Source organism: Mytilus trossulus, chromosome 14 (assembly GCF_036588685.1).
Source record: "Mytilus trossulus isolate FHL-02 chromosome 14, PNRI_Mtr1.1.1.hap1, whole genome shotgun sequence".
Lineage (NCBI taxonomy): Eukaryota > Metazoa > Mollusca > Bivalvia > Mytilida > Mytilidae > Mytilus > Mytilus trossulus.
The window spans coordinates 22,552,655-22,681,155 of NC_086386.1; the positions used below are offsets into that span (position 1 = coordinate 22,552,655).

At 32.7% G+C, this 128,501-nt stretch overlaps 5 protein-coding genes across 7 annotated transcripts; 4 read left to right on the top strand and 1 right to left on the bottom strand.

The window, feature by feature from the left end:
* The first annotated feature begins 1,904 nt into the window (after positions 1 to 1,904).
* On the top strand, positions 1,905 to 12,103 carry LOC134696415 (uncharacterized). The gene is made up of 6 exons (XM_063558198.1): positions 1,905 to 2,124; positions 3,810 to 4,089; positions 5,347 to 5,542; positions 6,875 to 6,985; positions 9,124 to 9,225; positions 11,056 to 12,103. The coding sequence occupies exons 1-6, from the start codon at positions 2,106 to 2,108 to the stop codon at positions 11,800 to 11,802; spliced, it is 1,455 nt and encodes a 484-aa protein (XP_063414268.1). The 5' UTR covers positions 1,905 to 2,105; the 3' UTR covers positions 11,803 to 12,103.
* A 4,906-nt stretch (positions 12,104 to 17,009) lies between these two features.
* Positions 17,010 to 27,284, top strand: LOC134696715 (uncharacterized). 3 transcript variants are annotated; one of them, XM_063558635.1, is made up of 6 exons: positions 17,010 to 17,106; positions 17,970 to 18,213; positions 19,043 to 19,247; positions 22,581 to 22,694; positions 25,606 to 25,731; positions 26,543 to 27,284. In XM_063558635.1, the coding sequence occupies exons 2-6, from the start codon at positions 18,005 to 18,007 to the stop codon at positions 26,816 to 26,818; spliced, it is 930 nt and encodes a 309-aa protein (XP_063414705.1). In that variant the 5' UTR covers positions 17,010 to 17,106; positions 17,970 to 18,004; the 3' UTR covers positions 26,819 to 27,284. The 3 variants fall into 3 exon arrangements, with proteins under 3 accessions (XP_063414705.1, XP_063414707.1, XP_063414706.1); XM_063558636.1 differs by lacking the exon at positions 17,010 to 17,106 and adding an exon at positions 17,111 to 17,137; XM_063558637.1 differs by lacking the exons at positions 25,606 to 25,731; positions 26,543 to 27,284 and adding an exon at positions 25,369 to 25,592.
* A 5,061-nt stretch (positions 27,285 to 32,345) lies between these two features.
* On the top strand, positions 32,346 to 77,650 carry LOC134696721 (uncharacterized). The gene is made up of 3 exons (XM_063558645.1): positions 32,346 to 32,383; positions 74,075 to 74,896; positions 76,077 to 77,650. The coding sequence occupies exons 2-3, from the start codon at positions 74,200 to 74,202 to the stop codon at positions 77,054 to 77,056; spliced, it is 1,677 nt and encodes a 558-aa protein (XP_063414715.1). The 5' UTR covers positions 32,346 to 32,383; positions 74,075 to 74,199; the 3' UTR covers positions 77,057 to 77,650.
* A 4,950-nt stretch (positions 77,651 to 82,600) lies between these two features.
* Positions 82,601 to 84,955, top strand: LOC134697591 (uncharacterized). The gene is made up of 2 exons (XM_063559875.1): positions 82,601 to 82,679; positions 83,061 to 84,955. Exons 1-2 carry the CDS (start codon positions 82,601 to 82,603, stop codon positions 84,953 to 84,955), a joined length of 1,974 nt encoding a protein of 657 aa, XP_063415945.1.
* A 1,473-nt stretch (positions 84,956 to 86,428) lies between these two features.
* On the bottom strand, positions 86,429 to 91,166 carry LOC134697592 (monocarboxylate transporter 12-like). The gene is made up of 3 exons (XM_063559876.1): positions 91,160 to 91,166; positions 86,910 to 87,294; positions 86,429 to 86,837 (listed from the first exon to the last, which is right to left on the bottom strand). The coding sequence occupies exons 1-3, from the start codon at positions 91,164 to 91,166 to the stop codon at positions 86,429 to 86,431; spliced, it is 801 nt and encodes a 266-aa protein (XP_063415946.1).
* Positions 91,167 to 128,501: the final 37,335 nt, after the last annotated feature.

Below are 128,501 nucleotides of genomic sequence, written 5' to 3' on the forward strand. Positions count from 1 at the left end.
TGTACTTTATATATTTGCTTAGCCACTTTTTTCTTTTCTCTGTCTTAGTATGAATATTGTACATAATTCATTTGTATTCTCTTTACCTATGTATATGGTTTATTGAGAACACTGAAGATAAAGAGGAATATGCGATCAACAGGTAGGTATACATATGTAAACCGTCCTATAAACCCACCACTGTCAAATTGGTGAGTTACTAGTGACGCCATGCAGGGAGCTTTAATTTGATATGTCTGACCAACATGATGGTCTCACAGATGATTTAATTGCTGCTTTATTCATTTTCAGCACATTTTCCAAGTTATTTATTAATTTCTGATATAACTTAACTAACTTTTATAGACAAAAAAAAAATATAATTATAATTACTGAAAAAAACACACCTAAATAAATGAGTTCTGGAGCTGGCATGCCAGTAACTGCGAATAGTCTTTTGTTGATTTATGAATCGTTGTTATTTTGGTTTGTTTCTTTTGTTACCTAAATTGACACCAGTAAGGCCAGAAACGGACTTCTTTTATAAATCGAGTTTCTTTGCAAATTGCTGTGGTTTTTTTCTACATTGCCGGGCTAGAGGTTTGGGGAGGATTGAGAAACTGAAAACGTTAAACTTCACCGTTTTGTGCCCGTAGTAATCCAGGGGCCTCTTGCCTTTGTTGGTCTTATATGTATTTTTTTTAATATTAGTTCATTCATATGTTTGGGATTTAAGTATGACGCCATTTGCACTTAACTAGTACACATGTTTGTTGAGAGACAAGCTGAAGCAAGCCTCCGCTGCGGGATTTTCTCGCTGTGTTGAAAACCCATTGGTGGCTTTCTACTGTTTTCTGCTCTTTGATCGAGTTGTTTACGCTTCGACACATTCTCCATATCCATTCTCCATTTTCTTTTCTTTATACTTTCCTGAATAAACATGTTAAAACTAAGGATTTCAATCTTAAAATCGAGATGAGCAGAGCGAGACAAAAATGATAAGCTTTTCGAACCAACAAATTAGTTTGTTTTTATTATAGGAGAAAGCGTTGTGTGGTGGTCGCCTTAGCTTGCAACGTAATAATATACAGTAAACAATGATACATTTGACTCCCTATTCGTTTTTACACTCTTGAAATATAAGCTCAACTGCTGAAGGCCGTACGGTTACCAACAATAGTTGTTAATTTCTGCGTCGTGTCTTGTAGGGAGTTGTCTCATTCGCAATCAAACCGCATCTGCTTTTTATATTCATAACTGTCAAACTTTCGATACTATATCTGCTAAAACTTCGATTTTAGAAAATTGAGCTCACTGTTATTTGCGCGTGCAATTCATTAGATTAATGTGAACTTTAAATGTTGTGATTTTATTTAATATAATGCTGTTATATGCCTTCCATGAAAGATGACTTGTTTTAAAAGGTATCAATTTCTAACTCTGATATTGTGTTATGTATATCTAATTTCATTGTACAACGTATATAATTTAGACACATTTGCTGGTGACCCGTTTGTAAGTGACACCGTTGTTTAAAGGGTTTTTTTTGTGGTTTTTTTTGGAATTTATAGGTCTCTCGTGTGGTATCAACGATTTTTAATGTTTGTTTGTACAGGCGTACAAGTGACTCAGTGAGCCGTTACATCAATTTAAATACAAATATGTATTATCATATGAATAATCTAATAATATATTATGTTTGAAAAAGGATGTTTTTATTTTTTTCCATGTTTCCTTCATTTAATTCTGTTTGCGAATCGCTAAAAATAAGGAATAAAACTATGATATTATGACATGATTGCACTTTAAAAAAAAACAATTTGTACGATAAAAATGCGATGATTTCCCACTAAAAAACCTAAAAAACCCATAACATCCTTTCTTTTTATATCGCATTTTATGGTCTAATAACTGAAAAAATCAACAAAGGACACTTTTGACATTAAAACTTCAAGTGCAGTTTGTTTGGTAGTCGAAATTCTAAGTAAACTATAAAATTTAAATGATAAAAAATACTTCCCCAAAGTTGTTACCTGTCATAAAGTTAAATGTGTCACAATCGATCGAAACTCAAATATATACTTCCCGTATGACGTTGTAAAAACCCTATTATTATTATCTAATGGATGTTCAATAAACATGCAGGTAAGAAATCTTCATTTCAATTTATTTCACTGATGTTTGAAATATTCGTTTTGAAAATAGAGTAAGGGGGAAAGTGCATACCTAATCTTTAAATGATCTAGGAGCCTTATATTATCGACTATACTTTTGAATCGTTTTCATATTTCATAAATACATGTACACATGTATTTCTACAGTAAGGTGTTGAAAGTCTATAGGCATCCTATTCTGCGCGTTGCATTGCATTACTCGATTTAAAGCACACACTTACATGAGTCATTCATATCAACGTAACAGAGCTCTGTTGAACAGTTCAATAAAAAAGGTCACACTTGGAGCACAAATGCACGTCGAATAACTCCACCCTCTCTCTTGACTAGCTATATACTGTGTTCACATTTTGTTTGGGGCCCGTCTCCGGTCGCAGCATTTTCTAGCTGTGTTGAAGACCCATTGGTGGCATTCGGTTGTTTTCTGCGCTTTGGTCGGGTTGTTGTGTCTTTGACCTATTCCCAATTTCCATTCTCAATTTTAGCTAGAATTCCCTTTCTTTCTTTCATTTCTTTCTTTCTTACTATTTATATATGTTTACTGAAAACTGCTTTGATACTTAATGCCCAGTATACTGATTGCAAGTGTCAATATCATGAAAATCTCTTTAGTTACAGCAGTAACTTTGAAGAAAATAAAACAAAAACAAAAATAGGAAGGAACGTGCAGCACAACAGTTGCATTATGTCGACTCCTTGGTTCCAGAAATAATTATGCATAAATGATAAGGGTTTGGATGAGGTTTACACAATGGAGAAGTAATAAGGGAAAAGTGTAGAATTAACATCTGAAAAATGTAGAGTTTGCACCTGTCCTAAGTCAGGAATCTGATGTGAAGTAGTTGTTGTTTGTTTATGGATTTATACTTGTTTCTAGTTTCTCATTTTCTTATATAGATTAGACCGTTGGTTTTCCCGTTTGAATGGTTTTCCGATAGTAGTTTTAGGGTCTTTTATAGCTTGTTGTTCGGTGTGAGCCAAGGCTCCGTGTTGAAGGCCGTACCTTGACCTAATGGTTTACTTTTATAAATTGTTATTTGGATGAAAAGTTGTCGCATTGGCACTCATACCACATCTTCCTATATCTAAGTAGTGAAACATGAGCGAAAAAAGCAAAGAATAGAGAATAAAAGGGTACGTGTTCAAATATTAAAAATAATGGCAAAATAAATAAAGAATAGATAGGGAAATGATTAAAGAATAAAGAAATTAAAGATCACCCATGTATACAGACCCTCATGCATACACATTGCGATAACCGATAAGACGTGTCACGGTACTTGTCTATCCCAAATTCATTTATTTGGTTTTTATGTTTTATTTGTTATTCTCGTGGGATTTTGTCTGATGCTCGGTCCGTTTCTGTGTGTGTTACATTTTAGTGTTATGTCTTTGTTCTCATCTTATATTTAACGCGTTTCCCTCGGTTTTAGTTTGTTACCCCGATTTAGTTTTTTGGACACGGATTTATGAGTTTTGAACAGCGGTATACTACTATTGCCTTTATTTATACACCCTTTTAATGCCTGCAAACAAATATCATCATTCAAAATTCACCCTGTGTGAACTACAAAACACGACGAGGAAACTGGATGACAAGATCCAGTTAACGAAAACGGACTTAAATTAAAAATTGAAATTTCTATTCCTTGTCAGATTGGTTCATCTATAAAATGACTGATCCTGACGATTCACATATTTACGAAACTGTGTCGCATAATAAAATGACGAAGAAAGAAAAGAAAGAAAAGAAGAAACAAGACGAATCTCTGATCCGAAAGCTAAGACAACAACGTGATGAATTGGAAGTTCAGCTTAGTTTAAAGCAAGACATTCTTGAAAAAACTGACAAGAAGAATTCCAAATTGTTCGACGAAAACAAGCAATTGAAATATGATATTAAGATATTAGAACTGGATAAAGATGAAGTCACAAGGTATGATTTTTTTCTTCTTCTGAAAACAATTGATCAGAGTATATACAAATATAATGTTAACATCAGTATATATGTATGATAGGAAGTTATAGGGTGAATTTCTCGGGATAATTAAACTGTTCCTGTTATGTTTTCAATATAGATTGTATTTATATTGTTAACCTTTAAACGATAAAGACACCTATGCTCTAAGTTCAATTTAATTCATAAATCAAATATGAAACCACAGGAAACCGAAACTAGTTTGAAATACTACGAGCGCCTTTAAACAATGTCTTTTTAACCAGAAAATGCTTGATAGAATAAAACGTTGGTTAAACATATTTTATAGTTCAGAAAATAATCAAAAGTATGAGACACAAGTTTTATAACTTAGTGGAGAACAATAAAATAACAGCCCCAAAAGAAGATGTCGATGATCCGTGAAAGACCAACAGCACACAATGAGGTTAAAATGAAGATAAAAAATAAAGAATCGAATAAACTGATTTTAATATCAACTTCTGAGTTTCTAAATACTGGATATGCATGGAGAATTTGCAACTGGACTGCAAACACAATTCAATTATTCTGAATATCATGGCAATTCTTAGGAACACAGTTTGTCCAGTGCATTTATATTAATACGATATTTAAGTTATGAAATTTCAACTTATAGTACAACCAGTAAGTGTTGGAAAATTAAGTTTGATTAACTTTTAACGAGTTAAAAAAGAGAAGGCACTTTCTCTTTAAATGATTGAAAGCCATTAAAGTAGTTCGTGGAACTTGCAAGTTTATATTAGTCCTGTTTTTAACAATCATCTTTTAAACACTATTATTTTGTTGAACTTAATGAACATATAAAATGATCTGTTTGTGTCAAAACATCATGATGATTTAAACAAGCATGTGTCCATAGTACGAGGATGCCCAACTCGGACTTTCATTTTCTATGTTCAATGGGCCGTGCAATTTTGGGTCAAAGCTATAATTTGGCATTAAAATTAGAAAGATAATATCAAAGGGAACATGTGTACTAAGTTTCAAGTTTATTTGAATTCAAATTCACCAAAAACTACCTTGACAAAAAAGCGAAATATAATGCACATCAATTGGCCATAACAATCAATTTCAAGACTAGTACGATGATTGTAATCTTATTGTTTTTTTATCTTTTAAAACAGAAGTCGCAATACATCTAAATATTTTGTAAGGTTTAAAAATCTTAATAATAGTTAATTACACTGTTTTATATGAAATGTAATTGTTGATCAGAATAAAAGAACTTGGTGGTCAGCAAAACACAGACAAAAAACACATATCATTAAACGACAGGAGTGAATTGATTGGTCAGAAATGGGAATCTCTTTATCAACATGAATGGACTGCGGCTTATGAAGAACTTTGTAGTAAAGACAAGGAAGGAAAATGTCATAAAGGACCAGAAAGACATCTGATGGAAATAATCGAGGTACATTCTGATAGCTACATGTATATCATTGTGTGTTAATTAATATTACATGTGTCATATATCGTTATTTAATGTTATATGCGTTATATATTGTTATGTTTCAATTATGTATCGTTATTTGTTAATCATGAAATGTTATGTGTCAATAATATATCGTTATGTGTTAATCATTTATCTGTATGTGTCAATCATGAATCTTTATGTGTCAATCATGTATCGTTATGTGTCAATCATGTACCGTTATGTGTCAATCATGTATCGTTATGTGTCAATCATGTATCGTTATGTGTCAAGTGTCAATCATGTATCGTTATGTGTCAATCATGTATCGTTATGTGTCAATCATGTACCGTTATGTGTCAATCACGTACCGTTATGTGTCAATCATGTATCGTTATTTGTTAATCATATATATCGTAATTTGTCAATCATGTATCGTTATTCAGTGAGAGTAGACATTTTTAATTGAATATATCTAGATGTTGTGTGAGTGCCAAATCAGATATTTATAGAAGTAATTAACGTAACAAAATGACAAACTAGCAAAGATTTTTAATAGATATAGGAAGATGTGGTGTGAGTTCCAATGAGACAACTCTCCATCCAAATAACAATTTAAAAATTAAACCATTATAGGTTAAAGTACGGCCTTCAACACGGAGCCTTGGCTCACACCGAACAACAAGCTATAAAGGGCCCCAAAATTACTAGTGTAAAACCATTCAAACGGGAAAACCAACGGTCTAATCTATATAAACAAAACGAGAAACGAGAAACACGTATATATTACATAAACAAACGACAACTACTGTACATCAGATTCCTGACTTAGGACAGGTGCAAACATTTGCAGCGGGATTAAACGTTTTAATGGGCCCAAACCTTCTCCCTTTTTCTGAAACAATAGCATAACATCACAAAATATAAAAACATAAGATAAAATATCAATTAGCAGACTCAATCAAAAAACGTATGATTACATAGCTTAGTACAGTGTATACTAAATGTCCAACGACAAGGAGTCCACAAAACTTGAAGACAAGCAATACATCATAGCCATATGTCATGATGGATTAAACAGGAACAACAAAATCCCTTCAAGATTTCATTTCGCTCTAATATCATGTTTAACTTAGTAGTTGTAGTAAATCTATTACTCTTGTTATTATATATTTGATGAATATTGACACTAAAATGTTTTATTTCCAACCGATTTTTAAGAAGAAAAAATGAAATGTTGCTTTCTGACTACGTTAAAGCTCTTGTATACCTTTTACACATATATATATGCAAGAAATGCCTTATGTCATAGGAATTACCTTTTCGTTTCAGTGGTGTTACAATAAATGTTCAGAACTTGCCAGATATCAGACGGAGAAAATACAGCCATTGTTGTTGGATATCACTCATCATCTGTATTTTCAACAATCTTCAAATAACAACGTAAGTATACCAATATGTACATATCCATGAATAACAGAACCTGTATTCAATAATATGAGCAATACGACGGGTGCCTCATATGGAGCTGGATCTGTTTGCCATTCTGGCGTACCCGATACCACCACAAGTTTTCTCTGGGTTTGAGTTGCTCAGTCTTTAGTTTCTATGTTCAAGTTGTGTTTTGTGTTCTATTGTTTGTCTATAATTGTTCTTTTTTCTAGTCATGGCGTTATTTGTATATTTGATACATGAGTTTGAATGTCCCTCTGGTATCTTTTGGCCTTTTTTTTGTTTTTAAACATTATTACCATTATTATTATAATTAGGATTATTTTTCCAGAACCCTGAGATCAAGTTTTCGGTATATTTGGTGTCGCCAAGTAATTAATGTTCTATGTTGTGTGGACTTCTTTTTCTATTTCGTCGTTTTATTTGTTTGCCCTGAAATTTTTAGTTTCTCGTCAAATTCTGATTTGAAATACCCCCTTCCCTTTAGGAGGTTAAAATGGTTAAACTTAGCAGGTTGAAACGTTGAAATAGTAGTATACCGCATTATAAGTTAGATTAAATAGGTAACATTAGAGATCAAACCAGTGTTACTATTCATGTAGAAATACCAAAGAAAGTAGATAAAAATCACAATTAAATACAATTCACTTGTGATCCGTCCGTCCTTGTGTTAAATGTTTATATATTCTAAAATGATTATACGATAGACATAATATTTAAACTAAAACTGCTATAATTAACATCTTATCGTGTATACGAGATATTATGAATTGCATTAAAGAAAATTACAACCATATACTAGTAAACAATCTTTATAGTAGTAAGTTTTGGTGTTCGAAGAAAGAAGACAAAAAAAGAAAGACAAGAAAAACCGGTTTATGAAAAGAATTTCATCGTCGTATAATATGAATGTACATATCAAAATTTTGAAAATCAATACCAGTGGTTAAAACACATATTTAAAATCTAAATATCTTTGTTATTTAAAAATAACAATTGCCTCGTATATTTCTGCACCACCACACGCATAGAAAAGATGATACAATGTATAAATATACCATACAACTTATTGAACAAATATTTTAAAAGCTCAACAACCACGTATATGTTTTATATCTTTAACTTTGTATACAAGATATTACAGGTTCGTTAAATACGTATTTTATGTGTGAATAAATCCAATCTTAACGTACCAAGTGATTTTTAAAATCTAACAGGTATATCTTTTAAATGTCTTACATGTATCCGGATACATATACGCATTTCGACTGTCTCGTTTGACAGCACTTCAAGGTATAAACTTTACTCGTGTAATAAGACTCAGCTTTTGATTTTGCCATTTGAGTATGGATTTTCCAGGTTTTTTATTTTATTTTCTTCGGAGCTCGGTGGTTTTGAGTCGCTTTTTTGTGCTACATTATACTAGCTAATCTGATTATTCATACAAACTCTTTCATGCTGATTACAACAGCTTGTTCTTATATTGTGTTTTACACCCCCGGTTGTAAGTTCGGGGAAGGGGTTAGTGCTCACAAGCATGTTTCGCTCCTATACACATTCTGTACATAACACTGTTAAAGTTATTAATTATGGTTGTCGTTTACCCTCTGCTGTCTGCCATGTTTTGCTTTCGTTTAAATTTTCTTCGCTGAAATGAGCAGGTTAGATATCTCTTCTGAGTTGTTTATTTTGTCATAGTGGGGCCTTTCAACCATGGCTTTCTACATTATATTGATGTTGGTTTTACTCTTAACTGAAGGTCTGTACTGTTAACTAAAATACTTGTTTCCAACTTCGCCATTTGGTGTCTAGTGGACAGTTGTCGTAATGTCAATCATATTACATCTCGATTGTATCACGTCTGGCTGTAACCATAGTTATGTATGCATAGTCATCATTGGAATGTCTGCACAATAACGAAAACCTTCTTGCCAAATATTCCTATAAATATTGATAAGGTCATAACGTTAAATTTGTTGATTTATACATACTTGTTAACGGCATAACACAAACATCAATCAATCATAAATTATATTCATATTAAGTTTCAAATAGTGTAAAAATATGTTGTTTGTCTGCTTACAAATGCATATATCTGGAAAATCGTATATACATTCTCTTCTTAATAGATTAAAGATACTAATGAGTGCGTGTCCAGTACCTTTGAAAACTTGATTCGTCATATACGACGGTTTCAGTATGACACAGACATAGTTGAAAATATTAAACAGGTATTTATTAACTGTTTTTTAAACAACATTAAGATATATCAACCCAAAGAATATATATATTTACATTCTGCATGTACGAGTTTATTACTATATTTCTGTAAATATTCAGCATCGTGTAGTAATCCAGAAAACTTAAAATACACTTGTTTTTCTAGTTTAAAATGTATATATTGTATATATTTATAGGTTATATATGTGTGACTTTAAAAATGAATAAGGAAATATCACAACACATGTGAAGGTCGTTTGAATTATGAAAAGCGCAAAACATTAGAATGAATAACAATATTTCTTCCTTCGAAGTATTGTGTCCCTTAACATCCTTATAAAACAATAGAACTAGTTTGTAAAGAAGAATTATAAAAGAAGCTTAGAGGTCATCTTATATAAAAGAGGAGATATACGTTGATTAGAAGAAAATCTAAATGAAGACTGCATTTTTTACGTATACATATATATTGTACATAATTTACTTAATTATCCATATCCTTCTTATTAAATTTTGATTTCTACATATATAATAAATATTTTAGTCCATATTACAATCGATCTTGCAAACCAGTGTTCTTATTCAGAATAATAAAGTGAAACGATATAGGACATATCGAACATAAGTTATATGTAATAGAGTCCTGGGGACTGACATGAGTGTGCCCCAGTGTTTGGTATGTGTGTTTTTTTTTTTAGGTGTCGTTTATTTCTTTTTCAATTTGACCGTATTAGTTGTCACTTTTGTTTGTTTTATAGGACTAAAGGTTTTTTACCCTTAGTATCATACTTTGTTAGCTCAGATGGCCCTATATTTTAGTTTTTAAAAATGTGTCCGATGGCCCTGTCTGCCAAATAACATGGTAGACATGGCTAAAAATAGAACATAGGGGAAAATGCAGTGTTTGACTTGTATCTCTAAAACTAGAGCAAAAGTAGAACGGTTGCATTATTTCATGCATCAATTATAAATAAACATATCATGTGAGCGACATAGGCTCCTTGAAGCCTCTAAATATTTTACTGGACTTAATTTTGCTTTTTACCCCTCAAATATCTATTTAATCTCCTACTGATGGACACAGTGAGTTGAAAGTACAGTATATTTGAAACATGTCTATCTTCCACTCCGGATGAATAAAAAGTGATCGTGTATAGAAAAATTAACTCATCATAAATACCAGGATTCAAATCAAGACGCCACACACGTATTACGTATAACTAAAGACAGGATGCAAAGGTGAAAGTAGTGCGTAATCGATATGTCAATTAACTATTAACAATTAATACAAATGTCTGTCATCAGCATGAAAATAGTCAAACAATGTAAAAAAAATATTAAAAAAGTAAAATAAGATAAAGAATATGCCAATAATTATGAATTTCCTTACTTGATACAGGCACATGAAAAGGTGGTGGGATTAAACTAGCTGGTTTTAAAGTCTCAATCCTCCGAATGCATAACAAATACAATAGGGAAAGCTAAAACATTTGCATTTTTTAGTTATCTTGATAGAAAAATATGCATTGCTTGATATTTAGCCTTCTGTTGATGAAATCAAAAACCTAGTGTTGAGTCTCTGTCTCGGGAAATTTCATCATCCACCTGTAAAAAGATTAACAACTCGACTTGTATTGGTTTGTTTGCATTTGACCTTGACTGCACGATGATTCTTGGTTGGTGAACTGCTTTCTTATTGACGGTTCAAAAACGTCTATATCCTTTTTATTTTTTAAATTTGCACGTTCAAAGAAAACAATCAAAGATGATTGTTATAATGTGAAATTTAATAAAGATTGACTTAAGTTCGAAATTATAAAAACAAGCTTATGTATTTCTAGAAATGCACAGACGAATACAAATTGCTACACAAAGAAGTTTTGAAAACAGAATTGAAGTTTGTTACAAATTGCTGTGAGCTCTGCTGGCTGATGAGATTATCCGATCCTCCATTGGTTATAGAATATAAAAATTTGGAAGGAACTTCATTTGATGCATCTAAGTTTACTAAATATAACTTTGTTGGCAATAAAGTTGAACTAGTAGTGTGGCCTGCTTTACTCGTTCACGAAAAAGGCATTTATGTGAGAAAAGGCATCGCAAGAACTTATTCTGAAGTGGAAGATAGTATTTATGACTTTCTCCCTAAAATTCCAGCTGCATTGCTCAACGGAGAAACTAAAATTTTCAAAAATTCCGAACACACAGAAGGTTCGCTGACTAACGTGGACAAAATACATTCAACGAAACCATTACCAACACCAAAAATAAATGACTACATGACAATGAAAAATACAGAATGGCTTAGCCCAAGTGATCCCTTTTCTAGAGAGGAAGCACCAACACCTAGCTGGGTACATTCAAATGAAAGAAGAAACCCATTCGATACACATGATATGCCAAATGATCGCCGCCCTGACGAACCGAAACAAGACTTATTTTCCAATCTCTCTAGAAGTGCAGAATATAACGGGTCAGTTGATGACCATTTAAATCTTCGAACAAAGTCTCCAAATAAAAAACATAAGCTGAAACCTCCAAAGGATGGACATTTTGTTTCTTATCTGAATATCAGTAGTACATTGTGACGTCTCCACTATTTGGATGTTCAAATATAATGCATTTGTTTGCTTATGTATCTGCTACATTCGATGTAACTGCTTAGCGATACTTAGACTAACTTGTAAACGTTATTTATTTTTTATTTTAAAGTGCAATAAACGACCCCATTCCTCACCACAAGAATATGAACCTTTATATGAACTCAGTTTATCTATATGGACGAGATATAACAATGATAGAATTTTTATCTGGTCCTCAAATATTCTTGACACAAAGAAGTTAACAAAACAGAGACAGTGTCATTATTTGTAGTAAAAAGAACGAAATGCATAAATTAACAGAATATTCTATATATTAAGATTCTTAGTACTAGACGAACGTTGCTGCACATGCTTTCATGATTATTCGCCTCAATTTTTAATTTTAAATATGATCACGCAAATTCACCCTCCCCAAAAAATATTAACATAAAGTCTGGTTTCAAGAGATCAAGATATAGACCAAGCTATGTTCTAAAATAGATAAAACATATTAAGTCACAGATCAAGACGTACACAGAAAAGGAATCGAGAGAAAACGATCAAGGCATATCAAACATATTTCCAAAGATGTAGAACAAGATATATCGAAAGATTAGTTCGTGCGCCTGACGCGTTTAGCTTGAATTACCTTCATCAGAAACACTTAGAGCAGAACATTTGAAAGATAAGGATGTATCAGAAATGTAACAGTTGAAGCACTATACGACCTTATTGGGCCTGAAATAAAAGCGAATTCATCTAAGGATAACTTGTATTACTAGTAACTTATGAGGGGGTTAAGACATACAAGGGCATGACATAAAAGCCAAATCGTCTAAGGGTAACTTGTATTCACTGATGAAGGAGTTGAAACCTTAGTTTCTTAATATTCTTTTACAAAAGGTTTGCTATAATATGTCCATTCCATAAGTACTGATTGCTGAGCTAATGATTTCCTCGGGGACGGATTACACTGAATAAACCCAGTGCTGTAAAAAAAAAAAGAACAGCACATTATATATTTCACGCATCCGTGCGCTTTTCTGGATAAGCCTTCACCTTGAACGCTTGAAGTCGAATATTTAAGCCAATGAAGTACATGATGCATATTAGAACCAATATGAAGAGCTCAATTCTTAATAGTTATCAAATGTACCAGGATTTAAATTCAAATTTAGTACGCCAGACGCGCGTTTCGTCTACATAAGATTCATCAGTGACGCTCATATCAAAATAGTTATAAACCAAACAAATACAAAGTTGAAGAGCATTGAGGATCCAAAATTCCAAAAAAGTTGTGCCAAATACGGCTAAGGTAATCTATGCCTGGAATAAGAAAATCCTTAGTTTTTCAAAAATTCAAAGTTTTGTTAACAGGAAATTTATATAAATGACCACATAATTGATATTCATGTCAACACCGAAGTGCTGACTACTGGGCTGGTGATACCCTCGGGGACGAAACGTCCACCAGCAGAGGCATCGACCCAGTGGTGTAAAATGTATATCAATAATCGATTAATATAAACGAACAATTTCAGAGATGTTTGTTATAACTAATGTCAGTCAGAATTATTTGCGTAGATAATCATACCCTATAGATTGATAGTCTACCTGCAGCTGTATAGATCAAAATATTTTTTTTTTAATTTTGCACAACATGTAACAAATAACAGAAAGCAAGTACCCATTTGCAAATGCCAGATTTGACGGAATTTTTAATAAACAAACAATATATAACTTCAGATGTGTTGAACATGTACCAATACTTCAATCATTCAAAAATAAAACGATGGAGATGCATAAACATTTATAATTTTACGAAGGAATAGAGATATATGCCAATTTTACGGGAACTTCAAATTAAATGACCGCATTCTGATGTGAAATATTCATCAATCTACAAGACGCTAACGATAACTCAAAGTTTGAGTATCTGCATCCTAATAGAGTGCAACGATCTAATTTGGTAAAACACATATTATTATTTTCATTATTTATACTTTTTAAGGTGAAATGTTTATAATTATCTACTCTAGTTTTCCCCCCATTATTCATGTTTATATATAGGTCGGAGATATGAGCATGATTTAGTGACCATATAAGGATAATAGATCTCGTGCCCCAAGAAAGCATTCGATTTCTTGTAAAGTTCCAGTAAAAATAATATACGAGGATCTATCTTATTCGGGTATCTAATTCTCAGCCATAATTTTTTTTTACCAAACTCCAAGAAAAATTCAAAACGGAAAGGTTCTAATCAAATGACAAAACGATAAGCTCAAACACATCAAAAAAATTGACAAGAACTGTCATTTCCTGTTGCGTAAGAAATACAATGAGTATCAAATATCAAACTTATTGAATGATTTGAGTGTGTATTCAAAATTAGCTATATGTTTTTACAACATATTTTACAGTGAATATAAAGACAAAAATTAATATCAAAATACCAGATCAGCAAATATTTATTTATATATTTTTGAAAAATTGGCATTGAAAAGATGATAAAAATGCAACCTAAAAAAATATAGCTAACATCTCTGTAAATGAAAGATGTATACCCATGATGCATTTAATTTCATTATATTAGAAATATTCAGCAGATATATAAAAAAAAAGACAAACCGAATAGACAAATGCATCAGCGGCTAAAAAGGTATTAATAAATAAAATACCGAACTCCACGGTATTTCAAAAAAGGCAAAAGTCCATAAAACCTGATCAAATCAAACGTACGGCTATATCAACGAACGGAACTATTGCAACCCACTTCGATCCAAGGGCGATCACGACACACGGGGGGGGGGGGGGGGGGGGGGGGGGGGTAACTTCGATATTCTTTTGGTAGGGGTGTGCCATGTTTGCCTCAAAAACCGTACCCATTTTAATATAACATTCACTGAAATTCAGTACATAGTTACAAAAGAGGGACGAAAGATACCAAAGGGATAGTCAAACTCATAAATCTAAAACAAACTGAACGCCATGGCTAAAAATGAAAAAGACAAATAGAAAGACAATAGTACACATGACACAACATAGAAAACTAAAGAATAAACAACACGAACCCCACCAAAAACTAGGGGTGATCTCAGGTGCTCCGGAAGGGTAAGCAGATCCTGCTCCACATGCGGCACCCGTCGTGTTGCTTATATGATTACAAATCCGGTAAATAGTCTAATTCGGTAGGTCAAATTTATGAAAGGGAAGGGGATTGTAGTTACGACGTAAGGAACATATCCGATATCATTTGTGAAAGGGTTATTCCATAACGGTCAACCAACTCGTGATGGCGTCCGTAAAATTTACGAAGGGATGATTTCAACTTCATCATTTGGAACTCTTGGTTTAATAACTTCCTTGTGAGCATGTATATGCAATATTTAAAATATCATGCTTATATAAGCACTAACAGTTATCAAACGTAAATGCATTTTAATAAAGGATGTCATTATAAAGGAGGGTCATTTTTATATAAAATCTCGCAAAATTATGACCCATATTTTTGGCACATCCCCGTATACCCAATAATAGGAAGTAAACCCCCTACCGTGGTTCGCGACACTGTTCTAGAAAAGACATATAACGCTTTGCTTGATTCATTGTTATCAGAAACATTAAACTCTAAATAAGTAAGGGCGTATCAGTCCGGGAAACGTAATGACCTTATGATCAAAAGGGGCAGCACGGAATACCATCAAATTTGATTACATTGCCAACGATGCGTAAACATAACAAACAAACATAGGTAAAAGTGTTAAAAATAGGGGTACATCAGTCAACATTCTGGTATAATTAAAAAGGAACAACCAAACAAACATGTAAATAAACTCATCATAGATACCAGGGCTTAATTTTATATATACGCCAGACGCCCGTTTCGTCTATAGAAGACTCATCAGTAGCGCTCGAATAAAGAAAAGCCAAAATAAAGTACGAAGTTGAAGATCATTGAGATCCAAAATTCCTAAACGTGTTGCCAAATACAGCTGAGGTAATCTATGCCTGAGGTAAAAAAGCCTTAGTATTTAAAAAAAAATCAAATTTTGTAAACAGTTAATTTATAAATATAACAATATAAATGATATCCTTATCAGCACAAAAGTAACAAAGAAGCACACAATGGCATATAGATCCTTAACGTACGCAACAAATCATGTTTAGAATCGAAGGACTGCTAACTTACAATATATGTGTTATTGGAAGCGGTATCTACATCAAAAATGAAAACAACACGTTATAGATTGAGGGCGTCTGGACCCATTTCTAGAATTGCATTAATCGAGGACGCTCAAACCAAACACAAAATAAAATGAAATTCATTAGTATATTAGATGTTAAATAAAACAGTAAAAAATACAACTCTTCATGTTTATTCCCTAATAAACCGCTTTCAAACTAAATGCTATCAAAGTCTACGAAATTCAATACTTGTATTTGAGAATAAAAACAGCAATACTGAAAACAGAAACGGGGCAAAATAGATTAATAGCGACGAATCTCTAACAAAAGTGTTAATATTGAAGCAGACGATTGCGACTTTTACATGTATTTTGAATAGTTATATCATATTCAACGTCATAAACTAAGGTTTTAATTCCATCAGGTTAAGTTGACCTTATATAGATTTGACCATTCTTTTTACAATGTAGGACTTTCGGATATTAACACCATAGACTTTCAAATATTCGGCATTCCTGATCGAAGCAAATTCAGAAAAAAGGCGTAGAAAATTTGCAGGTTTGTTTTTGGTTATCCAATAAGCTGTAATTCTTAGCATAAGATAAATGTTGTCTTTCTATTTCGTTTAATACTGGTCTTCATCAAATGAAATCCGCCATAGAAATAAAACTATAAAGCGGCGCTGTTCGCTGCTTAATGTTGAGAAACGATGTATTATGTTTGAGTCTGTATACTTTGTATTATTTCTCCTGAAGACAAATCACTTCAAACAGCAAAAACCTTTGATGGGGCTGGGTATTAATGTTCATGTATGCTAAACAATAAAAGTGAAATATGTTAAATGCGAAAGTCAAAATTGACAATATATATCAGAAGTGTGTAATAAAATTAGTTATACAAAAAGGGATTTCTGTGTTGATGTGGTTGATGTGTAATCTATTATAAGAGGTGTTTCGTGCACAAATTGATTTTAGTGTATATTAAGTACGCAACTAAAGGTAAAAATATAAAATGACGTATCGGATAAAATTAGAGACTTCCTGGTCAGATTACTGCCGAGTATTTTATTTATAAAATTAAACCAAATATAAATTAAGCTTCCGTGAATCGTCAATCATTTACCAGGTAAGGCTTTGCTGAAACTCACTAAAAAATTGTAAGCAGAATATGAATAAAACTTTTTTTTGTTATATTCACTCATCCCTACACAAATACATTGAAATATTTATTTCAGTGGATTTCGCCAAAATTAGTGTTTAACTTTTGATTAAACATGTAAAATTAAACAAAGAGTAGGTCCAGTAAGGACCGATTCTGGCCTCAAATATCAGGTTCATCTGACGAAAGATTTTGAACACTTTTCAAACACTTAAGTGTCTATTTTAGTTGATTCAATTAGTTTATGTGAAAGATTTTAACGGATTTAATCATTAAAATCGCTCCGGTTCAAGCTTAAATATGAAAAATCTAACAAATATTCCCAAAACTGTCTCTTTTCAGATGGTTTTTGGCATGAAACATGAAAGTGGCCGCATCCGTGTTCATTTTAAATCTTTATATATGTTACATGTATGTGTTATCATCAATTACAACTTAAATTTCAATATTTAGAATGCACACATATGCGGCCACTTTCACATGTTTCATTTAAGACGGAAACCGTCTAAAATCTAACTAAAATGCTAAAATTTTGAGGATGACTTAATGATGCTAGTACCCGATATATGTGCATTGTTTTGTCAAAAACAGACCATATATTTGAGGCAGAAGCATTCTTCTTTCCAATAAATAACTAAAAATTTACAATTTAACAATTTTGTATAACTGCTATATTTTGGAGTCAAAATGGTCTCACTGATTCTACTCCTTTCTGGATGTTGACTTCAATTTTCTTTTTAATCTATGTTTCATTGTTAAATTATTACGTCTGAAAAATTATTTTTGTAAAATCTAATTCTATTCTGATTTGAATGTATTTCTTTTTAAAGAATAACTTACACTCGGTTGAGACTTCATAGCCAGAATGGCGAATAAACATAGAGGCCAAACACATAACAAAACTCCAAAACGATTCCTTAGTGCTACTGATATTAGTACGTTAACCACGCAGTTAGAACTTAAAAATGACATGCTGGATAAAATAGACAAGAAAAATAAACAGTATTTAGAAAATGAGCGACTGAAAAGAGAAAATGAAATGTTAGAAAAAGACAAGGAAGCTGCTCTCTCAAGGTAAAACGTTTATTCACATCAAACAGTATATACATTATTAAAAAAAAATGAAAATAAATAAATATAAGTACCCATAATCTCTATCTTCATTAAATGTATTTTCCATTGATTCAATTTACAAAGTTGTGGGGTCTATTATGCCATTGACATACTAGAACCGATCACGCTTTTAAATCTTTACCACATGATAAATATCCTTAAAGTTATATGAAACGAGTGATTGGTGAAAAATAATGTTTATCCAATTCTTGAACCAATTCATGTATTATGATTTGAAAATATTTCAGCCTATAAATTGTGTTTTGAAGCCGTAGTTTACCGATTGTCACCTTATAGTAAACAATGAACAAAGAAGCATGGATATTAAGCACGTGTGTACTATGTACAGTCAGATAATAGTATATTATAATGACAGATCCATGCGTATTGCGATCACCGGATTTGTAAGAGTTATGCTAAGACCACTTGCAAACGAAAAATATGTCGGACAAAGTAAAGATCTTTCGTCAGCAAAAAGTATATGTACAGAAGTTTAATAAAAAAAACTATCCATTTTTTTTGTAAAAAAAATTGCATCATTGTTTCTTATTTTGAGGTTTTAAATGACTTTAATGTCTACTGTCTCAATTAGATTCAGTGATATGTTTGGTATCTATATTAGGTATCTACTTTTTAACTATAATATTAACGATGTGCCCTTAGAAATTGTACTCTATCTGTAGTTTGTTTTTGGGAAACATTTATTGTTTCTGTCCTTGTACGATATAGTTGTTAACATCCGTCTCCACTGTTATTATAAGTGCATATACATTATTTATTGTATACAAAGGTTAAGTAAAATAGCAGGAGAAAAATTATCAAAAGGGAACCCATCCATAGCAGATCTTGGGGACCCAAACAAGCCTACGAAACTTGGAGAAAGATGGAGTTCGCTTTATACCGATGAATGGACAGACGCTTTTGAAGAAATAAGTACAAAATGCAAGACAAACAAGACTGCTGTTCCAGAAAAGATCTTACTGAGGATAGTTGATGTAAGAAGATAAGATTTAAACATACTTTTAAAAACACCATATACAGTATACTTTACCTCTTCCGGTAATGTATTTATTTAGCCTGTTAGCAACATGATCTAGATGCATATATATAAAAAAAAGATGTGGTATGATTGCCAATGAGACAACTTTTCATAAGAGACCAAAATGACACAGTAATTAAGAACTGTAGGTCATATCTTTGTACACAAGTCTTATTGACCATCATGCCACATCAACTTATTTTAGTATTTAGGCATAGTGAAAAAACTAAATTGTCGACAACTAGTACCTACTGAATCGATAGTTATTGCATATACATGCACATGTACAAACTTGACCAGTTCGATAAGAATCAGCTGTCAAATAAAAAGAGCATTTCAATCAGCCCGATCATTCCATCGTTTCTATGACAGTTCGAATTATTGAAAAAATATACCATAGCTCGAACAATCCTAATCTTTCAACGACTCTCCGTAGACAAAAAGAAGACTACTGGATTAGACAATTGGGAACTGCAACACCGTGTGGCTGAAATGACAAAATTGATGGTATAGGTATTCTATTTAGTCCTTCGTGTAACTAGGTGAATGTGATGAATATTTTCAACTCGACTCCTCGACGTAGACGTAGTCATGGCCATCGTCATTATACATCACCCTCTCTGCATGATGTCTCTATTAATGACTTGCTGCCATGCATACAAAAACCGTTAGGTATTCATCACATTCGCACGAAACTTTATTCATTACCCCTTTCAAAACTTCATTCTCTGTTCAATTTATGTTTGGAATCCACTGTTACAAACCCTCATTCAAACCAATACAAACTACAAGCTATAATTTCGGATATTGCTAGTCAAAGACTTTTCAAGCCAGTTCGCATTGGAAAAGATGAAAAAGAGAAAAGATCTTTTCTAAATCTTTCCTTTGCCAACAAAGGTCTCGATGGCGTCAACCTAGGCAATATCCTTCATCATAAATTAGTTCAATCGAAAATACCTCCTTATTTCAAAGACCAGTCTGTACCAATTATTTCTTATAACAATACCAAACATATTGCAACTAAATTTTTCGATTACAAACGCGTTTTGCAGGATCTCGATATTGACGACTTCAAGTCTAAACCTCCTGATTGCACTTGTGCTAGTTCCCAATTCACATATAATCCTGCTGGCTACGTTATTACCGGAGACCTTAACATTGTTAATAACACTTCTCTACGAAACGTGTTATCGAAAGGTCCGAAATATCGTGAGCCTAAATCCATCAAATGGAAATACAACTTTAAAATCCTGATGGATTCAGTCGAGGATTATGCCAGGCAATGGGCTAAGCGCGAGAAGGAAGACGTAGACACTCTATCCGAATGGAATAAGGCAATGAGGTCGTTAATACAAATCAGAATTAAGAAACTGAATGGGTCCATCAATGCCCATGGTACGTCAATCTTCAAGGATCCAAATGTTGCTAAACACCTATCTGACCTCCATGATAAATATGTTGTTGTCCCCGCAGACAAAGCCCCAAATAACATCGTTTTTGTCTGTAAAAGTCATTACATCAATTGCTTTATAAACGAATTAGGTATAGACAATTCACTTGGAAACCCAACATATACCCTCACGACACTTACCAAAAAGGAAATCCTGGATAATCATAGGTCTGTTTGTTGTTCCTTTGGTATTTCAACCAAAGATGAAGAACCGGATCTTCCATCACTGTATTGGATACCTAAACTACAAAGGTGTCCTTACAAACAACGGTATATTGCTGGGTATTCCAAGTGCTCCACGAAACCCCTTTCTAAATTATTAACATCCATCTTATCAGCAATCAAAGACGGGCTTCAAAGTTATTGTGAAACTGCCTATTCCAGAGGTGGCGTCAATCAGATGTGGATACTTAAAAATTCCAAAGATCTCTTAGAGTACATACAATCTAACTCTCTTTCATCTTGTAACAGTATTAACACATTTGACTTTTCTACTCTTTACACAAGTATTCCACATTCCAAACTAAAAGACAAATTAAAAGAGTAGGTATTACTTTGCTTCATAAAACAGAATGGCCAACGTAGATACAAGTATCTTGTCTAAGGGAGGGATAAATCCTACTTTGTAAAGAATCACTCTGATTCAAACAAAAAATTCTCTGAAACCGATATTATCAAGATGCTTGATTTCTTGATTGACAACATATTTGTTACGTTCGGAGGACGTGTTTTTCAACAGACTGTCGGCATCCCAATGGGAACAAACTGTGCCCCTCTGGTTGCTGACTGGTTTCTTTATTATTATGAGGCTGACTTCATGCAGGAACTTCTTGGGAAGAAGGATAAGAAGTTAGCAATATCCTTTAACTCTACTTTCCGCTATATAGATGACGTTCTTTCACTAAACAATTCAAAATTTGGTGACTATGTGGATCGCATCTATCCCATCGAATTGGAGATAAAGGATACTACAGATACATTTAAGTCGGCTTCATACATTGTATCTTGACTTACATCTAGAAATTGACAATGAGGGTCGGTTGAAGACAAAACTTTACGACAAAAGAGATGATTTCAGCTTTCCAATTGTGAACTTTCCATTTCTAAGTAGCAACATTCCAGCAGCAACTGCATACGGGGTATATATCTCCCAATTGATACGATATTCCCGTGCTTGCGTTTCCTATCATGATTTTCTTGATAGAGGGTTACTGCTCACAAGGAATCTATTAAGCCAAGAGTTCCAAATGGTGAAGTTGAAATCATCCCTTCGTAAATGTTACGGACGCCATCACGAATTGGTTGACCGTTATGGAATAACCCTTTCACAAATGATATCGGATATGTTTTTTACGTCGTAACTACAATCCCCTTCCCTTTCATGAATTTGACCTACCGAATTATACTATTTACCGGATTTGTAATCACATAAGCAACACGACGGGTGCCGCATGTGGAGCAGGATCTGCTTACCCTTCCGGAGCACCTGATATCACCCCTAGTTTTTGGTGGGGTTCGTGTTGTTTATTCTTTAGTTTTCTATGTTGTGTCATGTATAATATTGTTTTTCTGTTTTTCTTTTTCATTTTTAGCCATGGCGTTGTCAGTTTGTTTTAGATTTACGAGTTTGACTGTCCCTTTGGTATCTTTCGTCCCTCTTTTAAGTGTATCTCCTTCAATCGATAAATCTTTTTTTTATCACTGTTTTGTCATTCAAATCATATAGAAATTAAGCTCTTTCAAACAATTATAAATTGCCTTTATTGACTGTTTGCCTTTCAAAAGATTAAAACAAATCTCCTTCAACCAATGCATCAACTATTTTTCTTATTACTGAAGTGGTGTTACACAACATGCAGCAATTTATCTGAGAACCAAGCCAAAGGAATTAAGCAGTTGCTTCGGGATGTTTCTCATCATTTGAATTTACAAGACGAAAGAAAAAATGACATCGTAAGTATTTATATAAAATTATATAGCTATCTGGCATTTTGTGATTATGAAATAAAAGAATCCCATCAACTTTAAAAATACATTTCTATTTAGCTATTGATTACTTTGAAAAACAGATAACAAAAAAATACTAGACGTATATGAAGAAGTATGGGAGCATAATAGAGCAACTGTTGTTTACTTTGTACATATATATATATATATATATTTCATAAGTCCTTTACCCAACAACACAATTTTGGTTTCAATGGATGTGTGTTCTTTATATACAAATATTCCAAAAGATGAAGGAATAGCCGCATGTGAAAAAGTATGGAATACTCGAAAGGATAAACATCCCCAAACTGACTGTCTAGTTCAATTGCTCAAGCTAGTACTTGAAAATAACAACTTTATTTTCAACGACAAGCACTTTTTACAGATTGACGAAACTAGTATGGGAACAAAAATGCCACCTTCTTTTGCCAACGTTTTATGGGGGATCTCGAAGAACGCATCCTTTTAAGTGTGCCATACAAACTTTTGTCATGGCTCCGTTTTATTGAGAATATTGACATGAACTGGAACGACACTGCAGAACATTTGCAAGATTTCTTAGATCATTGTAATCAGTTCCATCACTCAATTAAATTTACATCTGAATTTTCAAGCAAGAAAATTGCTTTTCTCGACATCACCACATTTGTAAAAAACGGGGTCATGACAACTGACCTCCACACAAAGAAAACTGATTAACACCAGTTCCTTTCTCCAAAAAGTTGTCACCCGAAACACTGCTCCAGGAGTATACCTTACAGTCAAGCCATCAGACTGAAGCGAATTTGCTCCTCTGAATCCAAACTAAACTATCGTTTGGGACAACTAAAAACACTGCTGAAATCAAGAGGATATAAAACCAAAAAAATCACAGACGCTTTTGATAAAGCTAAAGAAAAAGATCGAGCTAGCCTCATGGAATACAAAGATAAGGCGACCCGTGCAGATAGGATTCCGTTTGTTGTAACCTTCCATCCCGATTTGACAAATATTTCATCTTCTATCCGAAAGCACTGGCGTCTAATCGAAAATGACTCTTCCTTAAAAGAAATTTTTCCATCACCTCCTATTATTGCCTATCGCAGACCCAAAAATCTCAAAGACATACTTGTGACATCAAAAGTGAAGAAACAAGAAACTTCTAAATTTGGGTGTTACAAACAATGCGGTAGAAGGAACTGTAAGTGCTGTAAAGCCGCCAACACTGACCACTCTTTCAGCAGCACGGTAACAAAGCAGCGATACAACATCTATGTTACATCTAATTGCAAAACGGAAAATAGTATTTATATTCTTACTTGTGGAACTTGCAAGCTGCAGTATGTTGGTGAAACAGAAACCACATTCAACATCAGACTAAACAATCATCGGTCGTTCTATACAAAAGGAAGAAACTGTCCAATTACGAGACATCTCTTAAGAACAGGACATACTTTTGAAAATATCACCTTTCAAATAATTGAGGTAAACCAAAATTGGGACTCCGAAATGAGAAAAAAAGAAAGAAAGGTTCTGGATGCATCAGCTACGTACTCTTGAATCTGATGGACTTAATGAGAGGGATGAAAAACAGTTCTACCCAAAACCAAAGGAATAACTCATCAATTGTACTTCTATTTAACTAAAACAACTACAAGTATTTGTTTTAATTTTTAAAAAAAATGTTTATGTACAATAAACGGCAAAAAATTGTTTTATACAGATCATCAATCAATATGTTAAACTTTTGTGTAGCTCAAGCTACAAAGATATTTTTTGTCATGCATCCGATTTCATCTAGATAGATGCACACGCCCGATGAAGCTAATTTGTTTAGCGAAATATTGCGTGAATAATATATAAAATATAACACCTAATTTTATAACACTCATTAGTGTGTTAAAGTTAAGATACTGACTTTGGTTAGGATCTTTAAAATTACTTGTCATAGTGTGGTTTTGTTTGTTTTTGACAATCATTAACCCTTTCGGTACTTATACCCCGCCATTCATTTATTGTACTATGGTCAGTTTTGTAATCTTGTCTTTTATGTTTTCTTATAAGCTATATCTATATGTCATTGTTTTTGTTTTTGTTTTCTTCATTTTGTTTGTTTTATAGGGATTAGGATTATCACACAATGTTCACTTATTTTTTGACATTTTTAGCTACATCATATATGTCTGTTTTGTTTTGTTCACAAATTGTGGTCAATTAAATAGAGAGATATGTTTTCCATTTGTATGATGTGTTTGAGCTTTGACTTTGCCATTTGATAAATTATTTGCCGTTTTGAAATTTCCTTATTTTTTTTTCTTTTCATGCACAAAGAACTAATTCACTATGTATGTTGTGTACATACTATATAGGATACAGGCTAAAACAATGTCGAAGTTAGTTCATAAAACTAGAAAGTCAACAAGATGACAAGACAAAAACAAACTAAGCACACAATGACAGGGGAATAAATGACCCCTTATTCAAAAAATTTCACACAGAAAATAACACTTTGGTGCGGAACTCCTAGGGGGTAAGACAAAACTTAAAGATCGTTACCAAAGAAAAACACTGTCCACAAAACTCTTCAAAGAAAACATAACGTTAAGCAACACTTTTTTTGCCAGACGATGAAAAAAAAATCAACGTTTCTTTTTTTCAGAATCAAAATATCCATGCCAAATACTACATGACAGTCTCCGAAGAAGACGACTCAATTAAACCTTTCATTGAAACCTTTTGAAATCAACGTCAGAATAATGGACTATTATAAAACTATAAAGATAATCACCAAAGAAAAATAATCCACAGTACACAAAACTCTTCACAGAAATCCAAACGTTTAGCACACTTATTTTGCTAGACAATGTAAAAATCAACGTTTCTTTTTTTTTCCCAGAATCAAAATATCCATGCCAAATGCGACATGACAGTCTCCGAAGATGACGACTCAATTAAACTTTTCATTGAAACCTTTAGAAGTCAACGTCACAATAATGAACGGTTGAAGGAGACAGTAGTTAAAGTATGTTAATTTAACACAATTGCTTATATTTTATTCAAACTTAAGAAACAGAAATGACCTTAAACCGTATACGATATTTATAAGTTTCACCATAAAAAGACTTAAACCATGACAATGCATGAATTCTTTTTTCATTTCAGGTGTTGAAATCTTCACTGATAATAGGATAATTTCATTGTGTAGCATCGAAGTAAATTGAAAATACATAAATCAAAAGCGGCAAAATATGTTACGAAAACTTTCTTTAAAAAATAAAAGTTGAATAAGTAAACCAAATGATTGACAGTACAAACTGTTAAATACTTGCGATTCTGAAAATAAATAGCAGTGGAATTTGAAATGCCTTAAGCTCTGTCAATGAAAATCTGATGCATAGTCGTGCAAAATGTTAATTTCTTCTCTCTCGTGTTAATTTTGTCCAATTTGGCCACATTCTGCCGTTTAAGAGGTGTGCATTTATATTTCAAGTTTGTTTTTTTGCGTAGAAATGTAACATAATTTTGACCTTGGTTGACCATTTTCTCTCTTTAATGATTATAGCTTCAAATTTTTCCATAAATGTGGTAAATCTCTCCTTTTGATTAAATGTTTTCCCATTACTTACACATATTGTTACAATAACGTTCGTTAATTACCAATTTTGTTGAAGGCGTTTGTTAAACTTCATTCTAGCACTATACTGCATAAATGATCATTAATAGCTGTCTCTCAGTTTCATAGTGTTATATATATTTTCCAAAGTCGTATCTCCAAATATCTCTATGAATCAACTCAATAGCTTTTGGTCACATTTCTTTTCATTTCGTTTCAGAAATGCATTGAAGGCTATCTAAAATCGAACAAGGAGGCTACAGACAATGAACTAATTTTTGTTAAAAAATGTTCCGAACTTTGCTGGTGCATATGTATTGCTGATCCACCGATGGTAATCGAATACAAAAACTTTGAAAATCATAAGATCGACTCTACGAAATTTAATAAATATAACAGATCTGGAACAATTGTGGAATTTGTAGTATGGCCTACTTTGCTGTTATATAAAGATGGACCTGTTTTGGCAAAAGGGACTGTGCAAACGATTGGTTAAAGAGTGAAAGTCGGTATCCTTGAATGATACACATTTATAAACATCTAAGAGGGAATTATTCCGAAAGAATTAGCATGAGAATAAATTAGACATATTTCAACCTACATGTATATAATTAAATGTTTTATGTTTTTGAAAGAGATAAATATTTAACAAGGAATTAAATGAAAAATAGTTGCCGACATGTTACGTATTCCAAAGTCTTACCGCTAGAAACAGTTTTGACAATTCAATACCAGAACTTATCCGGATAGTGATATCTGAAGAAGTCTTTTTGTTAAGCCTCATTTCTTAAAATGTTAATGTGTTCTATATATTCATTTAACTAACTTAAAATAACTATTAATTTCCTTTAGTACCAAGTCAGGAATATGACAGTTCTTGTCCACTTGTTTTTGGTGTGTTTTGTTATTTGATTTTGCCATGTGATTATGGACTTTCCGAATTGATTTTTCTCTAAGTTCAGTAATTTTGTGATTTTTTTTTACTTTTTTTATAAAGAGTTAATTTATTATCTAAATTTATCTTTGCGATTTCAAACAAAATATTTTCGAAAATCATTATTTAGTATTGATCATGATATTACATATCTGTTTTTGAATTATTTTGGTCTTTAAAGATTGTGATGGCGATGGCGATGACAGATCTATACTTGACATTTTATGTTTAATATATTATTACAGTTGTTTCAAATTTTAAACAAATTAAAGTTTGACAGATTGTATATTTTTCATATTGTTTCAATATTTTCTCGGAAAACTCCTTAACAAATCACAAAAGAATGCATATTTGAGCAGTGCTATTTTACCTATGTAGAATGCCTGACAATACTATATATATTCAAGGCATGTCATAGTTAAAATGCACATAAGCATTTAACGACACAGGTTATATATAATATTAAAATAAGGTCTTCCCTAAATCACAGATATAGATTATTTTCAAAATCAGTATCTCAAAGGTACATCTACTCTTGCACTTAAAAGAACTTTAAGTTATCATAAGTACATAAATTCATAAATATGAATTGTTAATCCATAGGAATAGTGTCAAATTAAATAAGGATAAAAGATAAATCAAACAATATATACATATACCTGATGCATTTGTTCTTCGTTCTACAGAATATCGAATTTGTTGTATCTCCCAAAGAACATACTGTAAAAATCCACATTCATATAACCATATTTTTATAGAAACAAAATGACAAACACACATAGTAGTGATTACTTCAAAAGCTAAGTGAAATAAGTAACTATAGTCCAATTGAGATATATTCTAAACGGTGAGTAGAATATCCGCACTATCTGTGTTTTTATGTTAAATACCCTTTGCCAGTTTGCCCATACTTTCCAAGTACTTTCAAGCTTGACCAATAATCGAGAATATTTGAAATCTGGGTAGAATGGTTAGGTAGTGCAAATTCACAGACCTGACTTATTTCCAATGAAAAACAATGATCCGGAAGGGTAAGTAGGTCATACTGTACATCAAGTTATAACAAATCCAGTAAATGATCTAATTCGGTAGGTCACATTCGTGAAAAGGGAAGGAATTGTAGTTACGACATGAGGAATACATATATCCGATATCATCTGTAATACGATTATCGAACAACTTTATAGATGATTGTAGCCAAATATCGTTAAATTTGAGCAGCAGGTTTTGAGGAGAATTTTTTATTTTTTTTTATAGACGACGACTGAAAAAAGATCTAAAAGGAAATGTCAGACCCAATCCTGACTCTCATATTCACAGTAAAGAATTATTAATACATCCGTCCAAAATGAAACACAAATGACGTTCGTTAAATTACATGCTTGTCTATACTTACACCAGTTGAACCGTTTACCATACTTTGAAAATAGATAGAGTTGGTTACTGAAACAGGGGTTTACACAATGTATTCCCTAGTTTCATTCCCTTCATAAACATAACAAACACTAAGTGAGACAGCTAGTTATTTTGAGCAAAGCGATAAATATGATGAAAATATGTTATCTTAACAATCTCATATATACTTCAAAGTTCAATCATAATAATGAATGTGTTTATTTTCGTCCACCTATGATAACTTTTAATTAATTGTAATTAGGAGCTATATGAGTGTTTCTATTGAAATGTTTAAAATACAAAAAATTATCATGATACTATAATGAGGATCTAAATGTGCGTTATCGTGTGCTATATCTACATGATATAGTCTAATCTGAAAACAACGTTCAAATCTAGCACGGCCATTGACGATTTCTAAATAACATGAACAAATGGATCACAAGACGTGACATTATAATTGCATCTTGTTTTTTTTCGACCAGTTAGTAGAACAGCCAAAACAGTGTCCAGATGAATTCCTTACTCGTCCTTAAATGAGATTCAAGACAAATATTAAAATGCCACTTCCGCAGGAAACACAATCTACCCACACATGTTTGATGTTATTAAATATTTGTTAAACATATTTTTGACACTGTTGGTGTTGGTTTTGGTCCTCAATGCTCTTCAACTTCGTACTTTATTTAGCCTTTTTAATAAATTTGTTCGAGCGTCATTGATAAGTCTTTTGTAGACGAAACGCGCGTCTGTCGTTCATATAAATTTTCAATCCTGGTATATATATGATGAGTGTATTTGCAGTTGTCTCCCTTCTAATAACAACTGATCGATACACAGAAGTCAGATAAAAACATATGCAGACGACCGTCGAAAAACATATAATATATAAGTGTTTACAAATATTTTGTTAAAACAAAATTATACATGTGCTGCACGCGAGGGTGATTTTACGTAATGAGTACACAACATTCAAAACGAATGGAATCTTCTTTTAATTATGGTAAGAGTTAAACTGTTTACATTTATCATGTTTATAGTTAGTGCATCAACCATGTGTATTGATTTTAATTAGTAATGCGAATATAATATAATCATGCGATAGGAAAAGTCATTCGAATTCATAATTCATAATCAATGAACTTTTATATAAAACACATGGTTTTCGAGGGGTTGAATTGAGTATGATTGCTTCGCGAGTTAATGTCGATTCCCCCTTGTAGATTCCTGACTACTGGACGGAGTTTTTTGTATTTTACCTTTAAAAATTATACCGCAAACTAATGTCATCAAATGCTTGGAAAATTTATCGACATTTATTTTATGAAAGAAGTTTTTAAAGTTTTATGCAATTGGATAACATGCAATCTGTTTAGCTCATTCAGTAATGCTACGAAGATAAATCATTCTATTTTTACAGAAAATACATAATTATGTAAACATTATCATTATTGAGAATATACGTAAATTATACCAAGTCTTCTCGCTACAACCACATTATGTCCATATGTGCATGCTAAACATTTCAATATGTGCATGCATGCCTTGATGTCACATGTTTGTTTAAACTATTGGATTTAACTTTTGAATTTCAGTCACATTTATATGTATAACATAAAGTTTTTTTTAAAGTTAGAATCATATTCACAACAGTGTGGTCCTGGCCATTGATTGACGACCTAAATTATCGCATTGACTGTGACAGATAATGTGAACGTTTGTCTGTAACGACCATTGCTCACTTATTACTTATTATAGAATTTAAACTGTGGGGTCACCAAAGGTTCTTAACGCCTTTAATAATAAAATAATTCGAAAATTATTCAGGAATAACCTTTATGTTTTGATTTATATTATTGATATAAATCAACACATCGTATTATTCCGGATTCGTTTTTCGAATTGCTTTATTCATGTGTTGAGAACCTTTGTTGACCCTACAGATTCAGTGTCTTTAAAAAGTACATAGTGAGCAGTGATTGTTACCAACAAACGTTCACCTAATCTGTTCCAGTCAATGGGATAATTTAGGTCGTCAATCAATGGCCAGGACCACACTGTTTTGAATATGATTCTAAATACGTCATTTCTATACGTATTAAAAGTTTCCAGCACTTTCAGAATCTTCATTCCGGCTGACGGTTAGTATAGAAATAGTTTATGTTTACGGCACGTAATCTTGATTCCCGTGAGACTGTGGGTATCTTAAATATTGTGTGCAGTATAAAATCAAACCATTTCATCCGTTTCCTCAACATATATGCAATCTCCCATACAGACAGAGTTATCGTCCTTTCCTCCTCAATCTGAGGAGGAAAGGACGATAACTCTGTCTTTATGGGAGATTGATGTAATACACGATGTCTACATTTCATGTTCACATGGTGATGGAAATCACGTGACAGATAAAACTCAAGACAGTTCACCGGAACTTCCGTTTTGCTATACTAACATCTTTTGTTTATGTCATCTGTTAAAATCTGATGTTTTCAAATGTCTCGTATATGCCAAATTTAGATAAAGCTTGTATGTCTAACAGCTTTTGTCTTCTGTTTGCTAAACTAAAACAAAAAAAGGTTCTTTTAAATTGATAAATCAGGAAGGAAAGAAGAACTTTAGACTTACACTGAAAAAATGGATAGGAGTGGAATTATTGCCTAGAGACCTCAAATCCCAATAATCTTCTTTAACAAGACAAAAACACTAAAATGCAATGATATGAAAAATTTACAATTTTAAATGTTCGATTTAATTTCAGATGAATATAAAAAAAGATGTGGTTTGAATCCAAATGAGACAACTATTTACCAAAGCTCAAATAAAGTTGATGCAAGAAATCAAAGACAACTGTACGGCCTTAAACAATAAGACGAAGCCCCTACTCGTCTATAAAACCACAGACATGAACAATATGAAAACAAAATCAATTGAGAAAACAAGGGGGCCTTTTTTGTAACAAAACAATTTACCAAAAAAACCCCGAAATTATAATAAATGGGAACCAGAGACAACTACTGAAATTTCAAACTCCTGTCTTATGACCAACTTAAAAAAATGAGGTGGGGGTAAACATGTTTGTGAGCCCTTAATCCCTACCCAACTTGGGAAAGTGATGTAACAGCACAGCACCAAAACCCACTATAAAAGCAGCTGAAAAAGGTTGAACTCAGCAGATCGAAACAAAGAAAATCATTCAACAAAAACACAGTTGAAGGTCATGGGAGGGTATATCTCTATCCCTCATCCGTAACAACACTTTGCTAATGTTTTGTGTTGCATGCAAATTTGATTAAGACCAAGTGCAACAGTCGTTAACATTTTGACTTTTAATTTTAATCCAATCGCTCAAATGTTGCGAACATTGTAGATGTTAAATTTGACCATACAACTATAGTATACACACATGATTGATAAGTAAGAAATAACAAAATGGATAGAAGAATTTACTTTATTGTCAGTCATTTAAATAGTGTTGCTTTTTATTGCTTATATATATATTTTACAATTTTCATGCATAAAAGTATAAACTTTTACGGTAAGGAGCAATTTATCTTTCGTATATGCTAAAAAAAAATAAGTTATCCATTGTAGATTTGTATTTTCGCCAGTTGTCTAGGAAAGAGAAATGTGACCTTTTTAATGATATTCGAAACGACACGGATGATGAATTAATAACAAAGTTCAACATGTTCAAAGATAATCCACTATACTTGTCATGTTTGTTTTGGTTTGGTAAGTAATGTTGACTCATTTGTTGTACATGTATCGAATATGAATATATATGTTACAGTGATTTTGTATAATCAGTGATTATGTAGAATCCCTGAAATTTTCAGGGATTAGGTAGAATCACTGGCTAGTTTAGGGATTATATTTTTTTTTTTTTTTTTTTTTTTTTTTTTTTGGAAGTAATCATACTTTATTGATATTTTTACATTTGTTAGTGGATACATCAAATACCGGTACCTTATCCCGGCCTCGTTAACCGTTAGTAGCATATAATTAATTTGATTAGTATTTGTTAGTTTCTTAACTGTAATATATACATTCATAAATCATTGTAAATTATAATATATCCAACTAAAAACATTATCAATATAGAATGATCAATAAATCTGAATAGATAAAAAAAATTAATAAATTATAAAGAATAAATAAATAAAAAAAACACAGAAGTTTTGAATTTTGGAAAAAAAAATAAAAAAAAATAAAAAAATAATAAATATATTTTACTTGCAGGATATATTTATTCAAATATTTGTATACAGGCAATAACTTAGAGGAACCTACATGTAGTTATAAACATAGACAAAACATCCAGCATATATATAAAACCAGCATATAACAGTATTAAATTATAATATAGGTGGTGGTGTGGATAAGGAAAGGAATGTACGTATAAATAATTCTGGTACATAATGTACCAATTTTTGATAATAAACTAGTCTTCTAAAATCGGAAGCCAGGGGTCCCAGCAGATATTGGCCTTATGGAAAGGTTTTCTTTTAAAAAATAAATTCTTTTCTAGTACCAGAGATTCTTTGAGGTAGTTTTTAAGTCCTGTAAAATTTACAATATTTTCACAGAGTTTAGTTCTGTAAATATAGAATTTTGTCAGGAGTATTATTAAGTTTTTTATCCTGTCATTTCCATTGTTACCTAAATTTCCAAATAAAATAATATCTATATTAACTGGAATCAATATTTGTGTTTGGTTATAAATCCAATCACCAAGTTCAATCCATAAATCTGAAATTTTATGGCATGTCCAAAATATGTGCTCAATATCTTCAATAGCTTCATTACAGAAAGTACATTTATCTGATTGTTTTACCTTAATTTTAAATAAAAATTCATTTGTGCCTATGATTCTGTGCACTATTCTGTACTGGAACCAATGAAGTTTAGAGCTTTTTGTGGTGTAGAAAGACATATTATGCACCTTTTTCCAATCAAAATTTTTTTTTAATCTTAAAGACCATTTATCTTCACAAGTAGGCCTAGTATTACTTTTTTCGAAGAAAATATTATACATATCTTTTGATCCTTTAACTGACAAAAAAAATGTTCTAATATTATTTGGTAGAACTGGTCCATGAACTTTATAAAGATTTTCTATAGAGATATTATGTTTAAGTGAATTTTGATATGATTTTATTGCTGATATAACTCCATTATAAACTAGAAAGTTAGATTTAATTTCATAAATATTTGTCCATTGTTCAAACGACATTAATTTACCCTCATTATCTACCAGATCGTTAATTAACAAAATACCGTTATTAGCCCAGTCTTTATAAAACACAGATCTGCTACCTATTTTAATATTTTCATTATTCCAAAGTGAAACTGTTAAAAATTCTTCTTCATTTTTTGGTTTAAGTTTATATTGCATTTCTGTCCATGCTTTAAAAACATCTTTCCAAAAGGGTTTTTTACATTTGTTTGGTGGGCCTAGAAATACTAGATCTTCAATATTAATATTTTCTGTACTTTCTATAAGTTTTTTGAGTTTTGTATTGTTTTTTAGCAACCGTCGGACCCACGTTAATTTTAACCCTTTTATATATTCTTCAATGTCTAACATTTTCAGCCCCCCAAATTTATGTTCCAGACATAATATTTTTCTTTTAATCTTGTCAGGCTTGTTTTCCCAAATAAATGAATATAGTGTATGAATAAGTTGTTTAAGAGTAGAATTGCATGGTGTTGGTAATGTTAGAAATAGATGATTTAATTTTGAAATAATTAGTGTCTTGATAATTGTTATCTTTCCCACTGGAGTAAGTGTTTGTCTAGACCAAATTTTGATTATATTTCCAATTTCTTTTATTTTAGGATAATAGTTCAAAGATTCCATTTCTTGCAAATTGACAGAAAAGTTTATTCCTAATAGTGTAAACCTACTGGAACCCCATTCCAATCCCCACTTTACACACATGGTATCTTGACTATATTTTTTCTTTCCTATCCACACCACCTTAGTTTTGTCTAAGTTCATTCGGAGACCAGACATTTCAGCATATTTATGTAATAAGCGGAGAGATGCGTCAAGGGACTCTGGTGTACCGTCAAGAATAATTGACGTGTCATCAGCATATTGAGAGATCAAATATTCAGTGTCATCTATTTTAATTCCCTTTATTTCTTTATTTTTTCTAATTAATATTCCAAGTATTTCTGCACATAAAAGAAATATATAAGGAGATAAAGGATCCCCTTGTCTACAACCCCTTTGAATTTCAAAGAATTCAGATAAAATACAATTTTGAGAAACTGCAGAACTTATATTTTTGTAAAAGGTTCTCACCCATTGTTTTATAGAGGGGCCGAAATTGAAAAAATCTAAAACTTCTTCAATGAAACTCCATGATACAGAATCAAAAGCTTTTTCAAAATCTATGAGAAGGAGCAGTCCTGGTAAATCATTTAGTTCTGTATGAAATAATATATCGTAAATAAGACGAGTATTCTCCCCTATAAATCTACCCGGAATAAAACCAGTCTGATCACTGTTAATAATTTGGGGTAGAACTAATTTTATACGTTCAGCTATGCAGCTTGATGCTAATTTATATGTGGTATTTAGTAAACTTATTGGTCGCCAATTTTTCATGAACTGTCTAGGTTTATCTCCCTTTGGTATACAGGTTATAATACCTTGTCTTTGAGTTATTGATAATTCCCCCTTTTCGTAACCATTATTTATAGACCGAAATACAAATTTTCCTATATCTATCCAAAAAAACTTGAAAAATTCATTTGTGAAACCATCTGACCCAGGGCTTTTTTCATTTTTCATTTTTCGCAAAGCTGTTGTTAATTCATCATAAGTAATTTCACCCTCCAAAGATTCTCTGATGGTATTATTTATTTTTTTAATATCAGTATCAGGGATTTCATTTTTTAGGTTGACCTTATTCAAACTTTCTGTTTTAGTATAAAGCCTTTTGTAATAATTGTTTGCTTCTTTTAATATTTTATCTTGCTCACTGATAGTGTCACCTTTTTCATTGACTAATTTTGGAATAGTTTTATTTATAAAATGTTTTGTTTCTAAATTTAGAAAACAGTTTGAAGGTTTTTCTCCTTCTTCTATCCATTGCACTTTGGATCTGATGTAAGAACCCCTCATCTTTTCTTGTCTTAATACTTTAAGCTCAGTTTTTTTTTTTTCAATTTCAAAAAATATTTCTTCTGACAATATTTGTTCTTCTAGTTTTTTAATATCTTCTAATAGTATTCTTTCTTTTTTATCTTTTTGTTTCTTCCTAAAAGAAGCATATGCAATTGATTTTCCTCTAATTTCTATTAATAAAGTTTCTAAAAAGAGTTGATCGGTTATAGTAAATTGAATTTCTAAGTCATTTATCTTTTCTAATGTTTCTCTGTTGTATACTACACTACCAACAATTTGACTAGCGTTTACATGTACATTAAATGCCGCTAAAAAAACAGTACTTTTAGGAAACATTACTAATCAGTACATTAAATGCCGCTATATAAACAGTACGTTTAGGGAACATTACTAGACAGTACATTAAATGCCGCTATATAAACAGTACTTTTAGGAAACATCAATAAACAGTACATTAAATGCCGCTATATAAACAGTACTTTTAGGAAACATCACTAAACAGTACATCAAATGCCGCTATATAAACAGTACTTTTAGGAAACATCACTATTCAGTAAATAAATTTTTATATCATTTTCAGTAATGTTGAGAAAAAGTTGTTTACAGTACTGAAAATTTCAGTCATTTATCAGTACTGAAAATTTCAGCCATTTTTCAGTACTGAAAATTTCAGCCATTTTTCAGTACTGAAAATTTCAGTCATTTTTCAGTACTGAAAATTTAAATCATTTTCAGAACTTAACTTTTTGTCATCTTTAAGTACTTCTACACATACAATATAAGGTCAACGTCAGAAAAATATAAAATGTTTTTATACTGCAACTAGTTGTGTTTATTCTATATAAAATATTGTAACAAAGCTCTATTGTGTACGATGTCAATTTCATCATGGCACACTTTCTCCACAATCATGGGTCCATGAAGGGATGAAAATAAGTCTTTCGTTTGTGTTACGATTTGAATAGCTATCAATTTATCATGTTATTAATTTATGTTGCAGTATAAAATCAATTTTAGGTCAATGTCAGAAAAATATAAACTTTTTTGTGCTTGGCGCAAAACTTGGGAAGGGCTCAGTAGAACCTCGCCCTTCCCCAGTTTCTTAGCCTCATACAAAAAATATGTATGAGACTGCGAAACTGGGATAGGGCAAGATTTTACTGCGCCCTTCCTTTCCCCAGTTTTATTCAGAATACTAAAAAGTTTATATCTTTATGAAATTGATCTAATATTGTTTTTTTCTTACTGTAACCTAAATTAAAATTGATTTTTAAATCGTAACTGTTATATATTATTAGCATAAATATCAAACTGTTTGTATCCCTTAATGAACCCCTGATTGCGGAGAAAGTATTGCATGATGAAATTGACATTGCATAAAATGATGAAATTGACATTGCATAAAATATAGAAATCAACGACAACGGAAGCCCGCAATGAACGGTGTTTTAATCTTTTGCTGACGACAACTTCCAAATCTACTTAGGACCAGAATTTTTTAAGGTAAAAAGTTACGAAATATATCAAAGTTAGTAGTTCATATTTCATTTGGTTAGTATGGTGATCACGAAATCAAATAACGTGTTCAAACTTGGGGCATTTTAGTTGGTTGCAGAACATGTCCGTCCTGGGACAACTCGGACCGTCTAAAAAAGACAGCTAGGACCATCTATAATGACAACTCAGACAAATACAAAAGGAACATGTTTACTAAGTTTCAAGTTGATTTTGACTTCAACAAAAACTACCTCGACCACAAACGTTTACCTGAAGTGGGACAGACAGATGGAGGAGTGCACGCACAGACCAGAAAACATAATGCCCATAATTGAGGCATAAAAAATTGTAAAATAACAACTTTAGAAAATTATGTATCAAGTATATTGCAGCAAAATAGGCTGGAAAGGGCTAAAAAGAAAAACAGTATCAGCGAATACATTGGTTGACAGAAAATAAGACTTTGAAATAAATAAATAAATAAAAGATTTAAGGAAAAATAACGAGTCTGATGAGAAATATCTAAATTGATACTTCTTTTTTATTCCAATTTTGAGTATATATAAAATTATAACGTAAGCATTAAATTTGCCTCAATGTAGTTACTGCCCTGTAATAAAAGTGAGTTATGTGTATCTGACACAATATAGCTCAAGTGAAACCCTTTTTCAGACATTTCAAGTATATTTTAAATAATATTAATAATCTTATTATATGAACTTTTCGGAAGTGTTTCACGACTTTTTTTGGGAAAAAAATAATTTTATGAAGAAACTGTTGCCATCTAATACGTTCGAATAGACCTGCAGAGTTTATTTTCAATGCATTGTAAGTCAGGTTATGTATTTTGAAACTACCACAGAACAAACCATTTATTTTTGTGATTATCAAGCCCCCCCCCCCCCCAGAATATTAAACAGTTGCCTCCTTAGAAGGACACTATATGGAAAACTAGCTGGATAAATAATAAAACACACGGACAATAACAGTAAGGGTACGACCTTTTGTTATTCTAAGGATGGGAATGGGGCAGCACGATTTTTTGCGGATTTTTTTTTATCATTTTTAAAGTCTTAACTTGTCGCTAAGCATGCCTATTGATTCCAGCTCTTACCAGGCCACCATATTTATATTCAAAGACCTCCTGCCACCTCCCCCTTTTAACCCCAAAAATTAATTGATTTTTTACTTATTAAACACGAGTTAAAATTGATTGATTGTTAGTTGTTTGCTTTTAACGTCAAGCGACTAATATTTCATATATAGTTTAGACAGGACGCGAAATTTAAAGTCATGTACGAAAAATGTATACAATATCATAACAAGTAAGGAGATTTGGTATGACTGCCAATTTGGCAACTATCAACTGGAGATCAATGAAGTAGTATTATCAATTATAACCAACCGTGCGGCCTTTGACAAAAAATGACAAATACCCATACTGTATATCAGTTATAAAAGGCCACGACAAAAAAAAATGTGAAACAATTAAGACGAAATAAACTAACGGCCTAAGGGACGACATCAAATTTCAATGAAGGATAACTAGAGGCTCTTAAAGCCTGTGTTGCGAACCTTGGTTTATGAGTGTATTAAACAAAGGAAAACGATAGACAAAATTGTTTTTTGGTGATTGTGATCTGTTCGTAGATCATACTTTACTCATCATTCTTGCTACTTACAATTTTCTCTATCTATAATGAACTTGGCCCTTTAGTTACAGAGGAACACATTTTGTAACAAAATTGTTAAAAATTGACTATAAAGGGCAATAACTCCTATAGGGGTCAATTGACCATTTCGGTCATGTTGACTTATATGTAGATCTTAATTTGCTGAACATTAATGCTATTTGCAGTTTATCTCTATATATGATACCATTCAAGATAATAACCAAAAACGGCTAAATTTCTTTAAAAATCACCAATTGGGGGACAGCAACCAACCAACCAGTTGTATAATTCATATGAAAATTTTAGAGCAGATATATAAAAATATACTTAAATAATGATTTTGGCTCAGTTTGGTTGAATTTGGTCCAGTAGTTTCAGAGGAGAAGATTTTTGTAAAAATTTTATGAAAAATTGGTAAAAAAATGACTATTAAGTGCAAAAACTCCTTAAGGGATCAACTTACCATTTCAATCATGTTGATTTTTTTTAGATCTTACTTTGGTGAACATAATGGCTGTTTACAGTTGATCTCTATCTATAATAATTTTCAAGATAATAACAGAAAACGGACAAAATTTCCTTAAAATTACCAATTCAGAGACAGTAACCCAACAACCCATTGTGCGATTCATCTGAAAATTTCAGGGCAGATAGATCTTGACCTACAGTGGAGATCACTTCTAACCTCTCATTAAATCTGTCAGAATCTGTCAGGAGAACTGTTCTAGAACAGTACGTAGAACTGTCAGCCTGACACCTTTTAGTCAGTTCTAGGTTAGAACTGTTCTAGCTAGAACGGATTTGGTCAGTTCTACCTAGAACTGATTTGGACAGTTCTACCTAGAACTGATCCTGACAGTTCTACCCTAGAACTGATTTGGACAGTTCTACCTAGAACTGGTCCTGACAGTTCTACCCTAGAACAGTTTTAGTCAGTTCTACTTCTAGAACAGTTCTGCGGTTAGAATTGATTACAAATTCTACGGCTAGAATTGATTTATAAATTCTAAGGCTAGAATTGATTTATAATTCCTACGGCTAAAATTGATTTATAAATTCTACGTCTAGAATTATTTTATAAGTTTTAAGAACTCTTTGTCTAAATATAAAGGCTTCGGCAAAATAGCGATTAATATTAATATAAGGAGTTTTGCTATTTTGCCGGTCTTATTTCAAATTTTTCGTCGGTAAGAGAACATGTTAAACTCGCCATATTCTGCATGTATGTGACTGTTCTAAGTCAGCAGCCTGTTATTCAGTGATTTCTTTTGTTGATGTGTTACATAAATTATTTGTTTTTCTTTCATTTTTTGAACATAAATTAAGCCGTTAATAGTGGGGGGGGGGGATTATCATTTCAATTGTTTTACATTTGTCATTCGGGTAGTCAGGATGGCTCGTTTTACATAGCAAAATTATCTGACCTTAATGTAATATGTTATTCCGGCCTAAACCACCAGGGACGGATCAAGCAGTTTAAAAAGGGGGGGGGGGGTCCCAACCCAGGAAAAAAGGGGGGTCCATCTAAATGTCCTTATTCAAAATGCTTTTGACTGCATCAATCTAAACTGACCTTATTTGCTCTTTCTTCCTGCAAATCTATATAACTGCACAGTAATTCAGTTATAATTTTAGGTCAAGAGGGACTGTAATATACAAGTATCAGCAATATTGGAATACAATGACCTCAAATTTTGGTCGCATGAATTTAAAGTGCCAGAATGACCTTCAAAGTATTGAATTGTAAACAAATATCAGTAGTTTTCATACTTCAGACCCGAGTCGTGTAATAAAATATTTTGACTGCATCAATTTAAACTGACCTTATTTGCTCTTTCTTTCTGCAAATCTATATAGCTGTACAGTAATTCAGCTATAATTTTAGATCAAGAGGGACTGTAACATACAAGTTACAGCAATATTGGAAAACAATGACCTCAAAATTTTGTTCACATGAATTTATAGTGTCAGCATATCCTCTTTTTATTTAAAGTATTGAATCTTAAACAAATATCAGTAGTTTTCATACTTCAGACTGAGTCGTGTAATAAAATCCTTTGACCGCATCAATTTAAACTGACCTTATTTGCTCTTTCTTTCTTCAAATCTATATTGTTGCTCAGTAATTTGGTTATAATTTCAAGTCAAGAGGGACTATAATATACAAGTTACAGCAATATTGGAAAACAATGACCTCAATTTTTTTTCGCATGAATTTATAGTGCCATATCCTCTTTTTATTCAAAGTATTGAATCGTAAACAAATATCAGTATTTTTCATACTTCAGACTGAGTCTTGTCATAAAATCTTTTGACCGCATCAACCAAAACTATTTGCTTTTTTTTTTATGCAAGTCTATATAGTTGGACAGTACTTCAGTTATAATTTTAGGTCAAGAGGGAGTGTAGTTTATTAATAACTTCAATATTGGAAATCAGCAACCACAAAAAAAAAATAGCATCAATTGAGAGTGCCAGCATTTCCTACTTTTATTCAAAATATTGCATCAGAAACAAACATCAGTTAGTTTTCATACCTCAGACTGACTCATGTAACAAAAATATGTGTCTGAGCAACAACAGCCCAACCATAGAGCAGACAACAACCGATCACGATGGATTGTATAATTCAAATGACAGCGTGTCCTCTTTTTTTTCAAAATATTGAATTGTTAACATATTTCAGTAGTGTCGATATATCAGACTGAGTCATTTTAATAACAACATTATTTGACCGCATCAATAAAAACTGAACATATATTCTTTATCATGTAAATATATATGGCCTCATTGTAAACCAATAATATTTCTATGTCAGGACAGATATTGTACTATGATAAAGAGCCTGGACACCAAATTTTGTCCACATCAATTTACATGTAGAGTGCCATTATTTCCTCTCTGTATCGATAATATTATTATTTAAGGAATGACTGTAATATTTTTCTGTCTATGAAGAAATAACATAAAAAATTTGGTGCACACTGAACAATGTGTGTACATACTTGCCAACCTCTGACAATAGAAAATCATGTCATGACATGACATGACATGTCAAAAAGCGTGTGAAAACGCGTGAGGTAGATGCGGACTTTTTAATACATGTATGAATGTGGTGATGTTCATTAGTTCACAGTGTGTAGCGGGTTTTTTTAACAGTGAGCACCACATTTTTTATGTTATTTCGAATAGACAGAAAAAAATATTAGTCATTTCTTACAATTTAATTCTAATTTCCATTTTAACAAATATTTAAACATGTTAAACCTTGGCAAACCATGAAAAAACGTTGATGACGTTAAGGTCACATGACTAACTTATGTTTATGGGCGCTGATAACAAAGTAACGTCAGAAGACTCATTACATCCAAAATTAAATTATTAAATAATGAACCGTCACAATAGTGACTTTTTAACAAAACTATTTAAAGGCATCATCCAACACTCACATGATTGATTCATATACTTTATTTTAAAATGAAAAGTACATGTATGAGAAGTTCTCTTCTTGGAATTATAGTATACTGACTATACTGTTAATATAATTTGAAGAAGGACAGTGATTGGTTTTGTTTGTAGCCTAACGTCCAGTGGCAAATATTTCATTCATGTTCAGATCGAGTATATTTTTCTGACGTTCCAGACTACAAGATATTATTTATAATCATGATTATCGTTATGATTCAGTTATGGATAAGTTTGGCAACGATATAATGCAAATGCACATAGTTTTTTTTACGTTTAACAACACTGTTTTCATTAATCCCATGATTCATCCACTGTACGATTTTCGTTTGAACATTTGTCAAAACAGAATCCTCTGTATCTGTATCTGTATGTTCTTCTTCTTCTTCTTCTTCCGTTAAGGAGTTGACCTCATATTTGAGTGATTAACTAACTCCGCTCGGTAAAACAGGATGCTTCTCCATTGATTAAAAGTGAATATTAACAAAATTATTAAAACTATTTACACTGTACAATTTGGCAAACTGATGTCTAGTTAGGCTGTATCTGGGTCCAGGGCACACTGGCAATCTGGCCCTGAACTCTTCGAGTGTTGGTGCAGCTGCTACTGTGCCTGGCAGAAGGTTCCAGTCCCTTATAGAGCGTGGGAAGAAGGAGTTGTTGTAAACTTCCTTAGTAGCTCTTATCTGTCTAAGTCTGTGGCCACCCCTTGTTCTGTTGTCCCCAGGTGTGTAGTAGATAGCTGGTTGTATCTCCACTAGTTGGTTCTGTATCTTGTAGCATAGTACGAGTCGCTGTTTAATTCGTCTATACTGTAGTGGATCCCACTGGAGTTGGTCTAATAATCCAGTGACGCACCCTGGGGAAGTGTCTGTGTACTCGTTGTAGACAAATCGTGCTGCTTTACGCTGTACCCGGTCGATGTCTTTGATCAATGTGGTTTGATGGGGGTCCCACACTGTGGCAGCGTACTCAATCGATGGTCTGATGAGAGCACAATAGGCTGTGTTTTTAACAGATGGTTTGCATCGGCCAAGGTTTCTGCGGAGAAAACCGAGGGTCCTGGTTGCTTTTCCTGTGGTGTTAATAATGTGCTTATTCCACTGTAGGTCTTGACTAATGGTAACTCCAAGGTACTTTCCGCTATCAACAACTTCTAGTTGGTGTCCGTGCAAGGTGTATGTTGTTTGCAGGGTGTTGCGCTTGTTAGATATCCTCATGACTGTGCACTTTTCTGGATGGAAACACATCTGCCACTTGTGTTCCCACTCTTCCAGAGCAGTGAGGTCTCTCTGTAGAGTTGCAGCATCATCAGGATTTCTAATTTTTCTGTACACCAGGCTATCGTCCGCAAACAACCTTACATCTGAAGATGTACAATCTGGCATGTCGTTGATATATGTCAGGAATAGTAGAGGACCTAAGACTGTCCCTTGTGGAACTCCTGATAGTACATCTAAAGGAGATGATGTATGTCCTTCTAGTACAACTGACTGGGTTCTACTGCTTAGGAAGTCCTTTATCCAGTTCAATGTTGATCCTTTCACCCCGTAGTATGCCAGTTTCAAAAGCAAGCGTTCGTGTGGTACCTTGTCAAAGGCTTTTGAAAAATCCAGTAAGATGATGTCAGTCTGGTGCCCCTGGTCCATGTTTTTGGCAATCTGGTTTAGTGTTACCACTAACTGGGTCTCACAGGAACGTCGACTTCTGAAACCATGTTGTTCGTCGCATAGAATGTTATGTCGATCAAAGTGATCCATGACTGTACTATGTATAATGTGCTCTAGCAGTTTGCATGCTATGGATGTTAATGACACAGGCCTGTAATTAGAGGGTTGGTGTTTCTCTCCTTTCTTGAAGATTGGCACGATGTTTGCCTTCCGCCATTCGTCTGGAATCTTACCCTCGTCCAGGGAACGCTGGAACATCCGGGTAAGATATGGAGCTAGTGATTCAGCTGCCTGTTTGAGAATGTTTGCTGGAACTTCATCAGGGCCTGTTGCTTTGAATGGTCGTAATCCCTTTAATAGTTTGTAGACACCTCTTTCATGGATGACGATATTGTCCATGGTTGGATGTGGACTTGTGCCTAGGTCAGGTAGCGTACTGGTATCTTCTTTGGTGTACACTGACTGGAATTGCTGGTTCAGTATAGATGCCTTAGTATCTGTGTCACTATGTAGGAAGCCATCTTTTGACTTCAAGGTCACAATCTGGGATGCATCTTGTTTCCGGCTCTTCACATATGACCAGAATCTTTTAGGGTTTTTCTGCAAGTCGTCGCTTACTATATCTTCCATGTAGTTACTGTGTGCTTGTCTAGCCTCCTTCTGTAGTTGCGATTTCAGAAATTTGTATTTCTTTATGTCTCTTGTTTTCCCACTGCTTTTGGCAAGGGTATAAGCCCTCTGCTTTTTGTTACTGAGTCGTCTAAGCTCTGAGTTCATCCATGGGTGGGAATGTTTTGTTAAGGTGTTCCTGGTTGGTACATGTTGGTTGATGGCATCTAAAATCAAGCCTTTTATGTTGGTCCAAAGACTGTTGACATCCTCAAAATCTGTGTTTTTAAAGATGTTGTATTTTTCTTTGAGGTGTTGATTAATCATGGCGATGTTAGCTTTTTTCCATAGATATATTTTTCTCTTTTGCTGTTTGGGTTTTTGTAAGCCGTGTGAAAAGTCTAGAAGAACAATATCATGGTCACTGTTCCCGAGAGGTGGTATGGTTTTACATCTATTGAGTTGGCCTGGATGGGATGTAAAAAGCACATCTAAGGTGTTATCTCCCCTGGTTGGTTTGTCTACCAACTGTTGTATGTTTAGGTTGGCTGCCATTTCAAGAAATGCATTATTAATATCTCTTGATGTTTGAGTACCCTGTATTGTGTAGTTTTTCCAGTCAATGTCTGGTAAGTTGAAGTCTCCACCAAGGATGAAAATACTACTTTTGTGTTTTTTGCGTAGATCAGTGATGTCTTGTATTGCATTGTTTGCAGTTTGTTGATCAAGCCTATTTGGTGGTCTATATAAGCAGGTTATTATGGCTTTCTTTTTCTGGTTTATGTTGATGCTCCCAGATATGAGTTCTGTATCTTTCCCTGACTTAAGATGACTAAGTCCAAGTGTTGTCTTTGCTGCTATGAGGACTCCTCCATGGGCGTCTGTTTTCCTGTCCCTGCGTATGACATCGTAACCAAGTTCTGGGGGGAAAATTTCACTTGTGTTGATTTTGTCGCATAACCAAGTTTCAGTTCCTAAGATGATATCTGGACGAGCGGACTCCAGCATAACCTGGAGATCATTTCTTTTATTCTTTACGCTTTGAAAATTGATAAGCAGTACTCGGAGTTGCTTCTGTGACTTTTTGTTGGATTGTTGCTGGCTTTTAGTATGGGTGTCTGAGCGTTTTGGTGATGATGATGCTATAGGGTCACCTATACTAGTGTCAATTTCAGATGATATATTTAAATCAGTCTTGCTCACTTCTGATGTACATGATGATAATACTGAGTAGGTGTTGCTATCAGCTGAATCAATCAGATCATAGAGAACAGTTGAGTGGTTAGGAGCGTTACATACTACGCAATACCATGAAGCTGATATATTTGCAAGGCTTGAATATTCCTTCGAGTCAATGCCTGTACAAGGTGCGTGGTACCAATTATTGCATTCATCACATGCAAGAGCTTTTTGTCCCCACCGACAAGCTTTGTCGCATATGGCACACGGGTATTTTGGAGTTCTTGGGCCTGGGTTTCTTTCAATACCACCTATTAATAATAACAGTTTTATATATGCAGAGTTCTTATCTTTAAGTAACTTCTCGTTACTCCTGTAATTAGCTGTGATTTTAATCCAGTGATATAAACATGTGTCTGTTGATATAGTTGTTACAGGAATCAGAGAGATTGAGTATTCTCTGGACGTATATCTAGTTGTTTGTATATGTAAGGGGCTATGGTGTGTTTGTCTTACCGTCGTAGCCAGGTAGAAATAGATGACTGTGAACCACACTGACATTGTTTATGTTTTGAACTAAACCGGAAGTGGTATTCGTGATGAGTTTTCGATCTGTTTGAGTTTCGAATCAAAATTGAAAAAAGTTCATTTTCCTCCTGGTGGTCCTGGGGTAAGTATTTACAGATGATTGTGTTGTGAGATGATATGTGACACTTATCTGATCGTGGAAATGTACCAAAGATTGTAATAAATAAGTGTTTTAGGTAAAATTTTCAGGTAGTCAAGAAGAAGCGTCCTGTTGCACCGAGCATGCGCAAAATCAAAATGTTACACAGTGCAGGATCCGATCGCGGATATATGCGCACTGGAAGGAGAGCGGGTTGGTTAGTCCAACCGTTGGAGGGCAGCCGTGAAACCCTCAACTGTCTTTTGACATGCAGTTACCTCGTCCAGATGGTTCCACTCAACTATTGTTTTTGGAAAAAAAAGAGTTCTTTCGAATGTCTGTTTTGCAGTCTATTAATTTATACGATCTGCTATTTCTGGTTTCTTGTCTTTCCACTATGTTCGAATATATCCTAAATCATAAATGTAAATCCAAGGCAAACAAGGTAAATTAAGATTAAACTTCCTTGAATTAAATGCAGAGTAACTGTTATATTTACGAAGAGACTGTTAAAGACGGGGAACGAAAAACGTAAACAATGATGTTATATTTGCAATCTTATAAAAATATTTCTCCGATGATTTGGATAACCTCCTATTCACTTCGATATTTGTACATGTAACTTTTGATCAGTAAAAAATATAGAAAAATCTGCTATTAAATATAGTAAAGTAATTGGAACTGATTTTTCTTCTAAATTCTAAAGTGCCCTCTGTGCAGTGACGTCATTTAGAACTGTTCTTCAGTCCTGACTGATTTGGTCAGTTCTGCTGGACAGTTCTACGGTTAGAACTGATTTGGTCAGTTCTACCTAGAACTGATCCTGACAGTTCTACCCTAGAACTGATCCTGACAGTTCTACCTAGAACTGATTTAGTCAGTTCTTCCTAGAACTGATCCTGACAGTTCTACCTAGAACAGTTCTAGGGTAGAACTGTTCTAGCTAGAACTGTTCTAGGACAGGTTAGAACAGTTCTATGACAGATTATTCTGACAGTTCTAATGAGAGGTTAGAAGTGATCTCCACTGTAGTTAACAATTTTATCCCTCTTCAGATTTGCTCTAAATGCTTTGGTTTCAGAATGATAAGCCAAAATATACATTTAACCCCTATGTTCTATTATTAGCCATGGAGGCCATCTTGGTTAGTTTGGTTAGTTTGGCGGGTCACCGGACACAATTTTTAAACTAGATACCCCAATCATGGTTGTGGCTAAGTTTGGTTAAATTTGGCCCAGTAGTTTCAGAGGAGAAAATTTGTTTATAAGTTAACGACGACGGACGCTCAAAATTCTGATTTGTGGACTTATTTTTCCTGTCGACAGGAATACATAACTTTTTTGTATTAAAAGATAAACAGATAAACATAATCTGTTTTATGTTATATTATTTGTAAAGAATGTTTTATATTTAAAATGTTCTTTAAATGTGTGTAATTTGTTGTTTTTTTCTTCTTCAAATAATCCATATTTTTTTAACGAAAGTTTACTTTTGAACACTATTTTTATTTGTTTTTTTAAACTGAAAAAAGTTTTAAATGTCTGAATATCTATATTATTTCTTTTTATTAAACATAATTTGGCTAATTTATAAACTCTACACTTTAATTCTTTTTTTGCCAAATTGTGTCCTGTTACCAGGAAATGGTAAACATATGGGGCTAAGGGTAGTAATATTTTTTTGTTAAGCTCATGTGGCTCTATTGAACTAATAAAGTTTAATTCCGCGTTCACACTACGATCTGTGAAAAAATGCAAATGTTGACGATCGTAGTGCGATCTTGAAGATCACAGTAAGTTCGTATCACGGTCGTGGTGAGGTCTTCAAGTTCGTGATGAGCGTATACAACTTTGAACATGTTCAAAGCAATCGTGGTGGAATCAGGTATTAATGAGTTCGCACTAAGGTCGTGGTAAGATCGCAAAGGTCGCTGTATCATTCTAGCGAGAGCGTAGTGAAAGCGGGATTCTATTCGAAGAGACCAGTACCATAGTGTGGAAACGGAACTGTACGGTTTTCTAATAATTTGGTCACTCGGGAGGCTGTCAAAGGGGGCCCCGACATTTGCAAAAAAAACAAGTTGCTTGATGAAAATTTGATGAACTCTTATGTTACTATATATAGCTATGTAACGTTTCTGCTTCAAGTTTTGGCAGCTAAAATATTCTTATAAAGAACCAATAAAATAATAAGAAAGCTATGTGCATCCAAACGTTTTCCTTAGAATGATGGAATTCCATGTGAAACGATCAAATTTGTCTCACAACAGCTATCAAAAATGTATAAAAAAAACATCGAAAAATGTCTAAAAAAAACATCGAAAAATCAATGTTTGCTACATTGTACCTGAATTTCCACATGTACCTTTTCTGATATATAGTCGTACCTGTCTGAAAGTTTTGAAGTCATTGTTCCAGTAGAATCCAAATATATTCATTTTCTCCATGTCGGATATTTTTATTGACTGTACAATCGCTTGCAAGTTTACTGTACAATCACTCTGAGCCTTCCTGAACAATATCAATGAAAAGAACATAAACCGTGTACTATCTCTTCTGCCACATTCATGATTTAAAATTAGTTTATGTTTTCCATGATACTTCTGTCCTATAAATATTTATTAAAACTACTGTAATCCAATGCTGCAACACATGTCTGGAATGATTTTCTCTCCTTTTTCTGTTACAATTTAATATCAGTTAGTAATTTTTTGTATTGTTATCAATTTTTTATACCTAAATTACACACTAAAAAGTTGAGGGGAGAGGGAGTGTTGGTGATTGAAACCCCATTCAAGTTTTTCTAATTTTTTTTTATTTTGTGGAATTTCAGGGTGTTCCGTGACCTGATCTGATATCGTTATTGATAGTATTAAATGATGATCCGATCATTCAACTGATTTTTTTTTTAAAGTTTGGTCTTGTGTTGTGATAGGTTTTTTTTTTTTAGAAATGAGCGCACACAGACATTTTTACCCCCCGCCAAATTCTGTATGTACCTGTTTTAAGTCAAAAGCCCGTAGCTCAGTGTTTGTCTTCAACATCTGAATATAAGAAGTCTCATTGTCCGTTTTAATTTTTGCATTACAATTTTTAACGGTACACCTCCATGAAAGGTCTCCAATGTTTAGGGTTTTGTCGAAACGATATAAAAATCCATCATACATTTTTTTCCTTTACTAGTCTCTATAACTTTAAACTCCATGTTCAAGACTGTAAATGTGAACTAACTAATAGCAAATTTAAGTTAAATTTATTTACGTAATGGTTACTTCTCATGAAGATTACAGGTAGTCGACTATAGGTAAAAAGCGCAAATGTCCGGTCAAATTAATTCCTGTGCCCGTTTTTTCGTGTATGTCATAATTATATGTTTTTCGTAAATTGTTTTATTATGAATTAGGCCGTCAGTTTGTGTATTAATTCTTATTTTTCATGTCGGAACCTGTTATTGCCGACTATAATTGCTTAAATCCATTTATTTTTTTTAACTTTGAAAATCCTATCACATCTCCTTATTTTTATATTGAAGATATAAATATGGTTTGATAAAATGTTGTTCTCACTAAAAAAACAAACTTGTTCGTTAATTTGTCGTATTCTATAGTTGGGAATATTGAAAAGTTCCCGATATAAAAAAAATCATGTTGTTTTCTCTGTCTTTCAGATAACAAGGCCTCTCCAATCCTTGATAACATTTAATTTTACTTGAGCTTTTTCTTCCAGTAGTTATAGCTTGTAGTAAACAAAAATCTCATTGGAAACTATACCACATCTTCTTATTTTAACATCGTGTTTATTGGCATATATAATACGTGTCTTTTCTTGGATCCGTGGTTAGCTACTACCATTTCACATTCGAATTTCTTTATCAAGTTACAATATCCCGATCCTATTATGAAAAATTCTTTGTTTTATTGTTCAAATAACAATAATTATTTTTTTTAAATTGCTGGTCAAAAACGTAATAAGTAAAATTCGAAATATGCTAATTACCCTTGCAGAGCATCTAGTCACCTTTTTTTTTATATATAAATATTTATTTTGTACGAGGATTATTTTCATTTTTATTGTAGATTAGATTCTTAACATATTTTGTACTGCCCTTTCCTTTTTGTCTTGTATACTTATTCATTGGTTGTTTGTTTATGTGTTCAATTTGTTTTTTTGTACATGAATAAGCCGTTAGTTTTCTCGTTTTACATTGTTATTTCGGGGCCTTTTAAGTTTTATAGCTGACTATGCGGAATGGATTTTGCTCATTGTTGACGGCCGTGCGATGACCTATTGTTGGTAATTTCTGTCATTTTGGTCTCTTGTGGAGAGTTGTCTATTTGGCAATCATACCACATCTTCTTTTTTTATATCTATTGTATACATTTTGTTTTTGTCTCTGATATAGTCACCTTAAAAGGGTTCCTTGATAGGATCTTAATTGTTAAAATGACTGGTTTTGTGCTTATTTTCATTTCAAATACCATATATGAATATAATTTGACAGACAAGGAATATGGAATGCCATAGCTGTGTCACAGTGGAAAAATGGACAAAAATTGATTTTGATACTTTTTGGACATTTTGTTAAAGATTTTGTAAAACCAGTGATTTTGCTATATTTGCAATATTTTACTAGGGATTTTGATATTTTTATTGTGCAAGATTTAAGTCAAGTTTAGAAGATTAAGCTGATATACATTTTTTTGTAATTTCATGTTTTAATTTTTTTTTTTTTAAATGGCGACATTTTACTTCAAAATGATCTATTATTCCTGAGACTACTATAACACATTTTATAGTAGTCTCAGATTATTCGTATTTGACAAGCCAAGGCTTTAATCCCATAAATAAGTCTGTATGTTCTATAATTGTTAATTATTATCTACATGTATGTGTTAATTTTTCTGTTATCCCTTATTTGAATTTTCTCACTCATTTAGAGAAATATTTGTCAAGTACAAGTAGTTTTGTTTTGTTATAACCTATATTGTTTTTTTGATGTGGCAGATTGGATTTAGTATTACACTGAGCAGTCCCAACTCTGTACAATTGTATTCCATGCTGAACTTATTAAATTATACATCGCGCTAACCAGAGTCGTCTTTTGTTACAAGAGCTAGTCCCAGAGTCAGAGACCGTACTGTTTATTGTGTGTGTGTGGTTCCAGACCAACACATTTCCCAGTCACAGATACACCCAGAATCTATTTGTGATAGCTGTCTTCCGTTGTTCATATTTAGTAAATGCTGTGAACATTTAATTATTTTCAGCGTTTTTTTCTCGATTATGAGTGCCCTTTTTATTATGTTCACATGGTTCAGTAGTATAACAATTATGTTGAGCAATAACATCATAATAATCAGTAGAATAATCATTATATTGTGCAGATCTGGTATTATATTCAGCACTTTAATCAATATACTAAAATTGTCTTTATATTCAGTACTTTTGAAAATATCTTCTGTCAACATATTATTATATTATGTAGATTTCTCATTATGTTGATTACAGAAACCGAAATAGTCAGTGGTCAAACACACTTTTTATACGCCCGTCGTCTTTAGACGGGACGTATTATGGTATACCGTTGTCCGTCCGTCTGTCCGTCCGTCGTCCACACTTCGGACAATAACTCAAAAACGCTTTCACCAATTTCCATGAAACTTAAGTGAATTGTTTATATCCATTGACGTAAGCTCCCTCTCGGTTTTTTTTATTTCAGATTTTAAGTTTTGGATTTATGGGGCTTTATTCATAAAAAAGGGGGTCCGTCGTCCACACTTCGGACAATAACTCAAAAAAGCTTTCATCAATGTCCATGAAACTTTGGTGAATTGTTTATATCTATTGATGTAAGCTCCCTTTAAATTTTTATAAATTTCAGATTTTAAGTTTTGGATTTATGGGGCTTTATTCATAAAAAAGGGGGATTTTTAACACTTCGGACAATAACTCAAAAAGGCTTTCACCAATGTCCATGAAACTTTTGTGAATTGTTTATATCTATTGATGTAAGCTCCCTTTCAATTTTTATAAATTTAGGATTTTACATTTCCGTGTTATGAATTTTTATGCTTAAAAAAGGGGGGATTTTCCAATTTTGGGACAATAACTAACACTTTCAAAAACAAGTTAAAAGAGCAACGGGCGTATCATGCGCTAAAGCGCAGCACTTTATTATCAGTACTGTTATCATTATGTTGAGTGAAATAAATATTATGTTCTGTAGACTGATCATTATGTTCAGTAAAATAAATATTATGTTCAGTTCAAACAACTTTATGATCTGAGTGAGTGGTCAAAATTATTTATGTTTGGTTAAAAAAATATTATACTAGGTGGTTAATCAATTACTTTCAGTGCTTTTTTTCATTATGTGGTGGTGGTAGACTTCCGAAAATAACCGAAAACATGTATAATTTTTTCGGATTTATTTTCATACTGTCAACATGTCGTCTGCTATACAACGTGCTCTTGCAGAACTTAATCTGCAAATCTTTTAAATTAAAAAGTTTAAAGATGATAGGATAGAAGATGACACTTTTCAGCACCTTACTGATCAAGACTTGATCAGACTAGGTGTTGAAACTATTGGTGACAGAATAAAGATTGAGGGAAGCGATGAGGATGACTCTGTGACTATATGACACAAACATTAGCAACTATAGGTCATCATAATGCCCTCAATAATTAGAAAAAGCCCCCGCATAGTCAGCTATAAAAGGAGGAGGAAAGATACCAGAGGGAGTGTCCCGAAATGCTGTGTGGTAGACAGTGTTATTAATTAATTATAAGCGCCGTTGGTAAAACTTAAAATTTCATAATTAATGTATTTGATTGTTAAATTAAAGAATCTAAGTGAGCACGCTCACATACCCCACATCCCCACATTGTCATTGGAGAAATTAAATAAGTGTAAGAAAAAAAATTGTATAAGAAAAATTAATTTCCTGCCAATATGCACATCTAAATAGTATGTCCTTATTATCTACAAAATTTCATGAAATTCTGTTGTGTGGTTTCAGAGGAGTTGAGATGACAAGCTGTTGCAGAAGTACATAGAAGCAAATAAGTTCAAAGGGGCGCAACTCCTAGAAAAAAAAATGAATCGCAATTTCCCGTCGATATGCACAACTACATAGTATGTCCTTATTATCTGAAAAGGTTTCGTGAAATTCTGTTGTGTGGTTTGAGAGGAGTTGCGATGACAAACTGTTGCAGTAGAACATTAAATAAATAAGTTCAAAGGGGCGTAACTCCTAGAAAAAAAATTGAATCGCAAGTTCCCTTCGATATGCACAACTACATAGTATGTCCTTATTATCTGAAAAGGTGTCGTGAAATTCTGTTGTGCTGTTTGAGAGGAGTTGCGATGACAAGAAACAGGACTGACGGACGGACGGACTGACGGACGGACGGACGGACAGACGGACGGACGGGTCAAAAACATTTTACCCTCTGCAACTCGTTGCGTGGGGTATAATAATTTACATGAAGCTTATATAAGTATACATTTGTTAATTGCATAGCTTTTGCTATTTGAATTCGTTGGTTAAAGATATTTATTTATATTATAAAGTTTAATATTTGCATCGTCGCAAAATCTTTGGTAACCCTCTTTGTATATATACATACATTCAGTGAGAAACTTATATAATTTATAGATCATACAAACACCAAATTAGGAAATTGATAATTCTTGTCTATCCTTTTTTTATGCGTTTTGTTATTTGATTTAGCCATGTGATTATGGATGTTCCGAATTGAGTTTTCTCTTATACCCCAGTTCCACTGAGCCACGATCGCAATACGATCTATGGAAAAAGTGCAAATTTTGATGATCGTGTAGGTCGCAGTAAGGTCGTACCACGGTTGAGGTGAGATCTTCAAGATCGTGAAGAGCGTGGCCAACTTTGAACATGTTCAAAACAATCGTGGTGCGGTCGTGGCGAAATTAGGTCGTAGTGAAAGCGCACTAAGATCGTCGTCAGATCGCAAATGTCGCTGTACAATCGGTGCGAGAGCGTAGCGAAAGCGTGTTTCTATTCGGAGAGATTGCGCTACGATCTCACAGCGACGTTATCACGACCTTAAGTTCAGTATTTTTGTGATTTTACTCTCTACTCTGTTACCGGCCACAAAAGAGCTCGTCAACCAGAGAATTAAGTTAATTAACACAAAGCTGTAATAAATTCCAGTAATTTTAAGTTTTGGAAGCTCTTTGGTATTGTATTAGGTACTTTAAATCAAAAGAAAAGTTACAAGTAACATATCATATTAGTTTAAACGAGTAAACACTAGGGACTATATTCGTGAACAACGAAGCGAAGCGAAGAAGAACAGCCAACTGTGGTCTCGGTCGTATATTGGTTTGACGTTGGCGTCGTCGTCGTCGTCGTCGTCGTCCGAAAACATTTGGTGTTTTCGCACTTTAACTTAAGTATAAGTAAATAGAAACCTGTGAAATTTAAACACAAGGTTTATGACCATAAACGGAAGGTTGGGATTGATTTTGGGAGTTCTGGTCCCAACAATTTAGGAATTAGGGACAAAAAGGGCCCAAAATAGCATTTTACTTGGTTTTCGCACAAGAACTTTCATTAAACAGAATTCTATTAAATTTTAACATAAGGTTTATGACCACAAAAAGAAGGTTGGGATTGATTTTGGTCCCAACAGGTTAGGAATAAGGGGCAAAAAAACCGGTACAAAACAAGCATTTTTCTAAGTTATATAATATCTTTAGTATAAGAAAATAGAAATCTATGAAATTTTCACACAAGGTTTATGACGACAAAAGGAAGGTTGGGATTGATTTGGGGAGCTTTTGTTTTCGTATAAAGCTGCGCCCTGCGGATCATCTGGTTCTTTTAGTGGCCCAAAAGCGTGGAATTCATTATCCAATGAAATAAAAAAATAAAAAAGTATATCTACTTTCAAATACTCTTACAAGTCATTATATTTTTTTAAGTGTCAAATGTATGAGTTAAGTCACAATGTATTATACTATAGGTGTTTTTTATACGACCTCAAACATTTTTTTGGATCGTATAATGGTATGATATCGTTGTCGTCTGCGTCGTCCGAAGCCCAATTGGTTTTCGGACAGTTTCTTTAGTTTAAAAAATAGGGGAGTGGTTTTTTTCACATGTCGCACTGTATATCAGAAACAATTTTTGATTATTGCTTAAAACTTTACACACTTCTTAGTTATATTAATTTTAAGATCTGTTTACTTTTTGGTGATGATTCAAAATTCCATTTTTGAGTTATTGAGTATTTTGTAAAAAAGGGGGAGGGTATTTTTACATGTCACGCCGTATCTCAAAATCAATTTATGATTATTGCTTAAAACTTTACACACTTTTTTTATATTGATCTTAAGATCTGTATACTCTTTGGTGATGATTTAAAATTTCATTTTTTCAGTTATTTAGTATTTTGTAAAAAAGGGAAGGACATTTTTACATGCATGACACGCCGTATCCCAAAATCAATTTATGATTATTGCTTAAAACTTTACATACTTCTTTGTAACATTAATCTTAAGATCTGTATTCTTTTTGGTTTTGATTCAAAATTTTATTGTAGTGATATTTAGTTTTTTTTGGTTCATTTGTCCCTCTGTATCTCAAAAACAATATATGGTTATTGCTTAAAACTTTCTCAAAAATTATTTATTATTATTGCATTAAACTATCACACAAGACGACAGGCGTATCATGCGCTCATGGCGCAGCTGTTTATTTTAATTTGTACACAATTAAATTCCTGCATTTTAAGTTGCAGAGAGTTAATTTTCTTCATGCTCTGGGCATGTTGGGAAAGAAAATGTTTCTTTCAAGTCTTATCAGCCTATAGTAAAGTTTTAAAAAATCCATTCAAAAGAATTGGTTGTCATATTTGTTTTAGCCCACTTTGCTATATTCATAAATTTTTATCCGTTATCATTGTCCGTTCACTTATCTAAAATTGTAAAAACTGTTCCTCTGCATACTAATGAGCTTAATTATTTTACCAAACTAAGGAACAAGAAATCTTCATAGGGATACATTTTCTAAATGGATCCACAGAACTCTGTGTCTCACCTGTAGTTGCTGCTGTTAGTGTAAAAGTGTGATGTTGACTATAAAAGTGAGTATATTTATCAGTAAAATATAGAATTTAAAAAATAATATATGTGCATGTATCATACTCCATCCATGAACTATGGATAATTAAAACAATGTTATAGCAATAACTAAACAATATTCATAGATCTAATTTTAAGGGTTAACTTATTATAGCACTTCAGTTTTTTATATACGCTTTGGATTTTAAATATTTTGGCCACAAGCATCACTGAAGAGACAAGTGTTGTCGAAATGCGCATCTGGTGCAGAAAAATTGGTACCGTTAATGTTATTATTATTATTTTTTTATCTTGTTCTAGTTTATCATGGAGACGGCAATGATAAATTATAAATCACAAAAAATCCTTAATCTCACCATTGCACATGTCAGAAATGCTAAATATATGGACTCATCTTTAAATTCCTTAATAAAAACCCTGATTGGTAAGGTTACTGTAGTATTTGATGATTATTTAAGAAAATTGTACCCTGAATTTTTTTTTTAGATTTCAGCAACAGAATAAAGAATTCCAAGAGTCTAATACGGTTTATTAAACAGGATTTTATCATTGAATAAACATCCTACAAGAATATAACATACAAATAAGTAATTATGTGCAGGGAAGAACATTTAAACAAAACTGTAAGAGACATACAGTGGTGTATTTTTAAAGAGACCGAAAGAACCTGTAATAACTTGCCATAAGTGTATATTTTCCAAACCAGAAGCTCGTTCATAATAATATACAATTTAAATTAAAATTATTGTATGAACATTACAGATAAGGTCTCAAAAGAGAAAAATTAGTTTTAAATGAAACATTTAAGTACAAAATATTGAAATAGTCCTTTCCATGTTGTGGGACATGTAGAAAGTTTATGCTTTCACCATTCATGTAGCTCCATATAGAGGAATGGGTCCCTATCCCCCCCCCCAAAAAAAAAAAACTGCATTCGTATCCGACATCAATCAATCGATAAAAAAACACCAAACAAAAATCAAAAGGGAAATATACCATCGACACTTGATAAATGTAGCATGCTCTGCATTGTGAATGAAAACTAAATCAACAAAGATTTTTTTGTGTTTTTTTTTACATGAGACAAGCAATGAGAAGGTTCCTACCTTGGTACAGGCGTTTGAATAAATTATTTTTAGAATATTAAGTTGATAAATGGATTCGAAAAAAATCTTTTGTTCTGTCTTTTGCAAGGAAGACCCTTTTCCCTGAGTAATTTGTTTCAAAGTTGATCAACAAATACAACTAAAACCCAGGATGCAAGTCATCGATGTACATGACTTTGCTTGTCTTCTTGCTTTATTGTCGTGCCTGTGACATGCGAAAGATACAGATAACAATCCTACGGCGTTAGCTATTTGTATTCAGCTTGATATTTTATATTTGTAATTGACTTTAACTGGAGGCTTCATACCTTGTGGCTTATACATGTATAACGAAAGTCTGTATTATGTCTGTTGACCTTGACCTCATTTTCATTGTCAAGCAACTGCTTGAAAACAAATTTCTATTGTTATTATGTTAATTTCTCACTTACCTATTAGTGAACTACCGAATTGGACTATTTACCGGGTTTGTAATAACATGAGTAACAGGATGGGTGCTATATTTATATGTGGAACAGGATCAGCATACCCTTCAGGAGCACCCGAGATCAAACCCATGGTGGGATTCGTGTTACTTAGTCATTAGTTTTCTATGTGTCTTGTGAACTATAATAATTATTTGTCTAATTTGCACAGGTCATTAGTCAATGTTAAATTTAGTTTTTTTGTCTATTTCTTTTAGCAATACTAGTAGATAAAACTAGATATAGTGTATGAAATGATTTTATGATTTAAATGTCTTGTCTAGCAGGGGTCATCTGACGAGTCACCTTGACTTTATTTTTTCATGGTTCATTGGTCAATATGTAATTTTCATTGTTTTTGCTGTTTCTTGTATGAGATAAGCAATAGAAAAACTATATTACATGTGTATAATGATTGTCAGCTATACATGTCTTTCTGACTTAAATTGGTTTATCTCACATTGACTTCATTTTCATGGATCTTTGACAATGTGTGATGTATGTGACACATGGACTAAAACTCTTAACTTGGTCTATCAGCATAAAATAATTCGTGAATATAAAAGCAGGCGAAACGTTTCAGCTTGAGCATTCTTGTTGCATCTTATAAGTTGTATTTGTCTGAGACATTATTGGTTAGAGCTTACAGGACTGACTTTAATTGTTGAGGACCAAGAAATTTGAACAACAAGAAAGAAATAAAGAAAGGTTGTATAAAGCATGCTCACGACAACAACAAAAAAGTCATATTTACTTTCTATAATATTATCTACAATATGTTCAGTTACTGTTAAATTCTTGTGAAGACTCGATTCGTGTTCATTTCCAATTAAAAAAATCATGTGATAGATCGATTCACTTTGGGTTCATAGGTTACCGTAGTAGATTTGTCTGTAGTTTAGATCTTTTACACTAACCGTGAATTTGAAAGTGCTTTATGTCAAGGACAAAAAAATCATTTTTTTGCGATTGAACACTCTTTTACTTGTAACGTAAAAGATGAAGAAAACCGAATAAGACTCCAATTAGTAATAGACTGAAATATCTTTTGTAGAAGTGTTACTGTTTTGTGGAGATTTAACTAACATTTCTTTTCATATTTAGAATTATGTATTTTAATTGGATTCTGCCTTACTACCCTAAAAATTAGTCCAGTTTTTCTTCAAAATCTACTGCAGTCAAAATTCTTATGCTATATTAAAACCACACAAAGAATAATACGAAGCAAAGTTCTATTTTCTTGCCGTTGAATAGAAAATATCAGTGTTGGTAAAAATAAGGAATGTTGTTAAATTTTCAATGATACAACTATAATAATTCACCAAAGTTTTAGGTAGATATACGCAATTGTAGTCGACTGTACGACCTTCATAGAGTGAGTAAAAGTCGCTATAAAAGGTTTAAACATGTGAAATATGAATATGAAACAATTCATATCAGAATATTAACTGCCTAATGTACATGTATAACAAAACAATTTACAAACAATAAATATGACCGAAATGAACCAACCACAACCACTAGACTACAGGTTCCTGACTTGATCCAAGGTTAATGTTATAAAAATATCTTGAAACGTGTGCTTATTCTTTTGAATTACTTTTAAATTATTACTGATAACAAACTGTCATGGTATCAAAAGAATCTTTTCTATCTATAGGAGAACCGTGAACTATATTAAAGACGTCATTGCATTTCAAGTGCTACAAGAAAGTATGAAAGAGCAACAGTTTTGATATAGACGACTGCATATATATAATCTACATATTTAGTTCTATTAATAAAACAAGGAGATGTGGTATGCCTCCCAACTAACAACAACAGAACAAGGATAATATATAAATAACCATAATGTTCAACGTCAGACGTCGACAAAATCGGTTTAACCCGCCATATTTAAATGCACCTCTGTCCCAAGTCGGACAAAGTCATGTTATAGATATGTCTTTGTGTAGTTATACATTTAGTTTGATGAACGATATTCTGACATTGTGCTTTACATCTAGATGACATCTATTTTTTTTCTCGGAGCTATTCAGAACTTCTTGTATGGTGCTGACTGCTTAATATTGAAAAACTGTATTGGTGACCCCTGTCTGATAGTTTTGTATTTGTTGCTAATGTGATTGAATTTGACTGTTTTTATGACAGCTCCTTTTCCGCCTTTCACACAAATCAACAATGAAAACATCATTGCGCATGGAAAGCTGTAAAAGTCATCTTGGTAACTATAGCGAAACTTATCGTCAGGAAAAAAAAAACGCACTGGTTTACGCCAAAAACATTGATTAACACCAATTATGACATACAACAAATAACGACAATCAAAAATGAGAAGTCGTGGCTTGAAACAGGCACATAAAGAATGTGGTCATAAAGTTCATCAAAAGAATCCTCTTTAATGTATTAATGTGTTGAAATGAAAGAATACATATAGCCATGGAGTTTTAAAATAAATTATTTTTTATTGATTGCTTTATGTCTAGTGGCAAATATTTCACGATGGTTCTTGAGAACAAGTTAACAATAAATACAACAGGTACTAGTAGGTCTTGTAATAATAGAGGCCCATATCGATGATGATCAGGGGGAATTTCGACTTCCACTGGAAAATAAAGGTATTTAAGTAAGGGACAGAAATTTTGCCATGCAACAAGAACAGTTGTTGCAAGGGTTCTTAACATCCAGAGATCTTGTCACTCTCTTTACTTGAGGCATTGGATTAAACCTCGATATATGCATTCTGACAGGACGTAGCTGCAAACTTGATACATCTTTCACAGCCAGACGGACGCCCCACTTTAACAAGCTTTTTACTGCCGGTCGGAATAGGACCAAGTGAGCATATTTCTATTCCCAACTCACCCTTGGGGCTTATGATATTTGTGATAGGGCCCCTTGTGATAGCATAACCGAGTTTTTTTTATAAGGTCTTGAATTTGACTACAACTTTCTGTACTTAAAAATGATTGAATTTTCAGTACTGTAAAATTACTTAAATTTTCAGTACTGAAAAATGACTGAAATTTTCATTACTGAAAAATGATTGAAATTTTCAGTACTGAAAAATGACTGAAATTTTCAGTACTGAAAAATGACTGAAATTTTCAGTACTGAAAAATGGCTGAAATTTTCAGTACTGAAAAATGGCTGAAATTTTCAGTACTGAAAAATGACTGTAATTTTCAGTACTGTAATCAACTTTTTCTCAACATTACTGAAAATGATATAAAAATTAATGTACTGAATAGTGATGTTTCCTAAAAGTACTGTTTATATAGCGGCATTTAATGTACTGATTAGTAATGTTTCCTAAAAGTACTGTTTATAAAGCGGCATTTAATGTACTGATTAGTAATGTTTCCTAAAAGTACTGTTTTTATAGCGGCATTTAATGTACATGTAAACGCTAGTCAAATTGTTGGTAGTATAGTGATGCATATTGTTCTTTTACTTTATTTATAGTCTCTTTAACAGCAGCTGAATATTCAATGTCATGTAAAAGTGAATTGTTAAATTTCCATAGACCTTTACCAATTATAAAGTTATTCATCTTTAAATGTAACATTATTGGGGAGTGATCCGATCTATAACTGTTAAGAATGTGTATATCATGTACATGTTGATTAAGGCTTTGCGATAATAAAAAGAAATCCAATCTTGCTTGTTTAATGGGATTATTTTTTCTCCATGTAAATTTTTTTTGTTCAGGGTACAATTCCCTATAGGGATCTGTTAAATCATAATTTTCTATTATATTTAAAACTTCCTCTTTGGCTTTCGGGTTATTTACATTTTGGTAATTATAAGTATCAAGATTTTGGTTTTGGACTAAATTATAATCTCCAGTTATTATAACTGATTGGTTATTCAAGTCTTCTATTATATCACTTACTCTAGAATAAAATTCAGGTGAATCTTTATTTGGACCATATAAGCATATCAAAGTTATTCTTTTTCCTTCAATTTCAATATCAATTCCTAACAGATTTCCTTGATCATCTTTTTTTATCCTATGTATCTTGTATTCAAAGTTTTTGGTAAAAAATATTGCTACCCCTCTTTTGTTTGTTGCAAAAGAATTGAAAATACAGTCTCCTCCCCATAGATTTTTTATTGATATTTCTTCTTTTTCTGAAAAATGTGTATCTTGTAAACAATATATGTGGCAATTTTTTGCTTTTAGATAATCCAAAACATCTCTCCTCTTCTCCTTTGAATTTAAACCTTGACAGTTGTATGAAACAATTTTTATACCATTATCACTCATTTATCCATTTATTTTTATAGCTGAATAATAAATACATGAGATTTGATAAGTGTAATGCGATCGATTCTCCCATAGTATTTTATATAAATAAGTGATAGTGTAACTCTGAAATGTCTGACCTCCTCTACATTGTCTGCATTAATTTCCTGCTGTATCCTAAATACATCATAGTTTTCATATAATAAGTAATACTGTGTCAAAATGAAAAACAAGCATAAAAAATAAAAGAAACAAAAAGAAAGAAAATTTGAGATCATAGTGTAAATATCAAAGATATAATAAAAATTAAAAACAAATTACTATTGTAGTGAAGAGCAACCTATCCACTTGTGTTCAAATATTTTTTAATACAAAAAATACTGTGTACAAAGGGAGATAAATCTATCTAATTTAAATTATAATAAAATTTATCTCCATCATATAATGTGTTTTCATATCAAAATCTAAATGCATTCAATATACACTGTTTTGGTTGATTAAAGTAGGTTTTTATTTTCTTTTCAATTCAAATGACCCAGACCGAAAGAAATTAAGGGTTAATGAAGACAATAAAAATGTGTATATTTAGTTTTGTACAAACAGACAAACAAATGTTTGGTTTTCAATAAAATCAGTAGATATTGTCCATGTAGTGTTAACATTTTCAGGATTTTGCAAGTGTATATTTAATGCACTTCATGATATTTACACCATGAGCACAGGAAAACATGTATAAGTAACTGAGAATTAATAGCAGCTAATATAAAAGCTCTTGACATGTACAAATTAAGCTTCAGTCATGCACATTTTAATTAAGCGTCAGGCAAATCAACACAAATAAAAATCATATTAATATAAGCTAAGCAGTAAGCACTAGTGGAAAACATAAAGCATGTTTGATAAGGATAAGCGATTGATTCTCTTTTAAAAGAAATAAAATTTCTAAATTTCTCAATAAATTTCAAATTAATGGTACTCTTTGTTAAGCCAGCTTCACTTAATCATTCATTTGTAATAATCTCACCTTCTATCATGGTATTATTTGAAACCAGATAATAGTTTAGAAAAAAAAATCTGTTGCATAAGGTTTCATTAGAACAAGGCTTTTAATGATGAATTTTGTGTAAATCTAACTGTTTTACAGTTTCTATTATTGGGTGAGTACTGACCTTACGACCATTCATTTAAGCGTGAGAAAAAAATAGTCATTAAGCTTCATAATTTGGAGTCTATATAATATGTATATAAGACATACAAAGTTTAACCTAGTATCCTATTTTGGCTATTTCAGTGGAGTAGGAAAACATTCCTGTTTTACCAACTGTACATGCTGGAAAGCACTAAAATAAAAATATAAAGCTGTAGTTTAGCAAACAAATAACGCAAAAAAAAATAAAATACACCAACATACACACATCACAAAAAGTAAAACAAAAACAGAACATTAACACAACTATACTTACTGCTATGTTACACCCTAAAAGATATTAAAGTATTAAGTATACATTTTTGTATTCAAATTTGTTTATGCATACATATATTTATACCGGACAAGTAAATATACCAAAAGAACCCACAAAAAAAAACCAGAGATACATATATATATAATTTGTGTTATGTTTGTTCTACATGTATAAGTGTTGATCAGACACAACTGATGTCTTTACGGACGTTCCAGACATCTCGTGCATTAAGACGGGTTTCTAAAACCACGTGTAGCCCTCTTACTCTTATCCTTGTTTGTAGTTTTTCTTTAGTCCTGATGTTATATGCCATTTTCGCAAGATCGTTACGTGCCTCTTTCATAACAATGGGGAGATCATCAACAATTCTTATCCTTTTTTTTGCAACTTTGTAAGCCTGGGCCATAATAAATTGCTTGTCGTCATAGTGCATGAGCCTAACAATAATTGCATCAGGGCGTTTTGTACCGTCAACTGGAGCTTTTGCAGGAATCCTATGTGCATTTGCAATAGGGAAACTGTCAACTTTAAATTTTTCAATACCAAGATCTTTAACAAATAAGTTATCAAGCACTTCCCAAATTATCTCATTTGGTTTTTTTTCGATTCCATAGATGAGGATGTTGTATTTCCTATCATGTTTCTCAAGTAGTACTTGACATTCTTTGAGTGAGGCAAGTTTTTTGTCTATGTCTAATTTGAGCTTTTCTAATTTCTCAGTTTCTAAACAATTGAACTGAGACTCCAAATGTCCCACACCTCTCTCAAGCTCATTGTGGTCTTGCCTAAGTTGTGTTACCTCAGTGTTTGTGATACTAAGGTCAGATTTTACTTGACCTACTTCAAATTTCACATCACTAATAAGTTCAGTCAAGTTTTTTTCAACGGAGTCAAGCCTAGATGAAAAGTTTGTGACCTTACTGTCTATACTCATCATTATCTGTTTAAGATCAGTGACATCTTCTTTTGTCGCCATGTTATTCATTCGAATTTCAATCAGTCAATCTATCTACGTATATTTTTTTCGATATATTGTTTTCGTATTGGTTATTTGTTACCACAGTATTTCTGAAAGTTATATAACTATATGTATAAACACATAATAAATGGATAAGTTACTCTTTTTCTTTAGCTTGAAATTTTCATGGGCGCCGCCATGACAGGGGCGATAATCTTTTTCAAGTTTAGGGATTATATTTAATCACTAAAATTTTCAGGGATTATGTATAATCACTAGAAAAAACGTCAGAGATTCTACATAATAACTGAAATAAAGAAATAGTTTTATTTATAAAGAAAATAAATAAAATTGAAATGATTTATTCTATAAAATCACATAAAAACATCATTATAAAGTAGCATAAATTGTAAAATGATAAACCATTTTTTTCAAATGTTAGGCACACTACATGAAAATATGAAACACAATATATCAAAATAATATGCTTCACATCTGTTTTACCACAATATCCACATTCTAGAAAACCTTTTCCAGCACATATCAAATCAGATTTAAACGACACGCCTAAATGAAATACAGTGTTCAGTAAAACATCTGAAGGTACCCCCCCAACCCCCTTGAACCGGTTCGAGCAAGAAAGATACCATGTTTTGTAGTCAGGTTATATCATTTTTCAGATTTTTTTTAATCAATTGTACATTTTATTATGTTTTTCGGGTTTCCCTTTCCTTTTTTACCATGTCATTTGTGGAATTGCTATGAGAATATTACACCAAATGCAAGCTTCCTCTAAAATATGTTTCTATGTGTCAATCCTAAGTTCTGCCTGTTTTTCCTACATTTAGATGCTTAAGTTCTCACAGTTTGAATGTCTTGTTCATTTAAAAAAAAACCACACAAAACATATGTTCCATAATCTTCTTCACCATTTGCTTTACATGTATCACAAATACCATGCTTTGTGGATTTAAAATAGAGCATAAATAAAGCTGTTAGTTTTTCTCGTTTGAATTATTTTACATTATCATTTCGGGGTCTTTTATAGCTGACTATACGGTATGGGCTTTGCTCATTTTGGTCTCTTGTTGACAGTTGTCTCATTGGCAATACCACCACATCTTATTTACCTGAATATTCATTTGACACTGGCTTTTAAAAAAACAAACAATACATGCATGTAAAGCTATTGCTATAAAGGGAATGTTAATATTATTAATTTTGTGAAGTCTTCAACTTGATCCCGAAACCCTGTGTTGGTTAGATCTTTTAGATCATCCTCTGTGCTTAAAAGCAAAATTATTTCATCTGGCAAGGAATTAATGAAAGAAAAAAATAAAATTCATATACATTTTTTTTTATCAAACAAACTTTAAGGATCATTAAATTATTCATTATCCCTGAAATCATATTAGAGAATTTGTAGAATAATTATTAAAATGTTCAGTGATTATGTAAAATCACTGGTCATTTTCAGGGATTATATATAATCCTTATGATTTTAGTGATTCTACATATTCCCTGAAAAATCAGGGATTCTGCATAATCCCTGATTATACAAATTCACTGTAACATATATATAAGATATAAGATAAGATAAATACGTTTATTGCAATAAGCACAATTATGCTATAGCACATTTAAATAACAACATTATCATGTGTAAGCAACATGAATTTATGTTAATACATAGGTATAAGAAAATGCAGAGAACAGTCATAATTAACAATATGAACATTTTGTTGATAAAAAAGACAATTAGATACATAAATATAACTACGTTAATATGAAAGTTCTGAGTTTCCAACTTTCACGCAAAAAACACCTCAAATTGTAAATAACAGTTTTTGTTTGAACTTGTAGTAGTGAATACAGTTTGTTGATATTTGGCCATGTATGATAATAGTTTGAGAAGTATTTAAGTCTATACTGTCTATATGCTGGACAAACCATAATAAAATGATATTCATTCTCTATACATTGCATAGTACAACATTTACAAATTCTATCCTCCCTTCGTTGTTTTATGTAACGACCAGTTTCAATATTTAGTTTTAATACACCAAATCTTAATAAAGACAACATTTTAACATTGATATTTTTCGATATATATTGTTCCATCTTAAAATCTGTTTTTATCATTTTGTACAATATTAGTTTTTCAGAGCTCGCTAAGGACTCACGCCAGCTCTGATAAAATTGATCTAACAGACGTTCATTCAAAATATCAAAGTTTACATTAATATTCTCTTGTGTATACCATAAATAATTAAATCCAAGTTGAAAAGGTAAATTACGAACATGTGTGGCCCAATTTTCTTTACCATTATTACAGTCAGCAACTAGAACTTGATATATTTCATATACAATATCTGGTTTCTTGTTTATAATATTAACCCAGTATTTCAACAACTTTTATTTCCTAGTAACATACATAGGTAAATGACCAAGATCGCCAATAATACAACAGACAGGCGTGTTTTGGGGTACTTTTAAAACAAATCTACAAAATCTATTATGTACAGTTTCGATTTCTTTTGCATAATGAAAACCCCATACTTCAGAGGCGTAGTTTAAAATAGACATAACTAGACTGTCAAACATAGCACATTGCTGTTCTGGTGAAATATAAGTAGATCTTAATGAATTCAACAATGCTGCAAGCGCTCTACTGCCCTGTCCCGCTAGGCGTTTTTGAGTTTGTTGAAATTTGCCGTTGTAATGTAGAAGAACTCCAAGGTATACATAGTGATCGACTACTTTTAGTTCCGTATTGTCATAATGCCATGAATGGTTTACTCTTTGCCATCCTTTACGAAAAACTACAACTTCTGTTTTATCCTTATTAACCCCAATTTTCCATTTTGTACAGTAGATGAATAATTTATCTAAAAGAAACTGAAGAGCTTCTGGTGTTTTTCCAAATAGCACAGTATCATCAGCGAATAACAACAAGTATATCAAATATCCATTTAGGCTTATGTTATCGCTAGTTGTATTATCAATCATACGTAGATCATCAGCAATGTCATTAATAAAAAATATGAAAAGCAGAGGAGACAATGGTTCGCCTTGTTTTACACCAGTATTATTAGAAAAACATCTGAAAGTAATCCATCACATTTAACGCGAATGTTCACAGTTGCATATACTGACTGCACCATGGAAACAAACTTGCTACTAATTCCACTATTGAAAAGCTTATACCAAAGTATGCGACGGTCAACATTGTCAAAAGCCTTACAAAAGTCCACGAATGCTGAATACAGTTTTTCTTTTTGCGACAAGGTTGTTGATATTATTCCATGAAGAATAAATACAGCGTCAACAGTTGATTTTTGGCGGCGAAATCCAAACTGGTTTGCTAAAAGAATCTCATTATCCTCGGCCCAACAAAGTAAACGATTATTCAAAATTGAAGTAAAGATCTTTGAAAATACACTGATCAATATAATTGGCCTATAGTTATTAGGGTTTAAAAGATCCCCTTTCTTTGGTACAGGTATAGCAATTCCTTCTATCCAATTATCGGGGTAAATACTAAATTCAAATAGTTTATTAAACAAAACTGTTAAAAATGTTGAAAAAAGCTGAGAATCTGATAAAAACATTTCTCCACTGATTTCATCTGTTCCTGTACTTTTACCACGCTTTAACTATTTAATAGCAGATTCAATTTCCGATTCAGTAAATTCCTTATCTAAATCGTCTATGTGAAGATCTTCCGAACGAATGTTGTCTATTAATGTTTTAACTTCTTCTGATAAATCACTAGGTTCCGTACCAAGAAAGTTTTTAAAATGTTCAAAAATGTCTTTTGAATCGGCCGCGCATCTAGATCGACCATTAGGTCTAACTTTTGACCAGAATTCTCTAGGATTCACTTTAGCCAATCGACTTAGCTCCTGTCCACGTGCGCGTTTATATCGTGTTTTCGCTTTTCGTTTAACTTTGTTGTATTCGTTTCTTGCTGTCACGTATAATTGTCTATTGGGACTGTTTGGGTAGCGCTGAAAACGACGTGCTTGGTGAAATTCACTTCTAAACAGTTTACATGAGTGATCGAACCAATCATTTGCACTAAGTTTATGTTTCCTCAAATGTTTTTAACAGATGTTTTACCAAAAACATTCAGCGCACATTTAAATATAACATCGGTAATCACATTTACGGCGTTGTTCGCACTTTCATTGTCATTTATGTTGTTTACTAGTTCCAACATATCAGTTTGTTTCTCCCGTAATGCTTGCGTGTAATCGCTAACTTTCTCATTATCCCACTTTATATATGTATAATGGTTTGAAGAATGTTCCTCATTATACGTTCGATTTGTCTGAATTTCATAAAATAAAGGCGAATGGTCAGAAAATTCATTATGTTCCAGAACTTTAAAATTCTCGACCAATTTATAATCACATGGACAAGTTAACAGATAATCATTCACACTTCTTCCGTTTGAAGTACAAAAAGTAAATTGTCCAGCCAGATCGTTTCGTAATCTACCATTACATATAGTTAAACCCGTGTATATATGTTACAGTGCATTTTTATAATCAGGGATTATGTAGAATCACTGAAATCATTAGTAATTATATATAATCCCTGAAAATGACCAGTGATTTTACATAATTATTGAACATTTTAATAACTATTCTACATATTCCCTAATATGATTTCAGCTAGGGATTATCAATAATTTAAGGATCCTTTGTTAAACTTTGTTAAAAAATAAACATATTCCTTGCCAAATTAAATTATTCTGCTTTTAAACAAAGAGGATAATCTTAAAGATATATAGTAAATTATAGAAAAATGCAGTTTATTTTATTTCATATAGTTTATTAGTTAATGTATGTGGGTTCTACTTTGTAAACTGTTTTACATAAAATTATTGTCTAAATGTTCTATACATTTTTCAAGCGCAGGACATTTCAAATATGTCAAATATAATAAGCACTTTTATAAACTATTGAACTTGTCTGTACAGTGAGACTTCAGCAGTTGCCAAATTATATTATATGTCTAGTAGAGTTATATATATAGAACATCTTAAGAGTTCGGACAAAGGTAATCCTTCGTCAGCAAATCTTTTGTTTGTTACAGTCAGTAAAGGATTACTAGGACATTCAGAGCTTAGTATGTAAACTGGTCAAGTCGCTATGATATCAATAAGTTTTGTTTTAATAAATTTTGACAATATTCTGGTCTCAAAGCAAAATGTATAAATTCAGTTTAAGACAAGTTTCTAGAGACAACATCAAAAAACCAATGTCACAATGTCCATACATCATTAAGCAAAAAAAGAAATTCAATTAGTTAAGTCTGTGGCTGCTGTTTTTTTTTTCAAACTCATGTTCATAACAAAATTACTAGATTGATAAAAAAGGAATGCAACACTAACAGAATAAAAAGGGCAATCAATAGACAAAAGACAAATAAATAAAGAACAATACCTTGATCCTGAAAAATCAGGGCTACATCTGGTGGAAAACAGAACTTGTTTCTTGCAAGGCACTCGTTGTGAACACAATATGATATGGAGGCAAGCGTTTGGTTTTGAAATGTCCAACATCAGGCATTTGCCTTAATGTAGTCACGGCCCTGTTAAAATAAAAGTGAGGTACAGTTTCCTGAGACAATCTATCTCAAGTTATTAAAAAAAGTCAGGATAAACTAAAAAAAAAAAAAAAGAAGCAGGACCGGATAGAGTGAAAAATAAAAATGCAGGACAGAGATTACAACTAAAAAAAAATCCTAGCCCCCCCCCCCCCCCATAAAAATCAAATGGTAGCTCCCTAAATGAAACCAAATTTCAGACATTTCAAGTTAAATGAAACCAATTTTCAGACATTTCAAGTATATTAAAATATTAATTATACTTTTAATTTAAAAAAAAATTGGGAAGTGTTCCCGATTTAAAAAAAAAAATGGGGGAAAAATTGAATTTATGGTCTTTTCTTAAAAGCCAGCGTCAAATGGATATTCATGTTTCATGTTTAAATCCAGAGCTTGTTATTTTTGGTAAAGAAGATTATGGAACATTTGTTTTGTTTTGTCACGGTTGTTTGTTTTTTTGTTTTTTTGTCAAATGAACAAGAAAATTTAAACTGAGAGAAATTATGCAGCTAAATGTCATGATGATAAAACAGGCAGAACTAAGAGGTGGTTTTACTGAACACTTTATTTTTCTTTAAAAAAAAAAATGATTTGATATGTAAGGAAAAGTTTTTTTAAAGGTTGATATTGTGATAGAAGCAGATGTGATGCATATGTGATGCAAGGAAGCTATTAAACCAAGAGTTCCAAATGGTGAAGTTGAAATCATCCCTTCGTAAATTTTACGGACGCCATCACGAGTTGGTTGACCGTTATGGAATAACCGTTTCACAAATGATATCGGATATGTTCCTTGCGTTGTAACTACAATCCCCTTCCCTTTCATAAATGTGACCTACAGAATTAGACTATTTACCTGATTTGTAATCACATTAGCAACACGACGGGTGCCACATGTGGAGCAGGATCTGCTTACCCTTCCGGAGCACCTGAGATCACCCCTAGTTTTAAGTGGGGTTCGTGTTGTTTATTCCTGAGTTTTCTATGTTGTGTCATGAGTACTATTGTTTTTATACGACCGCAAAATTTGAAAATTTTTCGTCGTATATTGCTATCACGTTGGCGTCGTCGTCTGCGTCGTCGTCGTCGTCCGAATATTTTTTATTTTTCGCACTCTAACTTTAGTAAAAGTGATTAGAAATCTATAAAATGTTAACACAAGGTTTATGACCTCAAAAGGAAGGTTGGGATTGAAGTGGGAGTTTTGGTCTCAACATTTTAGGAATAAGGGGCCAAAAAAGGCCCAAATAAGCATTTTCTTGATTTTCGCACTACAATGTATAACTTTAGTTTAAGTTAATAGAAATCTATGAAATTTTGACACAAGGTTTATGACCACAAAAGAAAGGTTGGGATTGATTTTTGGAGTTTTGGTCCCAACAGTTTAGGAATTGGGGGTCAAAAAAGGGCCCAAATAAGCATTATTCTTGGTTTTTGCACAATAAATTTAGTTTAAGTTAATAGAAATCAATGAAATTTAAACGCAATGTTTATGACCACAAAAAGAATTTTGGTATTGATTTTGGGAGTTTTGGTCCAAACAGTTTAGGAATAAAGGGCCCAAAGGGTCCAAAATTAAACTTTCATCAAAAATTGAATAAATGGGGTTATTTGATATGCCAAATCTAACTGTGTATGTAGATTCTTAATTTTCGGTCCCGTTTTCAAATTGGTCTACATTAAGGTCCAAAGGGTCCAAAATTAAACTTAGTTTGATTTTAACAAAAATTGAATCCTTGGGGTTCTTTGGTATGCTGAATCTAAAAATGTACTTAGATTTTTTATTATTGGTCCAGTTTTCAAGTTGGTCCAAATCGGGTTCCAAAATTAAACTTTGTTTGATTTCATCAAAAATTGAATAATTGGGGTTCTTTGATATGCCAAATCTAACTGTGAATGTAGATTCTTAATTTTTGGTCCCGTTTTAAAATTGGTCTACATTAAAGTCCAAAGGGTCCAAAATTAAACTAAGTTTGATTTTAACAAAAATTGAATTCTTGGGCCTCTTTGATATGCTGAATCTAAACATGTACTTAGATTTTTGATTATGGGCCCAGTTTTCAAGTTGGTCCAAATCAGGATCCAAAATTATTATATTAAGTATTGTGCAATAGCAAGAAATTTTCAAATGCACAGTATTCAGCAATAGCAAGAAATCTTCAATTACACAGTATTGTGCAATAGCAAGAAATCTTCAATTGCACAGTATTGTGCAATAGCAAATATTTTCAATTGCACAGTACTGCACAATAGCAAGAAATATCTAATTGCACAATATTGTGCAATAGCAAGAAATTCCAATTGGATTTCAATTGGAGTTATCTTTCTTTGTCCAGAATAGTAGTTGAATCAACTTAAATCATTGTTTTATACAATATACAATGTATATTCACTTTTACTACCAACTGATAGATTAAAACAATCTTTACCATTCAGTGATAACAAGCACTTTTTTACATTTTAATATTTTATGATGTATTTAAATGAGTAGTTATTGTTGCAAACTTCATTAGAAATTTGAATTGAGATCAGTTTTGAAATAGGGGAAAGGGGGTTGTGAAAAAAAAATTGGGGGGTCAATTTTTTTCATTTAAGATTTCATAAATAAAAAGAAAATGTCTTCAAACAATTTTTTGAGAGGATTAATATTCAACAGCAAAGTGAGTTGCTCAAAGGCAAAAATTTTTTTTTAAGTTCATTAGATCACATTTATTCTGTGTCAGAAACCTATTCTGTGTCAGAAACCTATGCTGTGTCAAGTTTTTAATTACAATCCAAATTTAGAGTTGAATCCAGCTTGAATGTTGTGTCCATACTTGCCCCAACCGTTCAGGGTTCAACCTTTGCGGTCGTATAAAGCTGCGCACTGCGGAGCATCTGGTTCTGTTTGTCTTTATTCATTTTTATCCATGTAGTTGTCAGTTTGTTTTAGATTTATGAGTTTGACTGTCCCTTTGGTACATTGTATATTTCGTCCCTGTTTTATTTTAATACATATGTTACTTACACTGTCTAAATTAAATATTTAAAAAAAAAATGGGGTTATCATTTTGATATATAATTGTGCTTTCCATTTTACAATTTATGTTTATAATGATGTTTTAATATGATTTTATAGAATAAATTATTTGACTTAATTCATTCTTTATAAATAATACTATTTCTTCATTTCATTTATAATGTATTATAACCCCTCACGTTTTTTCTAGTGATTATATATAATCCCTAAACTAGCCAGTGATTCTACATAATCCCTGAAAATTTCAGGGATTCTACCTAATCACTGATTATACAAAGTCACTGTAACATATATTTGTCTTTCAGTTTTAAGAAAATCTCCAAATATGTAACTTTAAAAAAATTATACCTGAAATATTCAGATTAACGTAGAATGCTAAAAAATATAACCTTTAAACAAATCCTGCTACACGTGTAGCATCCGCCATCGTCGTGTTAACATCTACATATTATGCATGCACTAACCTATTTATTGTCTTTCCTAATGCTTTTTCTTCAGCATATATTTTTGCTTCATTTACAGAGATCCAAACAAATGACAAATCTACAGAAAATTGTGGATGCTCAAAGTATTTAGAAGGAGGATTTAAAGATGGTGTTTCAAAACAAAATATTTTAGATAATCTTGAAATAAGTATTTTGTATGGCATGTGTCCTCACGTTTTACAGAATCAGGGTTTTGCGCAGGTTACCAAGCGAGATGACGATTCGTATGTCGATACGGAAAATCACACAAGTATGCAACAAGACATTTTTGACTCACGGCAATTGAAAAGATGTGAGAAGAATTTTCCTCCATTTATAAAAAGAATGCGTAACTCAGTGAAACAGGCGGCTGGAGTTTACTGGACTCACTTGGCTATATTTTGTGGAAAGAATAAATTTATTGTATCCTTATTGAAATATTGCAAGAAAAAAATGTACGATGTACCTTTATTCACACTACTGCATAAATTGTCAGTACCTTTATTGTCCGTTTTGCATGAAAACTCCTCCATAATGTATGAAGTTGTATCGAACTACCCAAGATCTATAATAAGTGCTCCGATAAATTTCACCGTATATAAAAATAGAAAAGTGTTGAATTGTGATTATGGCGCATTTTCATTGGTTTTAGAGCTTACAATGTTCAACGATTTCAAAATCCTCTACAAGATTGTTCGTAACGATCAGTGTCTATTAAAAGAAGCGAACTTAAGCGGCATGGAGTTTTGTAATTTACTGAGTGACACAATGAATAACCTAATGATACACAAGCATGTAGATGACTTGGAATATCTACTTTCTGTAAAGAAATTGCCATTAGAGTCTTACGCATCTTTGTTTTATTTGATATACAAATCAGGTAATTTAAGTCTCGTCTTAGTATTGCGACTATATGATTCAAAACATGATCGTTTCAAATAGGTATTGTTATAAACTAAATGTAAGAAGACTTTGCAAGTGAGACAAAACTCCATTCAAGTCAAAACTTGTTAAAAGTAAACCATAATACGTAAAAGTAAAGCCTTCAACACGAAATCTAGGCTCACACTAAACAGCAAGTATTAAAATGCCTTACTAATGACAATATAAAATAAAATCACAAACACATAGAAAATTGAAAATGTAGAATGTGTCAAAGAGACAACAATACGACCATAGAAAAAACAACAGCAGAAGGTCACCAACATGTCTTCAATGTAGCGATAAACTCCCGCACCCGGAGGCGTCCTTCATCTGGCCCCTTAACAAATAAATACTAGTTCAGTGATAATGAACGTCATACTTATTTCCAAATTGTACACAAGAAACTAAAATTAAAATAATGCACGACTAACAAAGGCCAGAGACTCCTAACTTGGGACAGGCGCAAATATATATATATATATATACCGATGCCCGAGTGAAGTTAAAAACAGAAAGTTCCTAAGTAAATGGCAAAATCAGAAGCTCAAACACATCAAACGAAACCATTCGGACAGGAAAACTGATGTTTTAATCTTCATGTAAATGAAAACAACGAGAATCATGAATCATTCACGAACCACAACAACAAAGGCAACCATTGATCAACAGTTCCTGGCGCAGGGCAGAGGCAAACAAACGGGGCGGGTTTGAATGTGTTAGACGGCATTAACCTTCACCTTAACTTACACAGTATAATATTATAACACAGAAAGACGCACTATAAGGTATCAATTTAAATTGCTTAATCTGATCAAAGAGAAATATCAACAAATAAAATTGAGAATGGAAATGGGGAATTGTCAAATGGACAACAACGCGACGAATGAGCAGAAAAAAATACGTTTACCTTCCGAAAATAAAAACCTCTCCATTCGTACACATCAGATTGAAAAACATATTCATTACAGCACGATATGTTAAAGTGACTTTTTTTACTATATTAAAACTTATATCGAACAACTGATCATTATTTGCTTTCTCTATGACGTTTGCATTATTTAAATACACTGTATATATCACTTTTTGATATGATCTGACAATATTGATATATCAAATATTTCTTGTTTTTGTTTTAGATGCAAGGTCGATTTATTCAACCATATTCGACAAATCAGATTTCTGTTCCAGATTTCTATCTTGGAAAACGAAAGTAATTAAAAAAAAATCGAAGCTTTTGACGGCAATATTGTTTACTTCAATTCTGCATGGCGATACTGTTGCAATCAACAAATTTGTGGAATATGGGTTTAATGTAAATACAGAAGTTAACGAATGCAGTATTCTTGTCTGGGCAGAGCAGCTAAATTTCCCAGAAATTGTTGCGATACTTTTGAAGGCAGGTTCACGGCGTGTAGCCAATCGAATGTACAAGGAATTTCGAAATGTAATAATGACGTATGAAGATTATTACGCCAAATTAGCAGACCCAGAGTATAATCGTATATCTGTTCTCCATCGTTTATATGAAAATACCAACCCAAGCGTGTTTTTCTACACTAATCCAGCTATTCAGTCGTTAACTACCGCTGTTCCATCATTTCATGTCATGAAATATCTTCTTCTCCATGACAAAGGTTTAAGGAACATTGACGACTTTCTATTTATGTTGCCGTATTACAGCATATATGATTCACACATTTTTCATCTAATAATTAGATCTAATTCATCAATGCGACTTCAAGTCAGGGATATAGACAGAATAGTAGAGTTTAAATCACTGAGTTGCAATTTAGATAACGATGCATTATTTGAATTGCTGTCAGAAATAACTAATTATTCTCTGTCAACTAACGAAATAAAAGCTTTTGAAAAAAATACTTTAACCGAGCTACCTTGCCTACCAGTGAAAACGCTTAAAAGTTTTTGTAGAAACAAACTCCGACTGCACTATAGGGGATACCAACTTTTCAAGTGTTTAAATATTTTGAATGGAACAATTCCGTCATCTGTATGCAGTTTTCTTCTGAAGGAGGATGTTTTAAAGCTATTTTTATCAGTCAAACAATTAAATAGGATGGATGAAGACTCTAGTGATGCCGATAAATATTTTATATAAAACTTCAAAGGTATTGTCTTATTGTATTATGGAAACTCCTTTATTAAATGGCAAAATCAAAAGCTCGAACACGTCAAACGAATAGACCACTTTCGAGTTCATCCGTCACCGGCAAAAACTCGTCAATTATGCACGCCTTTATGACGTCATTTACCAGATAGAGGGGCTCGCCTGTATCCCTGCACTATTTACGTTCATCAAGCGTCTTAGTGATCGTCTTTGTGCAGGATAAACTAGAAATAATGGTTGCTATGTAGGTACTTACTGACAATTCCCTATTGACAGCAGTGTTGATTGTCTATTTTCAGAATTCAATTTGCCGAATAATTCGTACAATATAGAATTATAATTTTCCAACCACTCGCTCAACATTGGAAGGGAAGTGACGACGCCCCTAAACACACAGATGACGGTGATAAAGGCGCGTATAATGGACGAGTTTTTTCCGATGACGGATGAACTCGAAAGTGGTCTAATGACAACACATGTCATATTCCAAACTTGGTAAAGGCATTCCTTTATTAGAAAATGGTGACTAAACCTGGTTGTATAGTAAGCTTAATCTCTCACTGTTATAATAGACAGGCGCATTTACATCAACTACTAAAATGTGATTCACATCGGTGCAAAATCTATCATTTCTTCTACGTGTTCTAAACAATAACAGCAATTTGTATACGATTAAAGATTTTTGTTTTATTTCAAGATTGTTCATAAATATTTGGGCACTATTAGTTACAAAGTTTTCTAGTGACCCACAACGATATATTGGGTCAGTGTATCCCATACGGGGTCAGACTAAAGCTTGAATTCCCATATTGAGTTTCTGATCCATATATATATATATTATATAGTATTATGCCACTAGCAAAAAGTGTTACGAATTCATCCATTTAGACTAGTGGCCTATTTATTAAAGTGAGCAAGTCTTCAATATTAAGAACCTTATGTCCAATGTCTATACACAAAAAATCCAACAATAAAAACGTATGCATTTATTCAATTGTTCATATCAGCTATCATTCCACATCAGTTACTATTATGTTGTTAAAAATTGGCTATTTCTCCAAAAAAATGCTAAAATATATAGGAACTGTTCCCTTTGACACACAAATAGCAGAAACAAAGCTTTATATAAACTGTTATCTGTTTATTTTCGTGTAATGCATTATATATTCCTTGACAATCTGCTCTTGCAAAGAGGAATAAGACATACATGTAACACCACGCCGCCAAATATAACAAGAGCCCCAATAAAATGAAAAGGAATGTTGTAACTTCCGGTTTCATCATATAACCAACCTGAAAGTAATATTTTGTATATAACAACACGTTTAGGTGAATTTTAAGTTTGTCAATGAGCAAATGATCCGTTAAAAACTCAGACCGCAAAATGAAACACGACCAATGTTTTTAAGGGGGCTCGAGGGTATTTAAATGGTTTTTTTTATAGGAAATCGCTAAAATGTTTTTATAAATGAACTTTATCATAATATATCTAATGGAAAAAGGAAATTAAAAGAATGGTATCACCGTTCATTTAAGCTCTCAATCAGCCTCCGAAACAATCATACATTTTTGTTAATGTTCTGTTTTTTCTGATGAACTAATAGAATAAATAGAGGTAATATCGAAATAAAAAAAAACACTATTTTACAGAAATCGTTTAAATTTATATTTAGTTACTGTACAGTGTATTTGAAAACAGTACTAAAAAATATAGGTCACCGATGAGTTTAATAAGATATTTCAATCTTAATGCCAAAATATGGCATTTTTGCATCAAAGGGAGATAATTTGAAGCTTTTCAATGATATACACATTTTTGAAGTCATCTGGGGCCAGACCGAATCTATTGTTGTTATTGAAATATGTACCAGATCATAAAGTAATAACTAATAGTGTAATAAATAAAATTTGTAATGAAAAAACAAATGTTTAACTCTTTACTGAAATTTTTGTACCCGCTAGCCTCCTTAAGAACGAACAATTAATATTACTTTGTTAATATACTGATCGAGATTTTATTTTGGAGTTTGAGGTCTTTAATTACTAATTTAACGCTGCCAATGTTCACGTGCTTGTCTCATGTCAGAAACACCATCAGTATTTGCCGTATGTCATATCTTGAGGAATTTCGTTCTTTGAAGAATTGGTTGTTTAAGTCAGACAGTTTCTGTTGAATTTATACACATTTTTAGGCTTGAAATAGTGTATAGACTATCAATTATTTAAAACTGTATGTTACCATCTAGAGTATCATTCCTGTCGTTGTATTGTCATAACATTGACGTATACTCACATATCTTGTATTCATACCAACTGTACATGTATGTTCGATTTTGCAAATCCTGACGGATCACCTTATAGTTCTAAAAATATCATTTAAAAAACTTGATTTTGATGATTTCATTATTTTGCGATCGCCGTTGGTTTCAGCTTCAAGTTTGTATAATACACTTGTCTTGTTTGTACATTTTAATTTCGAATTAACCATCTAAATATTGCTAATGAGAAAAATATCTCAGCGGGTCAATCAACTGCATTGTTCATTCTTTAGTGCTTGTAACATTTTTTCAATTTTATTTCAAATCTTTATTTTTTTACACGGTATATCGATAAATAAATTTCTTTTTCGTTTAGCTTTTTTTATTGACGAATACCCGTTTTTATAGATATTATACATGTTATACACGTAACTCTTACCACATAAAGGTGGACCTATGAAAGTTGCAATTCCCTGAAACATCATTAGCAGTCCCAATGCTTTATTTAAACGTTCTAATCCTAGGAGGTCAACCAGTATTACAGCATTCAAACTAATAAATACACCTACATTGAAATTATTCATTATTTTACTAACATTTAAATTATACAAAACGTCTGTTTTTATTTGTATTATAAGCAGCACCATTCTTTTTAAAATGTATAAGGAAATAACCTAAGGAAACATCAATATGATAAAATACATAAAGGAAACAGTAGTATATACCAGTTTAACGCTGTTCAAAACAAAGCCGGGCTACAACTGAGAAAAAACGCATCAAATATAAGAGGAGAACAAAAACACAAAAGAGACACAACATTAAGATGTAAAACACATAGAAACGAACTATAATATAACAATGGCCATTTCCCGGACTTGGTACAGGACATTTTTAGAAAAAAAGGTGGATTGAACCTGGTTTTGTTGAATGCCAAACCTCCTGCTTTAATGGCAATGTTAAATATAACATTAAAATGACTACATTACATGACATGACTATAATACAAATAAATTGAAAAACATATAGGACAGGGAAACACACGAATAATAGCTTTCAAAAGGTACCAGATTTTAAATTTAATACGCCAGGCGTGTGTTCTGTCCACACAAGACTAACCAGTGACGCTCAGATGAAAAAAGTTCAAAAGTCAAAACAAGAACAATGTTGAAGGGCACTGAGGACTAAAAGTTTCAATACGGCTATAGGTTTCTGCCTTGGATAAGAACATTCTTATTATGTAGAATAATTCATACTTTTGCAAACAGTATATCTTTTAAAATGACTATATAATGGATATACACGATAAAAGATATACAGTCATGACAAAACCGAAGTGTTGACTAACTTCCGAATTAAAACGGATAAAATACAAAAAACAATCGAGTTAGCAAAAGCCTCAACACACAAATTGATTTCACATTTGAAATTCTTAATAAACCACAAAGTGAAGTCGCATTTGAATTTCTAAAAATATTTCCCAAAAATAAGATAGAATTAGGACTGAATCAAGATTAAATTTGTAATTCTGATATAACATTTATTAATAAATAAATTTGGTGTATTAACTGTCTTCTGATTGGTTTAAATTATTAGTTTTATTTTCAATGTTGTCAATTTTGATGGCGACACGCCCACTCTGACGTTGTGTATTCGTGCGCCAACATGTGTGTACGTTATTATTGTTAATATGAATAATACAAAAAGTTCTTTGAAACTTATTTTTGATAGAAATTTATTTATAATGAATGGCAATAATTTATTTTGATTTTATTGAACCATAAAACTAATTTTTGACTCTTCACATTTTACATAATCCGCTTCGCGGATTATTCAATGTGAAGAGTCAAAAATTAGTTTTATGGTTCAATAAATTCAAAATAAATAATAGCCATTCATTAAATAACAATGTAAACTAAAATAGTTATTAATATCAAATTGTAAAAGTGATTAAAAAAATTAACTGTATTATCCAGCGATGTTGGTGTTTCTTCTGAATCAGACTGTAAACCAAATATATCGTTTAAATTTCGTTGAAGCAAACTAAAATCTAATAAACAGAGGGTGGTTAATGAACTTTAATACAAGACACGAATACATGTATTACTGAAAAAATAAGATTTACAACTAATTACGTTAAAACATTTTATAAAATCCGATGAGAATAACAAATATAACATTAAAACTAAAAACATGAATTTTGGATAAAAAAAAAAGTACCGTGACACGTCGTATAGCAATGCGAATTCCCACTCAGCAAAACCGTCGGGAATAGATGAAAAAGGGATACAAGGTTAAAGGAAAAGAAAGAACGTAGCAATGATCAGGAACGAGAGAAATGTCTTTGTGTGATCAATCATTCAATCTTTTGGTTTCGTTCTTGTGCTGCTATAAACATTATGTTTTTCTGTTATATGCTGGTAATTAAAACCTTGTCTAAACTTTACTAGTTCTTTTAGACTCGGAATGTTATAAAATAACACATGCGAATTAATCTATATGAAGAATGTGAGTTTGTTTCATTTATTATTGAATACTAATATTTCATCGCTCGGGATACATACATTGAATATAAATGCCTAACCCATGGTTAAATGAAAACAAATATTCGGCTGCCATTATAACTTCTAAGCAATCAACGCATTCCCCTGTTTTGATTTCGAAAGATCTTATACCTTTTTCTTTTTTGGAGGGCTTTCTTTTTCAGTCTACACTTATGGAAAACGTTGAAGTTGAAGCCACTGTACATACGGAAAATTCTAACACTCTACCAAAAAGTACATGCAACGAATCAAGAAAGCGTAATATATCTGAGCTATCTGATATTGACTCTAATTTGGAGAAAATTAAGTATGAAAATAAAAAAACAGAGAAATTGTATCGAAAACAACCGTCCTAACGTAAATGACGAATCACTCAATGAACTTGACATTAAATCACTTGTAATTGGGCTTTCGCTAGAATTGAAGTCCGCTGTCTCTACACTATCCCAACAAATGACAGATTTAGAAAATAGGCTTGAAGTAAAGATTACTGAGAAGTTAGTTTCGGTGATGGACCGGAAATTCGATAGCAAAATAGACCACTTTAAGAGCGAAATTAGAACTGAACTTGACACTATGAAAAACAAACTTAACTCGGTGGAAAAAACGTATGCATCCGTCGTGAAATCAAAAAACTTGGACACAATTGATAGAGGGAAAAATTTGATCATTAAAATGTTACCCAATGATAAAAATGAAACACCCAACAATAACTGCTTAAAAACAATGTGATTTCCATGATCAGAGATGGACTTAAGCTAAGAGACGTAAAAGTGGAAAAAGTGGAAAGAAAGCAATCAAATGGTCCCCGTCCAGGTGTAGTAGTGGTAAGATTAAATTCAAAACAAGACAAAACAACAGTTTTGGAAAAGAAAATGGAACTCAGAAAAACACAAAAATATAGAAACGTGTATATTGAGAGTGATGTTGCATACGAGACAAGGGTCCAAAACTCTAATATGCGCACTATACTTCAAGAAATTGGAAAAATGAACGACTACAAAATTTTGCAAGGAAAGCTAGTGAAAAACTTTCAAAGAAATCATAACCCATACAAAAGAACATAGGAACTAACGCTTGGTGTATGGAATGTTGGCGGGTGGTCACAACACACTGACAGTGAAAATTATAAATTTAGACATTGTGTTTTAGAACAACTGAACTTTGATATATTCTGTGTGTGTGAAACTTTTTTAGTTGGAAACAACAAATTTGATATAGACGGTTATACATTCTATGGACATAACAGACTGACTAAGCATCATAAAGCGAAGCGTGGCTCGGGTGGAGTTGGAATATTTGTAAAAAGTAGTATTGAAGAGAAATATAAGGTTAACATTTTAGATAAAACCGCCAAAGGCATTCTTTGGCTTAAATTCGATAATGAACAGGAAACTTTTTGTGTATGTGTGTGTTATTTACCACCAAAAGGCTCAAGCCGCTCAAACGACCCTGAACAGTTTTATGTAGATCTTACTAATCAGGTATATATGTATCAGAACATTGGACAAATGTATATAGTAGGTGATTTCAACTCAAGATGCTCAGACATTTCAGATTTCATTGAAGGAGTTGATGATGTAACACCAAGAGAGGTGATTGATTATAGTTCAAATACGAATGGTGATTTATTAATAGATTTCCTAGTCGACTGTAATTTATGCATGCTCAATGGAAGAAAAGGAAAACAAGATTTTACGTGTATATCGAAACGAGGTAAATCAGTGGTCGACTTCATAATAACAACCCATGAAAACATTCATATGTGCACTGACTTTGATGTTAAAATCATGTCTGATATTACCAACGAATTAGAATTGCAAGACATGAACCAAATACCTGACCACTCGGTACTTACAGTTTCTATCAAGAGAGAATCGGCTAATCAACAAGATAAAACACCACTAGCGTCTTACTCCGATATTCAAAAACTTCCTAGTAAACCGAGATCTCGGACCATACCAAACGAATTTTTAAATGACGATACGGTACGAGTAAAAATAGAACAAGTCATTCAAAACATCGAAAATAATTTAACTGTGAAACAAGACGTCGATGCTGCCTACGGTTGTTTTGTTGAACTTATTTCTGATGAAGTGAAATCCAAGATAGGTGAAAAATCAGAAGGAGATAACCAATACAGGAAGGCAAAAGGAAAATCAAGATACAAACCATATTGGAACGATAATCTCAAATTACTGTGGGATAAAACCTGCGAACACGAAAAAGTATGGCTGAAATGGAAAGGATGTGGTACCAAAAAGAAACGTGTGCGAGAACAATTTCTTACATCGAGAAATGCGTTCGATAAACTTTTGAGGAAAGAAAAACGAAGTTATCAATTGCGACAACAACAAGAGTTACTGAATCTTTCGACAGAGAACAACACAAGAGACTTTTGGAAGAAAATTGGTAAATTAGGAATAGCGAATGACAGGCGTTCTTCAGAAGGTAATGTGTGTAAAGATATTAAAACAGTATATGACACATGGAAATGCAAGTATGAGCATTTATTCAATGTAACTGATAGTAAGTACGACGAAGACTTGCTATGTACTGTCCAACATCAACTAGAAAATGAAATAATAAATCTTTCAGGAAAGGATTCAGAAATCTTAAATAATGATGTTTCGTATGATGACGTTGGGAAGGCTGTTTATCGAGCAAAACTTAATAAAGCCGGCGGGCTCGACCAAATATGTGCCGAATTTCTTCGTAACAACTCGTGTGTGAATATTCTATTCAAGATCATAAAGTTTGCATTTGACAATGGAGTTGTGCCTGCGACATGGAACAACATACTCATTAATCCAATATTAAAACCAGACAAAGATTATCGTGATCCTTTAGGTTATCGAGGGATAGCTCTGATGTCAATTCCCTGTAAGATATATGCAGATATTCTTAACACACGTTTATCATCCTGGTTAGAAGAAAATAACATCTTAGCCGATGAACAAAACGGCTTTAGAAAAGATCGTGGTTGCATTGAACATTTATATTCTCTAACAAGTATTATAACTAATAGAAAAATCGAAAGACTATCAACGTTTGCTTGTTTCATCGATGCCAAAAAGCCTTTGATTCTGTAAATAGAGAGATGATGTGGTTTAAACTGATGTCAATAGGCATAAATGGAAAGTTTCTAAAAGGACTACAGTCGCTATATGTAGAAGTTCGCTATGCTGTTAAAGTAAACGGCCATATGACCGATATGTTTGGCGTTAATATGGGCATAAAACAAGGCTGCAAAATATCACCATCATTATTCTCTGTGTATGTAAACGATCTAGTCGATGAAATAAACAATCTGAATCTTGGTATCCCGATCAATGAGTCGTGCATTTTGTCTATCCTGTTATACGCTGACGACATTGTTTTACTAGCACCAGATGCAGAATCCCTTCAAATGATGTTAAATGTAGTCGGCAACTGGTGTTCAAAATGGAGATTAAGTTTAAATTTTGAAAAGACAAAAATAATACATTTTCGATGTCCCGCATCTCCTCGATCGAACTTTAACTTTCTTTTTGGAGACACAATTATTGATTATTGCAGTAAATATCGATATTTAGGATTGTGGCTTGATGAACATCTAAATTGGAAATTTACAGTGAGGGAAATAAGAAAGTCGGCCAGTAGAGCTCTCTCCGCACTTTATACAAAGTTCATTTCATGTGGCGGAATGGACTATGACATATTTATAAAACTATATGAAAGCCTTGTAAATATGACAATCCGACAAAAAGTTAATATTATAAAAGACAAGTTAAACACTATGGATGCTGAAAATTGGCTACGCGATTTGCATAACGATCGAAACTGTGAAAATGGAAATAAACTTAGGACGTTCAGACAGTATAAAAGTAATCTTCAGCCAAGCAGTTATGTGAAATCCGTCAAGTTTAGAGACTATCGTAGAACTTTATCAAACTTTCGTTGTGGTTCATTACCACTCGCCATTGAAACAGGACGTTACACCAAGCCAGTTACACTTTTAAATGAAAGAATTTGTCAGTTTTGTGATGGAAATACGATTGAAACTGAACAACATTTTTGAATGAACTGTAATTTTTATTCGGACTTGAGAGAGGAACTTTTAAATTCACCCTTTTTATCAAACTATGTTTTTATAATCTTGAGTGTAGAAGAGAAATTTAATAATATTATAAGCTGTGATGAAATTCAATTTTTGTTAGCTAAAACATTGCATTTGATGTTTAAGAGGAGAATAAATTTATAACTTTTAAAGAACTTAAATTTTTAATTATTATTTATTTGCATATTATTAAAGATTTTTAAATCAATTCTACCCTTTTTGTACTTTTAAGTTAAAAATTGTTGATCTACGAATTAATTGTTTTGTATTTTTAAATTTTACTTTTGAAAAATGTATTAAATTGTGTATGCATTTAATGTGCATGAGGTAAAAGTGTCTCATATGTCTTTTAAGGCAGGAATCTAATATATTTTTATGCTGTTTTTATCTGATGTATAATATATTATGTATAATGTTAGATTGTGACACTGTAATAAACTAATTACTTACTTACTTACTTACTTGTTTATTCAAACGCCTTTGTAGTTCCAAGCAAAAAACGACTCTTGAATAAGAAGAATACATACTCACCTATAAACATTCCGTAAACAGATGCGTAACTCATAAGATAAACTTTACTATCATTAAAGGGATTCATAACGTTCGCGGTGCCACAAATAACCAGTGATGTACTGTAAAGCAAAAGACGATTTACACCCTTCCTGTCTGCAATCCATCCGAATAAAATACGCCCAAATGTATTGGAAATACCAATAACGGAAAGAAGAAATGCACTGTCCAACTTGTTCATACCTTTTTCTTCAGCCCGATCTGGCAAATACACATATGGTGCATTAAAACCAAGGCATGTGCAGCAATTCGATACAACAAAAATGGTAAATATTGGATGTCTTAATAACCCAAAATCAAAATGTCTAGAAATAAAACTCAAAATTGTATTTTTTGTAGATTTCGATTGTGTTTTTATTTCTTGTTTTGATGTGTGTACGTCATCTTCATGGCTTGTATTTTCATCAATAGTACAACTTTTATCACTTGGGGTAAAATTTTCTTTTATGTATATTAACTTATCGTCACATCGTAATAAATCAATTGCTTCTCCTTTGATTTCAGATTTTTCGGTCGTACTCTGCTTTAGCATCGGTCGAAAGAAAGCGCCACAGACAATAATGTTCAATATAAATCCTGCTTCTATCAAAAGAGTACCTCGCCAGCCATACTCTTCAATAAGAATACGCACAATTGGAGCGAATACAAATGTTCCTACTCCCGAACCACTCAAAGATATACCCATAGCAAATGATCTTCTCTTTTCAAAATGTTGCCCAACACATACTAATGTTGATAAATAAATACCACCAAATCCTAAACCTTCAAAAATATAAGAGTTATATTCAAACAAACAGGTTTTTGTTTATTAAGCTTGACTCCTCATATTGAAGCATTGCAATAAAAATATTTTTTTATATTTTGCAATGTAACTTTGTTCTTTTATTTCAACTTTTACCATTTCAAAACATTCTTAGGACGAATGGTAGCACATACTGTTCTTTAGCACGAACTATACAAGTAAAAAGTAAAATAACAAAACTACTAGACTCCGTTGAAAATTCAAAACTAAAAGTCCGTTTACTAACTAATTAACAAAATAAAAGTACATATGAATCAAACGATTGGATACCAACTTTCATATTTGACTTGGGACAGACATTTGCCTATGCCCGCGTCACACTGTCCCGATTTTTATATACGATGGACACTCGAATGCGAAAATTGTAAGTTCGTACGAAGTTGGTTCCGATCTCGTTAAAATACCAAAAAGTGACAGAAGCAAGTACAATGAATAACGAAGTCTATACGATGGTGCCGAAATTATATACGATAGCAAAAGATGGACATCAGAAGGTTAACCGAAGACGGGTATATTAAGCTTCATATCTCAGCCGAAGCCTGCACGATGGATCACGAAGGCTACACGATGGAGTACGAAGGCTACACGATGGATAACGATGATGGCGCGATGGCCATACGATGTCTAAAAGACGTCGTGTACAGCTTGCGATGCATATGCCGAAGGCATAATACACATAATAATAGCATAATACACAGGAAATTGTAATTGGTTGCTCTTTTTTTATCTGCTGGTTATAAAGACAATTTCAAAGGTATTTCTAGTTACTGAATGTTTGGTTGTTTTCTAAACAGATAGTTTATGTATCAAATATGCATATTCAATTTACCATTTTCTGCATGTGTCATTATATGATATACAAATATAGTGTCCATATTTGTCCCCAATATGTTACATACGAGGGGATGCCACCCTCGGCATTGCCTTGTTTAAACTGTAAAATGTGTGCACTAGTCTGAAAAATCACCTATAACTATGTCCATGTTTACTGATCTATCTCAAAGGTAAGGTAACGGGTTCGTTGATTCCTTTTATTCAAAAGGAGCTTTTTCCAGGAGAATATCATAATAATATAGACAAAAGGAAGGATGTGGGGAAAGCAACAAATGCGGCAAAATATGACATATAGAAAACAAAATGGTTATGGAGTAAATATTCGTGTTACAACAACTCAAACGATACATAAAAAATCAGATTTATTAAGAAAAAGTTGGTTTCCCTATTTACGTGTACCTGTACGAGGCGCGTTTATGATTTTCATTATGTGACTTGATATGAAAAATTGACAAAAAATAATATTTTACTTGTAAAAGTAAATCCTGAGCCTGTAGTAGCTGCTCTTCTTGTTCCATTTGAATTAAGAGAAACAACGCTCTCACCTTTCTTGTTCTCATAGAATCATATGATATGATCTCCAGGTTTTGTGAACGTCTTTCCTCACTGTCGTATTAGACTGACCAGTGCATATCGCGCATGGCACTTAAATGAATTTTAGTGCGAAAATTATCTTACATTTAGCTGAATTTATTGCCGTCGTAGTTCCATCTTGTCGCCTTCGTACTTTTATTCGATGACAACACGACCGGATTACAAGGTCTTCACTGTTGCCATCGTAAGACCTTCGGGTAGCTTCGTGATTCATTCGTGTAGACATCGTAATGTCAAAACTGCCTGATGGAAACGATGGAAACACGAATACAATACGATGTTCAAAGATGCATTCCCGGTGACATCACGATGGTGAGGATGGTGATACGAACTCAATACGAACCCTCAACATCGGGCGCACCTTTGGGATTTTTTAAACATGTTAAAAAATTTAGAACCCTTCCCGAAGTTGTCCCCGAAGGAGAGAAAAAGTGGTCGATGATTGAAGATGGTTAAAGATGGCACTACGAATAGCCCGATCTGGATACAATCAGTTCCGATTTTGAAAATTTCCATAATCGTGTTGCCATCGGCGTAAAAATCGGTACAGTGTGACGCGGGCATTAGGAAGAAAACTGTAGATTAAACTTGGTCTTATAGCTAAAGAACGCAATTAAGACAATATAGATATGTTCCGGACCATATGAGTATTTGGACCATACGCGTATGGTCATGACCATATGCGTATACTCATATGGTCCGACCATACGCGTATGGTCCGACCGTACGCGTATGGTCGGACCATATGAGTATATACTCGTTTGGTTATAAACGGGCCGGACCATATGAGTATTTGGACCATATAGGTATATTTTTCTATAATATGCGTGAGAAAACTCTATAAAATAGCAATGATTGATACATGCAATTGTATTATTTACAATTCAAATAACATTACATTTGTGTGTCAAAGCTAGTTTTCTCACATCATCATGCGTAGGGTGACACATACGTCAACATGGTACCGTAGCTTTTCTTGGGTCCTGGGTCATTCCGATGTGTCTACGGTGAAAACCCTCTAGATATCCAATATCGTAAAATGACTGAGGTACATCATATCACCAGACAACTTTAAATGATAAACTAGTGTCCTTGCTGGTGACGTCATTCATATTTTTAAAACAAAACACGTATACATATTAAAGTATAAAAAATTATGAATATTGCACTGCTAATGCTAATTATATTAGGTTTCAAAAGTAAGCAATTTATTAGATTCTCCATCCTGTCAACTTTTACATCAGGTTACAGTAAAACAGCTCATTAAAGTATTTTTGGAAATTAACTTCAAAGGTCGACATTTTCCCATTCACTCGTAATAACATAGCGGTAATGAAAAAAAATGTGCTGACTATAATTTTGACTAGTGATGAAATTTACTGTTTGAAACTGCTTATTTTATTTTGTTATTATGAGGATTACTAAATTGAATGAAAAAAATACCTTTGGTAGTGTCTTTTTAATGACGGAACAACTAAAATGTTTATAAAAAGAGGTAAGCATTAATGTACCTGTTAATTACTCCGACCATACGCGTATGGTCCGACCATACGCGTATGGTCGGACCATATGAGTATATACCCATATGGTCATGACCATACGCGTATGGTCCAAATACTCATATGGTCCGGAACAGATATAATAAACCTTGTTTGTCATTTCCCAGAAGAGACTTCTTTCAAAATGCCTGCCCTATAAAAATATAACATTAGTTCTGGTACACCATACACATCCTCATTATTCCAAGTTGCTCTCTAGAATAAAGCTTGAAATTTTTTAAAAATATCAATGCTGTTAAATACATTAAGTTTTTATTGTCTTGAATTAGAAAAAAGTTGGAAATAGAAAGGAAAACATATAGATATTTCCATTCTTTCCGTTTTCCTGTTGAAAGAGGGTCCTGGAAAGGTCTTATTTTCAACTGAAATTTAATGTATAATAGGTATACCAATCTCAATTCAAAGTCATAATCGGGTAATGTTTAATTCCAATAAAACTATTTGATCAACATGGCCTATGCACAAAGTAAGTGGTATCAGTGGCCAAGTGGTCCAAGTTGTCAAACCACTGTTTCAACATCCTATCAACACCGGGGCTGTGAATTCGAACCTCACCCGTGACAGGTGCTCTTGACTCATTATTTATTTGAATATAAGTGTTACTTTTTCACCACAGCCGGGTCTCTCCGGGCACTCTGGCTTCCTCCACTACAGACCGATTGCCAAAAAATACTAAACGCACTCTGTTGATGAAAGTGGCGTAAAGATTAAATCATTCATCAGTCAAATGTTGGCTATAAGCGACATACATAACTTAAAAAACATACATACACAAACAGAAAGTAATGATGCTATCATTTATGTGTAAAACATACAATACTTTTTGTCTTTCATTTACCTGCCATAATTCCAAGGGAACAGTACAAGTGATACACACTGTTAGCAAAACAACTGAGTAAAAATCCAGTGGCAGATAGAAGAGCCCCAATTATACATACTAGTCGGCACCCACAAAGATTTGTCAAAGCACCGGTAATTGGACCTTAAAATTAAATATAAATACATATAGATATAAAATCCTTCTTCGCGCGACTTTATATTCTCACGCATTTACCTCATTGAACTTAACTTACCGTTCATTTAATTGTAGACCCAATAATTTTTTTTACAAGATTTGCATACAACCAACTAAGGCATGCAGTAGATAATCCTTCTTTTATTCAAAACTACATAGAAACAGCAAGATACTGTTAGTATATTAAGCTTAATGCTTCTACAGCAAAACACAACATGACTTGTATGTGCCTTAACCAAGTCAAGGGCTTGTAATATACAGTGGTAGTTGTATTAAATATTTGCTATCTTTTATTTTCTTGTACAATGTACATTGATCAGTCGTATTTTTGCTCGTTTGATTTTGTCTACATTTGTGAATACGAGTTTTTTTTTATAAATGACGATGCGGTGTTTGTTTTGATTGATGTTGAAGACAGTACGATGTTAATTTCTGTGACAATTGGTCACTTGTCACTTGGGTAAAGCTGATGACCGTTACTGCATTCACGGTCATCCCAAGATGTCAGACGAAAAATTAGGTCAGTTTCTGTATTGTCTGTTAAAGTGTTTCTATATCATTTTCTTTACAAATCATACATTGAAACGATGTAAATTTATAAAAGAATCACTCGGAAATCACTAATTACTTCCGAGAAATGTGCATGAAACGAGAAATTCGATTTAAAAAAATCGTTAAGATGACCGTAAATCCTAATCAAAATATTTTCAAGATGACCGTAACATAAAACAAGGATGACCGTGATTGGTAATAAGATGACTGTAACTTGTAAAGGATGACCATAATTTGTAAAGACTGACTGTAATTTATATAGGACGACCGTAACTTTTATAGTCAGCACTTCGGTGTTGACATGACTATCAATTATGTGGTCATTTTTATAAATTTCCTGAATATAAAACTTTGAATTTTCGAAAAACTAAGGATTTCCTATCCCAGGAATAGATTACCTTAGCCGTGTTTGGCACAACTTTTTGGAATTTTGGATCATCAATGCTCTTCAACTTCGTACTTGTTTGGCTTTATAAATGTTTAGATATGAGCGTCACTGATAAGTCTTATGTAGACTAAACGCGCGTCTGGCGTACTAAACTATAATCCTGGTACCTTTGATAACGTTTTTTATAGGATGACCACCAATTCTAAGAAATATCCGTATTGTTGTATTCAAAGCTTTTTTGTTGAGTTTATCAATCTCATTAGGGGATCAGTTAGCGGATATAAATATGTTTCATAAATTTCCTTTTTTAAACTATAATATAATTGGCCGTATTTTTGATTTATGACAATGATAGTAAATTGCATATTTTCTCGTAAACAATGAAATATTTATTGATAACGACATTAAAATTTTAACACAAATTGACAGCGATACGATGAAAATTTGAAAAACTAGTGCACGGATGCCTCATCTACACTATCATTTTCTATGTTTAGTTTAACTGTGAAAATGGGATAAAACTGTAATATGACATTAGAATTAAAAAGATCATACCATAGGGAAAATGTGTACTAAGTTTCAATTTTATTTAACTTAAAGCTGGACAAACGGACAAACAAACAGACTAACGGACGAAGTACGCACAGACCAGAAAAACAATGTCAATAAATGGAGCATTAAACACTTAATAATACATACGAATATTTGGTAATCGAGCCCATGTGTATTGTTCCAGAGGAAACAGATCAAAATCTTAATTTGTCTTGATACATGTGATATTGAGGCGAAAACACTTTGAAATAGAACTAAATAATCGAAGCTCTAAGTCTTTGTTTATCGAGAAAACGATAAATGTTTACTGTAAAGTTTGATATAGTAACAAAATTCTAAAAAGTTAATAGAAACTAATAAAACGACATTTTTCTTCTCAATTACGAAGTTTATTATTTTAAAAACACCATTTGCATAAGTTTTTAATGTATCTATTACATAGTTATGCAAAACAATAAGATATAAATATCAAGTCGACGACTTGGGTACCGTTGGATGTAGAAAATGCATACCCTCCGATTTTTTTGATTTTTTTTTTACCACGGACGGAGAACATTTCAATCTTTTTGTTCAGAAATATTCGTGTCTGCCTATCGATTATTTGAATCAAGAAAAAAATCCCCAAAATAGTTAACGATTGTATCGAAAAGAGAAAATCGAGTGCACCTTTTTATGTTAGGGCATGTTTGGGGTGTATATTTTGTCTTTTAAACGTACAAAGCAAGAGTATTTGATATAGCATCCCGCTTCAGATTCTATCATTTTTATATATCAAAGCTACAGGTTGACTTTATAAAGTAAAACAAAAATGACAGTACGAAAAGATGAAATACATGGGTCAAGTGAAATACCTATCTAATGAATCACAAAAAACAGAGTAGGTGTGTTCGAATAGCTATTTTTTTCGACAGTCTTTTAATTTGGATGATGAAAATGGATATCTTCGAAAAGATATGATTTTCTTGTGTGTGATAACTAGGGTTTTTAATCTTCAACCACTGAAAATGTTAAGTCTGCCCTTATCCACGAAATATTTAATTATATTTTTTTTAAATAATTTAGAATTTTCGAAAATTCCACCTGCCATTCGAATAGACAATATCTAAGTTTAATCAATGCAGACAAGATCATTAAATGATGCTCATTAGCTAGTAGATACATTTGTCCTTTAAAATATAACTGACATATAACGATTGATCGCAATGGTGCTATGTGGATAAATTTATCAGTTTTCAACAGCAAAATTGGCAGAGCGTCATCCCTACAATGGCTTCCATTTCTACGATTGTGAGTATGAACTGGCGTAATGGGGAGAAAATTTTGAAGAAGTAGAATCCTGACTGTATGAATAACATTTCTGTAGATATACAAATTGACAACGTTGTATTTGGCACAACTTTTCGGAATTTTGGATCCTCAATGCTCTTCAACTTTTTGATTGTTTGGCTTTATAAATATTTTGATATGAGCGTCACTGATGAGTCTTAGTAGACGAAACGCGCGTCTGGCGTACTTAATTATAATCCTGGTACCTTTGATAACTATTTACACCACTGGGTCGATGCCACTGCTGATGGACGTTTCGTCCCCGAGGGTATCACCAGCCCAGTGGTAAACACTTCGGTGTTAACATGAATATCAATACTGTGGTAATTTTAATAGATTTCCTGTTACAAAACTTTGATTTTTTCCAAAAACTAAGGATTTTCTTATCCCAGGCATAGATTACCTTAGCTGTATTTGGCACAACTTTTCGGAATTTTGGATCCTCAATGCTCTTCAACTTTTTGATTGTTTGGCTTTATAAATATCTTGATATGAGCGTCACTGATGAGTCTTATGTAGACGAAACGCGCGTCTGGCGTACTAAATTATAATCCTGGTACCTTTGATAACTATCTGCCTTGTGATACGCTATCCGTACAAGACTATTTTAAGGATCTACTTTGATGGAGCTCACCTTCACTAGTTTAGTCGTATGATATTTTCAAAATATTTCTGTTATTTTGTTTGCACGACAAAATAGAAGACGATATAATATCAATGGGTGTACATGTATTGGCATTTTAAAAAATGTGTATTTATTATATGTCATTAAAAGAAATCCCAGAAATAAAAAAAAAATCTTTTGTCGAGTAGTTGGAGGCTGTGCACTGTATTTTTTCATTATACTTGTAAGGTGTCTTTTTATCGCGCTTAGTAGCATGTTTTCCCCACCTGTTCATTTGCATGTCTTTGCAAATTCATTTTAAAAATTAAACCCTCTACTGTAAAAAAGATACATATGGTAATCTTTGCATTTGAAGCACGTCTTATTTTCTTCTACCTATAGTATAATACTCTCATATTAAATATGTTTATACCAACACGATAAATCATTTGATACAAAATGGTAGTTATATAAATATGGATATTTCTTAGATTTGAGGGTCATCCTTTAAAAGTTACGGTCATCATTTACAAATTACGGTCATCTTAAAAGCAATTACGGCTACCCTTGTTATGAATCGCTGATTCTGTTACGGTCATCTGATTGTGATTTACGGTCATCTGAGCGATTTTTTCAAATCGAATTTCCCGTTTCATGCACATTTCTCGGAAGTAATTAGTGATTTCTGAGTGATTCTTTTATAAATTTACCTCGTTGTAATGCATGATTTGTATAGAAAATGATATAGGAACACTTTCACGACCTTTAACAGACAAAACAGAAACTGACCTAATCTTTCATCCGACATCTTGGGATGACCGTGAATGCAGTTACGGTCATCAGTTTTACCCCAGTGACTTGTGAAGAGTATTGTTGACAATACTACCACATCTGCTGGTTTGTATTGTAAATAAAACCGTATTGTTCTACTCCTTTAGCGCAATTCTTAAAAAATGCATCTACGTTTACAAGTTTGTTTATATTGATATTGTTTCCATTTATTAGCTTTGACAAAAAGCAAAACAAAAACAACATAGTATAGTACAAATATTCAGTTCATAATTGTCTAGTATGTATGATTTTATAACAATTATTTGATCTTGAATTCGTTTTGAGGATTAAAAGAGAACGTCAAGTTTAAAAGTCACTCGTGCATAACATAAATATCATTGCTCGTTGTGTTATTATAGAGGAGGGGTGATTCTGTCAACCATAATTCGTTTGGAAAAGACAGTCACTCGTTTGATGATGTACTGACTCAAAACAATAGATTCAATTTAATAAAGCCCGACTCCACACCATGGTCTCAATTTATAATGTTAATCAATTTGTCTGATTATACAGGAAAACATTAAAAAGATACATAGTGATATAAACACAAAAAAGTCATGCTTTAATAATCATACCAACTGTTAGCATAGTTCCCGGAATAAGAGAGGTTATCCAAGCAGTTCTTCCTTTTCCTTCCTTAAATTCGTTCAGAAATTCTATGTATAAAATCCCAAGTGTATAAAGCACTCCATCAACCAGCAAAACAGTCATGAAAGCGGAAACAACGACAACCCAACCAATACCACCATATATTCTATTCGTTTTCGTCTTGTTATGTTTTCTAGCAACATTGTTTTCTACCTTTTGTCTTTTCATTCTAAAAAAAATGTCATGTTCATTTAGTGTTTCTTGTAGATCATAAAGTGTGTTAGTTAACTATCATAGCCACGGGGCGATAGACTGCTTGGCGACCTGTAGTGTTGTTGAACACCCTATTTCTGATTGTTTGTTTCATTGGGCTGCTTTCTTATTGATGATTAACCAACTTCTCCATGTATTATAAGAAACAATGTATTAGTGTCTAAACAAACTTCCTTCCTATATTTATTAATGTCTGTGTCATTTTGGTCTCTTGTGGACAGTTGTCTCAATGGCAATCATGACATATCTTCTTTTTTTATATTCCTTCGATTTTTTCTAGGATGAAATTTCTTGTTTTTGTCAATGTATTGCAATCAAAAAATCCCGCCATACAACGGAGTTTAACAGTGAAACATTTATTAAACGACGGTCTGTTTTGAAAATAAATGATACACGAACACAGTGTAAATAAGCAAATTGATGATAAAAAGATGCATCTTTTCAGTTGTTGATGCAGTTCTTATATATGATGAAAAGCACACCGTTACGTCTGAATTGTTGGAAATTTGATGAGTGTTCTGCTAATGCAAGCTGTTCAATGTTTATTATCAACAAATAAGTTGGTTTTTATATTCCCTATTCATTATTCAGACAGAATGGGTGCTAAATTATTTTGTTTGTATGATTTTTCGAGGATTTTTGTGTATTTTCCACATATTTTCTCAGCATTAGGTTTTTGCTTATTAATGATGACTGTTATGTTTTTTTTCCTATTGGTTCGACCATATTTACATTGTAACCGGTTCGTTTAGTTTTGTAGGACTATGCTGTATTTCTACTTATTTTGACAGTCGCTGGTCTTTTTCGTACTATTATGATTTTTTTTATCAAATCTTGGACCGTAAATCAAAATTGAATCATAAATGTGATTGTGTGCAGTTTTCACTTATTTTGACATGTTTATGCCTTATGTCTTTTTGTATACGTAAGGACGATTGCTCCTCTTCAAATAACTTAGGAATGTTACAAGTAAATATAAAAATGCATATTGTTTATATTGAAATATGTGGTAATCCTACATTCAAGCTAGGGGTAGTTAAGAAATGTAGTTTAAGTTTTAATTTTTAGAAGTTCGGGGCATATAAACGTTGCAAATATGCCGCACAGTCCTATATTTTGACCTTTGAAAAAAAATAGTAGTGCATTAGAACTTTACATTCTAGGATTTAAGCTATAAAAAGAGTTTCTATGGGAAATTGCATTGTCAATATTTACAGAAATGCACACTCAAACTGGTGCTTTTTCCATCATTTTTTTGTGTCAAAAAAGTACGGACCGATTGGTTGATCACATCATTAGCGTCTATTGACTTTGAGTCAATCTCTGTAGCATATTCATGAAAAAACTGGGTATCAGACTCTTTTTGGGTATTGAAAAATGTGGAACGCTATAAAAATATTAATTCATATTATTCCCTTTACAGAATGGATAATATTATAAACTTACATATTTCAGCTGAGCATTCTTCTTTTCCCCGTATCAGCACGAATAGTGGATGACTTTGATTTATCGTTACATTTTATATGGGGACTGATCTGTATGTATGAGGTCTACAATTTATTCATGTACATATTTAAGTTATTAATTAATTCATTTAATAATCTATAGTCATTTTAGTGTGGTCTAATATATAATAGCACATGACTGTAATGAATAAAAAAGTGTTTTATTTATAAGTTTTTAGGCATAAAATATAGATGACTCAATTAAATTGTCCTCGTCTGTATCATTATGTAGACATACTGTCCAAATTTTCGATTGTACGCACTGCTCATTTAAAAGAGATACTAATCTTCACCATTACATCTAGTTAATAAATAGTGTATACCTCTATACGGGTTTTCTTGTTACCGGAAATGTCGAAAATATTAATTTAGCGTGTTTTATGTTATTTTACGGGACTTTTTTTTTTCTTCTTATGCTTGTTGATGGGAAAACTTTTGTGTCGTCTGCCATAAATGACCACACATGTGGTTTTTAAATGAGATTAGAATACAGTTGCGATAGATAAAACGTTACTATAATAATTACTTTACAGTCCGCCATGACAACAAGAGTGTTGCGGCCCACGACATAAAGGTCATATTATGTTACTCACTACTGTGTAGTTTTGAGCATTTCTAGAATGATTAAATTCGATGGGGTTATTTCTAATTTACCTGTATATTATAATCTTCGGTTCATCATTAGGATAAAAAATATGAAACAAACAGCAATATTTAACACTGATGACTAAGTGTAGCATTCTACGATCTCTAACCCGAAGTCTACCACGAATTCACTTATGACGTCATTAATTGTGCTCTTCTCAACTCATCATGACATGTAAAGCATGTTATAACAGTGATTTTTCTCCTGTAATTGTAAATAAATCGTCTTAATATTGAAACCTTTAAACAAACTTATAAGTAAGGGTTATCGTACCAATATTGTAATTAGATCTCTGAACATAGTTAACATTGACCCTTATATCGATTTTGTCATTAGCAAATTCACAGTGTGGGAACGGAACTGTACGGTTTTCCAATAATTTGGTCATTCGGGAGACTGTCAAGAGGTGCTCCGACATTCGAAAAATAACAAGTTGCTTGATGGAAACTTTGACGAACTCTTATGTTCCTATATAACGTTTCTGCTTCACGTTTTGATAGCTAAAACATTCTTTATGTAAATATGAACCAATAAAATAACAAAATAGATATATGCATCGAAACGTTTTCCTGAGAATGGTGGAGCTCCGTGTAAAACAATCAAAATGGTCACACAACAGCGATCAAAAATGTCAAATAAACATCGAAAAATCAATGTTTGCTACCTGGATTTTTACATGTACCTTTTCTGATATATAGTCTTACCTGTCTGAAAGTTTCAAAGCCATTGTCTCAGTAGAAATCCAAATACATTCATTTTCTCCATGTCGAATATTTTTATTGACTGTACAATCGCTCGCCAGTTGACTTCTTATGACTTCACGGTCCAGCTAGCAAGCAAGCTAGTCAATGCATTTTGCTGTAATAGTTTCTAGTGGCATATGACTAATTATAACTCTTAAGTAGATAATGCTTAACTTTTTCTGCCACATTCATGATCAGTTTATGTTTTCCATGATACTTTTGTCATCTAAATATTTATTAAAACTTCTGAAATCCAATACAATATATGTTTGGTACAGTCCGTAACAGAGAAGTGATCGAATTCGCATTTCTTTACCGTCAGAAAAAGTTACGTTATCGACAAACTTATTTCAGAAGTGACATAATTTAATCTTCTTCATCAACAAAATATTTCATGTCCAACGTGTAAGTTTTTATTGCTTAAGTCGAAGTTTTTTAACATATTATAACAATTTTTATAATCAACCTCTGTCATTGGCATTTCTATTTTAACGGTATACGTAAAGGATTAAATACGGAATATGTACCCTTCAACATTAGAAATGATGAAGACAAAATTGCTCTATATCTAAATTTAAACCTCTGTAAGATCGATGTGATGTACAGCATTTCATTTTCATCATTGGTAGTGATCCATATCTGACAGAGAAGAAATATTCATAATTCTCAGAAAGTTTTCGTACATATTGTTAGATATCACTAATCGTTCCAACAATCAAAACAACAGAGACAAACAGGGAAAAATATGAAAATCATGGAAAAGATAATAATTGATGTTTTAAGGAACTGTAGAGCTTTCCGCAGGTTTTCAAAAAGGGTAGAATTCAAAACCTTGAACATGAAAGCCTCGAAATCCATGATACTTTTTCTGTGCGGTAGTTAAATCTACAAAATCCAATCATGTACACGACAAATAATACATGTATATTAATACATGTTTACTTATATATTGGGAATTTATGTTTGTTTCCAAACAGAATTATAAGGTTATGTATAAGTGCCTCCGTTCACTGCACAATTGTTAATTGTCTTCCTAAAGACCAATAAAAAATAAATGGCTCAAGTTCACGTAGTCATATTAAAAAAAGTCGTATAATTAACGTTATCGAACAAAAAATCTTATATGTGAATGGTTCGAAAATCCGTTTCCCCTACATGTTTTAAAAGTCAAAGAAAATGTTTTCCCTCATACAAACGTTTTAAGAACCAGCTTTGTGTAACCTATAGACAAATTCGACTGTATATTAGGAAGTTTATGTTTACTCTGACTTGAAATTATCTTTTAGAACTCTTTTTAGTAATTGAGAACCTTTGTTGTTAATAGGTAATATGTGAAATATTGCATACCTCAAAATGACAACAAGCCGGCAGTTTTCCGGACGATTTCATTTGTACACTGCTAAAAACTGCCAGGTCCCCTACATGTTTTAAAAGTCAAAGAAAAATGTTTTCCCTGATACAAACGTTTAAGAACCAGCTTTGTGTAACCTATAGACAACTTTCTTTTGTATATACATGTGAGAAAACATTGAGTAAATTCAAATCCATCACACACACTGTATATAGTGTAGTCTAAAAAAAAAAGAAGGACTTCATTCCAATCAAACACCTTTTTAATTATTTACCAGTATATTTCTTTTAGTTTTGGGTAAAATTGTAAAGGAAATAATACTATCAAGACGTCCTTCCATAAATCTTTTTTTCTGTTCTGACTTTAAAGAAATGACTAATTTTCGCCTTTGTCTTGTATACTTATTCAGTGGTTGTTTGTTTATGTGTTACATATTTGTTTTTCGTTCATTTTTTGTACATAAATAAGCCGTTAGTTTTCCGAAGTCGTTTTCCATTGTTATTTCGGGACATTTTAAAGATGACTATGCGGAATTGGATTTATTCATTGTTGACGAACATACGGTGACTTATAGTTGGTAATTTCTGTGTCATTTTGGTCTCTTGTGGAAAGTTGTCTCTTTGGCAATCATACCACATCTTCTTTTTTATGTGTAGTGTACACGTTTTGTTTTTGTTTCTGATATAGTCACCTTAAAAGGGTTCCTTGATAGAATCTTAATTGTCAAAATGACTGGTTTTGTGCTTATTTTCACTTCAAATACCATAGATGAACAAATAGGACAGCAATAAACAACCAATGCAATGCATATGCAATTTATTTAATAAATTTGGCCAAGCAATTCTACAGGAAAGCTCCAAGTGATTTACAGGAAGGCTCCGAGTGATATTACAGTCAACTTGCGAGCGATTGTACAGTCATTAAAAATATCCGACATGGAGAAAATGAATATATTTGGATTTCTACTTCACGGGTGTCATTTGGTTTATCGCAAGAAAAAATCGTGAAAGAATATACAACGGCGGTCAAGTATTGAGCGACGATCGTGAAAGTTCTGGTAACGGATCGTGAAAGACATTTAATGAACGTTCTAGTTCAGAATCTTTGAAAAAATCGATTAATTTTCAAAACGTGGAACAAATCAGAACAAAAAAATATGTCTGTCAAAATGGTTCAACTTCCTCAACATAACTGTGAAAGAAGATAAAGAAAATATGAAGTACTTTTTGAAAAAACACAAAAGGCGCAATGCGTGTCTATGAAATTAATTACAAATAACACGCTTTTAGTACCTATAATGATCATATTTCAGAATATCATGACATTTTTGAATTTTAATCTTTGGTGTATCTGATAGTACAGTAAAATTAAAGTATTTCCTTCCATTAAAAGCGTTAACTTGTTTATGAAAACCTTGAATTTGTTGAATTTCCATCAATCTTGATCGTGAAAGATCAGGCAACGTATTATTTCGATCGCGAAAGAAAATTGCGTTACCAGACTTAATACTAATAATCAGAAATCAGTATTTCTTTTACAATTTGATAAATCTGCAAGTGGTTGAAGCCTGTAACTATTTTGATAAGGATGAACACTAAAGCTATTATCTTTTTTTTCTATTCAACACTTTACCTCGAAAGTTAAACTAGAGGCTCTAAAGAGCCTGTGTTGCTCACCTTGGTATATTTGAATATTAAACAAAGGATGCAGATGGATTGATGACAAAATTGTGTTAAGGTGATGGTGATGTGTTTGTCTATCTTTCTTTACTGAACATTCTTGCTGCTTACAATTATGTCTATCTATAATGAACTTGGCCAAGTAGTTTCAGTGGAAAATGTAAGTAAACATTTACAAATTTTATTATTTTTTTTAAATTGACTATAAAGGACATAATTCCTTAGGGGGTCAATTGACCATTTTGGTCATGTTGACTTATTTTTAGGTCTTACTTTGCTGTACATTATTGCTGTTAACAGTTTATCTCCATGTATAATAATATTCAAGATAATAACAAAAAACGGCAAAATTTCCTTAAAATAACCAATTCAGGGGCAGCAACCTAGCAACAGGTTGTCTGATCCATCTGAAAATTTCAAGGCAGATAGGTCTTTACCTGGTAGACAATTTTACACCATGTCAGATTTGCTCTATATGCTTTGGTTTTTGAGTTTTAAGCCAAAAACTACATTTTACCCCTATGTTCTTTTTTTAGCCGTGGCAGCCATCTTGGTTGGTTGGCCAGGTACGTCACGCCACACATTTTAAAAATTTGATACCCAAAGATGATTGTGGCCAGGTTTGGATTAATTTGGCTCAGTAGTTTCAGAGGAGAAGATTTTTGTAAATAAATACTAAGATTTATGAAAAGTGGTTAAAATTGACTATAAAGGGTAATAACTTCTAAAGGGGTCAACTGACAATTTTGGTCATGTTGCCTTATTTGTAAATCTTACTTTGCTGAACATTATTGCTGTTTACATTTTATCTCTATCTTTAATAATATAAAAGATAATAACCAAAAACAGCAAACATTTTCCTAAAACTACTTATTTAGGGGCATCTGAAAATTTCTTGTTAGATAGATCTTGACCTGATTAACAATTTTACCCCATTTCAGATTTGCTCTATATGCTTTGGTTTTTGAGTTATAAGCCAAAACTGCATTTTACCCCTATGTTCTATTTTAGCCATGGCGGCCATCTTGGTTGGTTGGCCGGGTCACGCCACACATTTTTTAAACTAGATACCCTTTGGGCCAGATGAGCTAAAAAAACAAACTAATAACGTGTCTAAATAAGTGTGAAAGATTCAGCTCTGTGAATCGGTCTAGTGCAATTCAGACAGACCGACACTAGTTAACCAATAATATGGATATGCAACGTTTAAACCAAATCTTTTGGTATCCATCAAACAAAAACTCATAGCAAAAAAGGCACAATTCATGTGTAATTTTGGATTGAACGATAACCAACATTTTGTGCAACAGAACTTTTTATTGACTATATACTACAGACTATAGAATATCAAGGCGTAAATGCTGTAATGTCTTGTTTGCTTTACTTATGATAGTATATTTGTTGAACGTCTATACTATCAAGTGTTTTACTCGAAGTGTCAAATGCGCTTAATATTGTCAATGTTTCAAAAAAGTTCATGGTCAGATGAACCATGCGATACATATCTCTACAAATATCCCGTACACCAAATAAATGTGTTCCGATCCTTACAGTGCCTTAGAAACTGACAATTGTAAAAGTTATGCTTTGCCAATTAATTCGGAACATAAGGTCAAAAGTATATGAACTCTGACCGACAACCAGGCATTGACATCTTACTATCATTTAATAAACACAATTGAAGTCATCATGGTCATATAAGAAACATCGGACATACATGTAAACCATACACGAAACACCTTGTCGCTATAGCATACAGGTACAAAATGTATATATTGAAAAGGCCAAACAACATAAAACAACATTGCCGAATGATGCATGATATTGAGTTCAATGTTAGTTGAAACCTAGCACAAGTCGAAAATATACATCTTACAATCATAATAACAGAGAGTTATCCTAAAGCTTAACGAATCCTCGATGCGAACTTGACCACTTAAGTGAATCTTCATCCATGAAATGAGGCAAATTCAGGGTCAGGCGAATCCTGTTTGACGGACATTTAGTATAGGATCCAATATACAAAATATCGGTATCCTATAACTTATGAGAAGTGAGGACTTCACATGACAATAAAAAAAAATTCATCCCACAATCATCCAACTAGTTTATAAACAAAATGTTCACAAATTTCCAAATAATAATTTTAATGTATTTGCGCGTCTGGCGTACTAAATTATAATCCTAGTACCTTTGATAACCATTTACACCACTGGGTCGATGCCATTGCAGGTTGACGTTTCGTCCCCGAGGGTATCATCAGCCCAGTATTCAACACTTCGATGTTGACATGAATATCAATAATGAGGTCATTTGATACAAATCTCTTGTTTACAAAACTTAGAATTTTTCGAAAAACTAAGGATTACCATAGTCGTATTTGGTACAACTTTTTGAAATTTTGGATTCTCCATGCTCTTCAATATTTTACTTGTTTGGCTTAAAACTATTGAGGATGTTAACCTATCTAGCCTTTTTCAATATCAATTATAAATTTCAATTATCATATAATGGAAAAATAATGTGAACGTCTTCATAGCATCAGATCTTTCACGATCCTTTTCACGATCTTGAAAAATGCGGTACGTAATCTTTCCCAACCAAAAAAAATCAATTTTGTGTAGATAGTTTTTTATTTACCAAGTTTCAGATTATATTTATACAAAATAACTATGAAAACCGTTTAATTAATTCAAATACAATGCCCTTATTCTGATAAACGTAGTTTATCTAGTCGAATTTGTGAATAATCGTGTTTGTTTACATTTTTTTATGTCATTGTCTTATTCGAAATGTCGAGAAGCAATCTGCCTTTTGTCGTGTTGTAATAACTATGTACTTTTGAAACTGGATATTCTGACATACTGATCATAATGTTGAACCATTTTGACAGACAGTTTTATTTTTTCGTAAATGTGTCTGTGTAATTAATTAAATTAGAATATTTACTGAACTTTCATATGCCTTCTCGATTAAATGTCTTTCACGATTCGTTACCAGAACTTTCACGATCGTCTCTCAATACTTGACCGCCGTTAGATATTCTTTCACGATCATTTCTCTCGATAAACCGAATGACACCCGTGTACTTGGACAATGGCTTTGAAACTTTCAGACAGGTAAGACAATATATCAGAAAAGGTACATGTGAATATACAGGTAGCAAACATTGATTTTTCGATGTTTATTTGACATTTTTGATCGCTGTTGTGTGACCATTTTGATTGTTTTACACGGAGCTCCACCATTCTAAGGAAAACGTTTCGATGTATATATCCGTCTTATTATTTTATTGGTTCAGATTTACATACAGAATGTTTTAGCTATCAAAACTTGAAGCAGAAACGTTATATAGGAACATAAGAGTTCGTCAAAGTTTCCATCAAGCAACTTGTTATTTTCGAATGTCGGAGCACCGCTTGGAAGTCTCCCGAATGACCAAATTATTAGAAAACCGTACAGTTCCGTTCCCACACTGTGAAATTGAAACATAACTAAATTGTATATTCTTTAGAAGCGGGATGTATAGAGACACAAACATATTAATGTTTATCTCTATAGAAATCGCTCCTCACTATCCTACTACTGTACCTGTCGATACATTTATTTTTGGCATTGCACAATACATGTGTTCATCACGTTAAAATACTAAATCCCTTGGATGTGTTTTAGTCTCTGATGCATGATTTTTTGTATTATTAATTGTTTTTGGCTTTTGACTAGCTGTCAATAACTGCAAGTGCTCTCAAATCGTTTTGTTAATTCGACCTGTTAATACTGTTTTAATACTTTTTTGTTATTTTGTATTGATATGGATCTGATCTATATACCAGCTTAGGTTATTTGGAATATCTTTAATTTTTCACTTGTTCGTACTACATTTGTATAAACTTAAAGATTTACCTGTATTATCAAAACCGTTTTGTTCAAAAGTGATTATTTTCGAAGGGTTAAATATTTCGCAGTGGTGTCTTGCCATGGCTTTGTTTGGACTTGTTTGTTTGCCTTTTCGGCCTTTAATCTTTGTCCCTAACATTTCATAAACTGTCCATTTGCATTCAGATATCGCAGATCAAATTAATTAGTTTAAAAGTTGTTAATTTACGTTTCTTGAATGAGTTAAGCCTGTCAATTGATATTTTATCGTGTGGTTTTTTTCATGTTGTGATGCTTTTCTATAGTTTCAGAAAAAAAGGAGAAGGTTTGGTACCATTAAAATGTTTAATCCCACTGCAAATGTTTGCACCTGTCCTAATTCAGGAATATGACGAACAGTAGTTGTCGTTTGTTTATGTAATTTATATGTGTTTCGTGTTTCTCTTATTTATATAGATTTGACTGTTGGTTTTCCCGTTTTTACGATAGTAATTTTGGGGCCCTCTATAGCTAGTTGTTCGGTGTGAGCCAAGGCTCCGTGTTGAAGGCCGTACATTGACCTACAATGGTTTACTTTGATTAATTGTTATTTGGATGGAGAGTTGTCTCATTAGCACGCACACCACATCTTCCTAAATCTATTTGCATTCAGGTCTAAATGCTGCTAAATGAAAAAAATCCTTGTCATTGATATACATTCTTACAAAGGTAAGTTCACCTTGAACAAGTGTGTCACACGCCCCAATGTCTTTTTATCGATATTAGTTTAAAAATAAATGGTAGACGCAATATTATTGTTGTCCTCAGACCAATTACTAGTCACTTAAATGTTCAAATTGTCTATAGATATTTGTCGTTGCAACACAAATTGAAGCGACACATACCATAAAGGGATGGATCCACTGACCAGCAATTTGAAAGGGGCATCAAACCATATTTCACCATACAAAAGCATTACTAAAAAAGAGGGCAAAACCCAAGACCCCCTTGACCCACCACTGCCTTCAAAAGGCGTGTTACGAAACGAAATATTCTCTATGATCAGGACTTCAAATTTTGGTATTGTTTTAAAACATTGAAGTGATTTTATAATTTATCTTACGTGACTGTGTACTAACTGAAGCGTTTGTTTGAACTGAATATTTTTAATTTCAACGTATAATTGATCCTTATAACAGATGCCCCATTACAAACAATTTTATATCTCTTTGGACTTATTATCATGCCTATCTATAACACCTAAGTAACGAGGTCAAATCTATTACCCGACCACTTCCACCCGGTTGTTTTTGTTACATGAATTTGTATGTATATCCGTCTGATGACCTTTGAACACCGAGGATAAAAAATTTAATCAGTCAGATTTGCTCTTCATGCTTTAGTGTAGGAGAAATAAGCCAACACCTACATTTTACCCCTATGTTCTATTTTAAGTCATGGTTTTTTGGGTCTGGACATCGGACACATTTTCAAACTAAATACCCCAATGATGATTGTGGCCAAGTTTGGTAAAGTTTGCTACGTAGTTTAAAAAAAGAAGATTTTTGTAAAAAGTTGACCATAAAAAACGAAAAACAGATGACGGACGACGACTATTTACGGACGACGACGAACGTCAATTGATGAGAAAAGCTCACTTGACCTCTTAGGTCAGGTGACCTAAAACGGGATACGGATTGATTAATTAACAATGTAAAATTATTAAGGCTTTAATTAAATCTTTCTGGGGGTAAGTTGATATAAGCATAAGAACTTTATTATGTCTTTTTTAGCTAGCTATATATAAATCAGGTTCAGTGCACATTTTTCTGCATGTACAAAGTCAGAAATATGACAGTAAATATCCGTTCTCATTCATATTATGAGTATTTGTAGATTTTAAATTAAGGCTATGTTTATAATGTGAACTATTAAACGTATTTTGGTAATACCGCACATGCTTATCTAATAAAATTGAGAATGGAAATGGGGAATGTGTCAAAGGGACAACAAACCGACAAAAACAAAACAACAGGAGAAGGTCACCAACAGGTCTTCAATGTAGCGAGAAATTCTCGCACCCGGAGGCGTCCTTCAGCTGGTCCCTAAACAAATATATACTACATGTAGTTCAGTGATAATGAACACATGAATACAAGACTAACTAAGGCCAGAGGCTCCTGACTTCGGACAGGCGCAAAATTGCGGCGGGGTTTAACATGTGTGAGATCTCAACCCTCCCCCTATACCTCTAATCAATGTAGAAAAGTAAACGCATAACAATACGTACATTAAAATTCAGTTCAAGAGAAATCCGAGTCTGATGTCAGAAGATGTAACCAAAGAAAATAAACAAAATGACAATAATACATAAATAACAACAGACCAATAGCAGTTAACTGACATGCCAGCTCCAGACTTCAATTAAACGGACTGAAAGTTTATGATTTTATCATCTGAACATCAAGCACAGTCCTTCCCGTTAAGGGTTTAGTGTCATACCATCATAACATATATGAGAACAACATAACCCGTGTCATGCCAACAACTGTCAGTGACTCAATATTAACGCCAAAATATGCAATATTTAATGACTTGACAACAGTATCGTTATTATATCCCTTCTAAATAAGTCTATTTAAAGGTTTTGCAAGTTTCTGAGGTGAATACTGACACCTTTGAGCTTTATAAAGAATATTTTCATAAAAAAATAGGATGTGAAATACCTGAACGTATAAGAAGTCTGCATGTTGAGCTATATTTACGAATGATGGACAAAGGAACGTAACCATCTAAAAACGGATAATTAACGATAGGAAATGAAAAACTGCTTTGGTGAGTTTCTCAATTCTCACCGAGGCAGTCTTCAGGTGTTTGATTTTGAAGTAATCATCAACATTTTATGTTTGGAGGAGCAGAGCGATGGAGACCATATTTCTTTCGATTTGTCATTTTGATGCAAGGGTGACACCCCTTTGTACTTTGTTTCAATTCAAAAAGTCTATTGAACCTATGCTAGTGGAAGATATTAGCAAGCAAAAAGTAGGGAATTGTGCAAATGATGGTACAAGCATGAAAATTAGCACGAAAACATCATTATTATAAACTTTTTTAGAAAAAACTGTTGGCCATAAAATCATTTGTTCAAGATGGCCACCATCTTTTCTAAAAGGACTGTTTTTTACCGGTTTAAAATACGTACTTTTCTGGAAATCCTTTTCTTTGACCTTCTTTTTCAATAAAATATTATCAGATTTGGTGGCTACCTTCTTTCAATGTGACATATATACTAGAAATGAATATTTTACATGTTCAGGGTTTAAGTATGCGCGAAAGTGATACAAAATTCACACAAATCATTTGAATTTATTATTATCTACTTAGTGCTTTTGGATTTTTAATGACGTTATGCATTTTGTTGGTACCATTTTTAAAGGTTATGATACACATTCGTTTAAAAATTTTGCGCATGCACAGACTATTTATAGACATAAAGAGAGATTTGCACGCACTATATATATATATATATATATAAGGGCACTCTGATGTAAATCGTAGTTCATCTTACATATGAGGATTTGGATTTTGTTAACATATCTTTGTCATCATATCATTCCTCTAAACATGTAGGCTCTTTTGTTCAATTTCGTGTAACTTTTATAATGCATTTTTTTGAAAACACGGCCTTTCAGGTGCTATCATCAAGCATTCATTGAATAAGAAGAATAGGTGGTTAACTTTCTTAATCCCGGGCAATCATAATTTTAGCTGCAGATCAACCACATTGGAATTGGCTAAGCAATTTCAGTGGGAATTGCCGGATTTGTACGGAGAAGATAAGTTTATGTTTGATGGATTGTACATTACAATGACTTAAAAATTGTGAGTGAAATATTGCGTGATAGTGGATGGACATGTGCCCTCACTGAGGCCGTTATTGCAAGACCTAGAATGGCAGATTCTTTTAATATATGTTCAAATGTAATGCGAACTAAATACGAACATCGATGGCAGCATGTGTTTGCCTGAATTGATAATGTCAGCTTATATCTCCTAGATTGTGTAGGGTTTCATTTTGTGTATTTTTTAGTTTTCTCTATTGTGTCATGTGTACAAAAATTGTTTGTCTGTTTGTCATTTTCATTTTTAGTTTGTCAGTTTATTTTAGATTAATGAGTTTGACTGTTCCTTTGGTATCTTTAGTCCCTCTTTTATAAACCCATAAACGCAGGGCATATAAACCATGACTCTGTGACGATCAAGTATTTGATCAATAGGTGAAAGGAAAGAGATTCATCTCGACCACAGTTAATTTCTGGCGTTCAATTATGAATTAATAACTTCTTGTGTTTTCGGTAGTACATGTACGCCCCCATATCGTACTTTCTTACAGTCCATACTCGGCAGGGAACATATTTTGTTTGTCATGATCATTTAATATATGCTCGATGGTTACCAATGGTGATCCATTTTCGAGGCATGGCATTCCTCCACGAACATCACCCACAGGTGACAATATAATTTGCGAGTGGTAATTGTACTTTGCGTTAGACCAGATAGTTGTTTTCTTATATCACAAGTGATCAGACACAAACACAGAATAATGCAATTGTAAAGGGCGATGTTGGTACCATACGTTCAACCGAATATCCCTTTAGGACTTGATTGATGGTAGCTCGACCAGAAGTTAGTAGACTGGTAGATGAATTTTAAAGATCTAGTGGTTTGAGTGATTCTATAAAAGATAAACGAAGACCCTCCTACGATACACAAAAGTATTTCTTAAAAAAACCTTTAAAGGGCTTTCCAAAGTGATGAACTAGTTTGCAAATTCCTTCCTAGAATAGACGTCAGATATGGAAGTTTTGGATTCGGAAGCAGGTAAGATATGTATATAAGATATTAGGTCCATACAATACGGATATCTTTTAAACAAATACAAAACGAAAGAGAATCTGCTTTTTATAACAAGATAGAAAAGAACAATTCCCTATAAAAGGCGTAAAATGAAACTGGAATCGTCTTTCTTAAAAATAAAGCTGGAGAACCTGAAAAATGATTGCAATCTCTTCTTTCTACTTTAATTTCTTGTTTTGTAGACAGTTTGACTTTGAAGATGTCTTTAGCCATGAAAACCAAAATGCTCCTCTGTATTTTTCTCAGAATGTCACTTTAAACAGTGGAATTAAATTGCAGAAAAGAGGTATACTTGAAACATTTTGCAATTTTCTATCAACTGATCCAAGTGCTGACGCATTTGTCGTTGGTGGAGCAGCAATAGTTTATTCCTGGCCACTATGTGGGGCAAAACATACCTGATGATTATGCAAATGATGCCATACTGCCTTATAGCCTAACATCTTGCACCGATAAGTATCCAAGAGTAGACATTGTATTTGATGCTTATCAAATTAATGATTTAAAGGCTTGGACGAGAAAGAAGTCAAGATATTGGTGCTAAACGGAAAGTTGGTGGTATTGGTAACACGCCAAGGGTTTGGAGTAGTTTTCACTGTGAAGATGACAACAAAACGGATTTTCTCAGGTTTCTTGCCGAAATATTTCTCTAGTGAATTATAGAAATGATTATGTTATTCAAGGTGAAAATATTCTTTGCAATTTCAATACGGATAATTCCTAGCTATTCCCTTACCATGAAGAAACAGAAATACGGATCATTATCCATGATAAGCATGCTGCTGAAAATGATTGTTAAAAGTATTACTTACACAGATGTAGTAGCATTCGCAAGATAAGTTGTGGACAAATTGTGAATTGGTTTTTGAAGGAATATAGGATTTCTATGATTTCCTCTACATGTCATAGCAAACCGTTTGGGCCTCGTGTAGCCGCTCTTCTTCTCTACTATGCATTTAATGGTTGTGACACTGTGTTGGCATTTCATGGTAAAGTGAAGGGGTAAACTTTGCACACATAAAAGTATTCCCTGATGTAATATACATTTGTTTACCCCGCTTTTGTATCAATACACAGACACAGACATTGGCAGCATAGAATCATTTATTTACATCATGTATTGCAACATTTGCTGTTAAGGAGGCACGATTTGAATCGTTTGCAAGAAACCAGCGGCTGTATGATGCTATTCTGCCTAAAAGTGGTTCTCATCCGGACCACAAAAATAGAGAAGCGTATCAAGTGAACATGTTCAGGGCTCATCCGAATATATTTATTCGACAGATTCTTGACTAAGTCTTGAACACTAGAGTTTAATGAAAGAAAATAAAACGATGACAGTTGGAAACAAAAATGGATTTATTTGGCTGCTGTTGCATCCTCGTGTCAGGATTTAAACAAATGCAAATTCGAGAAACAAAGCTGTGTGGGTAACTGTAAATTCTACCGTTCTGGTCTACCTTGTACATATAGGTGTAATAGACTTTTCCAACATCTCTCGACACCACTAATGACATATGCAATTTACAGGTAAAATGGATAGGTCGTCTCAAAGACAAAAAAAAATCATGAATATCACTACGTAAAATATTGGATTGGCGGTTTTATACTGTTTTGACTATATAGTTTAAGAATATATATCAACCAAATAAATATATGTATGGTGGCCGGATGCGGCCATTTATTTCGCCTTTTCGCGTTATCGTGACTTATCGTGAAAGCAAAATCGAGAAATTGAGAAATCGGGAAATCGGGAAATCGAGAAATAGGAAAAGAGGAAACGTCCACATCCGTCCACCATACATATGTCATATAATATTCTTATTTCGTATGTATTTGCAAAACATTTTATGTTGAATTGATTAAACAAATACTCTAATCATTCTGCATCCTAACCAATGTTTCTTCAGTTTTCTGATTATGTATGTGAGTCTTTCGCCAAATATTTGCTGCATGCCAATAACGATTTAATTTTTTGGTGTAAAAGCTTTTATGATTTTTTTTCAAAAATGAAAAAGAATACTGGACCGTTCGTCCGTATCACACTTGTGAACACGACCAACTTGGTGTTTTTCCACCGATATTCACCTAAGTTGATGTACATAATTAATTTCTGGAGGGATAATTACATATTGATATTTTATTTCGAAGGAAAATATCACATTTATTTTATTTTTTGTATCAACGACGGTCTTCTCCACTTCAAGATATCTTGTTCGAGTTGAAGTTTTTCCTTGGTGAATTTTGAGAAAAAAAATATGCGTTTAATGTTTGCCTTGAACAGTTTTAGAATGTACGATTTACATATGGCTTTTTGATTTTATTTTAAATTATCACAAAATTTATAAATGAATTAAATGTTGACTTTTATTTAATATTTATTGATGACATCTATGTATATTCATAATTTCTTTGTTTTGAAACATTTCAAATTTTCATATATCAATGTAAAACACCTGTCCTAATTTGATAAATATCATTTAGTTACAAAACAAGTTTTTTAAACCGTGCAACATCGATCAAAGTCGATACACCCCTTTTCTCCTTCTCATCGTGTTACTTGGTTTTATTGCATTTTCTTCAAACTTTGAATGCCGTTTTATGGATTAAATTATACGATATCTATGATTTTTGGGAAATTATTCAAGTAAACAACACACGTTCTATTTGACACTTGTAGTCATACTGTTGTCAATGATACGTTGTTTTCCGCATTTTTTGTTTAAATATTGTGCTGATAACCATGCCAGAAATCAAATGATGCAAAAATCTACATTAATAAGGTTATTATCACTTGATTCCTTAAGCATTATCTCAGGCAACTATATGCTGAACTATATGCTGTGACATTCTTCTGATACAAACACACAAAAGATGCGCACAGTTTAAAAAAAACAAATGTTCAGGGAAGTTATCTTACATTAATTACAAATGTGGTAGTACTTTGATATAATACTCATTAAACAGTTAGTTTGGTGTGAATAAAATCATATGGTGTTGCAGCTCATTTCATAGGGAGGAACAAAGCATAATACCATTTCAGTGCAAGAGTTCAACACATCTCTAAGTTTGTTATAAAGTTTGTTAATTTTAATCCTGTTCACAATTAAAATCTAAATGCATATCATAAACAAAAAGCGTATGATGCTAAAGTCAATGAAATTGACATTCAAAGTCATAAGTCGAACATACAGTGACATCTTCATTGCTTAAATCTAAAAGAGCGACAGACAAACAACAATACTAAACACAACATAGAAAACCAATGACTGAGCAACAGGAACCCGACCGAATTCTTGATATGATATTATGTGTTAAGGAAGGACTCGTGTAGACTGTGCTAGTACATGTACAAATATGGTGAAAAGTCTAATTCGGTATATCAAGAAAATATAAAAATTCAAAGACAAATGTGAATTTATTCCCAAATACATAAAACATATACACTTTTTGAAAACTTGAGACACTTGTTGGTGAACTGAATATTTTTGGCGGTAATTTACCAGTCGAATGGATTATTTGGAAGTCAGGATAAGAGGACAAAAGTAAATTCTCATATGCAGATTATTCCAATTTTTAACCTTATTCTGCATTAATTTTTATGTGTATCCCGAATGTTTTTACTCACTATTTGGATGGTTTACATTCTTTAGAAGACTATGAGGTTTCTGATGAACACTAGAACTGGGTAAACTCAAACATGTTTTTGACTATCTAATGCACAAAATTGTGTCAATCAAAATCAAACCAAACCTTGACACAGACTTATTCAAAAGAGATATACTAGAAACAAAACAGTTGTGTATACAGATGTAGATTCACTCGAAAGTTTTTGCATAATACGGGTAATGTACTTCTCATATGTTTTCCTATAATGGTATGATACTTTCTTAGTCTCCTAACGAAATGAATAATGATTTTCATATGATAAATAAATGATCTTTCCGTCAGTCGTTTGAAATATTGATCAGCAATGATCGGCTTATGAAACAACATTCACAATATTTTGATAAAATCATTGTTCTGTTAAACTATGTTACACCCATTCTGAGTGTAAAATGTGCATCTTCTCAAAAAACACACCAGATAAAATTGTATCACGCAATATGCGCATTTTTCCTTAAAAAGACTCATCATAATAACATTCCAATAACATAAAACATGTTCGAAATTGAGGAGCATGGACAACCCGAAGTTCCTAAAGGTTTGCAAAAAAGAACCCATTGCATTAATACCTGGGTTAGAAAATTATTAGCGTAACGGAACTTTCAATGTCCTGTAAACGATAAATCCAAAATTATGTCAATGTCATTGAGAATTCCTGTCATAGCAGAAATTTTCTTAATACGCATGCAAAGATTTATAGGATCGGTAACGGTTTCAATAAAACAACATTCAAGCATTTGTTGCATCATATGAAAATGACGTCAGATCAAATGGCAAAAATATAAAGATTTATTTTATCATATCTATATGATCTAATAGGACATGTAAACGGTTGAAAGGAAATCGTTAGAAATACGAGACTGGATACAGTTTTTTTATACTTAATCTATCGATTCACTATTATTGTGGTGCGAAGTGTGCTATCTTATTGGATATTTTTTTTCAATGCAATAAAGCAAGACTAAATAATGCGTTTATGACAAAAACGACTGACATTCAGAGAAAAAATTTGATGACATTTTACAAAATATCAATTACCCTCTGAAAGGTCACAGCCGGAAAAATAACAGTCATGTGAAATCAATATTTTCCTACCCACAGGAAAGCAGATACAAAATACGCGGGAGGTGGGTTTAAGTTTTGTTTGTGATCTTTCAAATTGTAATGATTGTTTATTCTTCTGTAAATTGCAGCGTAGCTTATCTTGTGGTTGGTCGTTATCCTCAAGTGCAAAAAGTAGTCGTTTTGAAACTAGGCCGTGAGTGCAGGAAGAACCTGGGTCTATCGTTTGTATTTGTTGTTTCTTCACTCAGAAGGATGCATTAATGCGTAAAAGCAAAGCTGATTGGCTCGGAATAAAGATATTGTATCCAAGCAGGATGGCATGTATTCAAATTGACTGTTACCGTGTGTTACCGTGTGAATCATTACGTTAAAAATATAGTGAAACATTTTGGTTTGTTGCAAACTAAGGTTAAATCTTATACAGCTAAAAAGTTCATAAATTTTTAATTCTTATAATTGAACAATTTGAAAGACAAAAAGAAAATGTATATAGTTCGACTTATGCATGCATTTTACATATCAACGAATATCATAACATAATAACATTAAAATATGCGATAGTACTACTTCTATCGAACTTACAATGGCATCTATTGGTGACAATATTCGTATTAGCAGCAATTTAATTCAGCCCCTTTAAACGGTTGAAATCACTTTATAGAGGTTGTTTACAATAATGATGCCAACAAACAAAAGTTCACATAAGATTTTAAAAAGTTTTAAAATTGACAATTTTAGTACAAAGGTGACATTTACCATAACCTTTTGACATACAAATGGACTACGATTAGAACTTAATTACTGATGCCATTAATCATTGTCTGCGATTTTTTTTCTTATTTAGATTTTTTTTTTCGTCAACTTTTTCTTGGAATTCTCAGTAACGGTAATTCAGATAGTTTTTAAGGTTCTACAAAAAATAGTTGTGTATTATATGTTTTATGAGTACAGTAAACGGATTGAGAGGTATAACTGCTAGCAAAGTGTATATGCATGTTACCATAAAAGCAAAAGGAAAATGTTACATGTAATGTTTGGTATTATATTTGTATTTACTTTTTTATTTATTTTTTGAATTTGCCTGATTTAGATAAAGCTGAAGCTGAAGACTAATTCTATAGATATTTCAATTTATCTTACATTTAAAAGAAACACATCGGATACACGTAACCTTCCCTTTCATGTATTTGACCTACCGAATTAGACTATTTACCGGATTTGTAATCACATAAGCAACACGACGGGTGCCGCATGTGGAGCAGGATCTGCTTACCCTTCCGGAGCACCTGAGATCACCCCTAGTTTTTGGTGAGGTTCGTGTTGTTTATTCTTTAGTTTTCTATGTTGTGTCATGTGTACTGTTGTTTTTCTGTTTGTCTTTTTCATTTTTAGCCATGGCGTTGTCATTTTGTTTTAGATTTACCAGTTTGACTGTCCCTTTGGTATCTTTCTTCCCTCTTTTACAGTACTTTCCTCATATAATTGTGGGATAGACAGGAAATAATTTTTGGTTATGTCATTTGAAAAAGACTTAATCAAGGATATGTAATGTATCATAATACTGTATAGGTTTAAAACTACACTAGGTCATAGTTCCGATGTTGAAATCAAAACCTTTTATTGACTATTTTGTAATTAGCGCGTGAATGAATAGTAATAGTTCATCATTGTTTAAATAAACACCGTAGGTGTGATATTGTGGGAGAATAGATGTGAAGATATTTAATAGGTTACCAGATGACGGCGAATAAAATTACTCAACCACTTCCAGTCGGAAATGTGAGTTCAATCAGTTATTTAGTGAAAAAGGAATAGGTAACGCTATTATACCCAGGGTAAAAACTTACACAAAATTGTATGAGGTTCAGTTGCAATACAAAATATCGTACTCACCAAACGGACAAAACTTGTACATAATTTGATCTCCTTCCAACTTAAAATTTTAACTGAACGTTTAATAATTAATTAAGCAGATTTTTAAATTTCCCTCTTCGGGCAATTTTGTTAAGATATAGAATACGTTCTGTGTTAAATTTTTTATCAAATAAAATTAACGGTACTAATTTTCTTGCACCAGATGCGCCTTTCGACAATAAATGTCTCTTCAGTGATGCTCGTGGCCAAAATATTTGAAATCAAAAGCTTATATAAAAGATGACGAGCTATAATCCAAAAGGTCCAAAAAGTATAGCCAAATCCGTGAAAGAAATCAGGGCTTTGCACGAGGGAGATACATTCCTTAATTTATAATAATTTCTATCATTTTGTAACAGCAAATTTTAATAACACAAAAAATCCGTATTTTCATGCCAGTACTTCAGTACTGGCTACTGGGTTGGTGATACCCTCGGGGACTAATAGTCCACCAGCAGAGGCTTCGACCCAGTGGTAGTAAATAAAAATTAAATGTACTAATTTTCTTGCTCCAGATGCGCATTTCGACAATACATGTCTCTTCAGTGATGCTCGTGGCCAACCAGTGTTACATGGAAATGTCAAATTATCAAAATTGAAGTTTTAGGCCGCTCCAACGAAGTAGTTTGTCAAGAATAAAGGCAACAGTAGTATACCGCTGTTCAAAAGTCATCCACCGATAACGAGAAAATAAACGCAAACATCCCGCTTATATCGGATTATAAAAAAAAATACAGATAAAAATTACAGTAATATTTGACAAGAGTTCAGTACAAATATACACAAGCAAACTCAGCACAGAGAAGTACATAGATAAATGATATAATGGCACATTACAACATGTAAACTGGAGAATATCAACGGACATCATCCATAAAAAACAACAACTGCGCGTTACATTAATCGATTCACAATTATGTGTACAATACCTCTCTCAATAAATATCATTATAATGTTGTATTTGTTTAGTTTTCTTACTATATGAATATAACCGTCACTAATGAGGCTAATATAGACATAACGCACCTCTGGTGTAATAAATTATAAGCCTAGTACTTTTGATAATAATAAGCATGTCGAAATGTACTATTGTATGGTTTATTGTGCATTTATCTATCTTGAATGTTCTTGCATTTATTTTTTACTCTAGTCCTGTCATGTAATGTTGTCATTTTAGTGTTATATTTTACATTGCCACAAAAGCGCGAGGTTAGGCTAGCAACATAACCAGGTTTAACCCACCATTTTTTCTTAAAGTGTCCTATACCAAGCCAGGAAAATGGCAGTTGTTATCTTATAGTTTGTTTCTGTGTGTAATGTCGTTTGTTTTTTGTTTTCCCCTTACAGTTGATGTGTTTCCTTCGGTTTTCGTTTGTAACGAGGATTTTGTTGTTACTCCGAACCGATTTATGACCCTCAAATAGCGGAATACTACTGTTGTCTTTATTTCTGATGGTCTTGACCGGCTATTTGAAATTAATGCTTTGAAGACGTAATAAATATTTGAAATAACACCATACGTATCCATGAAAATGAAAGAAATGCTCGAATATACAGTACTGAAAAAAAAAGAAATATGTAAAATGCACCGAAAATAAAACCACAAACAATAAAACATAACATAATATTCAACCGTACTAACAAAATAAACGTCATAACTAAATACATGAATTTTGTTTGTATATATGCCAAATCAAGTCGAATAAAAAATGCGAATTCGACTTCGGCAACAGTTATATTCTAGAATGGGTCACGTTTTACCACGTCTTTAATTGTGGTTTACATTTAGGTCATGGTAAAAAGTTCAGTAGTAAGTAAAGACAAGGACACATTGTATAGATTAACCAATTAGTGATTTAAGGTGGTACCTAACACTTTCACTAAAATTAATTTGGCTCGTTTAATTTTCATAAAATTTTGACAAAGTATTTACTTTGATCCTTTAACAAAAATATAAAAAGAATCAAAAATTTTGAACCAACCGTTTTGTCAGAAAAATTACACTGGTTATATAGCAGTTTGATAAACACCAATTTTGATCACTGAGAAGCTTATAATTTTCTTTACAACACAACGTCATTAAAACGTTTAGCTGATTTTACAGAGTTATCTCCCTGGCTTTATATTACGTTCGCCAAAAAAAACAAACATTTTATCTTCTTGAAAATCAGCTGTGGCGCTGGAATCCTCACAAATGAAAGGCCGTACATACTATGAAAATGATGAGGTTGAATAAAATAAAAAAAAAATCTGAAAATGACCAAAAAGGGTAGTGACAATTTATGGCTATGCGTAAAAAAAAATATTTCATCAAATTCATCAACAGTCGAGACGGGCTATGTGTCAATTGGACTGACGGTACATACCAGAGGGACAATAAAATTCATAAATCGAAGTGCAACAGACAACACAAAGACCACAAATAAACAACTAAAAAACCAGCATGGAAATACTCTTTTTAAAGCACAAAAGTGTCAGTATTCACCTCAGAATTAAGAACTAACAAAACCTTTGAATAGGCTTATTAAAAAGGGTTATAGTTACGATACTGTTGTCAGGTCATTAAAGATTGCATATTTTGGCGTTAATATTGATTCACTTATAGGGTCTATGCATCGGAACTAAACACATTTATTCAAAAACCAGTTGTTGGCATGACACAGGTTATGTTTTTCTCATATATGTTATGATGGTATGATTCTAAATACCTAACGGGAAGAATTGTGCCTGATGTTCATGTGATGAAATCATAATCTTTCAGTCGGTTAAATTGAAGTTTGGAGCTGGCATGTCAGTTAACTGCTCGTAGTCTGTTATTATTTATGTATTGTTGTTATTTTGTTTATTTTCTTTGCTTACATCTTCTGACATCAGACTAGGACTTCTCTTGGACTGAATTTTAATGTGCGTATTGTTATGCGTTTACTTTTCTACATTGGCTAGAAGTATAGGGAGGTGGTGGGTTGAGATCTCATTTTTAACCCCTCCGCATTTTTGCTCCTGTCCCAAGTCAGGAGCCTCTGGCCTTTGATAGTCTTGTATCATTTTAATTTTAGTTTCTTGTATACAATTTGGAAATTAGTATGGCGTTCATTATCACTGAACTAGTATATATTTGTTTAGGGGCAAGCTGAAGGACGCTTCCGGGTGCGGGTATTACTCGCTACATTGAAGACCTGTTAGTTAGTTCTGCTGTTGTTTTTTCTATGCTCGGGTTGTTACCCTTTGACACATTCCCCATTTCCATTCTCAATTTTAACAATAGCATTTAAAACACTACATCTTAAACAAAAGTCTGAACACACGAACCCTAACATGAATGGGGAAAATTATGTAATCCTGTATGTGAAGTAGATCCTTCTCCACATTTGGCATGCTTCGTGTTTTTCATAGTAAGCTCATATTTGGTAATACAGCACCTTTTATTATGTAACATAAAGGAACAATGCACTTATGACTACACAATTCAAACATATATCTGTCAATACATTTATTTTTTGCATTGCACAAGTCATGTCTTTTTTTACTATTAATGACGTTAAAATACTAAATCCCTAGGTTGTGTTTTAGTTGATTTTAGTCTCTGATGCATGATTTTTTTATTTTTAATTTGCATTGGCTTTGAACTAGCTGTCAGTAACTGCGAGTACTCTCAAATCGTATTTTCACAGTGATGTCCTGCCATGGCTTTGTTTGAATATGTTTGTTAGCTTGTTGGTCATGAATGTTTGTCTCTAATATTTAATTAACTGTGCATTTGTATTCAGATATCGCAGATCAAATTTATTTGTTCATTGTGTAATCATACGTTTTTTGATTGAGTTAAGTCTGCCAATTGATATTTTATCGTGTGTTTTTCTATGTTGTGATGTTATGCTATTGTTTCAGAAAAAGGGAGAAGGTTTGGATCCATTAAAACGTTTAATCCCGCTGCAAATGTTTGCACCTGTCCTAAGTCAGGAATCTGATGTACAGTAGTTGTCGTTTGTTTATGTAATATATACGTGTTTCTCGTTTTGTTTATATATATTAGACCGTTGGTTTTCCCGTTTGAATGGTTTTACACTAGTAATTTTGGGACCCTTTATATCTTGCTGTTCGGTGTGAGCCAAGGCTCCGCGTTGAAGGCCGTACTTTAACCTATAATGGTTTACTTTTTAAATTGTTAATTGGATAGAGAGTTGTCTCATTGGCACTCACACCACATCTTCATATATCTATATAGAATGTAATACAGATATTCCATAATGGTCCACCAAATCATGATGACGTCCGTGAACCTTCAAAGGAATGTTATCGCTTTATCGAAACACCATTTGTAGTTCAAACGCTGTATTGTCAGCAGCAAACCACTTTCAAGGTTTTGTAGAATATTGTTTCAACATGAGAACATCTCTTTTATACGAAGCCTCTGCGGAAATGTAATTATATAGAAAAGTAAAATTAACTACTCCTTAACCACTAAAATCATCCTATTTGTCGTAAATTGATGTTTTTAATAGATAGACATTCGAAATTTCTGGATTTCTGTCTGTATAGAAACATGTATTTGGTCGGATCCTTTGTTTTTTGTTCACATGGATAGATGCCTTCAACACAGACAAAGGACAAGTACGATAAGGCACATTTTTGGCCCGCTTTATTTTCTCATTTTTAGCCATGGCGTTGTCATTTTTGTTTTAGATTTACGAGTTTGACTGTCCCTTTGGTATCTTTATTCCCTCTTTTACAGTACTTTCCTCATTTAATTGTGGGATAGACAGGAAATAATTTGTGCTTATGTCATTTGAAAAAGACTTAATCAAGGATATGTAATGTATCATAATACTGTATAGGTTTAAAACTACACTAGGTCATAGTTCCGATGTTGAAATCAAAACCTTTTATTGACTATTTTGTAATTAGCGCGTGAATGAATAGTAATAGTTCATCATTGTTTAAATAAACACCGTAGGTGTGATATTGTGGGAGAATAGATGTGAAGATATTTAATAGGTTACCAGATGACGGCGAATAAAATTACTCAACCACTTCCAGTCGGAAATGTGAGTTCAATCAGTTATTTAGTGAAAATGGAATAGGTAACGCTATTATACCCAGGGTAAAAACTTACACAAAAATTGTATGAGGTTCAGTTGAAATACAAAATATCGTACTCACCAAACGGACAAAACTTGTACCTAATTTGATCTCCTTCCAATTTAAAATTTTAACTGAACGTTTAATAATTAATTAAGCAGATTTTTAAAATTTCCCTCTTCGGGCAATTTGTTAAGATATAGAATACGTTCTGTGTTAAATTTTTTATCAAATAAAATTAACGGTACTAATTTTCTTGCACCAGATGCGCCTTTCGACAATAAATGTCTCTTCAGTGATGCTCGTGGCTAAAATATTTGAAATCAAAAGCTTATATAAAAGATGACGAGCTATAATCCAAAAGGTCCAAAAAGTATAGCCAAATCCGTGAAAGAAATCAGAGCTTTGCACGAGGGAGATACATTCCTTAATTTATAATAATTTCTATCATTTTGTAACAGCAAATTTTAATAACACAAAAAAACGTATTTTCATGCCAGTACTTCAGTACTGGCTACTGGGTTGGTGATACCCTCGGGGACTAATAGTCCACCAGCAGAGGCATCGACCCAGTGGTAGTAAATAAAATTAAATGTACTAATTTTCTTGCTCCAGATGCGCATTTCGACAATACATGTCTCTTCAGTGATGCTCGTGGCCAACCAGTGTTACATGGAAATGTCAAATTATCAAAATTGACGTTTTAGGCCGCTCCAACGAAGTAGTTTGTCAAGAATAAAGGCAACAGTAGTATACCGCTGTTCAAAAGTCATCCACCGATAACGAGAAAATAAATGCAAACATCCCGCTTATATCGGAATATAAAAAAAAATACAGATAAAAATTACAGTAATATTTGACAAGAGTTCAGTACAAATATACACAAGCAAACTCAGCACAGAGAAGTACATAGATAAATGATATAATGAAACAGTACAACATGTAAACTGAAGAATATCAACGGACATCATCCATAAAAAAAAAACAACTGCGCGTTACATTAATCGATTCACAATTATGTGTACAATACCTCTCTCAATAAATATCATTATAATGTTGTATTTGTTTAGTTTTCTTACTATATGGATATAACCGTTACTAATGAGGCTAATATAGACGAAACGCACCTCTGGTGTAATAAGTTATAAGCCTAGTACTTTTGATAATTATAAGCATGTCGAAATGTACTATTGTATGGTTTATTGTGCATTTATCTATCTTGAATGTTCTTGCATTTATTTTTTACTCTAGTCCTGTCATGTAATGTTGTCATTTTAGTGTTATATTTTACATTGCCATAAAAGCGCGAGGTTAGGCTAGCAACATAACCAGGTTTAACCCACCATTTTTTCTTAAAGTGTCCTATACCAAGCCAGGAAAATGGCAGTTGTTATCTTATAGTTTGTTTCTGTGTGTAATGACGTTTGTTTTTTGTTTTCCCCTTACAGTTGATGTGTTTCCTTCGGTTTTCGTTTGTAACCAGGATTTTGTTGTTACTCCAAACCGATTTATGACCCTCGAATAGCGGAATACTACTGTTGTCTTTATTTCTGATGGTCTTGACCGGCTATTTGAAATTAATGCTTTGAAGACGTAATAAATATTTGAAATAACACCATACTTATCCATGAAAATGAAACAAATGCTCGATTATACAGTACTGAAAAATAAGACATATGTAAAATGCACCGAAAATAAAACCACAAACAATAAAACATAACATAATATTCAACCGTACTAACAAAATAAACATCATAACTAAATACATGAATTTTGTTTGTATAAATGCCAAATCAAGTCGAATAAAAAAATGCGAATTCGACTTCGGCAACAGTTATATTCTGGAATGGGTCACGTTTTTACCACGTCTTTAATTGTGGTTTACATTTATGTCATGGTAAAAAGTTCAGTAGTAAGTAAAGACAAGGACACATTGTATAGATTAACCAATTAGTGATTTAAGGTGGTACCTAACACTTTCACTAAAATTAATTTGGCTCGTTTAATTTTCATAAAATTTTGACAAAGTATTTACTTTGATCCTTTAACAAAAATATAAAAAGAATCAAAAATTTTGAACCGACCGTTTTGTCAGAAAAATTACACTGGTTATATAGCAGTTTGATAAACACAAATTTTGATCACTGAGAAGCTTAATATTCTCTTTACAACACAACGTCATTAAAACGTTTAGCTGACTTTACAGAGTTATCTCCCTGGCTTTATATTACGTTCGCCAAAAAAATAAACATTTTATCTTCTTGAAAATCAGCTGTGGCGCTGGAATCCTCACAAATGAAAGGCCGTACATACAATGAAAATGATGAGGTTGAATAAAATAAAAAAAATCTGAAAATGAGCAAAAAGGGTAGTGAAAATTTATGGCTATGCTTAAAAAAAAATATTTCATCAAATTCATCAACAGTCGAGACGGGCTATGTGTCAATTGGACTGACGGTACATACCAGAGGGACAATAAAATTCATAAATCGAAGTGCAACAGACAACACAAAGACCACAAATAAACAACGACAAAAAACAGCATGGAAATACTTTTTTTAAAGCACAAAAGTGTCAGTATTCACCTCAGAAACTAACAAAACCTTTAAATAGGCTTATTAAAAAGGGTTATAGTTACGATACTGTTGTCAGGTCATTAAAGATTGCATATTTTGGCGTTAATATTGATTCACTTATAGGGTCTATGCATCGGAACTAAACACATTTATTCAAAAACCAGTTGTTGGCATGACACAGGTTATGTTTTTCTCATATATGTTATGATGGTATGATACTAAATACTAGGGATGTCAAAAGATCTGAAATTAAATACTCGGATACTCGGTCATGATACTCGAGTACTCGCGAGTACTCGGATGAATCTTAAACGTCTATTGAAAAGTTTAGATTTTATGTGGGTTTTTGTTATCACCTTTCTTAAACATGTTAACGAAAGACAAACGTATTGCAAACATAGCTTGCTCTTCTGGTTTTTGTTGTTTCAATTAAACAATGAATTAACGACCGCCGTTTTTACAATAACCTATCATAATAACAATTTTTGTTTGTGTACGTGTTCAAGAACAAAATTCCAACTAAATCAAGAATATTTGCATGAAGAGTCCGACAATTTAAAGTAGACAATATATGTATCATCTGTTCCTGAGGAGTTGGTAATTGTTATAATACATCTTGTCCATAAATTTGTTAACAACAATCTTGGACTTCAAATTACTTGTACCTGTACTTTTTTTTTGGCACTATCGTTGCCCGATTTTCGTTTTTTAACCATAAATTTGTCAGTTATTTTCAACTTTTGGGTTTGAATGTCACTCTCGTATTTTCGCCGATATTTAAATTGTAAATTAAACAATTATATTTAAGTTTCAAATACAGAGTAATTAAATTAATTTAAATGTACATCTCATACCAATAACGATTACGTAAAAGTCTTGATTAACAAACAAAGGTAAGTTTTTACGGCTTGTGATAAGTAAATTATTAATCCCGGAAAGTGTTAATCCGTGTACAAACACCGTTAGAAATGTCTGTAATCAGTTGCGTAGGGTTAACTGCAGGTTACTTTGTTCTTGTTTAGAAATATGATCTGGTCAACAATTTCAGACGAAATACTGTTTGCCTTTCTTTTCTTGGTTACAAGTTGTGCACATGAAAACATTTCCTCGTAAGGAAAGGACGTTCCTGGTACTACTAGTCATCTCATGATAAAGTTAAACATATGTTTGTTGTTAATAGATCTTATTTAGAATTACGAAGGGGATATTTCAACAGAACTTAAGTGAGTGGAAATTTGAAGAGAACTACATGAATCTGAAGATGTGTAACAAGCAAACGAGTATCCGAGTACTAAAACTGTACTCGAGTACTCGGCCTTTCGATCGAGTACCCGAGTACTCGGGTACTCGTTGCCATCCCTACTAAATACCTAACGGGAAGAATTGTGCCTGATGTTCATGTGATGAAATTATAATCTTTCAGTCGGTTTATTTGAAGTTTGGAGCTGGCATGTCAGTTAACTGCTAGTAGTCTGTTATTATTTATGTATTGTTGTTATTTTGTTTATTTTCTTTGCTTACATCTTCTGACATCAGACTAGGACTTCTCTTGGACTGAATTTTAATGTGCGTATTGTTATGTGTTTACTTTTTTACATTGGCTAGAGGTATAGGGGGGTGGGGGGTTGAGATCTCATAAACATTTTTAACCCCTCCGCATTTTTGCTCCTGTCCCAAGTCAGGAGCCTCTGGCCTTTGATAGTCGTCTTGTATTATTTTAATTTTAGTTTCTTGTATACAATTTGGAAATTAGTATGGCGTTCATTATCACTGAACTAGTATATATTTGTTTAGGGGCAAGCTGAAGGACGCCTCCGGGTGCGGGTATTACTCGCTACATTGAAGACCTGTTATTTAGTTCTGCTGTTGTTTTTTCTATGCTCGGGTTGTTGTCTCTTTGACACATTCCCCATTTCCATTCTCAATTTTAACAATAGCATTTAAAACACTACATCTAAAACAAAAGTCTGAACACACGAACCCTAACATGAATGGGGAAAATTATGTAATCCTGTATGTAAAGTAGATCCTTCTCCACATTTGGCATGCTTCGTGTTTTTCATAGTAAGCTCATATTTGGTAATAAAGCACCTTTTATTATGTTACATAAAGGAACAAGGCACTTATGACTACACAATTCAAACATATACCTGTCGATACATTTATTTTTTGCATTGCACAAGTCATGTCTTTTTTGACTATTAATGACGTTAAAATACTAAATCCCTGGGTTGTGTTTTAGTTGGTTTTAGTCTCTGATGCATGATTTTTTTATTTTTAATTTGCATTGGCTTTGAACTAGCTGTCAGTAACTGCGAGTACTCTCAAATCGTATTTTCTCAGTGATGTCCTGTCATGGCTTTGTTTGAATATGTTTGTTAGCTTGTTGGTCATGAATGTTTGTCTCTAATATTTAATTAACTGTGCATTTATATTCAGATATCGCAGATCAAATTTATTTGTTCATTGTGTAATCATACGTTTTTTGATTGAGTTAAGTCTGCCAATTGATATTTTATCGTGTGTTTTTCTATGTTGTGATGTTATGCTATTGTTTCAGAAAAAGGGAGAAGGTTTGGATCCATTAAAACGTTTAATCCCGCTGCAAATGTTTGCACCTGTCCTAAGTCAGGAATCTGATGTACAGTAGTTGTCGTTTGTTTATGTAATATATACGTGTTTCTCGTTTTGTTTATATAGATTAGACCGTTGGTTTTCCCGTTTGAATGGTTTTACACTAGTAATTTTGGGACCCTTTATAGCTTGTTGTTCGGTGTGAGCCAAGGCTCCGCGTTGAAGGCCGTACTTTAACCTATAATGGTTTACTTTTTAAATTGTTAATTGGATAGAGAGTTGTCTCATTGGCACTCACACCACATCTTCATATATCTATATAGAATGTAATACAGATATTCCATAATGGTCCACCAAATCATGATGACGTCCGTGAACCTTCAAAGGAATGTTATCGCTTTATCGAAACACCATTTGTAGTTCAAACGCTGTATTGTCAGCAGCAAACCACTTTCAAGGTTTTGTAGAATATTGTTTCAAC

Excerpts from the sequence above, each read along its gene's own strand:
- LOC134697592 (XM_063559876.1), bottom strand. Across the intron at positions 86,838-86,909 it reads ACAAGCCATGAAGATGACGT|ACATTTTGATTTTGGGTTAT; the intron begins ACACACATCAAA and ends TTTTATTTCTAG.
- LOC134696715 (XM_063558635.1), top strand. The coding sequence starts at position 18,005 with ATGGCGAATAAACATAGAGGCCAAACACATAACAAAACTCCAAAACGA. Across the intron at positions 18,214-19,042 it reads AAGGAAGCTGCTCTCTCAAG|GTTAAGTAAAATAGCAGGAG; the intron begins GTAAAACGTTTA and ends TTGTATACAAAG. Across the intron at positions 25,732-26,542 it reads TGAAGGAGACAGTAGTTAAA|AAATGCATTGAAGGCTATCT; the intron begins GTATGTTAATTT and ends ATTTCGTTTCAG.
- LOC134697591 (XM_063559875.1), top strand. The coding sequence starts at position 82,601 with ATGATCAGAGATGGACTTAAGCTAAGAGACGTAAAAGTGGAAAAAGTG. Across the intron at positions 82,680-83,060 it reads ATCAAATGGTCCCCGTCCAG|TTGGAAACAACAAATTTGAT; the intron begins GTGTAGTAGTGG and ends AAACTTTTTTAG.
- LOC134696721 (XM_063558645.1), top strand. The coding sequence starts at position 74,200 with ATGTGTCCTCACGTTTTACAGAATCAGGGTTTTGCGCAGGTTACCAAG. Across the intron at positions 74,897-76,076 it reads TTATTTGATATACAAATCAG|ATGCAAGGTCGATTTATTCA; the intron begins GTAATTTAAGTC and ends TTTTTGTTTTAG.
- LOC134696415 (XM_063558198.1), top strand. Across the intron at positions 6,986-9,123 it reads AACAATCTTCAAATAACAAC|ATTAAAGATACTAATGAGTG; the intron begins GTAAGTATACCA and ends TCTTCTTAATAG. Across the intron at positions 9,226-11,055 it reads TAGTTGAAAATATTAAACAG|AAATGCACAGACGAATACAA; the intron begins GTATTTATTAAC and ends ATGTATTTCTAG.